Raw genomic sequence first — 141,238 nt, 5'->3', positions numbered from 1 at the left:
GCATCACGTGAAAACTGCACCCACGTCACGCGCAATGGTGAGATGCCACGCGCTTCTCCCCTGAGACCAGGGACAAGGCATGGAAGTGTACTCCATTTCCACAACACTGTTTATTCCAGGTCTCGGCTGGACCACAAAGGAAGAAAGAAAGAGGAGTAAAGACTGGTCGGGAAAGAGTAAAATTATCTCTAATCACAGACAATGACGTTATTTACAAGGAAAAGTTTAAGGAGACTCCAGAACCACTGGAATGAATGTGAAACTCACAGGGTCTCAGAACACAAGATCAGGACACGAAAATCAGTTATGTATTCACATACTAGCAGACAGGGAGGGAAACGCTGTTTGGTGCAAAAGGAAAAGAAAATGAAAACAAAGATGAGCACACAGCAGAGCTGCCCTGAGAGGAGGAATGAACAGCAAAATACTGGCAGGGCTGGCCGGCCAGAGGCTGGGCAGGTGCCGCTGGTTTCTCTCCATGCCTCTCTAGGTTGAATCTCCTGGTCTGACATCCCTATGCTTGACTACTTTTCAAAGATATAAGCAGAAGTTTTATAAAGAGGGACGTACTTTTGTTTTCTCTTTGTACTTCTCTGAGTAAAGGATACTGAGCCAGCATCCCCACAATGCTGAATGCATGCTGAGCCAGTATCCCCACAAACACTCATGCACACTGAGCCAGCATCTCCATACATGCTGAATGCAGCTGAGCCACCATCCCCACAAACTCTGAATGCACCTAGCCCCGATCCCCACAAACGCCGAGTGCAGCACACACCTCCGTTGGACGATGGAAGGAGCCAGGAGCCTGTGTTTCTGGGACAATGGGAAAAAGTGGGTGTGGCCTGGGGATTGGCCGATGTGAGGGAATTGTACCTGTTTGGGGCCTGTGGTACTGGGTTTTATAGGAACAGGCCTTACTCTTTAGAGACACCTGCTGAGTTCCTGAGGGGGCCGATGCCACGATGTGTATAAGTCAACCTGACTCCCTTGACCAGGATAATAGGTGAAGTAAACACAGGCAGACGTGAGTGTGTTAGATGGTGGTGAGGGGCGGTTGGCTCCCTCTGCCTCCATGTACGTTACAAGCTTTCCATAATTAAAACTTTCTTCTGCCCTCTGCCCAGTGGATGCAGAGAGCCTGGCAGAGAGGTTGCCTCCCTCTGTCCCCTGATATCCTGACAGCATTTTCCATAAAATTTTTGTTGCTTAACTTTTCTAAGTTGTTTTGGAAGGGATGCATTTCAGGAAGTAGCATTTTATCTTAACTATAGTTCAGCATAATCGTGACAATAGTGTTAAAATGTCCTGTTTTCCCCGTGGAGCGAAGAAGAAATAGCCCCTAGTGCTTTTGTCCCCATGGGCCTCCTCCTCCTTCTGCACTTTCCCACCATTCCCCAGGCTGCATGTGGACCACAGAGAGCCCACACCGGCTACCACTGCACACAGGTCACAGAGAGCCTGGGCCAGCCACCACTGCAAGTGGGCCACAGAGAGCCCAGGCCAGCCACCACTGCACGTGGGCCACAGAGAGCCCAGGCTGGCCACCACCACACGTGGGCCAAAGAGAGCCCAGGCTGGCCGCCATCGCATGTGGACCACAGAGAGCACAGGATGGCCACCACTGCACATGGATCTGGGCCAGCCATTGCCACAAGTGGACCACAGAGAGCCTGGGCCAGTCGCCACCACACATTCGTCACAGAGAGCTTGGCTGGCCACCACCTCACATGGGCCATAGAGATCCCAGGCCACTGCACATGGAGCACAGAGAGCCCAGGCCAGCTGCCACCATGTGTGGGCCACAGAGAGCCTGGGCCACTGCATGTGGACCACAGAGGGCCCCGGCTGGCTGCTGCTGCACATGGACCATAGAGAGCCTGGCTGGTCACCACTGCACGTGGGCCACAGAGAACCAGGGCCAGCTACCACTGTGCATTGTTCACAGAGAACCCGATCCAGCCACCGCTGCACGTGGACCACAGAGATCCTGGGCCGGCCATGGCATGCACGTGGATCACAGAAAGCCCAGGCCGGCCACCACAACATGTGGACCACAGAGAGCCCGGACTGGCCACTGCAAGTGGGCCACAGAGATCCCGGGCCGGCCGCCACTGCATCTCATCCCCTGCCTTTCCCACTGTCTTTCCTTCACCCATACTCACTTTTTAATTGTGCAGTTCTCTCTGTGTTTATTTTACCTTCTCAGATGCTTTTGACAGTGACACAAAGCATAAGCATGTATTTCCTATGTCAGCTTCACCCAAGAAGCACCCATGAGTGGGGGTCACTCTGCTCTCAGCACAGGTGTCTCTGGTCGAGGGCAGCCCACCTGTTTGGGGACAGCAAAGGCTCAGGTGTTGACGTGGTAAAATCATGAAACGCCTGGCTCATCCCTTACCTGGGCTCTCCTGGGTCACTCTGTCCTCAGGCCACCCCACCCAGCAGCCTTGCTATAAAGATTTTCTGAGGAGTCCAGTAAGGCTGTGGTCCCTCTCAACCACCTTGAGTTGCCCACTCCTGGTGCCCCTGGGACCTGTGGATGGAGAGGGAGAAAGGCAGTCCTAAAGGAAATTCCAGGCACTGACACCAGGAAAGGGGAAGTGGATGTTGGGCTGGTGGATACAGCGTGCATGTTGTGATGGTGAAGGTGAAGAGGAGTCACTCTGGTGTGAGGCACATCGTCCGGGAGCGCCCACAAATGAGGGCAGGGCTGTGGGAGGCTGGGCAGCATGTAAGAGGTGGAACAGGTAGGGGGTGTGTCAGAGCTCTCCCTGCAGGCAGGCAGTGGAAACTGATGAAGACCTGCAAACAGAAGATACAGTCAAATTGACATGCTGGGGAGGTCACTCTGGCTGCCAGAAGTTTATAACATCAACAAGCTTGAGGGCTTGGCACCTAGTAACCCTTTAATAGATGGATGAACAGAGAGCTGAATGGGTGGGTGAGTTGGTTGGTGATGAATGGATGGGTTGATAGAAGGATGAGCGGGTGGGTGGACAGATGGGTGGGTGGATGAACAGGTGGATGAATGGGTAAGCGGGTAGATGGGTGGGTGGGTTGGTGGCTGGGTGGATGGATGGATGGGTGGGAGGGTGGATGGAGGAATGGGTGGTGGATGGATGGGTGGGTAGATGGCTGGGTAGCTGGATGGATGGGTGAGTGGATGGGTGGTGGGAGGCTAGATGGGTGGCTGGATGGGTTGGTGGGCGAGTGGCTGGCTGGATGGGTGGGTGGGTAGATGGATGGGTGGCTGGATGGGTGAGTGGTTGGCTGGGTGAGTGAGTGGATGGGTGGATGGATGTGTGGGTGGATGGGTGGGTGAGTGGATGGGAGGCTGGATGGGTGGCTGGATGGGTGGCTGGATGGGTGGGTGGATGGATGGGTGGCTGGATGGGTGGGTGAGTGGATGGTGGCTGGATGGGTGGCTGGACGGATAGATGGATAGATGGGTGGGTGAGTGAATGGATGGATGGACGAATGGATGAGTGGATGGGTAGATGAATGGTGGCTGGATGGGTGAGTGAGTGGTTGGGTGGGTGGTGGATGGATGAGTGACTGGATGGGTGGGTGGATGGATGGCTAGATAAGTGGTTGGATGGATGGATGGGTGACTGGCTGGGTAGGTGGGTGGTTGGGTGGGTGGTGGATGGATGGGTGACTGGATGGTTGGGTGGGTGGATGGATGGCTGGATGGCTGGATGGGTAGATGGATGGGTGACTGGATGGATGGGCGGATGGATCGGTGGCTGGCTAGGTGGGTGGGCTGGCTGAGTGGGTGGCTGGATGGCTGGATGGCTGGATGGATGGCTGGATGGATGGATGGATGGATGGATGGATGGATGGATGGATAAGTGGGTGGCTGGATGGGTGGGTGGATGGATGAGTGGTTGGAAGGGTGAGTGGGTGGCTGGATGAGTCAGAGAGTAGGTGGGTGGTTGGGTGAGGGAATGAACAGGTTTAATGGATGAGGAGGCAGTGAGGCATGAGGAGAGCGTGGACTTCGACAACATGCAGATTTGACCCTGGCTCTGCCACTCACTGGCTGTCCCATCTGAGGCAGAGCTGCAGTTCTTGTGTCTCCACCTCCTCATCTGGAAAATGGAGATAACAGTTCTGTCCTGGCTGGACTTGATGTAAAGGTAACGGGGTTATGCAGAGCCTGGCACCCAGAAGGTGACTGAGCATGGGGGCCATGGCACTCTGAGAGTGCTCTCTCCAAATGCAGCACTGGGGGGTTGGGCACTGTGGGGGGAGGTCAGGGTGTGCCCCCCCAACACCTTCAAAGGCAGGACCTCAATCACACAGAACCCCAGGGGAAGATCCTTGGCCAACATCCCCTCCATTCCGTGGTGCTGAGCCTGCACCCCTGAAGACACGAGTGCTGAAAATTGATGTTAGAAATGGTTTAAAACTCATCCTGAAAAACTCCAGCCAGGTGCTCATCCCTGTTATCTCAGCACTTTCGGAGGCTGAGGTAGGTGGATTGCTCAAGCCCAGGAGGTTGAGGCTACAGTGAGCCAAGATTGCACCACTGCACTCCAGCCTGGGTGACAGAGTGAGACCCTGCCTCAGAGAGAAAGAGAGAAGGAAAGAGAGAGAAAGAACGAGAAGGAAGGAAGGGAAGAAGGAGAGAGAGAAAGAAGAAAGAGAAAGAAAGAGAAGAAGAAAGAAAAATAAAGAGAAAAGGATGAAAGAAAAGAAAAAGAGAAAGAGAAAAAATGCCATGTATTATCGTTAGGAAAAGAAAGGGTGAAGCGTAGTCTGTTGTAGGAAACCTTTTGTGTAAGACGGGAGGAGGGTGATGAGCCTGCAGAGGCGTTCACTTGCATTTGCAAAAGTGAATTCTGGAAGCCTGAACATGAAAACAACAGGCACAGAGTAGGGAGGGGCGGGAGCTGGCAGGGATGGGGGACAGTGGGAGTTGACGCATAAACTTTACTGTTTGATTATCAAGCCACACAAATGCATCGCCTTTTGTTCAAATCAAAGGGAATTGAAACAATGCATCTCCCATTTGAGGGAGCAGTTAGCAGGGGTTGAGCCCACTCGGCCACAGTCTACTGCACTTTCTGCTGAGCCCCTGGGGTCAGGCTCTTCCCTAACTGAGCTTGCACCACCCCTGGGTGTCTGCTGCGAAGCGGGTGGGGTGGCACGATGGTGCGGGCAGCTCTGACTCGCTGTTTAGAATCATTTCTCCATCGGCACCCGAGCCTGGTGGCCCTCACCCTCTGTGTCCATCCTGATGTCCAGGGCAGCTCAGTGGGCGCCTGCCCCTTCTCTGCAGCTCCCGCTGGCCTGAGTGCCCTCCCTGTGCCCGCCCCATGAGGTGTTGAACCCTCTGGCTCTGCAGGGGCAATCAGAGCCCCATAAATGCTGAGCTGACTGTGGGCTGCACAAAAAAAGACTTTGGTTTCATTGGCTGAGTGGTGCCCAGCAGGCCCCCTGGCCCTCCTGGTGGACAGAATTTGTGGTGCAGGTGCTGGCTGAGTGTTCTCAAGCTGGCTTGGTGCCAGGCCCTGGGGGACAGAGTCCTGCCCATCCCTGCAGAGATCTGATCCCTGGACAACCAGACCACGGGAGGTGCCCTGGGCGGCCTGACTGGGTCAGAGCCCCGGGAGAGCTGCTGGGCACTGTGAAGAGTCCACAGCACCTGGGGCTGCTGTGTGGCATCTGGGGCTGCTGTGTGGCACCTGGGGCTGCTGTGTGGCATCTGGGGCTGCTGTGTGGCACCTGGGGCTGCAGCTTTGGGGACAGCTTCACCCTTGAGACCCACAAGGCAATGATATCCCTCCATAGGTGTTTTTACAAAAATTAGTAGACTTTATTTTTAGAGCAGTCTTATATTTGTGGAGGGCAGGAAGTGCAGAGGTGCTCATGTAGCCCTCCCTCCCTTATTATAAAATCTTATGTGGGCCGGGCACGGTGGCTCAAGCCTGTAATCCCAGCACTTCGGGAGGCTGAGGCGGGTGGATCACGAGGTCAAGAGATCGAGACCATCCTGGTCAACATGGTGAAACCCCGTCTCTACTAAAAATACAAAAAAATTAGCTGGGCATGGGAGTGCGTGCCTGTAATCCCAGCTATTCAGGAGGCTGAGGCAGGAGAATTGCCTGAACCCAGGAGGCGGAGGTTGCGGTGAGCCAAGATCGCGCCATTGCACTCCAGCCTGGGTAACAACAGCGAAACTCCGTCTCAAAAAAAAAAAAAAAAATCTTAAGTGTGTGGAACAGTGGTTACATGCAATGAGCCAATATTGGTAAATTATTACTAATAGACATTGCACGTTATGCAACAATACGTACTAATCTGAGCTAATGGGTGCTCCTACTTCCTGGGTCTCCCAAGGCTACAGCTCCTCAGGGTGGGGTGTGGCCCTTGCACTACCCACCTTCCTGGGAGAGTGGCTTGAACACGGAGGCACGAGTGTTGAGCAGGCTCTCCCGGACAGGTTGCCGTGCACCCGGCTCCCGCTCTGCCCCCACCTGGTGGCAAATTTGCTCTTGTGGATCCTTCCAGACCCCATGCAGTGCACACAGCAGGCCCTGGACACATGGAGGTGGTGTGTTATGTTATTTGCATGGAGATGGAGTGTTCCATGAGTGGAGGTGGAGCATTCCACATGCGGAGGTGGGGCATTCCATGCACGGAGGTGGAGTGTTCCATGCACGGAGATGGAGTGTTTCATGAGTGGAGGTGGAGTGTTCTGTGTGGAGGTGGGCTCCTTGTTACTTATGCAAATTTCTGCATCCGGCTTGAATTTCTCCCCAGAAAATAGTTTTTTTTATATATATATATATATATTGCATTGTCAGGCTTCACATTTCCAGACTTTTATTCAGTGAGCTGAGAACACACCATTGCCCTCCTGCCTGGGTGACAGAGACTCCATTTAAAAAAAAAATTATTCTGCCATATGCCCTAAATCATCTTTCTCAAGTTCAAAGTTCCACAGATCTCTGGAGAAGGGGTGAAATGCTGCCAGTCTCTTTGCTTCCAAGAGTGACCTTCACTCCAGTTCCCAACAAGTTCATCATCTTCATTTGAGACCCTCAGCCTGGACTTTGTTTTCCATATCACTATCAGCATTTTGGTCAAAGTCATTCAACAAGCCTCTAGGAAGTTCCAAACTTTCCCACATCTTCCTGTCTTTTTTTGAGATCTCCAAACTGATCTAAACTCTGCCTGTCACCCAGTCTCAAAATCACTTCCACATTTTTGGGTATCTTTATAGCAGCACCCCACTCCTGGTACAAATTTACTGTATCAATCCATTCTCATGCTGCTATAAAGAACAGTCTATGACTCAGTAATTTATAAAGTAAAGAGGTTTAATTGACTCACTGTTCCACGGGGATGGAGAAGCATTAGGAAACTTACAATCACGATGGGAGGGGGGACAAACATGTCCTTCACGTGGTAGCAGCAAGAAGTGTGGAGCAAAACTGGGGGAAGTACCTTATAAAACCATCAGCTCTTGTAAGAACTCACTCACTATCATGAGAACAGCATAAGGGTAACCACTCCCATGATTTAAGGACTTCCCACTGGGTCCCTCCCATGACACGTGGGGATTATGGGAACTACAATTTAAGATGAGATTTGGGTAGGAACACAGCCAAACCATATCACCTCTGTTCTAAACATTTACTGGCTGCCTGATGTATTTCTAATGTGTTGAATGCTGTAGCAAAATGTCGCATATCTGACAAGACCTGAACAATTATACTGTTTGATTTTCCAGTTTTGCTGCGGAAGGAACTTGCCTTAATGACAGGGACAGAGACTTGCCCAAGATACAAGACACGAGAGCTAGTAATAGAGTTGTTTTCAAATTTTTTTTCTCTAATTCCCTTTTTTATTTTAGCCCACAAAATTTCAAATAAAAAAGCACAATCCTTGCCTTTAAAAGTCTGAAACTATTCTTGGGATGAAAACGTTTTTAAAATACATGAATGAATCATGGTCACAGCTGTTTCCATAGAATTTCAGAGTTTCCTGTAACAAACAAGGGAGTGTTCAGTATAATTAAATATGTTCCCCTAATATCCTGGAAGAATTTTCTTTTTAAGAATTTTGATGCATTGCCATGAATATATTATTTATATTGGGAAATATAGATTACCATTTTAGTCAATAAGAGGTTGCCATGAACCTCACATATCAGTGAGGGCACAACCAGGAGACAGAAACCACAGCAATTATTTGAACACAAAAAACTGAAATGAAGGATTGTTAACTAGGCTTGGAGTTCGCCAGGTAACTAAAAGTATCTTGAAGGTAGTGACTGCTAGAGGAAGCTACCATGCCTACAGCTTGCCAGCATCTTTGTAGTTCTCTCGGTTTTGTTTTGTCTTTGTTATAAAAATAGCTTTACTTTAACTTCATTTTTGAATGATATTTTTACTGGGTGTAATACCCTAGGCTGGGAGTTATTTATTTTTTCCTCACAGCATTTAAAGACTTTATTCCATTGTCCTCTGGCTTCCATCGTTTCTGCCGGGAAGTTGGAAGTCGATCACACCTTTGCCCCTACACAGTAATGTTACTTTGTATGCTGGTTGCTTTTATGGTGTTTTTCTTTATTTCCCTTTGTGTAGTTCGCTACAGTGTATCTAATGTGTGGATTTCTATTCATGCTATTTCACTGGAGAGTTTCCCCTCATATCTTGCATCATTTTAAAAATTTTCCATTAAGTTGGACTTCACCTTTCTCTAGTACCTTCTCGATTGGCTTAATACCAGACCTTCTGAGTTCTCTTTCTGACCCTTCAGGGACTTCTTATTGGTTTGGACCCATTGCTGGTGAGCTGCTGTGATCTTTTGTGGGAGTTAAAGAATCTTGTTTTGGGCCAGGTGTGGTGGCTCATGTCTGTAATCCAACACTCTGGGAGGCCGAAGTGGGCGGATCACCTGAGGTCAGGAGTTTGACAACAGCCGGACCAACATGGAGAAACCCTGTCTCTACTAAAAATACAAAAAAATTAGCCAGGCATGGTGGCCCATGCCTGTAATCCCAGCTACTTGGGAGGCTGAGGCAGGAGAATTGCTTGAACCCGGGAGGCAGAGGTTGCAGTGAGCCAGAATTGTACCATTGTACTCCAGCCTGGGCAACAAGAGCAAAACTGTGTCTCAAAAAAAAAAAAAAAAAAAAAAAAAAAAAAAAAAAAAAACAAAACCAAAAACCAAAAAACCAAAACCCTCGTTTGTTGTTGTATTACTAGAACTGTTTTTCTTGTTCCTTCTCATTTGGTGGACTATGTCAGAGGGAAGACCTGCCGCTCAAGGGCTGTTGTTCAGTTTCTTTGGACCCACAGGGTGTTCCTGTGAGGTGGTACCGTCCCCTTCCCCACGGATGGGGCTTCCTGAGAGCTGAACTGCAGTGATTGCTTTGCTCTTCTTGGTGTAGCCACCCAGTGGGCCGGTACAGGGGGTGTCTGCACAGAGTCCTGTGATGTGCTCTGTCTTCAGGTCCCTCAGCCATGATGCCAGCACCTGCTCTGGTGCAGGTACCACGGAAGTGAGGTGGACTCTGACGGTCCTTGGTTGTAGTTTTGTTAAGTGTGCTGGTTTTGTATAGGTTGTCCTCCAGCCAGGAGGTGGTGCTTTCAAGAGAGGATCTGCTGTAGTTTTATAGGAAAGACACAAACTTGCCCTAGTGCTCCTAGGAGATTCTGTCCTTTGTCTCCAGCTACCAGGACAGGTAGAGAAAGACCACCAGGTGGGGCCAGGTGAGGCATGTCTCAGCTCAGCCTGGCCTTGGGCAGGGCTTGCAACAGCTGCTGTGGGGGTGGGGGTGGTTTCCTGGTCAATGGAATTAGTTCCCAGGGGGACTGTGGCTGCCTCTACTGTGTCATACAGGTCTCCAGGGAACTGGGGGAAACTGGCAGTTACAGGCCTCACCCCACTCCCACGCAGCCAGCAAGGCTGGCCTAACTCCTGCTGTTCCCCCACCCCCAACAGCACCAAGTCTGTTTCCAGGCAGAGGGTGAGCAGGCCTGTGATCCTGCCCCAGGCTACCCGCCTCCCCACTGAGAAAGCAAACAGGGCTGTAAGGTCTCGTGTCTCCCCACCTGGACACACCATCACTCTGGGAACGCTGTGACCCAAGATCAGGGATATCCTGGAGTTCCCAGATGACTTGGAGTTGGGCTGCAGCCCCTGGCAGACTGATTTGCCTCAGTTTACCTTTTATCCCCATGAAGAGCTATACAAGTTCTCTTCCCAAGCATGAAATACAGAGCAGAAACTCCATTCCTCCTGGCTCCTTGTGCCAACACTTGCCCCTGACCCCAAAGTACTTCCAAAAAGATGGCGCTGATTTTTAGCCACTGCTCCTGCAGTTGGCATGGCTCATGGAAGACTCGTCCCCAGGACCCAGGCTCACCCATCTACAGTTCCATTTCTCTTGGTGACTGGCCAGGCATCTCCATACCCCCTGGCTGACTTGCGATGCCTTCAAGCAGACATAGTTCTACTTTGTCCAAGTTCTCCAGTTGTCCTCGGCATCTGGGTGGTGTAGATGACCTAGTCTTCCATTCTTCGAAGTTGAACTTCCTGGGTTGATTTGTTTTCCAGTTTAATATTTAAAGATACACTGTGGGCCGGGTGCGTTGGCTCACACTTGTAATCCCAGCACTTTGGGAGGCTGAGGCAGGTGGATCGCCTGAGGTCAGGAGTTTGAGACCAGCCTGGCCATCATGGCCAAATGCTGTTTCTTCTAAAAATACAAAAATTAGCTGGGAGTGGTGGCAGCGCCTGTAATCCCAGCTACTGAGGAGGCTGAGGCAGGAGAATTGCTTGAACTGGGGAGGTGGAGTTTGCAGTGATCTGAGATTGCACCACTGCCCTCCAGCCTGGGCGACAGCGAGGCTCCGTCTCAAACATAACAACAAAAAGACAACAAACACAGCTGTGCCCGTCCCTGGCCAGGGGCAGAGGGCACAGCCCAGCTGTTGACATTAGACACTCTGTTCTGTGACACGTCCCACGAGACCCACACATTGCCCAGGCCAGATCTTTGCTGACCATGGGAGCCACCATATGGCCTCAGGACGTGGCCTGCCGATGGCCCTGTGGAAGAGGCATCGCCCTGTCCATGCGCCACCCTGTGCCATGATAGGGAGCCTGGCTGCTACGTTCACATGCGGGGCAGAAAGTGAAGCCCGGCCCTTCATTTAGCCGGCAGGACTCAGGAGCAGGCATTCATCAGGTCCAGTTCTGTCCATGCTGAAGACCCCAGGCTCCTGGCGAGAGGCTGCAGAGCCTCTTGCTTCCCTCAGAACCTCTCCTGGGGATAAGTTCCTGCTGTCCCTAAATCAGCAATGAGGCTGAACCAGAAAGCAATGTGGCCAGGCCAGAGAGAGCTCTTCATGGCCAAGTGGGAACCTGCACCTTTGGCCAAAGCAGCCTATGGGATTTAAGGACAAAGAGGTTGAATACGCAAAGTTATGGTGCGTGTGCGCATTTCCTAGGGCTTCTATAACAAGTCACTGCACACTGCACCGCTGGAGACCATGGAAGTGTGTTCTGTCACTGCTGCGGAGACTAGCGGTGCAATTCAAGGTGTCCTCAGGGCCAGGCACCCCCAAAGGCTCCAGGGAGGAACCTTCTTTGTTGCCTTCCCTTTCTGGTCTTGTCCACAATCCTGGGTTGTCTCTGGCTTGTGACACACCACACTATGGTGGTGTTCCTTCTGTGTGTGTCTGCGTGCCCACATTTCTCCCTTCTTATAAGGGTGTCATCATTAGGCTCACTCCAGTCCAGTGTGACCTCATCTTACTAAATGACACCTGCAAAGACCTAATTTCTAAATAGGGCACTGGGTGTTGGGGTTGGACGCACATTTGTGGTGGACACAGTCGTACCCACAACAGCTGCCTCCCGTTTTGCACAAGCTGGGGATGGTTCCCTCTCTCTGGACATGATACACTCTTTCTCCAAAGGTCATTGATCAGTCAACACGCTCCCCAGGGCTCATGCGAACCAGGGAGGGCAATTGATTTCCAGCCACCTGTCAGCATGTGCTTTACCTCCGGGCTGAGAGCTCAGTTTCCCACAGTGACAAGTAGGTGATAAAGGACAGGTGTCCAAGTGCTTGTTGGAGGAAAACATTGGTTTAACTTATTTAATCAGTTCCAGAGAAGCAGTCAGACATAAATGACACATTCCCTACTGGGCACAATAATCCAGGTTGCAGTTTCTCACCGGACGCCATGGAGACCGGGATGTGGAAGAACTTTGGAAAGGTCAAACCGAAGGAAGCACCCAGCCGGAGCTGTGTATCCGCAAGAATACCCTTCGGAAATGGAGGCAAAATCCATGTTCTCCAGTGAGGACGCACTAAGCAAATCTGTAGCCAGGACACCTGCTTTAAAGGGAGCTAAAGCAAGTTCTTCAGGTGAGGGAAGATACCAGAGGAAAACCCACAGCCCCAATGAGGAAGAAAGGGCGTGGCTAGCAGTGAGAGTCCAGGTGAACACAGCACACTGCTGCTCTCCTCTTTACCCCCAGTGACTTTCTTGCTCTGAGTCTGTTTTGTCCAACATGAATAGAGCTGTTTGAGGGTTTTTGTGTAACTGATGCTGGCCTGGCAGGTCTTTCCCATCCTTTTACTGTGAAACAGCTGTATCATTACATTTAAAATGGGTTTCTTGCAGGTGAGTCTTTAAAGTACATATGATGGTTGAAAGCGACAATGAAAACATTGCGTGGTGGAATTTTCAACGTGTGCAGATGCCATGTAATGACTCCGACGAAGGGTGAAGCAAAGGGGCCTTGGAGGGGACGAGGACCCAGTGCTACAGCCTGAAGTGGGAAAATATTAGTTCTGCAAAGGGGCCTCGGAGGGGACGAGGAGCCAGCGCTATAGCCTGAGTGGGAAAATATCAGTTCTGCAAAGGGGCCTCGGAGGGGACGAGGACCCAGCACTACAGCCTGAAGTGGGAAAATATCAGTTCTGCAAAGGGGCCTCGGAGGGGACGAGGAGCCAGCGCTACAGCCTGAAGTGGGAAAATATCAGTTCTGCAAAGGGGCCTCAGAGGGGACGAGGACCCAGTGCTACAGCCTGAAGTGGGAAAATATCAGTTCTGCAAAGGGGCCTCGGAGGGGACGAGGAGCCAGCGCTACAGCCTGAGTGGGAAAATATCAGTTCTGCAAAGGGACCTCGGAGGGGACGAGGACCCAGAGCTACAGCCTGAAGTGGGAAAATATCAGTTCTGCAAAGGGGCCTCGGAGGGGACGAGGACCCAGCGCTACAGCCTGAGTGGGAAAATATTAGTTCTGCAAAGGGGCCTCAGAGGGGATGAGGACCCAGCGCTACAGCCTGAGTGGGAAAATATCAGTTCTGCAAAGGGGCCTCGGAGGGGACGAGGAGCCAGCGCTACAGCCTGAGTGGGAAAATATTAGTTCTGCAAAGGGGCCTCGGAGGGGATGAGGACCCAGCGCTACAGCCTGAGTGGGAAAATATCAGTTCTGCAAAGGGGCCTCGGAGGGGACGAGGAGCCAGCGCTACAGCCTGAGTGGGAAAATATTAGTTCTGCAAAGGGGCCTCGGAGGGGACGAGGACCCAGAGCTACAGCCTGAGTGGGAAAATATTAGTTCTGCAAAGGGGCCTCAGAGGGGATGAGGACCCAGCGCTACAGCCTGAGTGGGAAAATATCAGTTCTGCAAAGGGGCCTCGGAGGGGACGAGGAGCCAGCGCTACAGCCTGAAGTGGGAAAATATTAGTTCTGCATAGACTGGAAAGGTGAGAAGGTGTTAGAATGTATGTTGCAATCCTTACAATGACAATGCACAGAGATAGAATTCAAGAAACCATTAGATAAATCAAAATGAAATACTACAAAATATCCCAAGAATCCAAAAGAAGGCATGCAAAGGGGAAAAGGGGAAAAATCAGAGGGGCCAAATAGAGGACATACAAGAAACGCTGGACCTAAATTCAGACATACCTGTAATGAATATGCATGTACATTATCCACACATACTGATTAAAGACAGAAATCATCAGACCGGATGAAGGCAACACGTCCTACCTACAAGCTGTCTACAAAAACCCTCTTTAAATACAAAATAGAGGCAGTTTAAAATAAAAGGATAGAAAAAGGTATGCCAAGCAAACACCAGTTAAAAAAACCGGAGTGACAAAGTAGATTTCAGAGCAAGGTGATGACCAAGGGTGGATCCCCAGGAAGACCCAGTCATCCTAAATACCTACGCACCTAACAACAGGGCTTCCAAACACACAAGGCAAAGGTGACAGACCTGACAGGGAACAGGCAGCTCCACACTGGAACTGGTGACCCCAACATTCCGTCTCAGTCTGTTAGGGCTGCCATGTCACAACACCACACACTGGGGCCTTAAAAGTCTGTTTTCTCACCATTCTGGAGGCTGGAATGGCAAGATGAAGGGCGTAGGGTTGGCTTCTCAGTGTTCTCACGTGGTCTCTTTCTGTGCTGGTGTGGAGAGTGAACGATTCCTTGTGTCTTTTGATCTTATAAGGACACGAGTCCTGTTGCCTCAGCCTCCCCCATATGACCTCTTGCGACCTTAATCACCTCCTTACAGGCCCTGTCTCTAAACACAGTTATGTTGGGGGTTAGGGCATCAATGCGTGAATTTTGTGGGACACAATTCAGTCCATAACAACTCCTCTCTCAGTTGCCGATAGAAAAGTGGACAGTAAATTAGCAAGGATATGGAAGAATAACCAGCTCCAGAAACCAGCCGGACCTGACTAATAAAACGCTCTGTCAGACAACATCTACAGGCTCCTTCTTTCTGGTCATAAAATGCATGTGAACAAATTTAAAGTAACCAAAAAACCGACAATGAAGTTAAAGCAGAAGTCGGTAACATAAAAATACCCAGAAAACTCCAGGCAAGTGGAAACTAAACAGCACACGCCTTAGATAGGGTAGGTGTTGAGGAGGATGGTTCAGAAAAACTAGAAGTCAATGAACTGAATGAAAATGCAAAATGCAATATATCAAAATGAAATCGTGCTGAGAGAAATGTACAGAACTACATGCTTATATTAGAAGCATTTAGTTAGAAAAGAACAAACAAATGCTGACACTAAAAACAGAAGAAGGTGATAAATCAACAATCTGAGCTTCCACCTTAAGAAATTACAAACCTAGGAGCAAATTGAACTGAAAGCAGGCAGAAGGAAGGAATAAAGATAAGAGAAACCGATGAAATCGAAAACAGAAAGACACTAAGAAAAATCCATAAATGAGAAACTGGTTTTTGAAAAGATCGGTAAAGTTGATAAACCTTTAACCAGACTGATTAGAGACGGAGAAAGAGAGAAATGACCAGTATCAGTAACGAAAGAGGAGATATCAGAATGGATCCACAGACATTAAGAGGGCAACACACGGACGTTTCAAGCTACTCTGCGCACATACATCTGACAACTTCAAAGAAACAAGCCGATTCTTTAAAAGCCACAGACTGCAAAACTCACTCAGCAAGAAACAGATGGCCTGAGTGAACAATCCTCTTGCATTAAAGTAATTGCATTCTGCAAATGCAAGTTCCAGACACAGGCGGTTTCATTAGCGCATTTTATGAACATGGAATGAAGAAATACTACCAATGCTGCACAGTCTCCTCCGGAAAACAGAAGGGAAATGCTCCCCTACTCATGTTATGAAAACAGCATTACTCCAATGCCAAAGCCAGAGGAATGACAGTACAAGAAACAAAACTACGTACGCACATCTCTCATGAACAGGGATGCAAAAGTATCTACAAAACACAGCAAGCGAAAGTAAGTGCTATATAAGAACCACCAGGCTAAACAACTGAGATTCAATCAGCCCTTTCCACTGTACGGACAGACCAGAGAGGAAAATGAACATGATCGTCTCAAATCACGCAGGAAAAGAATGACAAAGTCAAGAATCATTCATGGAAAAACGCTCAGCAAGCCAGGAGCAGTGGAGAATTTCCTTCACCTGATGGAGCGTACCCATTAAAAATCCGCAGGTGACATCACACGTAGTGGTGAAAAACTGGATACCTCCTCCCTAAAGTCTGGAATGAGGATAGGTGGTCCCCACTTCCGTCTTTGCCAACATCATTCTGAGAGTCCCAGCTAGTGCAATAAAGCAAGAGAAGGAAATAAAAGGCATTCTGACCAGAAAGGAAGAAAGAAAACCATCTCTATTTACAGACAGCATAATTGTTGACGTAGAAAATTCCAAGGAATTTACCAAAAAAGACATAAAACCCCACCTATAACTAGTCCATGAGTTCGGCAGTGTCGCAGGACACAAGACCAGCACACACGCATCAACGGTGTTTTTATGTAACAACGGTGAACATGTGGGAGCTGGAGTTTACGCCTCAGCCCCACTGAAGCCCTGTCAAAGAGAAGGAAACCACTTAACACAATGCCAGTAGGTGAATAATGGGCAAGAGATTGAACAACTTCTTCACCAAAGGCATTCGGATGGCAGATAAGAGCACAAGATAGATGCTTTCAGCGTCGTCAGCCACGAGGGAATAAGAATGCACAGAGCTCATGTGGAACCATGACACACCTGTGAGAACAGCGCAAGAAGAAAGCAAACTCGTGGCCACACCCAGCGCTGGCGAGGATGCGGAGCCCCTGGCTCTCCTGCGCTGCTGCTGGGGATTGACGTGTGGCAGACAAGGTGTCAGTGTATTTTAACATTATATCTACGCTTCCCTTGGGATTCGGCCACCCCCTGCCTGGATCTATACTCTGGAGAAATAAAAGTTTATTGCACAGGAAAATCTACACAGGGCTGTTTATAGCGGCTTCAGTCCAGTAATTAGGAAATGAACCACTTACGTGAATCTAACGAATATTCACCGAAAGCAACCAATCAACTGAGGAACGTGTAAACAACAACATTGGGACCTACTGGAAATAAAAATACCTGCTGACATGTTTTAATGGTTTGCCCATCTGTCCTCTGTGGATTCCCACTCCAGTTCTTTACTTATTCTTCCAAAACCTATGACTATTTCTGCTTAAGGTATCGGATGAAACATTCGACTCATCAAATAACTGGTATGACGTTTATCTTACTTCCCTTTTAAAATTTCAACTTTTATTTTAGATTTAACTGGCACATGTGCAGATTTGTTACCTGGGAACACTGCGTGATGCTGAGGTTTGGAGTACAGGTCCCATCACCCAGACAGCAAGCATCACACTCGACAGGCAGGTTTTTAATCCCCCAACCCTCCAGGAGGCCCCAGTGTCTTTTGTTTCCATATTTTTGTCCACATGTCCTCAATGTTTATCTCCCACTTGTAAGTGAGAACATGCAGTGTTTGGTTTTCTGTTCCTGCATTAATTTGCTTAGGAGAATGGCCTCCAGCTGCATCCACATTGCTGCAAAGGACACAATTTCGTTCTTTTCATGGCTGCATAGTATCCCATGGTGTATGTACTACATTTTTTTTTTATTTAATTTAATTAATTTTTTTGAGACAGAGTTTCGCTCTGTCACCCAGGCTGGAGTGCAGTGACATGATCTTGGCTCACTGTAACCTCCGCCTCCTGGGTTCAAGTGATTCTCCTGCCTCAGCCTCCTGAGTAGCTGGGACTACAGGCATGCACCACCAATCACGGCTAATTTTTTGTATTTTTAGTAGAGCTGGGGTTTCACTGTGTTAGCCAGGATAGTCTTGATCTCCTGACGTCATGATCCACCTGCCTTGGCCTCCCAAAGTGTTGGGATTATAGGCGTGAGCCACTGCGCCTGGCCACCATATTTTTGTTATGTGGTCTACCACTGATGGCCACCTGCATTGATTCCATGTCTGGCTGTTATGAATAATGCTGAGTGGAACATATGCATCCTTTTAGTAGAATCTTTTCTTTTCTTTTGGGTACATACCCATTAATGGGATTGCTGGGTCGAATGGCAGCTCTGTTTGAAGATCTTTGAGAAAACTCCAGACTGCTTTCCACAGGGGCTGGGCTAGTTTACACTCCCATCGGCAGTGCGTGAGCATCACCCTTTGCTTCAGCTTCACCAGCATCTGTCGTTTTTGACTGTCATCAGCGCCATTCTGACTGCTAAGCTGGCGTCTCGTTGCGCTGCTGATTTGCATTTCTCTGATAATGAGAATTTTTTCTTACACATGTTGGTCATCTGTATGTCTTCTTTTGAGAAGTGCCTGTTCATGTCCTTTGCCCTTTTTTTTAAATGGGGCTGTTTTTTGCTTGTGGATTTAAGTTCCCTCCAGACACTGGACATTAGGCCTTGGTCAGAGGCATACTCTGCAAACATTTTCTCCCACTCTTTGGGGTGTCTGCTTCCTCTGTCAAGACGAATACTCTGCAAACATTTCCTCCCACTCTGTGGGGTGTCTGCTTCCTCTGTCGGCAGCCTCCTCTGCCATGCAGAAGCTCTTCAGTTTCATCAGTTCCCACTCGTCTCCTTTTGTTTCTGCTGCAATCGCTGTTGGGGATACAGCCAGGAGTTCTTTGCCAACACCAACATCGAGAAGTGCATTTCCCAGGGTGTCTTCCAGGATTGTTATAGTTTGACATGTTGCATTTGAGTCTTTAATCCACCTAGAGTTGATTTTTGTCTGTGGGTGAGGGTGAGAGTCCAGTTTCCTTCTCGTGCCTGTGACGGAGCTGGCTATCCCAGCACCATTTATCCGACAGGGAGTCCTTTCCCCACGCCCGGTTTTGTTGGCCTCATCAAAGATCAGACGGCTGTAGGTGTGCAGCTTCCTGTCTGAGTTTTCTATTCTGTTCTACTGGTCTATATGATAATGAGAACAAATAAATGCTACCTACATCTGACATTTATTTTTTAAAAAACTAAAAACTAAGTTGAATAAATGTTTGTGTAAAACCCGCCATTTGGTTTCCACAGCAGAAAAATAATTCCAAGCAAGAAGAAACGAATGGTAGAAAGTGAACTAGCACGACTTTTTGCGTTGTGTGGCTGCAGGAGGTGTGGGCTCGGCACAGCCACATCCTGCCTGCAGCAAGGTTTTGTGTGGTCCTGCCACTGTGGTGACCCACCCCGAGCCCTGCATGCCACCTGCCACCGTGCCCGACCTCAGCCCCACCTGAGGGTCCCACTGCAGGGTGCGCTTCTCCAGAGTCAGGTGCTTACTCCTCGCTCCCTCGTCTCTGCTCAGACACCTTCCAAGGAGGTCTGTGGCACCCACCACCGCATTAAGGCTGCGGCCACCTGCCCCCTGTGCCTGCCCAGCTCCCAGCAGCTGCACCAGCGTGTGCTATGAGTCACGCTCCTGGTTTGTCATCTGCCCCCTCAGTAGACACGAAGGCCCTCAAGCTTCATCTTCTCCATGTCCAGCACCTAGGATGGGACCTGCAGTGCAGATGGCTCTGGGTTCATGTTTGTTGAATGACTGACTAACTGAAGCTCCCTTACAGAAGCAAACGGTGTAGCCCTCGCTGAGTCCCAGGCTCCCTCTGGGTGCCAGAGGCTGAAGCTGAGACACTGGTGCAGGGAGAGTGCCTGGGAAGGGCTGGTGGGTGTGGTGGGACCTCAGTTCTCTCTCTGACCGGCCTGTGGGCAGCCCTTTTACAACCCTCTCTCCCCTGGTTTTCACCCTTTGGCGTTTTTCTCTCCGGTGACGGCCACACTGCACATCCCACCCTAGGCACACAGGAAGGGGCCATGTCAGCCCATTTCTAAACATGCTGTGAAGCTGCTGAGAATTCAGGTGCCTATCAGCTGGGCCCCACCCGTGCACCAGGTGTGGCCGCCTCGCTGGGACTTCAAAGGCCCCCAGGGAGGAAGGAGGCTCCCAGCTGCACATGGGTGAGTCAGGCCCATTGTTCGGAGTGTCTGAAAAATCAATCAGGTCCAACGTAAAAATATTTATTTAATGAGCAGAAATGTGTGGCCAGTCGGTTTTTAAAAGATATTGCTTCCTGCTCCTTGATACTGAAAAGGGGCCTTTGAAAAAAATCATTTGCAGGGATTGCGTTTGGAACTGGCCAGTCTGGGTGAAATAAGGACAGAAAATAGCAAAATAGCACAGCCCCCGCTGAAGACAGCTCAGTCTCTTCCTTGCAGTGCTGGGGACGCAGATGCCCTCGGGGGCTGGAGGGTCCAGTGGGAGGACACGGGGCTCTGCATGGCATCTCCACTGGGAGCCCCAGAGACGGGCAGGCGGTGGCTCTGGGCGGCCCCAGGTCTCCCACAGGCAGGCCTGGGTTCTCTGGGAGGAGGCCTCTGCCCTGCAGAAAAGAAGCATCTGGGTCAGAATCCAGTGAGTCCGGGCCCCCTTTGCGTCCCCCACTCCCTGTGAGTTGGACACAGAGAGCGAGCCCCTCGTGGACACCTGGTGGTTCTCAGCCGAGATCGTGCCCTGGGGTGTCTGCCGGGACCTGCCTGCTTGCCACGCTGAGCTCCTGCAGCTCCTGTCTCTGGAGAGCACTGCCCGATCCACAGGGCTCTGAGAACCCGCAGGGTGTTTCATAGGTGTCAGCATGTGGGGACAAATAACCTGTGCCAGCTTTGGGTGCCAGGCCTGCAGAGTCCCTTCCTAGCACAGCTCCCTGCAGGCATTGGGATCTTGCTGCTTCTGCATCTCCAAAAACCCACAAGGTTCTGAGTCCCTGGGTCTGTGTCCCCAGTCTGTGGCTGCTGCACGGCTTCCTCCTGGATGGCACATCGGGGCTGGGGGAGCCAATGCTGCACAGACATCCCGAGGACCCCGGGGAGGGGCTGTGTACTGCCTCTCGGTCCCTGAGGACTCTGCGCCTTCCTGGCAGGGGCCTCTCTCTCTGTCCAGGTGCAGGCCAGCGCACAGCTCCCGAGGGGAGTAAGGACAGGGACTACGGATGGTTCTGGACCAGGCTGCAGCGTGTCAGGCCTCAGGTCAGAACAGAGAACAGCTAACGCCTTTGGAGCTCCGGGTGAGACGGGCAGCACCCGCAAGTGTCCGTCTCCGAGTGACGGAGATGACATCTCAGTCCTGTTCTCGCGCACTGCTGTGCGTGGGACATCTCAGTCTCCCGTGACTGCTGTGACCCCAGCCTCGGCTCAGAACAACACACGGGACTCTCACTCCGTCTGGAGGCTCTGGGACAGGATCCTCCTAGCCTCTGCGGCTCCAGGCACCCTGGGCTCCTTCTGTCTCTCCTCTCCACACCTTCTGTGTCTTAGGACAGGAGCGATTGCATTTAGCCCCCCATAACCCAGGAAAAGCGCCTCTCAGGATCCCTAACTTAATCACCGATTTTGCCTCGTAGGTGACATTCAAAGTGCTGGGATTTTGCATGGATTCTGGGGAGGTTTTGGTCAGCTCAGGTGGCCGCAGCAGAAAACCAGGCCCGGGCAACCTGAGCAGCAGAGGCCGATTTCCCACCGCTCTGGGGTGGAAGCCTGAGATCCGGGCGCTGGCCGACTGGCCTACTGGTGAGGGCTCTTCCCGGCTCCCTGGTGCGTGGGCAGAGAGAGGAGAGGGCACTGATCCCACCAGGAGGACTGGCCTCCAAACGCCACAGCCCTGGGTTGGGGCTTCCACCCGAGACTCCTGCAGGACCACAAACCTGTAGCCCTCACCGGGCAGTTTTTGGTATCAAAAAAGTTTTCACAAACCACTTTTTTTTATTTTTGAGATGGAGTCTTGCTCTGTTGCCCAGGCTGGAGTCCAGTGGCATAATCTTGGCTCACTGAAACCTCCACCTCCCTGGTTCAAGTAATTCTCCTGCCTCAGCCTCCTAAGTGGCTGGGATTACAGGCATGCACCACCATGCCTGGCTAATTTTTGTATTTTTAGTAGAGATGGGGTTTCACCATGTTTGCCAGGTGAGTCTTGAACTCCTGACCTTGTGATCCACCTGCCTCAGCCTCCCGAAGTGCTGGGATTACAGGCGTGAGCCACTGCACCTGGCCCAAATCCCAGCATTTTTATGGCCACACTGTCCAACAGACTGTGTGCTTCTGGGCTGCAAAGGTCCCCTCTCACTGCACTTTATTCTCTCAGTGCTGCCTCTAAGGACAAGGCCTGCTCCAGCGGTCTCGGTGCTGACTACAGGGTGCAGGAGGGCAGCTTGCTCGCCAGAGCTGCAAAGCCGGCTGATTACATCTCAGGCTTTTGTTCCCTGCCCCGACCCACTCCTCTATCCACCCCCACCTGCTCCTCCATCCACACAGACTGCTCAGATCTGGACTTGGGCTGGACGCTGGACAGACAGAGGAACGTCCCCAGCAGGTGGCTCCCTCTGTCCGATTTCTGGGCAGGGGGGGTCCTCCAGAGCTCCCCTCCTCAGCCCCAGCCACTCCCATGCTCCTGCTCCTGCCCCTCCTGGGGCTCTATCTCCCCATGGAGAAAGGGGACCGCTCTGCTGGGCAGGCACAGCCTCCTTCCAGGCCTTGGTATGGGCACACAAGCCTGTGCCACCTATGCTGCGCCCAGCCCGTCGGGAGACGCCAGGGTCCATGGGAGGGCGCCAGGCGCAGCAGCAGTCATTCAACGCTTGTGCCCTCTTTCTCTCAGCCACAGTCTAGGCCTAGCAGGAGTGGCCTTGGTTCGGAGCCCAGGTTGGGCACACCTGTGATGCCAACTTTCTTTCCCTTTCATCATCCCAAGGCCACTGCGGCAGTTCCAGACATCACAGCTCTGCTCAGGGCAGAGGAAAAGAGGGACATGGTGTGTACCACTCACACTTGTTTCTTCTGAAAAATCTAAGCTTTACCCGGAAATGCCACCATAGCCTCATGCTTGCTGCTTACCATTCTGAGCTGTAAGAGACGGCTCCATCTTCCGTGCCAGAAACAGCAAGGCCCAAGAGGGCTGGAACCCCCAGTCCCGAGGGCCCTCTTATTTTTATTTTTTCAAGATGAGAAAAGTGGAGTTTGGAGATCGGCTTCTTCATGGCCACACGGCCGGGAGCCTGCTCACCCCAGTGTGGGCCTGGCCAGAAACGTGAACCTGGGCCCACAGAGCCTGGGTTCCTCACAGTGGGGACCCATCGTGCACACTGCCAGCTGGACACAACACAGAGGCGGTGACACTGGGCCCCAGCCTCGTGCAACGAAGCTCTGCCTGATGGAACACAGGCGGTGTTAGTGGGCGGCTAGAGCCTGTGGGGTTGAGGCAGTGGAGCTTGGTCAGCACCGGTGGCGGGAGGCACGGCAAGCGGCCAGGGAGCAGTCAGGGCTGCCAGCTGACCAGAGGCTCAAGGAGAAGGTAAGCTTTGAGTGATGGCCACTGCCCTGAAAGCAGGGAACTCCCGCTTGGAGGAGGCCTCGAGCTTCGTGAAGCTGGTGGCCCCAGGCCACACTCTGCCCTGGCCCTTAGGGACACTGAGCTCTGGGCTCCCGGAAGCCTCAGAGGAGAGGAGCAGGTGGCCGCAGGTCCCCGGGCCATAGTGGGGTAAGCCTGGGACTTGGCAGAGGACCGCCGCCAGGAGATACCTGATGCTGGCCCTGGTCCTGATCAGTCTTCATAACAGCAGAGGGCGGGAAGACAGGCAGGGCGGTGTACTAGTCCTTTCTCGGTTGCTATAAAGGAAACCTGAGACTGCATAATTTATAAAGAAAAGAGGTTTAATGCTCATGGTTCTGGAGGCCATCCATGAAGTGCAGGGCCAGGATCTGCTTCTGATGAGGCCTCAGGGAGCTTCCAATCACAGTGGAAGGCAAAGGAGGAGCAGGTGCATGGCACTGTGAGAGGAGCAAGGCCGAGAGGGGAGGCACCTCACACTGTAGGGGGCGAGTCAGAGGGAGGAGGCGCCTCACATTGTGAGAGGGGGAGCAAGTCAGAGGGGGAGGCACCTTACACTGTGAGGGGAGCAAGCCAGAGAGGGGAGGCACCTCACACTGTGAGGGGAGCAAGGCAGAGAGGGGAGGAGCCTCACATTGTCGGGGGCCAAGTCAGAGGGAGGAGGCGCCTCACATTGTGAGAGGGGGAGCAAGTCAGAGGGGGAGGCACCTTACACTGTGAGGGGAGCAAGCAAGAGAGGGGAGGCACCTCACACTGTGAGGGGAGCAAGCCAGAGAGGGGAGGCACCTCACATTGTAGGGGGCGAGTCAGAGGGAGGAGGCGCCTCACATTGTGAGAGGGGCAGCAAGTCAGAGGGAGGAGGTGCCTCAGACTGTAGGGGGGGTGAGTCAGAGGGAGGAGGCGCCTCATGTTGTGAGAGGGGGAGCAAGTCAGAGGGGGAGGCACCTCACATTGCAAGGGGGGCAAGTCAGAGGGGGGAGGTGCCTCACATTGTGAGGGGAGCAAACCAGAGAGGGGAGGCGCAAGTCAGAGGGAGGGAGACACCTCACGTTGTGGGGGGGAGCAAGTCAGAGTGGGGAGGCACCTTGCATTGTGAGGGGGGCAAGCCAGATGGGGGAGGTACCTCACATTGTGAGGGGGGCAAGCCAGAGTGGAGCAGCATCTCACATTGTCAGGGGGAGCAAGTCAGAGAAAGGAGGCACCTCACACTTTAAAAAATAAAGTTGAGACAGAGTCTTGCTCTGTCACCCAGGCTGGAGTGCAGTGGCATGATTTCAGCTCACTGCAACCTCCGCCTCCTGGGTTCCAGCAACTCCCTGCCTCAGCCTCCTGAGTAGCTGGGATTACAGGCATGTGCCACCATGCCTGGCTAATTTTTGTATTTTTAGTAGCGACGGGATTTCACCATGTTGACCGGGATGGTCTCGATCTCTTGACCTTGTAATCCACCCACCTCGGCCTCCCAAAGTGCTGGGATTACAGGTGTGAACTACTGTGCCGGCCACCACACAGTCTTAGACGAGCAGATCTGCCAGAGTGAGAACTCACTCATCTCCAAGGGGATGGCCCACGCCATTCACGAGGGACCCACCCCTGTGATCCAGACACCTCCCACACTGGCGGTTACACTTCAATATGAGATTTGTGGGGGACAAACGTCTGAACAATATCGGGCAGGCCCAGGAGGCGGCAGCCCCAGAAGATGCTAAGTGCCCTGGAGGACAGAGGAAGACGCCGGAGTTGATGGGAGCCACATACAGGCGCAGCTTCTGCTGTCGGCTGAAGACACAGCTCCAGGTGGTGGCAGTATCCTGGCCCTGTCCTTGCTTGGGAGAAGGTCGCGGCTCAGCGCCTGAGGGGCTGGGGGCTCACCTGAGAGGGGTGCATGCCCGCCCATCAGGTGCTCTCAGAAAAGCTGGAAACCAGGATTCCCTGAGAAGTCCTGTGCTTTCCCATGTTGGAAAGTGTAGGAAACAGCCTGGCCTCTATTTCCCTTCAGGGTCCAGGATAGAATTTGTTTTGGACAAATCCCTGCAGGCCACATGCCTGGGACACCTCTGACCTCACCTAGTGCTGTGCCCCCCAGCTGAGGCCCAGCCCCTGCCTGGGAGTGGCTCAGGGATGTGGGGCCTGGCACTGGCCCGAAGGCCTAGGGGAGCCCTCTGGGCTCCTTGCAGAGTGGGTGGCATGTGGCCGAGGACCACGAGCACCGAGCTGTCCCGCCCAGTCCTGGGACAGCAGAGCTGCACACCCTGCCTCTGGTCTCCAGGGCGTCTCCCACGGCCACGCCACTCGCTGCTGGGATCGTGCGTGCTGTCAGTGCAGCCCAGCAGCAGCACAGAGCATTTCACAAGCTCCTGGGACGGACCGTACCCGCTCCAGGGAAACACCTCTGAGGGCATTGAAATGTCCCATTGTTACAGGGCTCCAGCCCGAGCCACGGGGATGCCCCTTCCCATACCAGCTCCTGCAATGGGAAGGCCGTGGGCCACTCACTCCGAAGCCTCCCCTTTCCAGACACGACAGCAGGAGTCACAGGTAGTTGCAGTGTCCCCCAAAGATGCTGGGGACAGTGTTTCAACCCAAACCCGACAGCAAACTCCCTCCAAGCCACACAATAGGACAGAGACCAGGACACTGCAGCCCACCAGCTGCCCTCACACTCCCCTCCTCCATGGTGCGGACTGAACCGCACACACAGCCTGTTACTCTAAGACGTTGCGATGCAGGGAATCCCCAAGCCCACCCTCAACTGTGTTCACTAAAAACAGCCCCGCAAGGGCCACGCATGCCTTCTCATACACACCTGGGAAGGTTAGTGGGTAAAATGCGGTACTGACAGTTCTCAAAGATTGATGTTGACCTTAACGGCTGGAGATATCGTGGGGAAAAGAGCACTTTTGTTCAACGTTTATGAATGGATATAGGAGGAACCGAAACCAGCAAGAAGGTGGCTGGCGCTGGACCAGATGCGGCCTGGCCAAGGAGCTGGGGGAGGGTGGCCGGCGCCTGCTTTCCTCTCCAGAAGAATGTGGGCAGCAGGCTGGCGCACTCAGGACGGGTCTCCAGGTGGCTCATGCCACCCACCCCCTCCACCCTTGTCCGTGCCTCTGCACTGCCCGCTGGGGTCCTGCCACCCGGGGTAGGGGAGGTCCACATGTGGGTGTGTGATGGGGGTCCACGTGTGGTGTGTGCGATGGGTCCAGTGCTGGATGGGAATCCAGTGTGGGTGTGTGATGGGTCCGGTGCTGGATGGGGATCCAGGTGTGGGTGTGTGATGGGTCCGGTGCTGGATGGGGATCCATGTGTACATGTGTGATGGGGGTCCATGTGTGGGTGTGTGATGGGGGTCCACGTGTGGGTGTGTGATGGGGGTCCACGTGTGGGTGTGTGATGGGGGTCCACGTGTGGGTATGTGATGGGTCTGGTGCTGGATGGGGGTCCATGTGTACATGTGTGATGGGGGTCCACGTGTGGGTGTGTGATGGGGGTCCACGTGTGGGCGTGTGATGGGGGTCCACGTGTGGGTTTGTGATGGGGGTCCACGTGTGCGTTTGTGATGGGGGTCCACGTGTGGGTGTGTGATGGGGTCCACGTGTGGGCGTGTGATGGGTCCGGTGCTGGATGGGGGTCCATGTGTACATGTGTGATGGGGGTCCATGTGTGGGTGTGTGATGGGGGTCCACGTGTGGGTGTGTGATGGGTCCGGTGCCGAATGGGGTCCACATGTGGGTGTGTGATGGATCTGGTGCTGAATGGGGGTCCATGTGTACATGTGTGATGGGGGTCCATGTGTGGGTGTGTGATGGGGGTCCACGTGTGGGTGTGTGATGGGTCCGGTGCTGAATGGGGTCCACATGTGGGTGTGTGATGGATCTGGTGCTGGATGGGGGTCCACGTGTGAGTGTGTGATGGGTCCGGTGCTGGATGGGGGTCCACGAGTGGGTGTGTGATGGGGCTGGTGCTGTATGGGGGTCCACGTGTGTGTGTGTCATGGGTCCAGTGCTGGATGGGGGTCCACGTGTGGGTGTGTGATGGGTCTGGTGCTGGATGGGGGTCCACGTATGAGTGTGTGATGGGTACTGGTGCTGGATGGGGGTCCACGTGTGAGTGTGTGATGGGTACCGGTGCTGGATGGAGGTGTACGTGTCAGTGTGTGATGCGGCTGGTGCTGTATGGGGGTCCACATGTGGGTGTGTGATGGGGGCCAGTATTGGATGGAGACTGTGTGTGGGTGTGCAAGCATGTCCATGAGTGTTCATGTGCACGTACAACTGTGTATGTGGTTTTAGTGTGAGCAGGTGTGCGTGTGAGTGAAGGGCACGAACGTGGACTGTGTGCTGTGCTTGTGAGTGTGTGCACATGAGCTGAGCGTGAGTGAAGGTGAGTGAAGGGCACGAACGTGGACTGTGTGCTGTGCTTGTGAGCGTGTGCACGTGAGCCGGGCGTGAATGTGCGAAGGTGAGTCCCACTGGCCATGTGAGTGCAGGTGAGGTTGCACTGCTAGGCTGTGGATTTCCAGCCCGGCTGCGCTGGATGCCTGTGTCTCCTTCTCAAACGCAGGATGGACAGAGGACAACACAGGACAGGTCTCTGAGGGAGCTCAGGCACACAGCTGGAGTTAGGCTTTGGTGTAGCTGCTCTGCGTAGCCCTGGTCTCCATGCCGCGAGCCGGGTGAGCTTACGGTGAGCGCCTGTCCCTCAGGTGGGTGGAGACCCCCATTTCCCTCTCAAGCCCCCTCACTGCACATTGCAGCCTCCTCCCACCCCTACTCCACTTAGAGAAAGCCCAGAGCTCCCTCAGGCTGCTCCCCCAGCTCTCCTCTCCGACCGTGTGGGTCTCCCCGTCTCCTTCTCTCTGGTCTCTGTAGGGCCAAAGGCTTGAGGATGGAGACTCGGGGCCTGGGAGCCTCCCTGGAATGTTCTAGAAAGCTCTGGAGGTGCACCTGTTGGAGAGACAGCAAATGGTGAGCCTCTCCCACCCGAATTCTGCCATGGCGACCTGGGTCTGTGGCCCTAAAGTGCTGCTCCAGATGATAACTCGGCCTGAGGGCTGGTGCCCTGTGAGGAACCACAGATACAACCTGGGGATGGAGGCCTCCGCTGGTCCTTGGGAGCAGCAGTCCTGGGATTAATCATGTGGTCATCATGATCACAGCTAATCATGGGATCCTGTGCTGGGGTGAGGAGGGGTCATGATGGGAGCCTGTGCTGGGATGGGGAGGGGTCATGGTGGGAGCCTGTGCTGGGATGGGGAGGGGTCATGGTGGGAGCGTGTGCTGGGATGGGGAGGGGTCATGGTGGGAGCATGTGCTGGGATGGGGAGGGGTCATGGTGGGAGCCTGTGCTGGGATGGGGAGAGGTCATGGTGGGAGCCTGTGCTGGGATGGGGAGGGGTCATGTGGGAGCCTGTGCTGGGATGGGGAGGGGTCATGGTGGGAGCCTGTGCTGGGATGGGGAGGGGTCATGTGGGAGCCTGTGCTGGGATGGGGAGGGGTCATGGTGGGAGCCTGTGCTGGGATGGGGAGGGGTCATGGTGGGAGCATGTGCTGGGTTGGGGAGGGGTTATGGTGGGATCCTGTGCTGGGATGGGGAGGGGTCATGGTGGGAGCCTGTGCTGGGATGAGGAGGGGTCATAGTGGGAGTGTGTGCTGGGATGGGGAGGGGTCATGTGGGAGCCTGTGCTGGGATGGGGAGGGGTCATGGTGGGAGCCTGTGCTGGGATGGGGAGGGGTCATGGTGGGAGTGTGTGCTGGGATGGGGAGAGGTCATGGTAGGAGCCTGTGCTGGGATGAGGAGGGGTCATGGTGGGAGCCTGTGCTGGGATGGGGAGGGGTCATGGTGGGAGCCTGAGCTGGGATGGGGAGGGGTCATGGTGGGAGCCTGTGCTGGGATGGGGAGGGGTCATGGTGGGAGTGTGTGCTGGGATGGGGAGAGGTCATGGTGGGAGCCTGTGCTGGGATGGGGAGGGGTCATGGTGGGAGCCTGTGCTGGGATGGGGAGGGGTCATGGTGGGAGCATGTGCTGGGTTGGGGAGGGGTTATGGTGGGATCCTGTGCTGGGATAAGGAGGGGTCATCATGATCATGGCACAACACACTCTCCTGTTGTCTAGCTTTAGTGGTGACAGTGACACTTGCTGAAGTGTTGGGGTCCCACCTGAGGTGAGGTGTACCCAGGTAGGGGAACTCCTGTCTTAGGATCTGGCCAAAGCCGTAGGGGAGACCTGGACCCACAGACAGCATCCCTGCTGCTGGGACTTCAGGCCTGTGCGGGTGCCTCTGCCACAGGCTGATGGGGCCCAGCCCAGGCACCTCACCCCTGCCTCTGCTTTCTCAGCTTCTCTGCGGCTCTGTGCTTTTGCAGGCCCCCTCCAGGCTGGAAGGCTGCCACACCTCCACAGATCTTCACGATGTGGCCAACCAGAGTGACCGCCATGAGGAAGTGGAGACGGATAGGATGTTCAGCAGCTGGAGTCGGGATAATAAAGTGGGTTTGGTTTATGATCTAATGTGACCATTAAAATGCTTTTAATAAGCAACATTGAAGACTACTTAGTGGCGGAAACCTGTGGTAATGCTCAGCATAAGCTCATGGCTGTGAATGCGCACACATCTGAGGAAAACTGCGGGACCGTGGGCACGCTGGGGTGGGTTATCTCAGCAGGGCGGCACCTCTCATCTGGGTTCCCTTCTGTGGTGTGTATATTTTCTACAGCGAAGCTGCGATACGTTGGTGACATGAGGCATTGTTTTCAAAGTTCCTGTTGGCACTTCCGTCACATCCCTGTGGCTCTGCCCCGACCAGCTGCCCACTCAGGTCCCACTCGCCCATGCTCTGTCCTCTCTGGCCAGTGGGCACCTGCCCAGGAGGAAGGGGCTCAGTGTTGGGGGCCTGTGTTATGCCTGAAAAGCCAATGCTGTTGGGTGAGGGCCCATGAGGCCTTTTGTTTGCTGTCGTGTCCTTCTGAAGAGCTGGATGCTGTTCGCTCCTAGCTGGACAGAGTTCCCTCAGTGAACACCTGGGGCAGTGGTGGGGCTGGGGGTGTGAGGCTCCGCTGTGTCCTGAACCCCTTAATCGTCTTGCAGGAGGGGTCGTGGAGCTGTTTCTGGGTTTGCAAGTTTTGGAAAGCTACCTGACAATCTGCACTCAGCAATGCTGAGTGCTTGGCAGTCCCCATACACAATGATCAGATACGACGCTGTGTGACCCATGGCCTAAGGCTGCGGCAGAGACCAGAAGCGCCATCTGCTCCCGAAGCTCTTGAGCCCAACTCAGGGCTCCTCCTGCTGTCCTCCCTGGGTTGTCAGTGGAGACACCATCCTCCCACAGAGCACTGCCTGAGACAGGCAGGCCATGGTGCCCGGTCTCTTGCTGCACACGCCGAGGTCAGCACAGAGGCGCCCTCAGACACCAGCATGCCCTTGGGTTTGCAGCTTGTCAAATATCAGACAAGGGCAATTGGCTAAATGTACTCTAACACCAGTGGGCCAAGAGAACGTCCTGGGCTGATCAGATGCAGCCCTGCATCCACCATCTGCCACCACCCCTATATACCCCCTGCACACACCTCTGCACACACCTTCTGAACATACCCTCTGCACACACCTCCTGCACACACCCTGTGTATATCCCCTGCACACACCTCCTGCACACACCCCTGCACCCACCCTCTGTACACACCCCTGCACACACACCCTGTATAAACCCCTGCATACTCCCAATATACACCTCCTGGATGTACTCCCTGCACATACCCTGTGGCATCCTCTGCTCACACCTCCTGCACACACCCCCGTATCAACCCTTGCACACACACCCTGTATAAACCCCTGCACACTTCCTATGTACACCCCTGTACATACTCCCTGCACAGACCCTGTGTGCCTCCTCTGCACACACCTCCTGCACACACCCCAGAACAGGCCCAGCACTGTGGCTCATGGCTGACCGCGCCCTGGAGGGTCTCCCTGCGTTTACCCTGTGAGGTCCTTCCACAGAGCTTTCAAGGAAGACAGAGTTCAGCCTGTTGAGCGGGAAGACTTCAGTCCCGCTCAGGACATCCACTGTGTCACTGTGTCACTGTGGCCCAGCACCTGGTGGACCGTGCCTAGAGCCCCAGGAGTCTCCCCTCCTCACCTTCCTCCTGGTGACTAGGGGCACCCAGATACCATAACTGCAGATTAGACCAGCTCGCTGACAACGTCCCTGGTATGTCACTGCCAGGTGTGTACAGGGGTGAACTACCCACTCAGGATCCTCTGGGTTCCGTCCGCACAGGCCCCGCCCCTCTCCGTAGGCCCCGCCCCCCCGCAGCGCAGGGCACGCCCCGTCTCGCCGGGCTCTTGGGTCCACTGCGCAGGCCCCGCCCCCTCCCCGCCCCGGCCGTCGTGCAGGCTCCACCCCGCCCCGCCGCGCAGGCGCTGTGGTGAGAGCTCCGTTTGAAACATGGCGCCGGCTGTCCCGCGGCTGGAGCTGAGTGAAGAAGTGATCCGGTCGAAGAGCGGCCTGGGGCCTCACCGCAACCTGGGTGCGCCGGCGGGTGGGCGGGCGGGGATGCCGAGCTTCCCGGGGCGGCCGCGCCTGGTCGCCTGGGCGGTGGACTGTGGGCGCCGCGGGCGGCCGGAACGGTCGCTGGCGGGCTGGGCGCGCCTGCCCAGGTGAGGACCCCATCCTCCCCCGTGCCCAGGTGCGGCCGCTGCCCGTGTCCCGGAGTCCGGCTCCTGCCTGCCTGTCGGGTGGTTGTGGTTCCGTTACGGGGTACCTCGCTGAGAAGAGGGAGCCAGCCGTGCTCTCCTGGAGCGCTGCCCGCCCTCCCGCTGGGGACCCCCTCCTGGCTCTGCTGGGCCCACTCCGTGGTGACTGCTGGCCTCGGACTTCTTGAGGGATGTTGGTGGCCGGTTTCCTTCTTTTTGGCCTGCTTTTCTGGTTTTGACGTCAGGGTGAAGCTGAGTTTATAAACTGTTGACAAGTGTTGGCTTCTCTTCTGATATTTAGAAGAGGTTTTGTAGTTTGTGCTAATGAGTGTGTGCTTTGAATGTTTCTCGGAATTTTCCACTGAAACCACGTGGGCATGTAAATTTCTGTTTCTGAAGCTTTTAAATGACAAATTCTGTATCTGTTGTTAGGAAACTTCCTATTATCAGTTCACCTTGAGCCTTGGCTGTGTGATTTTGTGGAGTTGACTCATTTGAGCCGACTTGCCGAGAATGTGTGTAGAGTTGTTCCTGGTGTTTGTTATTAGCCTGTTGATGTCTGTGAGTGGTCTGCAGGTGTTACTGGGCCGACAGGTTCAGTCAGGTGCTGCAGGGCCACAGGCCAATACACCGAGACATGGCGGGAGGGCGGGTTTGCAGCAGAGAAACAGTCTAATCCTGGCAGGAGCCCAGCAGGGAGGTGGAAGGAGGCCTCAATCCATCTCCCCAGGGAGATCTGAGCTGGGTTTTTTTAAGGAACAGAATCGTGAGGGGGCTGGAAAATTGGGGTTGTCAATTGCTGGCGGTAAAGGGCACGGAATCATCGGGATGATTAGATCCTGTGGAAACTGCATTGATCAAGTTCACCTGGAACATTCAACGATATAGATCTAGTATCAGATCCTGTGGAAACTTCATTCTTTGGTGAAGCTCTTGGTGGGGTCCTTAGACCAGCTGGCATCAGTCCCCAGGTCCTGAAAGAATATCTCAAATGGAAAACTTAACGTTTATAATGTCCAAGTTACTATATACAGAGTAGTTAAGGGGAACTATAACCTCGTGACAGAGTCTGAGTGATCCTAAGGCAGTAGGTGCCACACGGCTCTGAGGAATCCGGTGAGAGGGCAGCTGACCTGGGGATGCACTGAGTCCCCACTTCTTTTCTGCTTAGTGCCACAGGGTTTACAGGGATATCCCTCTTTTGTTCCTCATATTGATGATCTGTGTGTTCTTTTTTAGTCTTACTAGAAGTTTGTTAATGTTATTGATCTTTTCAAAGAACCAACTGGTTTGATCCGTTTTTCTCCAGTGTTTTTCTAGTTTCAAATTTTACTGATTTCTGCTTTTTATTTCCTTTTCTGCTTGCTTTGCATTTATGTTATGCTTTTTCTAGATTCTTGAGGCAAAAATGTAGATCATTGATTTGAGATTTTCTTCTTTTCTAATATAAATAGTGCCACAAATTTCCCTCTAAACACTACATTCACTGTATTCACAAGTTTTGTTATGTTGTATTTTAATTTTCATCCAGTTCAGAATATTTTAAGAATTTCCCTTGAGATTTCCTCTTTGACTTGTGCATTTTTAAGTAGTATGTTTTTAAGGTTCCATGCGTTTGGAGATCTTCCTGTTATTTTTCTGTGTGATTCCATTATGGCTGGAACATAATCTGTATGATTTTAATTCTTTTAAATTTGTCAAGGTTTGCTTTATGGTCCAGCATCGGGGCTATATTGTTGAATGCTCCAGGTGCACTTGAATGTGCATTCTGTTGTTGAGTGTTATGTGACTATATAAATATCAACTAGATCCTGTTGGTTGATGGCATTGTTCAATTCTTCTGTATCCTTGCTGATTTTCTGTCTAGCAACTCAATTACTGAGAGAGGGGTCTTGAACCCTTCGCTATAATTGTAGATTTGTCTATTTCTTTTTTCACTTTATGTGTTTTGAAGCTCTGTTATTTGTTGAATTACATATCTGGAATTTTTATATCTTCTTAATGAACTGACCCTTTTAATATATGTATTCTAACTTTTTTTTTTTTTGAGTCAGACTTTTGCTCTTGTTGCCCAGGCTGGAGTGCAGTGGCATGAACTGGACTCACTGCAACCTCTGCCTCCTGGGTTCACATGATTCTCCTGCCTCAACCTCCCTCGTAGCTAGGATTACAGGCACCCTGCTACCACATCCAGCTAATTTTTGTATTTTTAGTAGAGACAGGGTTTCACCATGTTGTCCAAGCTGCTCCCAAACTCCTGACCTCAGGTGATCCACCCGCCTCAGCCTCCCAAAGTGCTGGGATTACTGGCGTGAGCCACGGCGACCAGCCCTTGTTCCTGCTTTATTCCTGGTAATTTTGTTGAGACATCCGTCTTGTTTGACATGAGTAGCTACTGCCACTTTCCTTTGGCTGGTTTTTGCAGAGCATATCTTTTGCTATCCATTTACTTTGAACTTTTAACCTACTTGTATTTTATATTTGAAATTAGTTTCTTGGTTCATTATTTTTATTCACCTGGCTAATCACTGCTGTCTTGTAGTAGTGTTTTAGGCCGTTTACATTTAATCTAACTGTTAAATATTAGGACTTAGTGCACCATTTTATTTTTTAATTGTTTCCTGTGCTTTTTCCTCTGTTTCCCTTTTCCCGCCTCCTGTGACTTAGTCAAATATTTTTAGTATCCCATTTTGATTTACCTGTTAGGTTTTGATGTTCATGTCCTTGTCTGGTTTTCACAGTGGTGGCTGCACACATCACAGTATGTATATGATTCAGCACAGTTTACTTTTACAGACACTTTACCACTTCTGAGCGAGATGTCGAAACCTTACCACCATGTAGGTCTCTATCCTCTCCCCTTTACACTTTAGTTGTCTTAAGCATTTCCTTTGCATACCTTGAGAACCATATTAATCATATGAGTTTTAAAACTACCTAGCCTTTTAAATAACTCAGGAGGAGACATATTTATCTGCATGCTTACCTGCTCGGTTATTTTTTCTTCATTCCACCATGTTTCAGGTTTCTTTGGTCTTTATGTTTGAAGAACTTTCTTCAGCGATTGTGTTAGGGCAGGTTGGCTTGTGACCGGTTCTCTTAGTTTTTCTTTATAGTTTTATAGTTTTCATCTGTCATCTCCATTCTGCTATTAAACTGCTCTTGCAATTTTTTTGTTATTGTATTTTTCTTTGAAATTTATATTTTTCTTCTTTATATCTTCTGTTTCTTTGCTAAGACTTTTTTTTTTTAATTTTTGAATTTTTTAATAGAGACAGGGTTTCACCATGTTATCCAGGTTGGTCTGGAACTCCTGGCCTCAAGTGATCCCCCTGCTTCTGCCTCCCAAAGTGCTGGGATTACAGGTGTGAGCCACAGTGTCTGGCTGTGAGCGTCTTCTTCTTCTTCCTCTTCTTCTTCTGCTTATTCTTCTTTCTTCTTCTTTTTGGAGACAGGGTCTCGTCTCACTTTGTTGCCCAGGCTGGAGTGCAGTGGTGCAATCTCGGCTCACTGCAACCTCCACCTCCTGGGTTCAAATGATTCTCCTGCCTCAGCCTCCCAAGTAGCTGGGATTACAGGCGTGTGCCAACATGCCCAGCTAATTTTTGTATTTTTAGTAGAGGCGGGGTCTTGCCATGTTGGCCAGACTGGTCTCAAACTCTTGGCCTCAATTGATCCACCCTCCTTGGCCTCCCAAAGTGCTGGGAATTCAGGCGTGAGCCACTGAGCTTGGCAGTGAGCTTCTACTTCTTGCAGAATGCCTCTGTCACACTCTGTCACTAGGAAACCTAGTCCACGAGTGCTGTGACACATTCCTGAAGTCGTGAGTGGGGTGGAGACAGGAGGAGGATGTTTATTCAAAGTGTCTTAAGGTTCAGCACTGACAGAGGCAAAACCCAACTCACTCTCAGTTTTGTTTGGCTCCCCTGACAATTGGGTTTCCATAATCTGGTTGGCTCAGAGACACCATCATGTGTGGTATATTCACAAATGCAGACAAAGGAAATTCTAGAAAGCCAGGGGTGAAAAAAATCTCTCCTTTCTCAGACACTTCTGTGACATCTATGTGGACTAAGGGGAGAACAGAAGTTTCTCTGGGCCTTGGCATCTTGGGATCCCTTCTCTCATTTTCTAAAAACGGTTTCTCTCGCCAGGCTAAGGAGGTGGTGGGGCGGAGGTCTCCCTCCCCTGCCCACCTCAGGCAGTTCTAGGGAGATAGAGGTTTCACCACTTGGCCACTAGTCTCAATCGGAAGGCTCCTTTTCCTGGGGCCATGCAATGTTCTGGAACCACAGGCCCCTCAGCCCCCCATGGGAGCACAGAGGGGCAGGCTGTGCTTGGGCTTCTCACCCACAGCCACTTTTTTGGCCCGACTCTCAGGCAAGCCCTCATCACCATCAGGGTCTTACGGGCAGTCTAGACTTGCCAGCCCAGTCCTTGAACTTGGAGAGGGAGGTGGGGCTTGGAAATGTCTTGTCCCCAGGGCACCCTGACCTTGGAGCTGAGTCCCGTGCCCACAGCTGGGTTCAGTTTGCAGGCACCGCTGTGGCACTGTTTGCTAGTGGGAATGGAGAGGCCTCACTGGCCTTCTTTGCCTTTTTCTTCTTTTTGGTTCCAAGTGACACCTGGTCGCTGGTCGCTTGGGCACTTCTGCTTCTGGACCGTGGCCGTGCCGGTGGGGGTGGTGGCGACTGTCGCCACCTTCTTGGCTTTCTTTTTCAACGTCCTCTTCTTCTTTGCCTCCTCCTCCACCGTGCCAGCGCCGCGGATGGCTGACTCCTGCAGGATGTCCGACGCGGACACAGCCGCCTCCCGGCACCTCCGCCACTCCTTTTTACTGTCCTCACTGCTGGAGCTGGAGGGTGGGCGCTTTCGGTGGGGTTGGGGCAACTTTTCCTTCTCACGGCCTCGAGGGACAGACGTGAAGAAAAGGCGGAAACCATCATCCTCTGAAGCCGCGTTGTACCTGAGCTTTTGTTGGCTCCTTTGCTGCTTCTGAGACGGCAATGAGGCTGTCCAGGAGGGCTCCCAGCTTCTTGGCTACGTGGGCTCGGAATTCGGGGGTGGTCTGAAGCTCGCTGCCGTCTTGCTCCTGCTCATCCACCTTAGGCCTGAGGCTCGGTTATTTGCAGCACCTGGGTTTTCCCAGAACATCTTTGGCTGCTGTGCGGCGCGAGACTGTTGGGGTAAAGGCAGGAACACGGAGTCTGCTGCAATAATTGAGCTGCTGAGAAGTGTGGACTCCAGAGAGACACTTTCAACATGGAGTCAATAGGGTTCCCTGATGGACGGCTCTTGGCCTCACTGCCCCGTGCGGCCGTCGCTCCAGGCCCCGGGCCGGCATTACCGCCTCGCGGTACCGCGCGAGCTCCTCCGCGTCCCTGCTTCTGCTACTGCTTCCCGAATAGCTCATGGTGCCGATGGGCGCCGCCATCTTGCTACCACCGCTAAGACTGTTTTCTTTTTTGTCTCAAGTGTTTGTAATTGCACGCCGAAGTATTTTTATGACAGTCACTTTAAAGTCCTTGTTAGACTTGACTTCTGTGTCCTCTCTTGGTGATATCTGTTGACTGACTGTTTTCTCATTCAAATTGCCATTTTTCTGGTTCTTGGTCATTTTTTTAAATCGTATTGTGGACACACTGGGTATGACGTCATGAGACTGCTTCCTGTTTAAATCCCGTTACTTGAGATGACTCCTCACTCTAGCCTGCTGGGTGCTGCCTCTTTGCCTGGTCGGTCGTGGAGCTCCTGCTTCATCCATGGCCTCTGGTGGACCCTGCCGGCTGGGAGGGTGAAGGGCAGCACGTGGTTCCAGCCAGGCCAGGACAGTGGTCAGGGTCCATTCTCAGACTGGTGCTTGCTGCCGCACAAGGCCAGGTGGATGAAGGGTGTATGTGTGGGTGGCGTGGGGCGGGGGAGGCTTGGATGCAGGAGGGTGTGTGTGTGTGTGTGTGTGTGTGGTTTGTCACATGGACGAGGTGTGTGTGTGTGTGTATGGTTTGGTTGCAATAGGGGGTGGGTGTGTGGTTTGGTCACAGCAGGGCTGATGTGAACAAGGCCAGGTGGACGAGGTGTGTGTGTGTGTGTGTGTGTGTGTGGTTTGGTCACAGTAGGACTGATGATGTGAAGGGGCCTATGAGGCCCCTCCTGGTCCTCTGACCATCGAGGGCAGGCTGAGGGTTTTTGGTCCGTTGGTGTATCTGGGATGCTAGCTTGTGTGGCAGCCAGAGTGGGATGTGTAGTAGACCAGCATGAACAAAACCCCAGAGCCAACCCAGGGACTCAGTGCTGGGTTATTTCTCGAGTGCTGAGGTCCCTGGCTGGTTGGCCATCTCTTCCCACCTTTCAGTCTTCCAGTGCTTGTTTTGTATATTTTCCTGCAGGGTGGTGGGTCTAATATGTGAGAGGAGTAGGGTGGGATATATCTCCTCCATCTTGCCTGGAATTGGAAGAGCTCCAACCCAATTTTAAACTTAATCAAAACATATTCTGGCCGGGCGCAGTGGCTCACGCCTCTAGTCCCTGTACTTTGGGAGGTCAAGGCAGATGGATCACTTTAGGTCAGGAGTTCAAGACCAGCCCGAGCAACAGGGTGAAAGCTGGTCTCTACTAAAAATACAAAAATTAGCTGAATATGGTGGCAGGCACCTATAATCCCAGCTACTCAGGAGGCTGAGACAGGAGAATCACTTGTACCCGGATGGTGGAGGTTGTGGTGAGCTGAGATCAAACCACTGCATTCCAGCCTGGGCAACAGAGTGAGACTCTGTCTCCAAAAAAAAACACCAAAAAAACATATTTTAACATTTAAATTTTCCTGGGAAAGTATTGATGTATTCAGATCTAAACTGTCCTTTTGGCTGTGGAAACTTTCATCTTGTAGTTGACGTTGCTCTGATGGCTGCTTATGGGGTGCGTGTTGCAGAGGCAGGCATGGTGCACAGAGCTCGCACGGTCCCACCGAGGCGTTGGGGGAGGACAGAGCAGACAGGTTACCCGGCTGGTGGTTTCAGATGGTGATGGCTGCGAGGGGTGACGGAATTGAGCAGCCAGAGTGGAAGCGGGAGATGAATTAGTTCCTGGTGAGAGGAGAGACAGTAAAGGTGGCAGGAAGGGCATGGGCCTGGAGGTGCTGTGGACATAGCACAAGCTGAAACCCCCGTACGGTCCCTGCTCCTCAGTGCTGACATTGCAACTCCGAATGAGTCGCACTGGGTTTCTCGGTGCCTCTTTCAGATGATGAGGGTCCTATATTTAAGAAAAGTTGGAAATACAGAAATGTGTAAGGGGGATCATAGAGGGATTTATTCCACAGTAGGACACATGCATTAATGTTTGTCTTTCAGTCTTTTTTTTTTTTTTTTGAGAGAAGGAAAGAAAAAAAAAGGAGTGAAGGAGAGGAAGAAAGAGGAAGAAAAAGAGGGAGAGAGAATGGAAATGTTGCTTTATTCTAAAAAATGGGTATTAATAATGGCCAATCAATATTTCATTTAAACCTATGAGTAGGTGTGATGTGGTATTGACAAGAGTGTATACTTTGTGTATTTAAAGTGGAGAGCTCTATAAATATTTATTAAGTTTACTTGTTCCGGATCTGAGTTCGAGTCCTTGATATCCTTATTAATTTTCTGTCTCATTGAGTCTAAGTCTCTATGTATCTGGGTGTTAGGATCGTTAGCTCTTATTGTTGCACTGATCCTTTTACCACTATATCTTTGTTGCTTTAAAATCTATTTTATCCGATGCGAGAATTGCAACTCCTGCTTTTTATTTATTTATTTTTGCTCTCCATTTGGTTGGTAAATCTTTCTCCATCCCTTTGTTTTGAGTCTTTGTGTATCCTTGCATGTGAAATGGGTCTGGATGTAGCATACCGTTGGGTTTTGGCTCTATCTTTTGATTGGGGGATTTAGTTGATAAATTTAGGGTTACTGCCATTTGATGTTAACTGGCTGTTTTATCCATTCGTTGATGTAAAGTCTTCTTTATGTTGATGCTCTTCACTTTTTGGTATATTTTTAGAAAGGCTAATACTGGTTGTTCCTTTCTATGTATAATGCTTCTTTCAGAAGCTCTTGTAAAGCAGGCCTGGTGGTAATAAAATCTCTGAGTACTTGCTTGTTCATAAAAGATTTTATTTTTCCTTCAATTGTGAAGCTTAGTTTGGCTGGATATGAAATTCTGGGCTGAAAGTTCTTTTCTTTAAGGATGTTGAATATTGGCCCCCACTCTCTTCTGGCTTGTAGAGTTTCTGCTGAGAGATCTGCTGTAAGTCTGATAGGCTTCCCTTTGTGGGTAACCTGACCTTTCTCTCTGGCTGCCCTTAGTATTTTCTCCTTCGTTTCAGCCCTGGTGAATCTAACGATTATGTGCCTTGGGGTTGCTCTTCTTGAGGAATATCTTTGTGATGTTCTCTGTATTACCTGGGGTTGAATATTGTCTTGCTTTGCTAGGTTAGGAAAATTTTCCTGAATAGTATCCTGAAGAATATTTTCCAGCTTGGATTCATTCTCTCTGTCACATTGAGGTACACCTATCAAACATAAATTTGGTCTTTTCACATAGTCCCACATTTCTTGGAGACTTTGCTCATTCCTTTTTATCCTTTTGTCTCTAATCTTGTCTTCTCGTTTTATTTCATTAAGTTGGACTTTGACCTCTGATATCCTTTCTTCTGCTTGAACAATTCGAGTGTTTAAATCTGTGCATACTTCTCGGAGTTCCTGTATTGTGTTCTTCAGTTCCATTAATTCACTTATATTCCTCTCTAAGTTGTCTATTCTCATTAGGATTTCCTCAAACCTTTTTTCAAAGTTCTTAGTTTCTTTACATTGGGCTACAACATGTTCTTTTAACTCACAGAAGTTTCTTATTATCCATCTTCTGAAGCCTGATTCTGTTAATGGGATGCACTCGTTCTCCATCAATTCTTGTTCCCTTGTTGATGAGGAACTGTGATCCTCTTTAGAGGGAGAGGCGTTCTGATTTTGAGTATTCTCAACCTTTTTACGCTGGTTTCTTCCCATCATTGTAAATTTATTCACCTGTTGTCTTTGTAATCACCAACTTTCAAATTAGGTCTCTGAGTGGACGTCCAAGTTGTTAATTCCCAGGGCCGAAATATGAGCAACCCACTCACTGCACTGGCCAAAACAGCTGCGTTAAGACTGATGGTGCTTTTCTGTCCAGGAATCTCCAGTCTGGCTTCCTTTTTGAGTCCGTAATAGGCGACTCTGCCTTCCTGGAACTCCAAACGTCGGTCAGAAGGGGAACCAGTCCCGTTTACTCTGCACCAAGAGCTGCTGCGCCAAGGTGCCGGCAAAACCGCTGCACCGGCCACAAGAGTCACGCTGGTGACCCGTGGGGCTCCTCCACTGGGAATCTTCTGCTCCATGAGCAACAAAAATTTGTCTGAAAGTGTGGCGTCCTCTAATTCTCTGCGCTTTCACTGGCGCTGCAATCCCGAGATGTTAGCGATCAGCCATCTTGGATTGTTCTCTCAGTCTTTCAGTCTTTTTACATGCATTGTTAGAGGAAGAAATGTATTGAATGACCCTTGTCAGGCACAGTGAGGAAGGCTTTGTTCAGAACCATCGATGCGGGCCTCAGGCCACTGTGCTGGGATTTTGCAGTGGGGGAAGAGAGCTGGAGCTCAGCTGCAAGTGCGACCGGGGCCAAGGGGAGTTTATAGCTGAGGATCAGGGTAGGGCAGTGGATGGAAATGACTGAGAGCAAACATGAGGAGCCAGGGGGATTGTAGCTAAACCGACCCAACGGGGCTGTTGCAAAAGACAGGCTGGGGGACCCAGCATCACCTGTGGGACCTGGGGGATGAGAAACCTGATCAGATATTGAGGGTGGGGGTTCTGGCTGTGCTGGACTGGACTTTACAAGGAAGGGACAGACGGCCTAGGAGAAGATTCAGGAGCTGGAGTAGGGTTTAGACAAACCAGGACTGTGTCAGTATCTACTGTTTTCCAAACACCAAGAACCTCACTTTTATTGTAATCATTGTTTTCAAAAGAAAAGATTAAAGTCTCATAATTTTTTGTATTCTTAGCCGAGCTTCGGTCATTGTCTATTCCTGGAACTTACCAAGAGAAGATCACCCACCTGGGACATTCTCTGATGAGTTTAACAGGTCTGAAATCTCTCGATCTCTCACGCAACTCCTTGGTTAGTCTGGAGGTGAGTTTTAGGTCTCTTTCCAAAAAGAAAATTCAATGCTATCTAAATCAGTGGAAAGTACATTTATAGTGGAAACGGGGTCTGTCTTGTAACTGTGTACTTAAACCTGTAAACTGGACTCTGTGTTGTGTTTTATTGTGTTTGCTGTGGGCTAGATTTCATACACATCACGTTACATTGTGTTGTAGCCCTCTGCTGACGATGGTTATATCTTTAAAGGAAATGAAATGAGACCCCACAGACTTACTGAGTGGCAACACAGTGGGTCTGGGGCTGCTGCTGGGCCCCTGGCGGGGTCGCCGTAGTGGGAGATGCCTAGGTGATAGAGAGGGAGAGCTGTGCACACCCTGCCTGTGGCCTGATTGGCCCCGACAGGACTGTGGGATTGCCTGCCCTGAGCATGGGGCTTGAACATTATGGAGGCTGTGTCTGGCACCAGCTCGGGAGTCTGCTCCAAGTCAGACGTGGGCCCAGCCAGGCTGCACCCAGTGCTGCCTCATCGTTCCCCTCAGGCCTCAGCTTTCTCATCTGCGAAGTGGGGCCCTGAGGGTTCTCACCCTGTAGGGCGGCGTGTGGATTAAGTGACACTGTGTGTGTGAATCACTCAGTGTGGTGCACACGGAGGCCTCAGTAGGTACCAGCTGTGCCCAGTCGCGTCATCTCACCGCATGGGACCCAGAGAACTTCACAAATGAGAGCATGTCTCATTTTTCTACTTTTCCTGGTAACACATGTGTTTATTGCAAACGTGTTGGTTAAGTCGGTTGGTTTAAAGTGTGAACGAATTCAGTGTCTTCCTGTTCACAGGGTATTCAGTACCTGACCGCGCTGGAGAGTCTCAATCTCTACTACAACTGCATCTCGTCACTGGCAGAAGTGTTTCGGCTCCACTCCCTGACCGAGCTTGTGGACGTGGACTTGCGGCTGAACCCCGTGGTGAAGGCCGAGGCTGACTACCGCCTTTTTGTTGTGCACCTGCTCCCCAGGCTCCGGCAGCTGGGTAGGCGTCAGGCGGGGCCTCGCTCGTGCTCTTGCCCCCATGGGAGTGGTAGTGGTGTCTGTGTTCTCAACGTCACACACTTGATTCCTTCTGGAACAGGGAGTTGATTTTCTACACTGATGCCTTGAGTCCCTGCAGATGCACAGCTCCAGTGGCCTTATGTCTGTACAGGACGGGGCTGGGAGGAGAGCGGCCTGGGCGGGTGCAGGGCCGTGGCTGTTGGAGTGCAGCCCTGGGCCAGGCTACTCTGTCCTTTTCCGGCACTCCTTGGTGTGGCTGTTGGATGTGAGCACGTCCCTGAACATCTTCCGTCCTGTCCTCGCCTAGCTACTGGGCATCATCTCAGGCACAGCTAAACAGCAGGGCGCAGGCTGGTTGTCCCCACTTGGAAGCACACAGGATAGGCAGCTCTTTGTCCTCCACACCCTGCCACGGGGACAGGGTCAGGAGGGGATGAGGTGCAGTAACCTTCAGGTCACGATCCTGAAAGAGAAGGTTTCCGTGGCAGTCCTGTAGACCCTCAGCTGTGCCCAGTAGGGAGGGTCCCTGGGTTGGAGCAGCCGCAGGTCACCTTCCCACCGGTCTCCTGCCTCTTCGGAGGTGTGGTCTCTGTGAGCACCTGGCGGTGTCTCTGCTGAGTCGCAGATCCAGTAGAGAGAGCTGGGTCCTCAACCCAGGAGCACACTGACCAGAGTCTGTGGGGGAAGGAGAGGGTGCGGGCCTCTTACCTCAGCCCTCCTGTGTGAACTGGGGGGATACGAAGTCTGTGTTGACCTGTGGTGGGGAGACCCGAGTTAATATGCCCAGCATGGCCATTCACTGGCTGTTTCTGTTGTTAGGGTCAGACGTATCATGCACCGCTGTTCAAAACCTGCGCCTCCTTCTGAACCTAGGACATTATCAAAACAGAATCAGAGTCCCGACTATTTTGTTAGAACAAAAGACCAGCAGAATCAACAGGACAGACCCTTTCCCCACTGTGAGTGCCCTGAACAAGATGCTTCCACGGCTGTGAGGAGCAGTTGGTTCTTTCAGAGGATTGAGGTTGATATGTCAGTTTCAGGCAAATAGCAGCTGCAGGAGGCCCTGCAGTGCCAGCACATCGGTGGTGATGTGGTAATTTGGAAAGAATTTCATTCGGGTGACAGGAAGGAGCACACAGTCATGGTGGTCCCCAGGATGCTAATTGCCATAACTGGGAAACTCCTAGGAGGCCCCTCCTCCCTGGACAGGGTGCTGGGCCTCTCCTGCCCTCAGCCAGGCCTGCACCCTGGGGTCAGGGCACCAGCCCCGGAGCACCCTCTGCCCCAGCGGCCACGGAGCACCAGGCCACAGGCACAGATGCCCAGATCCAGTGTGGTCGCTCCAGCCCCCTGTGCCCCATGGGTGGTTTCGGGGGAAAAGGCTGAACGGCAGAGGTGTCAGGGAGCTGGTGGGCTCTCGAGAGCTGATTTTGCTATTCAGCTGAGTTGCCCTGAGCAGCCTCCCCGACCCTCTCCATCGGAAGGGATGCAGCTCTTTCTGCCTGGGTGTCCTGCCTGGGCCCAGCCCTGGGCTACCCCGGTGGCTGTAGCAGAGGGACAGGTGTCCCATGTGGAGGGGACATGGGTTCACGTGGCCCCAGATGGCAGCCTTGCAGCCTATCCTGGCTGGTGGCCACCGGACAGGCAACCTGGGGGTTGACCACGGGACAGTCACCCTGGGGGTTGACTACAGGACTGGGCATCCCCGGGGTTGACTGTAGGACCAGATGTCCAGGTACCCTGCAAGTCAATGTGCTTTCTGAGGCATCTGGCCGGTGTGGGTAGACGTGGCCCCAGGCGTGGCCTGCAGCGTGCTCTGCTGTGAGTGCCCTGAGCGCTCCACTGAGTGGATGGGGGCTGGTGTCCCGTGGGCTTCCCCACGTCTGTCACACAGCTGAGCGTGTCCTATATGGGTAACCCGCCTTCTGGGCATCAAGGAAGGAGAGCTAAGCAGATCCCCAGCACAGTTAGTGCCTAAAGAATATCTTATAGTGTTACTGCTCAGTTATTTTCTCTATATAATTCTGTATATATAATAATGTATTAGTTTATAGTCGGAACAATTAGAGCCTGAAGATTATCTTGTAGTGTTACTGCTCAGTTATTTTCTCCATATAATCCTGTATATATAATAATGTATTAGTTTATAGTCGGAACAATTAGAGCCTGAAGATTATCTTGTAGTGTTATCTCTCAGTTATTTTCTCCACATAATCCTGTATATATAATAATGTATTAGTTTATAGTTGGTACAATTAGAGCCTGAAGATTATCTTGTAGTGTTACTGCTCAGTTATTTTCTCCATATAATCCTGTATATATAATCATATGTTGGTTTATAGTCAGAATAATTAGTGCCTGAAGAATATCTTAGTATGCAGTTATTTCATTTTTTACTTGTGTATAATTATATCTCAGTTTATAGTCGGGGGAATGTCTAGAGCAGACGGTGCAGAGCATGAATTAAGGGAAGAACAGTTATACCAGGACAATCTTTGGCCCAGGTGGTAGTGCCTCTTCCTGAAAGGGCATCCCTACATGGCAGGCCGGCCCAGGTGGCAGCGTTGAGTATCGTAAAGATACCCGCTGTACGGCAGGCTTGGAGCAAGGGTCACTGCTGTAAGGGAGTCGCAGTTCCTTGCGTCCAGTTCCTGTGAAAAGCTGGCCTCTGGCCGGCGATCCCGGGACCTTCCTTGGTATAATCGTGCCTTGGTGGCTGTATGACCTGTCAGCTTGCTGCTGCTGTGCTGACTCAGCAGCATCCTGCAGAAATCACTGGGAGCTGCCAGCAGGGGGCGGCAGACACCCGGTGAGCTCTGTGGCTGCTGTGCTGACTCAGCAGCCTCCGCAGACATCCTTAGAAGTAGCCTGCCCCCAGGTAAGAGATGTTGCTCACTGCCCCCTCCTGACTGCACACCGCCCACCTCCTGGGTGACCTGATGGGGGTGGGCCCCGTGCTTATCGCTCACGTGAATGTTGACCCTATCACTATCCTTTAGATGACCTCACTCACGACCCTGCCCCCTAACCTATACCCAATAAGTAGAGACGCTTCTGGGCGTTCAGGGCCTCACCTGTCTCTGCTGGTAGGTGGTGTGGCCCCCTGAGCCCAGCTGCGCTTTCTTTGTCCTTCTGTGTCCTGTCTCTTTATTTCTTGGATCCTGTGCCTCAGCACAGCGATAGGTGACACCCCACAGCCCTGTAGGGTTGGACCTTACAGGGGGCATGTCTCTGGGCTCACAGGGTCTCCTGGGGGCGTCCTGTGTGCAGGGTGGAAAGGGCCTCAGGCCGCAGCGGCCTTGCACTTGGCATTTTTATGTGATTTTCAGAACTCCTCTGTTTTTCTGCTTTGAAAATTATATTGTGCTATCACTTGCTCATGTCTGACTGTAATTATATAGTTCTCAGGGTATGCTGTAGGCTAAATGGAGGCAGTGTGGGAACTCATCACAGAATTAATGTCACGAATGCAGATTAAAATGTGTTACAAGTTCCAAAGCACCAGTGTTGAAGGCCTGAGGACCTTCTTATCTTCAGGGATTCATGCAAGGAAGCTCCAGGAGTTCTTGGGTGGAAGCTTCATGGCCCTGGGCACCCATGGCCATGAGGTCCAGCCCTAAGCACAGACCCAAAAGGCCCCTGAATGTAGCCCTCACGGCCCGGGCAGGTTCCTTTCCATGGAAGGTCCTCTGTTGCCTGAGTGTGACTTGAGAATCCCACCCTGCACCCACTGTACACATTGGAGAAAGGGTGTGCGTGCGTGTGTGAGCCTGGTCCATGTGCAGCTGCGCCTGTGAGCAGCAGTGAGCTCTGAGGAACAGGTGGCTCTCGGCACCACGCTGGGCATCTCCAGGAAGCCCAGCTTTCCTGTAGTAGTCAGCCCACGCAGGGCCACCCCTGAGGGATAGACACCCTGCCCTGTGCAGATGCTCCAGGGTGGACACGGCCACCTGCCACCCGCGCAGTCCTCTGTGGCCTTTTCTCCTAGATGATCGCCCCGTGAGAGCAAGCGAGCGGAAGGCTTCCCAGCTGCATTTTGAATCAGAGGACTCATTGGACTCAAAGGAGAGCATCCCAGCTGCTTTGAAAGTGGGCAGGTATGAACAGAAGTGCTCGGATGCCCAGAGTGTTTGGAACTGGCCTGCTGCCAGGAGGATTGACTGTGAGTCATGTGCTGTGGGTGCCAGTCGCTGTCCAGAGGATTGACTGTGAGTCACGTGCTGTGGGTGCCAGTTGCTGTCAGGAGGATTGACTGTGAGTCGTGTGCTGTGGGTGCCAGTCGCTGTCCGGAGGATTGACTGTGAGTCGCGTGCTGTGGGTGCTAGTCGCTGTCCGGAGGATTGACTGAGTCACGTGCTGTGGGTGCCAGTCGCTGTCTGGAGGATTGACTGTGAGTCACGTGCTGTGGGTACCAGTCGCTGTCCGGAGGATTGACTGTGAGTCACGTGCTGTGGGTGCCAGTTGCTGTCAGAAGGATTGATTGTGCGTCGTGTGCTGTGGGTACCAGTCTCTGTCCGGAGGATTAACTGTGTTTTGTGTGCTGTGGGTGCCAGTCTCCGTCCGGAGGATTGACTGTGCGTTGTGTGCTGTGGGTGCCAGTTGCTGTCAGGAGGACTGACTGTGCGTCATGTGCTGTGGGTGCCAGTTGCTGTCAGGAGGACTGACTGTGCATCATGTGCTGTGGGTGCCAGTTGCTGTCAGGAGGACTGACTGTGCATCATGTGCTGTGGGTGCCAGTTGCTGTCAGGAGGACTGACTGTGCGTCATGTGCTGTGGGTGCCAGTTGCTGTCAGGAGGACTGACTGTGCGTCATGTGCTGTGGGTGCCAGTTGCTCTCCAACAGCAGGTTCCAGGAGGGAGGAAAGCAGAGCCAGGCCCGCAGGCAGGGACTCTGTGGATGGTGGGATGGGACCTCTCTCCTTTTCTCAGTACTTCCTAGAAGTCATTTTAATATTGAAAGTGTTAAGGTAATATGTGTAAAAGCAGCCCGGCAAAGGGTTTGTCATGTCCATCTTCCCAGGGCTGGCATCTCTCATGTCTGTGGTCGCCTCTGCTTCTAGCTTTCGTTTCAGTTACTTTCTCAGCTGCCCCTCCAAGCAAATCCCATTTCTGGCGGTGAGCACCTTCACCTGGACCCACCTGCCTGGAGAGAGGAGGACTCCTTCCTCCCCTGCCTTGCCAGGACAGTGCTGGGATGCGTCCTCCTGCGTCCCTCCCATGGCTGGTGCTGGTGAGGCTGCCTTGGTGGACCATGGGTGTGCATGTGAGCTGGGCCTGCCTCTGTGGACCATGGGCGTGCGTGTGAGCTGGGCCTGCCTCTGTGGACCATGGGTGTGCATGTGAGCCGGGCCTGCCTCGGTGGACCGTGGGCGTGCGTGTGAGGCTGCCTCGGTGGACCGTGGGTGTGTGTGAGCCGGGTCTGCCTCTGTGGACCATGGGTGTGCATGTGAACCGGGCCTGCCTCGGTGGACCGTGGGCATGTGTGTGAGCCTGCCTTGGTGGACCATGGGTGTGCGTGTGAGCCGGGCCTGCCTCGGTGGACCGTGGGCGTGCGTGTGAGCCGGGCCTGCCTCGGTGGACCATGGGTGTGCATGTGAACCGGGCCTACCTTGGTGGACTGTGGGCATGTGTGTGAGCCTGCCTCGGTGGACCATGGGTGTGCATGTGAACCAGGCCTACCTTGGTGGACTGTGGGCATGTGTGTGAGCCTGCCTCGGTGGACCATGGGTGTGCATGTGAACCAGGCCTACCTTGGTGGACCGTGGGCGTACGTGTGAGCCGGGCCTGCCTCGGTGGACCATGGGTGTGCATGTGAACCAGGCCTACCTTGGTGGACTGTGGGCATGTGTGTGAGCCTGCCTCGGTGGACCATGGGCGTGCGTGTGAGCCTGCCTGCTTCCCCTTGCAGCCCCAGCCCTGCTGCCTGCATGTCTGTGTTGCGTTGATAGCATCTCCCTGTACCCCCAAACCCTAGAGAGACTTCATGCTTTGTTTATGGGTTGATTCAAGGGGCGGAAATTCGTGAGCTCTGTCTACACTGCCGCGGGAAGTGGTTGGATTATGCGCTCGTTCTTGAGCACTGCTTTGTCTGAAGCTTTTAATCATTGTTTTTCTTGTGTAAGATGCCTTAGCTCATTTTAAATTCCTCTAGTGCAGGTGTCAGTGTCTTTTTATGTTTCTGGTTTTTGTGTTTTTTGAGTTGGATTATTGCTCTGCATCCCAGGCTGGAGTGCAGTGGCACAATCTTGCTTCACTGCAACCTCTACCTCCTGGGTTCAAGTGATTCTCCTGCCTCAGCCTCCTGAGTAGGATTACAGGTGCCCGCCACCTTGCCCAGCTAATTTTTGTAGTTTTTTAGTAGAGATGCTGTTTCGCCATGTTGGCCAGGCTGGTCTTGAACTCCTGACCTCAGGTGATTCATTCGCCTCAGCCTCCCAAAATGCTGGGATTACAGGTGTGAGCTACCGTGCCCAGCCATGTCAGCTTTTTTGGTGTGAATGTTTTGGGCCCTGCAGGCTGCATGACCTCTGTCCTAGCTTCTCAGCTCTGCCTTTGCAGGGTGGAGGCAGCCACTGGCAATACAGAAACCATGACAGTGCGCCCGTATGATGCCTGCCCACAGTGCTGGCAGGGCCAGATTTGACCCACAGCACAGGCAGGGCCAGAATTGACTCGTCTAATCTGGGTTGTCACGTTTGTGGGCACACAGTTGTTCAGAACATTCTTGTGTTTCCCTTTAATGGCTCGGATCTGTGGTGGTGATCCCCTTTCCTGTCTGGGATCTGTGGTGCTGATCCCTCTTTCCTGTCTCTGGGATCTGTGGTATTGATCCCCCTTTCCTGTCTGGGATCTGTGGTGCTGATCCCTCTTTCCTGTCTCTGGGATCTGTGGTATTGATCCCCCTTTCCTGTCTGGGATCTGTGGTGCTGATCCCTCTTTCCTGTCTCTGGGATCTGTGGTATTGATCCCCCTTTCCTGTCTCTGGCATCTGTGGTGGTGATCCCCCTTTCCTGTCTGGGATCTGTGGTGGTGATCCCCCTTTCCCATCTGGGATCTGTGGTGGCGATCCCCCTTTCCTGTCTGGGATCTGTGGTGGTGATCCCCCTTTCCTGTCTCTGGCATCTGTGGTGGTGATCCCCCTTTCCTGTCTGGGATCTGTGGTGGTGATCCCCCTTTCCTGTCTGGGATCTGTGGTGGTGATCCCCCTTTCCTGTCTCTGGCATCTGTGGTGGTGATCCCCCTTTCCTGTCTGGGATCTGTGGTGCTGATCCCCCTTTCCTGTCTCTGGCATCTGTGGTGCTGATCCCTCTTTCCTGTCTCTGGGATCTGTGGTATTGATCCCCCTTTCCTGTCTGGGATCTGTGGTGCTGATCCCTCTTTCCTGTCTCTGGGATCTGTGGTATTGATCCCCCTTTCCTGTCTGGGATCTGTGGTGCTGATCCCTCTTTCCTGTCTCTGGGATCTGTGGTATTGATCCCCCTTTCCTGTCTCTGGCATCTGTGGTGGTGATCCCCCTTTCCTGTCTGGGATCTGTGGTGGTGATCCCCCTTTCCCATCTGGGATCTGTGGTGGCGATCCCCCTTTCCTGTCTGGGATCTGTGGTGGTGATCCCCCTTTCCTGTCTCTGGCATCTGTGGTGGTGATCCCCCTTTCCTGTCTGGGATCTGTGGTGGTGATCCCCCTTTCCTGTCTGGGATCTGTGGTGGTGATCCCCCTTTCCTGTCTGGGATCTGTGGTATTGATCCCCCTTTCCTGTCTCTGGCATCTGCGGTGGTGATCCCCCTTTCCTGTCTGGGATCTGTGGTGGTGATCCCTCTTTCCTGTCTCTGGTATCTGTGGTGCTGATCCCTCTTTCCTGTCTCTGGGATCTGTGGTATTGATCCCCCTTTCCTGTCTCTGGCATCTGTGGTGGTGATCCCCCTTTCCTGTCTCTGGGATCTGTGGTATTGATCCCTCTTTCCCGTCTGGGATCTGTGGTGGCGATCTCTTTTTCCTTTCTGAGATTTGTGGTGCTGATCCCTCTTTCCTGTCTCTGGGATCTGTGGTGGTGATCCCCCTTTCCTGTCTGGGATCTGTAGTGGCGATCCCTCTTTCCTGTCTGGGATCTGTGGTGCTGATCCCTCTATCCTGTCTCTGGGATCTGTGGTATTGATCCCCCTTTCCTGTCTCTGGGATCTGTGGTGATCCCCCTTTCCCGTCTGGGATCTGTGGTGGCGATCCCCCTTTCCCATCTGGGATCTGTGGTGGCGATCCCCCTTTCCTGTCTGGGATCTGTGGTGGCGATCCCTCTTTCCCGTCTGGGATCTGTGGTGGTGATCCCCCTTTCCTGTCTGGGATCTGTGGTGCTGATCCCTCTTTCCTGTCTCTGGCATCTGTGGTGGTGATCCCCCTTTCCTGTCTGGGATCTGTGGTGCTGATCCCCCTTTCCTGTCTCTGGCATCTGTGGTGCTGATCCCTCTTTCCTGTCTCTGGGATCTGTGGTATTGATCCCCCTTTCCTGTCTGGGATCTGTGGTGCTGATCCCTCTTTCCTGTCTCTGGGATCTGTGGTATTGATCCCCCTTTCCTGTCTGGGATCTGTGGTGCTGATCCCTCTTTCCTGTCTCTGGGATCTGTGGTATTGATCCCCCTTTCCTGTCTGGGATCTGTGGTGCTGATCCCTCTTTCCTGTCTCTGGGATCTGTGGTATTGATCCCCCTTTCCTGTCTCTGGCATCTGTGGTGGTGATCCCTCTTTCCCGTCTGGGATCTGTGGTGGTGATCCCTCTTTCCCGTCTGGGATCTGTGGTAGTGATCCCTCTTTCCTGTCTCTGGGATCTGTGGTGATCCCTCTTTCCTGTCTGTTATTAGTTTTGTCTTCTGCCTTTTTCTTAGTTAACATTTCCTTTGCCTGTCATGTTGGCATTTCGAAAGTTAGGAATTTGGGAGCATTTTGGACTTCGGAGTTTTGGACTAGGGCTGCTAAACCTGTACTTGGAGCTCAGGCTGTCGTCTCTGTAGCTACCCTTGAGTGGGAGTGGGGAGTGGATTGAGCAGATTTGAGTCTCGCAGTGTCGGTCTGTCCTGAAAACTGGCTGTTTTCCTGCACAGTTGGTAGCTGGGTTCTGAGGTCCAAAAAAGTTCATTCTGATACCTTTTCCTATTTTTTATAAGTTGATATTTATGAAGGGCTAGAATTTGGAACTCTTTTCTCTGCCATGTTTTGCTGACATCACTCCAAATACATTTTTATTCTGATTTATGAGATTGTTTCAAATTTTTTCTCTCTTGTTATAATACATATGGGAATAAAGGCAGCACTTTTATTCAGCATGGTTGGAAATGTAGTCAAAAAAGCTTATTCGTGTCTTGCTTGGTTTCAGATTTACTTATATTAAAACTTTACAATGGTGTTTGATTGGTCTAAAAGTCACATACATCATAGAAACGGATGAAAGAAAGGGAGTGAGAGTCTCCCCCGTCCCCCATTCATGCTGCTGACCAGGGCGGTGGCAGCACGCAGGTGCGTGCCTTCCTGATTTCTCAGGGCACGTGCTGACACAGCACCGCTTCTCACTCTTCCTGCCGCACGCTGCTCTCAGCGTCTAGACAATGAGAACAGAATATGCTTCGTACTGAAGTGGCACAAAACAGGGTTAGTGACGGACATGCCCGCCACTTGTCTTTCTGGATGTCCAGAATCATCGTGTCCTGGCATCAAAGCATAGTCATGGATTTTCTCACTTGAGATGTCGACAGTTTCTGTCCTTGATCATCTCAAGGCTGATCGATCCCAGAGATTGGAGTTCGGGATGACATGGGTCAGTGTCTGTATTACACAGAGGTGACAGTGGATGCCCACTGAGCTGTGCTGAGTGTGGGGCGTCTGGGGGAACCCTGGAAGGAACTGTGCTGAGTGTGGGGTGTCTGCAGGAGTCTCAGGCGGGGGAGCTGTGCTGAGTGTGGTGTGTCTGGGGGAGCCCCTGGCCTGGGGGAGCTATGCTGAGTGTGGGGCTTCTAGGGGAGTCCCAGACATGGGGAGAACTGTGCTGTGAGTGGGGCATCTGGGGGAGTCCCAGGCCCGGGGGGAATTGTGCTGAGTGTGAGGCATCTGGGGGAGCCCCAGACACGGGGGAGCTGTGCTGAGTGTAGGGCATCTGGGGGAGCCCCAACTCTGGGACTCAGTTCCCCTGCTTTGCGTAGGCCCCGGGGAGTGGGACTGGCCTCAGTGGACCAGGCGTCCACAGATGAGCCACCTCACAAGGCCAGTGTTCCTGGTGGCTGCCCTTGGGTTTCTTTGCTGATACATCTCGTATTTTGCTGCGACATCTCGTAACTGCCTTTGTTGGAAACAAGGTCTGCTCTGAGCACACTCTCCTCGGTATAGAGAGTCGCCGGGGCGAGGTGGGGTGTATTCTGACAGCATGAAATAATTTCCCTGAACGGGAAAGTGGGCATTCGGAACGTTTACGTTTCTTGATCACATGTATCTCCTTGTGGATGTGATAGGAAAAGGGTAAGTTGAATTTTGACCTGCTAAGACATAGCAGAACAGAACCTTCCAGAACTTTAATTTTTGAGCCAGTCCTAGTGGGGTTGTGTGCAATGCTACATGACCCGGCTGTTGCTCACCAACTGTCCTGGTGGGTCCCTTGTCAGTGTCACTCTAGTGGGAGCAACAAGAGCTGCTGCCCCACAGTCTCACCAGAGTGCTCCCCTCAGAGACCTTGCGGGCAGTTTCCTTCTCGGGGTCTGCATGGGCTGGAGCAGAGGCTGGTTTGAGTGACGCTGATGAGTTTGCCTTTCCCTGCAGACCACACCACCCCAGAGCCAGGTGCACCGAGGCCTCAGCCAAGCAGAGCCTGGTCATGGACGCGGACGACGAGGCGGTCCTGAACCTCATTGCAGAGTGCGAGTGGGACCTCAGCAGGCCTCCCGGGAGCACGAGCTCCAGCCAGAAGGAGCGCAAGGCCTACTCTTGTGGTTCCCAAGGTGCGTTGCTCACCTGCCTGCCTGGAGGCCAATGGGGCCACCGGCCCTAGGATGTGGTTGTCACTGCCTTGGAGGGCACAGTTGCGCTTTTTATGGGACTTACCTGTGAGGGTGGGATCTTCCTGGTGTGTGTGTGCTTTCCAATGCCAGCCATTTGGACTGCAGAGTTACAGAAGGAAAACGTTACTGTATTTGAGTATAGTCATAGCGCGCGATGATTTAAGTTGTATCCTTCTGAGATCACGGGAAAAGGCAAACTGTCTAAAATAGTCCAGGAGCCTAGTGTCCTGTGGCTACCTGGCTGACATCAGTGGCAGCCGCCGGGGGCATTGCCTCTTAGCTTGTAGGAAACCCCAGTGCAGCTGCCATGTGTAGACATCCAGATCCCAACCTGGTGTCACAGGAACTCCATTGGGGGCATGAAGGCTTCACGTGCATCCTTCAGGGATGCCACCTTCCTCTCGGGGCACAAAGGCTTCACATGCATCACTCAGTGATACCACCTTCCACTTGGGCACAGAGGCTTCACATGCATCACTCGGCAATGCCACCTTCCACCCGGGGCATGGAGGCTTCACATGCATCACTCAGCAATGCCACCATCCACTCAAGCACGGAGGTTTCACATGCATCACTTAGCAATGCCACCTTCCACTCAGGCACGGAGGCTTCACATGCATCACTCAGCGATGCCACCTTCCACTCGGGACAGGGAGGCTTCACGTGCATCACTCAGCGATGCCACCTTCCACTCAGGACAGGGAGGCTTCATGTGCATCACTCAGTGATGCCACCTTCCACTCGGGCACAAAGGCTTCACGTGCATCACTCAGTGATGCCACCTTCCACTCGGGACAGGGAGGCTTCACGTGCATCACTCAGCGATGCCACCTTCCACTCGGGACAGGGAGGCTTCACGTGCATCACTCGGTGATGCCACCTTCCACTCGGACACAAAGGCTTCAGGTGCATTACTCAGCGATGTCACCTTCCACTCGGGACAGGGAGACTTCACGTACATCACTCAGCGATGCCACCTTCCACTCGAGCACGGCGGCTTCACATGCATCACTCAGCGATGCCACCTTCCACTCGGGGCACAGAGGTTTCACATGCATCACTCAGCGATGCCACCTTCCACTTGGGGCATGGAGGCTTAACATGCATCACTCAGCGATGCCACCTTCCACTCGGGCCAGGGAGACTTCATATACATCACTCAGCGATGTCACCTTCCACTCGAGCACGGAGGCTTCACATGCATCGCTCAGCGATGCCACCTTCCACTTGGGGCATGAAGGCTTCACATACATCACTCAGCGATGCCACCTTCCACTCGAGCACGGAGGCTTCACATGCATCACTCAGCGATGCCACCTTCCACTCGGGCACGGAGGCTTCACGTGCATCATTCAGCGATGCCACCTTCCACTCGGGGCATGGAGGCTTCATGCGCATCACTCAGCGATGCCACCTTCCACTTGGGGCACGGAGGCTTCACGTGCATCACTCAGCGATGCCACCTTCCACTTGGGGCACGGAGATTTCACATGCGTCACTCAGCGATGCCATCTTCCACTCTGGCACAAAGGCTTCACGTGCATCACTCAGCGATGCCACCTTCCACTTGGGGCATGGAGGCTTCACATGCATCACTCAGCAATGCCGCCTTCCAGGGGGAGTGTTGATAGGCTTAGCTTCATTGTTACACCTCCATTGTGATTTCCTGAGAGCTTTTCATGAAAACAGCAGGTTGATACCTGTGTTTGGGCTGAAATCCTAGATTAATCTGGCAAGGATGTCTGCCCTGGGGCAGCAGTGCCCAAGCCGCATGCATGCCAGCACTGGGCGCTGAGTCCTTTAATCCTATCTCTGGCGGGGGGGTGTGGTGTCTGTTTATGGCTGAAGACCACCGCTTGGAGATACTGGCTGTGTGTGCCTCTTCCTTTCTCTTCAGGTCTGCCCGGCTTTGTCCTAGGGTTGCTTCTCTTAGTATTGAGTCCTAAGAGATCTTGGTGTTTTGACACAAGCCCTGTCTCAGTCAGGCACAGGTGCTGTCAGTTTCCTCCCTTCCGTGGTTTGCCTTTTCATTTTCCAAGCAATGCTTTGAAAAGCACAAGTTTCAATTTCAATACAGTCTAGTTTATGAAGAGGTTTTTTTTGTCTTTGAGACGGTGTCTTGCTTTGTCACCCAGGCTGCAGGGTAGTGGCACCATCTCGGCTCACTGCATCCTCCGCCTCCCAAGTCAAGCAATTGTCTGGCTTCAGCCTCCTGAGTAGCTGGGATTACAGGAGCCCATGCCCAGCTAATTTTTGTATTTTTAGTAGAGGCAGGATTTCGCCATGTTGGCCAAGCTGGTCTTGAACTCCTGACCTCAGGTGGTCTGCCCACCTCAGCCTCCCAGAGTGCTGGGACTACAGGCGTGAGCCGCCACGCCCAGTCAGAGAGCACAAGTTTTAATTTCAGTCTAGTTCATGAGTTCTTTTATTTGATGGTCTGGGCTTTTGTGTGTCTGTAAAGGAATCTTTGTCCACCCCATGCTCAGGAAGATTTTCTCCCATGTGTCCTTACAGATGTCCCATGGTCTTAGTGTCTAGCTGTACAGTTCACTTTGTGGGGTGAGTTTTTGTGTGTTGTGAGTTAACAGGTCAAGATATCCCCTACATGTACAGCTGACCCTTTGTATCCATTGGTTTTGAATCTCCGGATTCAACCAACCATGGATCGAAACTATTTGGAAAAATTACAGAAATCCACCCCCACCCCCCACCCCCCCAAACAGCAATTAAAAAATAATACAGTATAACTATTTATACAACATTTATTTATTTTGTATTTTTGTAGAGATGGAGTCTTGCTATGTTGCCCAGCCTGGATTCAAACTTGTAGACTCAGGCGATCCTCCTGCCTCAGCCTCCTCGGGATCTTGGACTGCAGGCATGTGCTGCTGTGGCCAGCTACCGTAGCGTTTGTGCCGTGTTACGTGTCGTAAGTAGGGAGGGCCAACCACGGTGGCGTTTGTGCTGTGTTGTGTTTGGTAAGCAGGCAAGAGATGACTTGCATGGGAGGAGGTGTGTAGGTTGAACACAGCTAAACCATTTCACATAAGTCGTGCGTCCTTGAATCTTGCCATCCCTGGGGGTGTCCCGGAACCAGTCCTCTGCGGAGACTGAGGAATGACTGTACATTCAGCTGTTCTGATGCCTTCTGTTGAAAATGTTGAAAAGTCTCTTTTTCCTCATTTAATTACTTGGCACGTCTGACCTGAGACCATCTGGACTCTGTCTTCTGTTCTGTGCGTTGTTTTGTTTGTGTTCTCACCTCATACTGTGTCTTGCGGTGAGTGGGGCCAGCTCACTAGCCCCCCCTGCTGCTGGGAGTCACTGTGAATTCACTCCAGAGTCGCCTGGCACGTGATTAACCCCTCAGTCTAGCCGATACCATACACTGTTCAAAAGCCTAAAATACAATTTTTACTGAAATAAATCTTTTACAGTATTTTATGAAATATTTCATTTACAATATTTTAATAAAATAGAATCCAGACATCTGTTGAGCCCAGAGTCACTCCAGCACCAGTGTGGGGACTCCAGGAGGCAGGGCCGAGAGACGAGGTGGGGCAGCTGCAGAGGGTGCTGTGCAGAGAAGATGCCTCGGAGCCGGCCCCGTGGAGAGCACCCACCACAGCCACAGCACACGATGGAGCCAGAGGCCTCCCGTGCCCACGGGACACATGCCCACTTCACTCCACACCCAGGTACTCACACACGTCTCAGTCTGTTTTCTGCTGGTATAACAAAAAGCTGCAGACTGGTAATTGATAAAGTACAGAAGCTTATACGGCTCATGGTTCTGGAGACTGGGAAGTCCAAGAGCACAGTGCTGGCACCTGGTGCTGGCCGTCCCAGGACGCTAGCGGAGTAAGCTTGAGAGAGAGTGGTGGAGAGAAACCCGCCCTGCAATACAGCATTCCTCCCTCCCTGAGGGCTGGCCCTGCAACCTCTTCACCCCTGAAAGGCCCCTCTTAATACTCTTACAATGGCCATATGTTTCCATCTTAGGAACTTTGGGGATTCCTTCAAACCACAGCAGCATGAAACCTGTCAGCCTTTATTCCCTTCTGTTCCTTTTTAAGTAGTTACATATTTTCCCAGTGTTTGCTTTTGCTTTGAAATTTCCGTTCTCTTTACATTTGTTTGTTTTTTGTGAAACTGTCTAAAATGTCTTTGGAAAGAATGCAGCACACTAAAATTTATAATCCATTCATGTTTTAGATTCACGGTCAGTGAGTAGTTGGTTGCTTTTTCTCTGCACGTGTGTGTGTGGCCTCCCTTTCCTCCACCCTCGCCTCTCACACACACACTTCCTTTTAAGTATATGGGCCCAGGTTATGGCAGTAGCTACATTTTGAAAACCAAGGTGAGAAAAGTCAACCGAGAGCGTCATGTGCTTTCTTGTGATGCTCATGTATGTGGTGTAAGTATCAGGAAACCTCCCACCACAAGCAGGCCAGGCACAGGGGCTCACGCCTGTAATCTCAGCACTTTAGGAGGCCGAGGCAGGTGGGATCATTGGAGGTCGGGAGTTCGAGACCAGCCTGGCCGACATGGTGAAACCACATGTGTACTAAAAATACAAAAATTAGCTGGGCGTGGTGGCACATACCTGTAATCCCAGCTACTCGGGAGGCTGAGGCTGAGAATCGCTTGAGCCTGGGAAGTGGAGGTTGCAGTGAGCCGAGATCGTACCACCACACTCCAGCTTCCACTACACTCCAGCCTGGGCAACAGCAAGACTCCAACTCAAAAAAAAAAAAAAAAGAGAAAGAAACCTCTTCTTGAGTGAGCCTAGCACCTTCTGGAAGCTTGCTTATGCCCAGCTGGTGAGAGGCAGGGCAGCTGGGTGGAGGGGGACCTAGCCAGGTTATGTGTCGGCTGCTGTGGGACGTGGTCTTGAGTTGACCCTGCCCGTTTTGTGCCTTCTCCTGCCTTCACTGTCCTTCCCCAGACAAGCTGGCCCTTCCCTGGGCCTTGTGTGTCTGGGGGGCTTAGTGATTGGCACGGTGCATGGGACCCACCACCTCATGGACCGTCAGAATCTGTCACTTCACCTGCCATCAGAGATGGATGTGTGCTCAGATGTTGTCTGCAGCTCTTTGTCGAAGCATGTTGCACACTGGTCATCCTGGGGTGAACACGCCAAGCTGTGGCAGTCCACGTCTGCGTCATCCAGATCCCCCAGAGTTCCCGTGTTAGCACGTGTGCCCGTGTGCCCTTTCCTCCCTCGGTGCCCGCCCTCTGCATGTGTCTTTGTGCAAGTGTGCGTGTACATGTGTAAGTGTGCATGTGTGCCTGTATGCATATATACATGGGAACACACATGCCTTTCAAAAGTTACCGTGCTGAACCCTGCACCCGGAGAATTTGGCCTGACGTGGGCCCCGTCCTCTCTGTATTGCAGACTCTGTGGATACTGAGGACTCAGCCTCTTCTCAGAAGTTGGATTTGTCAGCAGAAATGGTGCCCAGTCCCCCACCTGCCCCCGGAAAGTGCATGAAGCAAAGAATGCCTGGTGGAAGATTCCAGGTGTTTTCAGAACAGAAGTGTCTGGGCTGCCTGGAGGGAACTCATGGGTCCTGCAATCCAGAAGAGAGCTTGAGCAGACAGAACAGCTCAGAAAGCAGGAGTGGGAGGACCTTATCTCAGCCCGAGGCCTTGGAGACTGAGGAGCGGAGGTCTGGGGGCGTGAACGATGCTGGAGAGGTAAGGGAAGGGCTGGGGAGTAGCAGGCCACTGCGCGTCTTCCTCACGTGGAGCTCGGTTTCGGCAGTGCCGGGACTTAGGCCTACGGCACTGACCGTGGACTGGGATACGGGGAACCATCACGTGCAGGTTTCCAGGGCACTTGTTGCTGCGCCTTGTTGGACGTGTGCCTCTGTGCTGCGTGCTGCTCCTGAGGTGCCGTTCTGACTGGAAGCTCACGCTGCCTTCCCGCAGTGCCTTTCTGAGTGGAAGCCCCATGGCAGAGAGAGGGGACTCTGCCTTATGGTGTACGGGGCGTTTGTCTCCAGAGTCGGAATCGGGCATCTTGGCTGGCTTAGCCATTGATGACCCTGTCGTGAGTGGGGAGGGTCCTGGAGGTGGTTCTGATGAGAGACCGAGAGTTACTCTGCCATCAGGGTGGCCACAGGGACAACTGCCAGGGGCCCAGTTGGAGCCGTTGAGACGCATGGGCTGTGGACATGAGTGCAGACCACCCGGAGGAGAATGGGCAGGGGCTGCTCACTTGGTGTTTGCCACTACGAGGGCTTCAGACTCCCAGGCAGGCAGAGGGGCTGGAAAGTGTGGAATTGGGGGACCGGAGGGGAAGGCAGGGCTGGAGCTGGAGGCAGCTCTCTAGCAGCAGCAGGTGGGGGGCCCAGAGCTGGGTGGGGTGTCTTTGACGTCCCTGGCAGGTCCTGAGCTAGAAGGGAGGCAGATATGGGGGAGGTGGGCGACCGGTCTCAGAGTTATTGTCTGACTCCTGGGTCATGGCTGGGACAGCGTCTAGTACCCTGCAAGCCTGACTATAGGCCCAGGCTGCCTCTTGGCCGTCCCTTTCAACACAGGCTCTGACTACGGCCTGGGCATGTCTTCACTTCACTGTCTGGGTTGAGAGAAGGAGTCTGGTGCATGCTTGAGTCAGGAACATGTGGTTTCTATCCTGTCCTGTCAACCAGACCTCAATCACCACGCAGGTCCTGTCAGTCATCCAGACCTCACTCACCCAGGACCTGTCGGTCATCCAGACCACACTCACGCAGGTCCTGTCGGTCATCCAGACCTCACTCACCCAGGACCTGTCGGTCATCCAGACCTCACTCACCCAGGACCTGTCAGTCACCCAGACCTCACTCACCCAGGTCCTGTCGGTCATCCAGACCTCACTCACCCAGGACCTGTTGGTCATCCAGACCACACTCACCCAGGTCCTGTAGGTCATCCAGACCTCACTCACCCAGGACCTACCTGTCGGTCATCCAGACCTCACTCACCCAGGTCCTGTCGGTCATCCAGACCTCACTCACCCAGGACCTGTCGGTCATCCAGACCTCACTCACCCAGGACCTGTCGGTCATCCAGACCTCACTCACCCAGGACCTACCTGTCGGTCATCCAGACCTCACTCACCCAGGTCCTGTCGGTCATCCAGACCTCACTCACCCAGGACCTGTCGGTCATCCAGACCTCACTCACCCAGGACCTGTCGGTCATCCAGACCTCACTCACCCAGGACCTGTAGGTCATCCAAACCTCACTCACCCAGGTCCTGTCGGTCATCCAGACCTCACTCACCCAGGACCTGTCGGTCATCCAGACCTCACTCACCCAGGACCTACCTGTCGGTCATCCAGACCTCACTCACCCAGGTCCTGTCGGTCATCCAGACCTCACTCACCCAGGACCTGTCGGTCAACCAGACCTCACTCACCCAGGACCTGTCGGTCAACCAGACCTCACTCACCCAGGACCTGTCGGTCATCCAGACCTCACTCACCCAGGACCTGTCGGTCAACCAGACCTCACTCACCCAGGACCTACCTGTCGGTCATCCAGACCTCACTCACCCAGGTCCTGTAGGTCATCCAGACCTCACTCACCCAGGACCTTTCGGTCATCCAGACCTCACTCACCCAGGTACTGTCTCACGCAGGACCTGTCGGTCATCCAGACCTCACTCACCCAGGACCTACCTGTCGGTCATCCAGACCTCACTCACCCAGGACCTGTCGGTCATCCAGACCTCACTCACCCAGGACCTGTCGGTCATCCAGACCTCACTCACCCAGGACCTGTCGGTCATCCAGACCTCACTCACCCAGGACCTGTCGGTCATCCAGACCTCACTCCCCCAGGTCCTGTCGGTCATCCAGACCTCACTCACCCAGGACCTGTCAGTCATCCAGACCTCACTCACCCAGGTCCTGTCGGTCATCCAGACCTCACTCACCCAGGACCTACCTGTCGGTCATCCAGACCTCACTCACCCAGGACCTGTCGGTCATCCAGACCTCACTCCCCCAGGACCTGTCGGTCATCCAGACCTCACTCACCCAGGACCTACCTGTCGGTCATCCAGACCTCACTCACCCAGGACCTACCTGTCGGTCATCCAGACCTCACTCCCCCAGGACCTGTCGGTCATCCAGACCTCACTCACCCAGGACCTACCTGTCGGTCATCCAGACCTCACTCACCCAGGACCTACCTGTCGGTCATCCAGACCTCACTCACCCAGGACCTACCTGTCGGTCATCCAGACCTCACTCACGCAGGACCTACCTGTCGGTCATCCAGACCTCACTCACCCAGGACCTACCTGTCGGTCATCCAGACCTCACTCACCCAGGACCTACCTGTCGGTCATCCAGACCTCACTCACCCAGGACCTGTCGGTCATCCAGACCTCACTCACCCAGGTCCTACCTGTCGGTCATCCAGACCTCACTCACCCAGGACCTACCTGTCGGTCATCCAGACCTCACTCACCCAGGTCCTGTCGGTCATCCAGACCTCACTCACCCAGGACCTGTCGGTCATCCAAACCTCACTCACCATGCAGGTCCTGTCGGTCATCCAGATCTCACTCACCCAGGACCTGTCGGTCATCCAAACCTCACTCACCATGCAGGTCCTGTCGGTCATCCAGATCTCACTCACCCAGGACAGACGCACCTGGCTAAGCCCCATGGGCGAGCACTGCTGAGCTGTCCTCCACCTGGCTCAGCACTGGGGCCTCCTGGCACCTGCCTTCACTTCCCCTCTGTGGTAGGAGCACGTCACAGGGTGCTCTTGGGGCACCTGCTGGCCTCAGGACCTCAGTTCCCACACCGACTCACAGGGCTTATGATTTTGTTTCCATCCCAGCCATCTCCCAGGTCCCACTCAGCTCCACCCGGGAAGAACACAGGCCTGCAGGCAGCGCTCCTGGAGACGCTCGTGAACTTAGTGGACAGGAGCTGGGGTGACCGCAGGTCTCTGCACAGCAACGAGGCATTCCTTGGTGAGTCAGGGTGGCTGCCAGCTCTTGCCCTCCAGGCGACATCTGTGTGGGATCCTGGGTCCTCTGCATGTGGTGACCTGGGAGTCATCTTAGCCCTTCCCATGTGCATGTGGTGGTCCTGCACCAGGGCCTTCCTGGCAATCTGCCTCTCACAGTCGCCATGCCTCTTGGCACCACGTGGGCCTGGGCCTGTGGGTCCCCCATGTGCTCTGGGTGTTGGGGTTCCTGTCACCTTGTTTTGCTCAAAATGCTGTCCAGATGCATTTGGTTCTGATGGTGGTGTTCATGTGTAGCCTGTGCTGGGCCTGCCTTGCTGAGCTTCTGCTTGGCATGGGGCCCAGGAGGGCAGTCCCTCTGCAGACAGGACTCAGGTCTGTTTGATTCTTCCAGGTGACCTGTGTGGGAGCATGCTGGGGTCTCCCTCATCTGGGGTCACACTTGGAGACCAGGAGGCGCCATGTCCCCGGTGGCACCTTCTCTTTTTCCTACAGCCTGGGGTGTGGCTGTACGTATCCGTCAGGAGCCTGACCTCACTAGCCTATTCCTCCCGGCAGACCTTGGGTGTGGCTCTGAGCTGTCTGAGCGCCCCTCGAAGTGTTGTGGCCCCTCAGCTCCTAGAATGAGGACGCCCTGCAGTTTCAGCCCACCTGGACCTCAGCCCCGTAGACCCTTCCCCTCTCCCTCGGCTGGTGTCCATGCAGCCCATCCAGACCCCAGACCCCAGTCCTCACCTCTCCCTGGGCTAGTGTCCTGCAGGGGCCTCCTGAGCTTGCTGTGGTCAGTGGCAGTGGCACTGTCCCTGGCTCTGTCACAGTGTGGAGTTGCCGGCTGTCTTCTGTGTGGTAGTTTCCACAGCAGGGCGGTCGGTGCTTGTGGAAGGCATAGCGAGTTGCGGTGGCGCCATTGAAACCTTGAGACGTGGCGTCCCGTCACAGCCTTTTTTTGGGGTCGCCTCTTCTCTTTCTTCAGTTCCTACCCTGCCTATGTGGACGTGCAGAGCCTGAGGTGGTTTTCTGGCGCCCCCTCCCTGCCTGCCGTCTTTTTAAGGCATCCTCTGTGTGATTCAGGACACACTGAGCCGGTTTTATGTTCACCCTCCAAGCCTCAGTGCTGACGTAGGATTTGATTTTCACTCCTAGCTCAGGCAAGACGCATTTTGTCCTCTGTTGAAGAACTCACAGTAGCCCAGGATGGCTCCGCGATGGTGGGTGAAGATGTCGGCTCCCCGGCTCTGGAGAGCAAATCCCTGCAAAGTCGCCTTGCGGAGCAGCGGCAGCAGCACGCCCTGGAGATGAGCGAGGTGACGGCGGAGCTGCACCGCACACGCAAGGAGCTGGTGAGCCCGCCCTGGCGGTGCTTCTGCGCCCACGTGACTGGGGGAGATGGGCTTTGACTTCCAGGAGTGAGGGCTGCTCCTTGACGCCCCACTGCCCCAGCCGCCGTCTCTGCAGCACCTCATCTCCCCTCCCTGCCCAGGACCCGGCCGCCCCCAGGATCACTGCCGGCCCTGTTTCACAGCAGGCCAGAGCACCTTGGGGGCAGCAGCAGTGCTGGCCACCTTCCTTCCTTGGAGGGGCTGGGCCGGGGAGGTGGGCAGGGGTAACGCCAGCGGGAGACGGTCTTTAGGCCCCTGTCCTCTGGCCCAGGCTCCCCAGTCCCCTGCTGAGAGGCTCCAGTGCTTCAGGCCATCACAGGCTCCCTGCTGCTACCCTGCCTGTGCCAAGCTGAGCAGCCCCCTCCCCCGGGCCCAAGGGAGCCGCACGGTGCTGGGTGCTGCGGGAGCCAGGCCTGGACCTGACTTTATCTTGTTGGCCCGCCTTACAGGGCCTTGAATTGGAGACACCTGAGCCCACTCTCCTTTTACGAAGGAGATGACGGCCAGTGTCCCACAGGGAGGTGGGGCTACAGGGCAAGTTACCCCAAAACCAGCAACTGAAAACCCACCTTTATCAGCTTGGATTTATGTGGATCAGGCCTCAGGCTCAGCTCAGTTAGGTGTGTCCGTCTCCGTCTCCGTCTCCGTCTCCACTGAGGCCTCATGGGCAGGATCCTCCCAGGCTCCCTCCAGGCTGCACGGGCCTCCTTATGGGCTGCTGGAGTCCTTAGGACATGGAGGTGGTGGTCAGAGAGCCACGCCCAGACAGAAGCCACCCTCCAGGAGTCCTGGTGAAGGCAGGGCCCCACGAGTGAAGGCACTGTGGGACAGCTGAGAAAACCACCTCTGAACTTGTCTGACAGGTAGATGCTGTCTATTTTATGAGAACCTACATCTCAGAGAGCCCACACAATGCTTCCTCTTTAGAGAAGAAAAAGGACAGTTGGCGAAACAGCACAGGCAGCCTCTGTATTTAAACACACATGGCCCATGCCCCGTCCCGTCCAGAAGCCTCTGTTTAAACACACGTGGCCTCCACATCTAAAAGTCTCCCTTTAAACCTATGTGGCCTTCATTTGGAAGCCTCTGCATTTAAACACATGGCTCCCTGTACAGAACCCTGCATTGAAAAACATGTGACCCCCTACCCCCCATTTGGAAGCCTCTGCTTTTAAACACACGTGGCCCTGTCTGGAAAGTGAGCTGGGTGCCATCACTGCTGATGCATCCAGGCACACCCCCTGCCCTTCTGTGCCTGGGACCACACAGAGCTGACAGACGGAGCCCGAGGGTGAGCTGAGCACCAGGGCCGCCTGGGGTGGGAGTCACATACAGCTGTGGCCACCATGGCAGCCTGCTTTTTAACCCTGTGCTGTTTGTTCAACCCTGTCCCTCGGAGCAACCCTGGGCCACGGGACAGAGCAGCCTTGGTTCCCTGGTGAGTGATCTGGAAGTCACTAAGGGCAGGAACCCTGAAGAGAGAGCAGGCGGCAGTCGGGTGGACGCCGCCTTCCAGGGAGGTGCATCTGTCATTCCAGAAGCACCCAAGTTTACTCTGTAACACGGGGATGCTCATTCCTCAGTCATGTGAACTGTGCTTCCTGTGGAAGCTGCAGTGGTGTGTCCTAGGGTACAGTTGACCCCACTCCCAGCTGCCGTGTTGGGCACAGCCTCTGAGGCATATGTGCTGTGCCCAGCCTGGGCGCAGCTGGTCATCCGTTCCCCGCACCTGCCCTGGCCTCAGCTTCAAAATTAAAAATCAGTCACATGTGGTGGCACATGCCTGTCATCCCAGTTATTTTGGTAGGTGGAGGCGAGGCTCAGGAGTTGGGGGCCACGGTGAGCTGTGATTGTGCCACAGCTCTGGCTGGATGACAGAGCAAGAACTTAAGTTCGATGAAAAACAGCTGGGAGCCCACAGCTCTGCCTTCCAGAGCTCATTGCGTCCTTGGGAGGCCAAACCATGAGAGGGGCGCTGCCAGGAGCTTTCAGAATGGCCCAGAGCGCTGCAAGGAGGAGGGGTGGTGCAGGTTGGCATCACCGCAGCAGACGCCTTGGGGAGGAGGCTGCAAAATGAACAATTGGTGAAGATAAGCCTGAGGGGAAGAGTCTCAGACCCAGCAATCAGCCTTCACCACGGGTGTTGGGAGCCTGGTGGATCTCTGCATGCCAAGGGGTCATTGGCAGGTGGGCTCTCCGAGCAGAGATAGCCTGAGCATGAGGGCTCTACTGCACAGACTCCGGCACTCCCTCCCTTGGGGGTAGCAAGGTGGGGCCTGCTCAGCGCCCCCAGCCCCAAGATGTGCCTGCTGGTGCCTGAGAAAGCAGCAGGCAGGTGAGACTGGATCCCTGGGGACCTTGGCTACAGCTGCTGGCGGCTTGGATGGCTCATGCCTCACTAAGCACCCTGGGGCCGGGGAGGGGCAGAGGCTGCCATGTGGCTGAGGGCATGGCCCTGTCCTCTTCTTGATGACAGCTTGTCCTGTGCTCCATGTGTTCACCATACTTCGAGGATATGAGAGCCAGAGCAGAAGGGGGTTCCTGCAGGGCCCCTGTGCCTTATATTGGCACCAAGGCCTGGGACCTGCAGTGTTCGTGAGGGCGTCCTGGGAGAGGCCCCAGCCACCACCAGCTGCTCTGCCCAGCATCAAGCCTGCAGGTCCCACTGGAGCACAAACCACCTGGGAGACAGGAGTGGGAATCTCTCGGGTCCAGGCACCCCTTCTGTCCCCTCCTCTCTTTCTGCCCCTACCCTGAGGGTGCTGGAGGTATGGGGAGACTTGGAAGTGGGGCTCTCACAGGCTGGGGTGCCCCTTTCCATCGCCTCCTCTCTTCCCACCCCTTCCCAAGGGTGCTGTGAGGCTGGGCAGGGCTCAGGGTGGGGAGCAGGGAGCTTTGCCAGAAACGGAATCGTTGCCTTCTCGTTGTGACTACGCGAAACGATCTGGGGTTTTCAAAAGTTTTCAGTTCTGTTTTCTTTATGCATTTTACTGAATTTGACTTGTGCATTTTAAGTGTGTTTTCTGTGTCCCCAGAATGATTTGAGACAACATTTAGATACAACTTTGGAAGAGAACAGTGGCTTAAAATCGCTTCTGTTCAGTATGAAAAAGGAGGTGAAAAATGCAGACGCTGCAGCCACATTAAATTTGCAGATCACTGGTAAGTTTGTCTGGTAAGAACGTTGCGAAACGTCAGTGTTCGGATGTGCCTGGGTCGACCTGTTTAAATTCCTACTGAGGGAGGGAGCAGCCGCAGACGCAGTTGCTAAGTGCAGAGCCTAGCCCCTGCCTCGCGGCTGGCATGGAGGCTGCCTCCGCCAGAGTTTGTGCCACAGACACGTTTCAGGGAGGTCTTGGTATGGATGTGGCATAGTGGCCTGTGTGGACGGTGAAGGTGGCTTCATTACATGCTGTGGGAGTGTCACTCTGGCTCCCGTGAGTGGCCTGTGTGGATGGTGAACGTGGCTTCATTACACGCTGTGGGAGGGTCACTCTGGCTGGTGGGCAGCCTGTGTGGACAGTGAAGTCGGCTTCATTACACGCTGTGGGAGCGTCACTCTGGCTCCCATGAGTGGCCTGTGTGGACGGTGAATGTGGCTTCGCTACACGCTATGGGAGTGTCACTCTGGCCCCCGTGAGTGGCCTGTGTGGATGGTGAACGTGGCTTTATTACACGCTGTGGGAGGGTCACTCTGGCTCGTGAGCGGCCTGTGTGGACAGTGAAGTCGGCTTCATTACACACTGTGGGAGCATCACTCTGGCTCGTGGGCGGCCCGTGTAGATGGTGAATGTGGCTTCGTTATACGTTGTGGGAGTGTCACTCTGGCTCATGTGGGCGGCCCGTGTGGATGGTGAAGGTGTCTTCATTACACGCTGTGGGAGCATCACTCTGGCTGATGTGGGCGGCCTGTGTGGACGGTGAACGTGGCTTCGTTACACGCTGTGGGAGCATCACTCTGGCTCCCGTGAGTGGCCTGTGGACGGTGAAGGTGGCTTCATTACACGCTGTGGGAATGTAACTTTGGCTCATGTGGGCGGCCTGTGTGGACGGTGAACGTGGCTTCGTTACACGCTGTGGGAGCATCACTCTGGCTCCCATGAGTGGCCTGTGTGGACGGTGAAGTCGGCTTCATTACACACTGTGGGAGCGTCACTCTGGCTCCCATGGGCGCCCTGTGTGGACGCTGAAGTCAGCTTCGTTACAAGGAGGTTCCTTTGCTTTGTGCCCGTTTCTGGAACCATCAGTGGGAAGGGAGGGCTTGCTGGGCTCTGTCTCAGCTCCTTCTTAGCCTTCCTTCCAGTGTGAATTTTTTCTTTGATTGCTAATTCTTCTCCGAGTTCAGACATCTCTTTTCTGACGTTTCCGTCATTGTTTTTTCATCTCTTCTGTCATTTCCTTTTTGTGTTTTGCTCATTTTGAAATGATGGCTCCGGTTGTGAGCTCATTCTGTGGGCGTGGCTTGCCGTATGATGTTCTTGTGCCCTTACCCTTTGTCTCACAGAAACTATGGGATTTGGCTTCAATACTTTACTCCTTTTTACGTGAAATTTATTCTTCTGAACTTCAAGGAGGAGGCAGGGTCGGGACAGCTTTCTGACCTCATGGATCAAGGCCAGGGCAGCCTCCTTCTGGGGATTTTCACGCTCTGTTCTCTCCTCTACCCTTCCCTGATGCTGTCATCTGCTTGACCTTGACCCTGACCCCACACCCACTGTTCCTCTTGGTGCAGGCTCTGTTCTACAGGGCCCAGGTGGGTCAGCTTTGAGGGATAACAGGGCTGCACCAGCTTCTCCACACCACGCGGGGCTCCCGGGCCTCACCATCTTGGATGGGGGGCAGGACTGTGGTTCCCTAGTTGGCCCACTGGGTTTCCCAAGGGAGCAAGGACAATTGGGGGCTGTCAGCTACCCACTGCTGATAGCTGCCCCACCCCTGCAGAGGTGGACATGGTATGTGACATGTGGCTGCTGGGGGTTTGTCCCAGGTCTTGTGTTTGGAGTTGCAAGGCTTCTTTGTCTCTGGGAAGCTATAGTGTTGTCTCTGGGAAGCTGTTGTGTTGTCCCTGGATGCTGAGGTGTTGTCTCCGGGATGCTGTGGTGTTGTCCCTGGGATGCTGTGGTGTTGTCCCTGGGAAGCTGTGGTGTTGTCCCTGGGAAGCTGTGGTGTTGTCTCCGGGAAGCCGGGGTGTTGTCCCTGGGAAGCCGTGGTGGTGTCCCTGGGATGCTGTGGTGGTGTCCCTGGGATGCTGTCGTGTTGTCCCTGGATCCTGTCATGTTGTCCCTGGGGTGCTGCACTGTTGTCCCTGGATGCTGTTGTGTTGTCCCTGGGGTTGTATAGTGTTGTCCCTGGGGTTGTATAGTGTTGTCCCTGGGGTGCTGCTGTCGTGTTGTTTCTGGGTGCTGTAGTGTTGTCCCTGGGGTTCTATAGTGTTGTTTCTGGGGTGCTGTAGCTTAAGATGGTTTTGCCATCTAAGGACTCTTGGTTTGACCACCATGGGGACTGTGGAATGTCCCAAAATGGTGCCGCCCTGCGTTTCCTTCTCTCATGCCCTCCGTGAACATATATGTCAACACAGACTCCACATGGCATGGCGTGGCATGACCTTAACAGTGTGGCTCCTCCTGCAACGCCACTGCCTTGTGGGTGAGAAGAGCCTGCCGTAGGTGTCACTGTCACCCTTTGCCTGCCACCTTCCCCCCAACCCCGGCTTTCTCACTGCCTCGGTCACCATGTGGTTCTGTAAGAGTGGGTCTGTATGTGTGTTTATTTGTATCCCATGTGTGAATTTGGGAAGCCACCAAAGAATATCTCTCTTCTCCTCTTGCGTTGGAGTTTGTAGATGGAAACCGGCCATGTGTTTCACCGCTAATGGATGCAGAGGCAGAGGGCACTGGGGAGACCTGTGGCCACTGTAGGCCGCTTAGTGCTTTTCCCGAAACCCATGGGCTCTCCTGTGAGCGGCAGAGCATGCTTCCTGGTGGAGGAGAAGCCCCCAGACAGGCCCAGTGGTGGGGCCTCCAGCCGGTGCTGCCTCCCCCTGCCCTCACATGGGTGTGGCTCCGTGGGGGACTTTGGAGGGCAGACCACACAGCTTCAGCCCTGGGAGGGCAGGGGTAGAAACAGCACAGGTGGGGCCTTGGCATTCATGCTCACCCTGTCTTTGAGTCTCATTAAAACTGATCTTTTCCTGCTATATTCTTCTTCTGGTAACCAAGATCCAGTTTAAATCTAGAATTGTTTTCATTTTCTGCCAGGCGTGGTGGCTCACGCTTGTAATCCAAGCACTTTGGAGGCCAAGGTGGGCGGATCACCTGAGGATGGAAGTTCAAGAATTGTTTTCATTTTCAAAATGCATGGATGAGTTTTACCAAAAAGTGGCACTTTCTTTTCTGTCTCAGGACTTCAAACGAGTGTGACGAGGCTGTGTGGTGAGATTGTGGAGCTGAAGCAGCACCTGGAGCACTATGACAAGATCCCGGAACTCACGCAGATGCTGCAGGAGAGCCACAGGTGCCACCGGGAGGCCTGGCGGGGCCCTTGGGAGGAGGCGGAGGCACAGAGAGGGTGGGGCTGGCCTGGGTCGCACCAGAGGGCACAAGGAGTAGCTGCTTTTGAGTCTTGCTGGATGGCACCCAGGACCCCTGCTGACTTGAAACGTCCATAAACGTTCCTCTGAAAACTGAGGTGTTTCCTGCTCTAGCAGGTATGAGGTGTGGATCAGGAAGTGTGACCCAGTAAGTGTGACTGCGAGGTGTGGATGTGAGGTCTGACCATGAGGCACGACTATCAGGCATGGACAGTGAAGTGTGGACCGCGAGGTGTGTGACCTTGGGGAGTGGGTCCTGAGGTGTCAACCATGAGGCATGACTGTGAGGCATAGACTGTGAAGTATGAAGCTGAGGTGTGGACTCTGAGGTGTGGACTGAGGTATGGGCTGCGTGGTGTGACTGAGGTGTGGATGGTGAGGTCATTGTGCGGTGTGGACTGTGAGATGTGACTTAGGTGTGGACTGTGAGGTGTGGACTGAGGTGTGGACTGTGTAGTGACTGAGGTGTGGACTGTGTGGTGTGGACTGAGGTGTGGATGGTGAGGTGTGGACTGTGAGATGTGGACTGAGGTATGGACTGTGAGGTGAAGACTGTGAGGTGTGGACTGTGAGGTGTAGACTGTGGTGTGGACTGAGGTGTGGACTGTGAGGTGTAACTGAGGTGTGGACTGAGGTATGACTGCAATGTCAACTGAGCTGTGGACTATGAGGTGTGACTGAGGCATGGACTGTGAGGTGTGGACTGTGAGGTGTGGACTGAGGCATCGACTGGGAGGTGTAGACTGAGGTGTGACCCTCATGTAACTGTGAGGTGTGGACTGTGAGGCATGACTGAGATATGATTTGTGGTGTGTACCCTGACACATGGACTGTGAGGTGGGACTGTGAGGTGTGGACTGAGGCATCGACTGTGGGTGTAGACTATGAGGTGTGACCGTGAGGTGTGGACCGTGAGGTATAGGTGTAACTGTGAGGTGTGGACTGTGAAGTGTGATTGTGAGATATGAATGTGTGGTGTGGACCCTGAGGTGTGGACTGTGAGGTGTGGACTGTGTGGTTTGGACTGTGTGGCATGGACTGTGATGTGTGACCATGAAGTATGGACTATGAGGTGTGACCATGAGGTATGACTGTGAGGTGTGGACTGTGAGGTGCGACTGAGGTATGACTGTGAGGTGTGGACTGTGAGGTGCGACTGAGGTATGACTGTGAGGTGTGGACTGTGAGGTGCGACTGAGGTATGACTGTGACGTGTGGACTGTGAGGTGTGACTGTGGTATGACCGTGAGGTGTGGACTGTGAGGTGTGACTGAGGTATGACTGTGAGGTGTGGACTGTGAGGTGTGACTGAGGTATGACCGTGAGGTGTGACTGAGGCGTGGACTGTGAGACATGGACCATGAGACATGGACTGTGAGGCGTGGACTGTGAGGCGTGGACTTTGAGGCGTGGACTGTGAGGCATGGACAGTGCGGTGTGACTCTGCGTGCAGTGTGACCGGGGAGACAGGCACATGGAGATGGCCGGCCGTGGTGGGGCATCCTGGTTCCCTGGGCCGCATTCCTCCAGCTCTGCTTCCCCTCATTTCAGTTCGTGTTCAGTTAGAAACATGGAGATGTCACCTTTACTCCCTGGCTACAGTGGGGTAGTGAGAAGGAGGCTGGGTGTGAGGGGTTCCTCAAGGCGGAATCTTAGTTTGTATTCAAAGAATTGTGTGTTGGGAAGTGGTTGAAGGCCGGGTGCGGTAAGGAAGAGGCGAGCTGCTGGAGGAGGCGAGGACAGGCTGCTCTGGGCGGTTTTCTGGGTGCTGTTATGTGAACCCCTGTTCCTGTGGCCTGAGCAGGGAAGGCTGGTCTGTGGTTGGTTCCTCCCCCTCCCCTTACCCCACTATCCCTTCTTTCGCCTCCCTTTCCCCCTCCCATTCTCCCTCCTGTTCCTCCCCCTCCGGCCGAGGCTGCTACACCTCACCTGGGTTAGAGTATAGTCTGGCCATATGTGTAGCCAGGCTCTGCCCCTTCCAGGATAAAGGCCACAGACCCCCATAGGTCCATCACAGGTGTAAGTTAGAGGGGAGGGGTCCTGAAAGATGAGACTGGGCCGAGACAAGATTCGGAGGAGCAGAAGGAAGGGGACTGTGACGGGCGTATGCAGCCACGCTACTCCCTGTAACCTGGCAGGCCTGTCTGTGGCAGGTCAAGGTAGAGTTGGGGGTCATGCTCTTTGAGCACTGTGGCCTGGATGTGGACGAGGCAGGGTGCACAGCTCCCAGAATGGTGGGACTGGGCTTCTGCCCCCAGGATCCCTGATGGCTTTATCCCGTCTGGGCCTCTGCCTGCCAGCGGCTCCATGGTGTCCAAGCGAACAGGGCCTGTGCCTACACAGTGGCTCTGTCCATGGCCTGCACATCTCTGCGGCTAATGTGGCAGAGGTCAGTGGGCCCTGCCTGGTGTAATACTTGCAATGCCCTGAATGTCCTTAAGTCACCGCTGACTGGGGGAGCAGGGCAATTTGGAGATGACAGAGTTGGTAAAATGCAATAGCCCTTTATTTCTAAAAATCCCTTCTAGAATAAAAATGGTCAACAGTATTAAAAACTAGGGCTTTTCTATTAAACTATTATGATATCAAACTGGGAATCAAAGATTCAATTCTGTATCTTTTCTAGAATTAGAACACTGTTTTGTCAACTATAATGCTTATCATCCTTTTCTCATGAAACCGTGTGTAGCTGGAATACCAGGGGTGCGTTCACTCACTCATTAGCCCATTCAGCTCATCGATTCTCAGTCGGTGCGGAGCAGCACCTCTAAGCTGCTCAGGAGTCAGCCAGTGGCCGGGAGGGGAGGAGGCAGTAGCCAGTGGGACACAGGTGATGGGACCATGTGACGGGTGGTGGAAGGAGCCTGGCGTGTGTGTGGGGACGTCCAGGCCTGGCAGGTGAAGGCGGCACTGCTGGAGAGGACGGAGGCCTAAAGCAGCTGCTTCCCTGCCGTTCTGCAGCTCCCTGATCAGCACCAATGAACACCTGCTGCAGGAGCTGAGCCAGGTGCGGGCGCAGCACAGAGCCGAGGTGGAGCAGATGCACTGGAGCTACAAGGAGCTCAAGAAGACCATGGCCCTGTTTCCACAAGGGAGCGCCGGCCCCAGACGCTGCTAGGCCTGCTGACTCCTGCCAGGAGGCAGTGCTGCTCCTTGAGCTACCTGCTGAATTACGTGGCCTGTGCCTTCCTATTTCTTTACTGAGTGTATTGGCTGGCAAGAGTTCTTGCCTCTGTTTGTAAGTACTTAGGATTTTTGGAATGTATTCAGGGGCTATAGCTTGGTTTTCTAAAGCATCTGAAAATGATATGACCCATCCAAGCCCTTCACGTTTGGAGTCAAAACACATTGACGTATTTTGAGACCAACTGACCATTAATCTTTCATCCGATATCCAGAGAGGATGTAAATGCAGTGTTTCACTACCTCATGTAAATGAGAGCTGTGTATGATCTTTATTTAATAAATGGACACGCTGTTCTGAAAAGTGTCTGTATCACATTATAACAGCTTTCGTTGAGTTATTTTCTAGAGCAAGTTATGCACCAGCTGGGTGAGCGGGAATAATCGAGTTCAGAGACTTAATACAAGTAACACTTACAGATGTGGGCAAAATCCTTAAGTGTTGTTTCACGGTATGAATGTATTGTAGCTAAAGCACCTGCCTAAGCCCTGGCTCTCTCGTTCGCAGGGTAGTTCTGAAAATCGTGCCATAATAGAACACAAAAGTAGATGTTTACTTTGGAAATTCCATATCTTATGTCACACTCGCTCTGATGGTAAAACAGGGTTTTGTAAAATGACATTTAAATAATTTGGGAAGATGAGCAGGCCTAAGAAGAAAATGCTCTGTGCTAGGTGCGTGTGCGTGTGCGTGTGTGTGTGTGTGTGTGTGTGTGTGCGTGTGATCCCTGGGGAAATCAGAGGTGGGACTCCACGGTCCGTTCCCCAGAAGAGGACTTCCTGGGCTTCAGGCTGCCCTCTTGTGTCACCTCTGTGTGGTCCTGGTTGTAACTCAGCAGGAAAATGTGTCATACCAGATTTATTTTTCATAGCGTTGGAACGGGGTTCATCTGTCATCACATAGTTTATATGTGACAGGCCACTTGAAGCTTGTAGATGCTACCTCCTTTGGGTGTCAGTGAGCTTCTTGGACCTGTGAGTTCATATTTTTCCTCAGCTCTGGCAGAGTTTCAGCCACTATTTATACTCTTGTCTGACCCCATCTCTTGCACTCCTCCCTCCCTCCCTCCCTCCCTCCCTGCCCCGGCTGGGACTCCAGTTCACTTTCTGTTAGACTGTGATCCTGTCTGTAGGTCACTCAACTCGAATATTTTTCATCCCTGTTCTCTCATCCTTTACTGTAGATGGTTTTATTGTCCTGTGGCAAAGTTTACCGATCTTTTCTTTCACTCGCCTAATTTGATGCTGAGCTTGTATGGTGAAGTTTTTATATCTGAAATTAGATATATTTTTAGTTCTAAAATTTATTTGAGGCTGGGCAGGGTGGCTAACACCTGTAATCCCAGCACTTTGGAAGGCTGAGGCAGGAGGACCACTTGAGGTCAGGAGTTCGAGACCAGCCTGGCCAGCATGGCGAAACTCCATCTCTGCTAAAAATGAAAATTAGACAGTTTGTGGCACGTGCCTATAGTCCCAGCTTCTTGGGGGCTGAGGCAGGAGAATCGCTTGAACCTGGGAGGTGGAGGTTGCAGTGAGTCGAGATTGCACCACTGCAGTCTAGGCTGGGTGACAGAGCGAGACTCCATGTCAAAAAAAAAAATTCCACTTGATTATTTTTATGAGTTTTCTATCCCATTATGCTCATGTTTCCATTAACTCCCTAGCCCTGTTTTTAACAGGTTTACTAGAAATTCCAAACTGTCCCACATGGTTGCACCGGCAGGCCCGACTGCTAGTGGTGTGCAATCCCTCTGCTGGCCCGTGTTTTCCGCACCCATTTCCAAGGTGTTAGCACCTTGCTCCGGAGGGTGTGGGCTGGGCCTCCTGGCTTCATTGGCTTCTCCCTGTTTGGTGCCTTCCCACGCGTCTGTGGCTCCCTGGGATTTCCTGTTGCTGAAGTACCTTGCAGGTATTTTCCCTATTTGTCTGCTGGATGGTCTGTCTCATCTATTGGCAGGTGTTATTACAGTTCTGGGTAGTAGTGCTTTGTGAGTTCCATTTGCAAATAGCTTTTCTTGTGTTTTTACTTTAATGGTGTCTTTTAGTGAAGAGAAATTTTAAACAGTGTGGCCCAATGTATCAATGTTTTCTTCTATGATCAAAGCGTTTTGGATCCTAATTTGTAATAATCTTTACTCTGCCTTTGTCATACAGATATTCTGCTCTGTTGCATATTTTGGATTTTAGATATAAATTTGACCCAGAATTAATTTTTGTGCCTGTGGTGAAGGTGAAGGGTCCCGTTTCATGGTGTTCCGGACGTAGACCAGTCTTCCTTTCTCTTTTTGAGACGGAGTTTCGTTCTTCTTACCCAGGCTGGAGTGCAATGGCACGATCTCGACTCACCGCAACCTCCGCCTCCTGGGTTCAAGCAAATCTTCTGCCTCAGCCTCCCAAGTAGCTGGGACTGCAGGCACGCGCCACCATGCCCAGCTAATTTTTGTATTTTTTAGTAGAGACGGGGTTTCACCATGTTGACCAGGATATGGTCTCAATCTCTTGACCTCGTGATCCACCCGCCTTGGCCTCCCAAAGTGGGATTACAGGCGTGAACCACCGTGCCCGGCCCGTCAGGATGATTTCTGTGGCTGTTTCTGCACCTCCTTGTCTGTCTCTGTGCCAGTACCACACTCTAGGGTGCATCCTTCCATCTGAAGTGAGGACTTGGCTGCGTTTGACCCTTGGGGTTTATGCATTTGAGAAGCAGCTGGTTGAGCCGGGATTTTGTTTGGGTTTGCACGTGTCGGTCAACTTGGGAGTGATCGACACCCTGTGATGCTGGGTTGAACAGACAGTGAATATGGGCTGAATACAGGTTCTCTCCCGGATAGAAGGATGTTACACAGCTGGATGATTTCTCAGTGGTCTGGTATCTTTTGCTACATTTAATTCTAGGTCCTTGTTATTTTGCAATGCTGCTTTTAAAAATGCGTTTGGGTTTCATTTTCCTAATTACGAGTTGCCATTTCATGGAAATTCCATTTTCATGTATTAGTTTGTAGCCGGCAATCTAGTAGTGTTGATGACTTGCCTCCAGCTCTTTTCTCCTCACTGGGCACACAGTCGTGTTCCCTGTGAGTAACGGGTTTTCTTTCCCTTTCCTGCTACTCGGGATCTTCACTTTATGTTTGTGTTTTGCTTTCCTGCGCTGGTCAGAACCGCTAGTGCCGATTAGAGGTGGCAGAAGAGCAGGCACCATGTTAGAATATTCAGAGGGGTGATCAGTCCTCACCATTCATCCGCTTACTTGTCATAGTTTTTTTGTCATTTTAAAGCTGCTTCTGTCAGTAATTTGCATCAGGAATGGATGAATTATGTCACCTTTTCTGCAGTGATTGAGAATACCACGTGATTTTTCTCATTTTAATAACTGATGTGGTTAACAACCATAATTTGCTATTGTGAAAAAAGCCTTGAATTTCTGAGGTAAGTCCCACTGAAAATTTCCGATTTTCTGTTACGTACATATTATTGTATTGGGTTGGTGAATATTTTGTTTGGCATTTTGTGGCCCGGCTATACCATTTACCAACTGTGTTTGGGTCCTGATTTCCTCGTCTGCGAAACAGGGAGTAGTCCCTTCCTCACAGCGTTGTTGTGAGGGTGAAACGAGTTGGCGTGAATGGAACTCTCGGACGGCCTCAGCGCCTCCTGAGCATGGGGTGGCTGTCTGCTGGAGCGCAGCGTCAGTGTCTGTCTTCACGGCTGACGGAGACGTACGATTGTCCTTTGTGATGCTGTTCTTGCCAGGCACCGCATCTTTACACCACCGAAAAATGAGCTGGGTTGTCGTTCTTCCTCCATCCTCTAGGAGAATTTACTTAAGATTCTAATTATTCCTTCCATGGATGTGTGATGGATCTTGCTGGCGAAGTCCCTTGTGCCTGCAACTTTCTTTGTCAGGGGTCTGACTGCAGATCCAGTAGAACTCATGTTCCCGGATGTGGCAGAACCATTCACATGACCATCCCTATGTCCTCCTCATTGGCCCTGCGTGTTCCTGAGCTGGGTAGGGGCCGTGTGACTGCTTCTGAGCTACGGCCTGTGCGTGGGGTCGAGGTGAGTCGTTTCGGGGCCAGAGCGGTGCAGAGCTGGGGCGCCACTTGGAGAGCCTCCCTGCCAGTGACCGGGCAGCTGCATCGCAGGGTTAGGAAGCCTGCTCGTCTCTGTTGGAAGAGCTCTCCTGTTACTCCTGAAGCTGGGCGTGCTGTGAGTAGTAAGTTTTGTGTGCCCCACCATTGAGGGGTCAGCGTTTTCCACTGTAGCTCCCTGCCAGTGACCGGGGCAGCTGCATCGCAGGGTTAGGAAGCCTGCTCGTCTCTGTTGGAAGAGCTCTCCTGTTACTGCTGAAGCTGGGCGTGCTGTGAGTAGTAAGTTTTGTGTGCCCCACCATTGAGGGGTCAGCGTTTTCCACTGTAGCTGGCAGTGACTTACCCTGAGTCACAGGGCTGAGCAGGCATTCCATTTCTTTTGGAGTTAGTTTTTATAAGTTATGTGTCTCTGAGAATTGGTCCATATTGTCTTGATTTTCAGTTTTGGGGGGTATAATACACATAATCTTTAACGACATTTGAATGGCTTCAGCGTTTGAAGTTGTGTTCCTGTGTCAGAGATATAAGGACAGTTGTGTGCCTTCAGGCAAGTTCTTGCCATCCAGAGCAAGGAGTGCAGGGTCAGAGACCATCTCTAGCCACCCATGCCATCCGGCTGTGCCTGGGCTCGGGAGCTGAGGACACACGCCCAGGCAGCCGAAGCCGGGTTCCCAGCAGCAGAGCCCAGCCCTAATGCAAGCCATGGGGGCTCCCTACCAGGCATCTCCAGCCAGCAGGCCACCTCCCCCTGGCCACCGTGCCTCCTCCCCTGTGCCTCTGGTGAGACAAAGGCCACTCATTGTGGGTGGGAGACCGCATAAGTGCCGGGGTAGGAGTCACAAGCCTCAGCCTGTTCCCATATAAATAATGAGGAAGAAAATAACTAGAGCTATAACCATAGTAGTTATTCACAGGGGACCTTGGTTATTCACAGGGGACCTTAGTTATTCATAAGTGATCTTAGCTATTCATAGGTAATCATTAAGATATATATCTTTTACTAATGCCTCTCAGGTCGGGAAGTGTGAACCTAAGGTGACATTGTGAAAGAAGTGACCCCAAGGCAAAATGCTCTAAGCCCTCTGTCACGCCCGGGTAAGGGCTGCTGGAGGATGCCTTGGCTGTGCGGCAGCCCTAGCGCTGGGAAAGCACCCGCTGTTTAGCAAGCTATGGAAGGAGATGTCAGAGATGCCTCCTCCCTCAGGGGAGTTAGGAGGAAACTCCGCCCCTCCAAGCTCTTGTGGTTAAGGCCTCACGGCTGCCAGGGAGGCCCGCAGACATCGGGGGCGTAACTGTCTCTGGTGATGCTGTGCTTCAGTGGTCACGTTCCATGTCACTCTCACGCTCTGCTTCTGCACCTGGTTCCTCTTTTTCTTAGAAGAGATCATCAGTATAAGTAACATAAATCTTAATGTCTTTGCTGTGTCTTGACAAGTCTGGAAGAAGAGCTGACACATTATGCTCCTTACCTCATCTCGGCTACTTGAAAGTCCTGGGCCATCCCTAAGACGCGTGATGTACCTGACCCTACCACTGACCAGCATCACCTCACCCCACCTGCCCTGCCCCCTGCTGTGTACTGAGTAAAGTCAGAGCGTGCGGACACTGGGCCACGGCCGGGCTCCGAGCTTTGGTTGGCAGTGACCCTGGGCCCAAACTCTGTTTTCTCTTTCTTGGTGTCTTGTGTCTTTCATTTCCGCAGTTTCTCGTCTCCACACCAGGAGAGAGGGGCTCACAGGACTCTGCAGGGCTGGACCCTGCAACTCGGCATCTGCCTCCTGGGGACCCAGCCCATTCTTACTGGTTGTTTGAGCTTTCTCTTCAGTCCTTTTGAAAAACCAGCCTTTGCCTCCGTTTTCTTTTCGTTTGGAGTTGTGATCTGGTCTTTGTATCTTTGGCTGAAATTACAAATAAGTAAATCGTATTTTATCAGTTTCCCTGTTCTGTGTTTCTGTCTTGCTTTATCAGTGAATGTGACTGATCCACCGTCTCACTAGTTTAAATCTGCCATCTCATTTCCTGCTTTGTGCCGTGTTCCATGATTTTTTCCCTCTCCACATTTGCCATTCTCAGATGCTCTCCTGCCGTCCCGCATGCCCCGTTCTGCTCGTTTGGAGACTGCACTCTGCCTCTGTTCCATTCCTACGCCAGGTGTGCGCTCAGCCCACGCTCTCACCCACCCCGGGTTCCTCCAGCGGGAGGCGCACGCCCCTCCCCATGCTCCCTTCTGCTTACCTGTGGTGGTTCCCATGTATTTTCACAAAACATTTTAATCTCACAAAGTATTGATGCAGTCGCTGGTAATTTGGATTATTTAACTATTGATTCTCTTTGCTCCACTTTGTTTCCTCACACACCAGAAATACCATCTGTGATCACCTTTTCTTTCTGCATTTACAATTTCTCAACATCTGCTGGTGGAAAATTCTCCCTTCACTAAGAATGCCTTTATGTGTCCTGATTGGGGAAAATGGTTCACTGGGTGCTGTTTCAGGCCTTTTTCTTTATAGCAGCCTGTGATGACATCACCCTGTTTTGGGGGCGACAATGGTTGGTGGTCAGTGTTCACATCCATTCCCCTTCAATCTATACCCCACCCAGGGCTGCACAGGCACCAGACCAGGCCTCATACCTGACAGGCAGCTGGTCCGCCTCTTCCTTCTTCACAGTCCTCCTGTCTAATGAGAAAGCGAGAGCCTCCCTTGGGCGACAGGGACACAGGACTCTCACCCTGGTGAGCTTCAGCCCAGCAGAGGCGCTCTGCACACTCCCACCTGAGCCCCTCTGGTACCCGTCCCCTACTGTCTGTTACGGACGCCGTGCACTCCGAGGAACAGAGAAATCCATGTTTTCACACATTTATTTGTCACTTGACCAATGTGACACACAATGTTAACAACAGCAGACACACAGGGGCGGTGTGCACACAGACACGAGCTGTTTCACTACGGGTTTGCAAGCCAGGCTTGACGGCAAGTCCAGCAGGTGACACCACGCCTCGCGCTGCAGGAGCCACAGCAGGGCCACGGAGCCCGCAGACGTCCCCGTGAGCGCGGGTCAGACAGCGCAGAAGTGCCTTCCACAACACGCAGGACGTGGACAGCACCCGTCCGCTGATAAAGTGATTCGCTCAGTACTCCCCAGCGTTACTCAGTGTAAAAATATATTGCATATATATATATATATATAAATTTGTTTCCCTTTCTTGAAAAAAACTTAGTACAAACTAGTAGTTACACCATCCCTTTCAAGTTTCTCTTAAGTTGTGCAGGTTTCCTTTGTGGTTTGGCTTGGTTTAGTTTTTTAAGAGGTTGAAAAAAAAAAGTTAAGTAAAGCGTCTCCAAGTGCCCTTGACTCCCTGCCCTGTGCCCACGGACAAACGCCACACCCTGAATCACCCGAGGCCACACAGCGCTCAGTAGTAAGGAGGAAAGGTGCAGGCTCAGTGTTTGAAACACATTCTAGACTATCGGCACGTCATGGCCCAGCCTCATGGTCACCTGTGCTATCCCCTCATCTGTGGGCTGCAGGTGGGAGAGTGGCCAGTGCACGCGTGATTGCCTGCAGGAGGAGATGGGCTGGACCAGCATGCCCGCTTTCCCCGTGAAGGGACAGAGAAGCGTCCAGGGCCAAGGCGTCTCCATCTCAACGCCTCCCCACTCCAGCCACAGAGCCACAGGCAGTGTGTGAACACACAGGACAGGCCCCCTGTCCATAAAACACCATTCGCAAAAGCAGGTGGCCACAGCAGCCTCAGGCGGGGTGGGGTGGGGGTGACAGCCACGCAGGGCAGTTGTGGCCGGCCCTGAGCTGGCACCACTGGGGCCCAGGACGGAGCGGCACCCATGGGCAGGTGGGGAGGCCACAGGGCATGATGCACGCCCAATGCCAGCATCTGTGCCCAAACTTGAGACAGGATATTAGAAGGTGTAAAAATAGTCCAGTATAAATATATATCTTCTGCTACAATATTTTAAACATAATTTGAACTTTAATTTTGGTAAAGCTAACTGTTATGAACACTACCTAGTTGCTTATCCTATGGCAGTAAATAAAAATAAATAAGTACTCTGGTGAGACCAGTCTTCACACACTCTCTCCGCCTTTCTCCCTTCCTGATTCTGAGACACCATCAGCGCTGTCCTCCCGACAACCTGTTGCTGTGTCCTGGTGTCACCGCCCCCAACAGAACCTGTCCCTGTCTCCTGGTGTCACCCCCCCTCCCGATGGATGCAACCTGTCCCTGTCTCCTGGTGTCACCCCCCCTGACAGAACCTGTCCCTCTCTCCTGGTTTGCAGGCTGTGCAGTTTCTTTTATCACAAATACACATTTATTTTCTGTTGAACCATGGTTAGTAGTAGCTAATTGGCAGTGCATAAAAACATGCAGAAGAGAAAAAACATCTGCTTGGAATTCACAATATTCAGAAACCGACTGAGGAAGATGCACGGGTCTCTTGTGCAGCGGCGGACAGATACAGTCACAGATTCCGCAGACAATTTTTAACTGACAGTGGTGACCGCTGTGTCCTCACGACTTCATTTTTGCTGCCCCTCCTGGTTAGGTGGCAAAGACAGGAGCAGGGTAGGTGTTTTCAAAGGTTCGCTTTGGAGCTGGGTGGAGAAGGGCACTCTCCTGGCTCCCGCACATCTGAGGACAGCCTGGGGGCCGCAGGGGGAGGGCGGGACGCCAGGGAGGCCTCCCCTCTGACTCATGGGTGCCAACGCTGGGTGTGTGAAGGGAGAGCGGGCGCATGGGGCCTCTCCCTCCAGGAGCCCAGGGTGCTCCAGGTAGGACGGACAGGGTGCCACGGCAGCCTCGATTTTATTCATGGAACCCACAGGCATGTCCGAGGGTTTGGGACACACGCCATGATGTCCCTTGGAGTGAAGGGGCCACTTCTGTGAAGGAGCTCACCTCCAGGGCCAAGATGGACGCCATGGGCCCCACGGCTCCTGCCACTCTGGCCAGGTCTGGGGAGGGCTTGGTGAGTCGGTGCTGGTGCGTGGGCAAGGTGGCCCGGCGTGGGCGAGGTGGCCAGCAGTGGCAGGGCCTGCTCCCTGCGAGGTTGCTGGTGCCTGGGCTGGGCGGAGGCACTTCTTGTGCTCAAATCCAGCTTCTGGTTGCTCCTGGCACAGCTTCGCTCTTTTCTCAAGGCCAACCAGGAACCAGGAGGCAGCATCCTGCGCCCAGCACCTGTCCTCAGTGTCCCTCGTGCCCACAGACCGAAGCAGGGCCTGGGCGAGCCTCTGCCTGCTGCACAGTGTGGGGACCCACGGCCCTCAACCCACCTGTCCCTCCATCCTGACCCAGCGCCCTCAGCTCCAGCGCTGGGGTCCTCTGGAGTCACGTTCATTCTGCATGACTTGGCTGTGACTGTGGGGACCGGGCTGCCCATGAGAAGAAAAAGAAACACAGCCTCGGACTAGGAGACGCAGCCCAGGGTGAGCTGCACTGGGGCCAGGGAGGCTGAAGTGGGCAGGAGCACGAGGGGTGAGGGTGCCAGGGTCCTCCGGGTCTCAGGCTTCGGGACCTGGGGAGCCGCCCTATTCAGTGACCAGTTGTCCTCGGCCTCTTCGAGGGCTTTCGGGGTTGCGCTGGGGCTGTGATTGGGTGATTCCACACTTTGCACATTCACAGTTGTTTTCAAACGTTTCCTGCATGTTAGTTGCCTTTCACACGTGGTCCCGCCAAGTTCAGCGAGGGCATAGGGCTGGGCTTGTGCGCCCCCCAGGCTGGCGAGGCGACATCCTAAAGCAGCCACGAAGCCTGAGATCCATTATTCTTCCATCTTTATTGCCAGGCACCATGAACTTCCAGGACCTGTCATAGAAGCTGCCTGCCAGGACCCCGTCCTCAGGTTGAGGCTTCCCTGCCAAGGGGCCTCAGAGACCCCCTCCCCCAGGTCTCAGTGGACCATGCTGGCTGGGAGCTCAGGCCCTGGGGCTCCTGCTGTGCTCTGGTGGGAGGAGTCTTCCGTGGGGCAGTGGCTGCATGTGTACTCTTGGGAGTGGGGAGGTGGGTGGTGCTCACGTGTGCCATGGCGGTGAGGGAGAGACCTCACTGTCCTGTACTGTGAGCCTGGCCCTGGCCCTGACTGTGGCCACGGACAAGCAGGCTCTGAAGCGTTTCCCCAGGACTGCTGAAGGCTCCTCCGCAGGTAGGCTCCAGACCCATGGCCCAGCAGGTCACACAAGAGGCTGTGGCTGTGTGCGTGCCAAGGGACAGTGGCAGTGGGGCTGTTGTGACAGTAGGTGGCCACGCCCATCAGCCGCCCCAGGAGGGAGCAGGAGCACCGGGTTCTCCCCAGGTGCATATGGGCAAGGGTGGGCAGCCTGGGTGTGTCCTGGCAGTGTGGAGGGTCCTGAACAGGCTCTGCTGGGCCGCTCACTAGCAGAGAAGCACCCCAGACGCTGCAGGCCTGGGGGTCCTCCCTGGTGTCCTGCTCTGAGGGGAGGGGCTGGGAGAGGTCAGGCGGGGCCATTTAGAGAGAGTTGAAGGAGGTGCTTGGGCTGTGGGTAGGAGGTCTGTGAGCAAGCAGAGTGCAGCTAGTGAGGACGAGGCCGGGCGAGTGGGAGGCCAGGCAGAGGCCCTGCCACGTGTGAGGTGAGGAGTGTCTCGGCACCTCGTGTCTCCTGACTGGTGACACCAGGGAGATCAGACATTCCGAATCTTCCCAGACCCACTCTGAGAACGACAGGCAGCCACTGCCCCTTCTCCGTAAAGCAGAGGGAGCCGACTCCAGCCGCACACTCTGGGGCACTACAGTCAGCTGGGAAGCCACCCTCTGTTCCCCACAGCCTTCCTTTTACCAACGCCGCCCTGGGCACAGAGCTGGCCCGTAGGCACGTGTGCACACGTGTGTCCATGTGGCCAGCCTCCCCACACCTGCACCAGAGGCCCAGTTCGCCTGCCTGGTGGGCCGAGTCTCCCCTCTGCCCGGGAAAGCAGGCAGGCCCTGTGGTGTCCGCTGCGTGCAGGACAGGCCTTGGCCCCATAGACACCTCCTGCGTCTGGGGTGGGGCCAACTCGTGTTAGCCGCCTGCTGGTTGGTGTTAGCTCCTGCTTCCCTCAGAGCTCCTGGAAGGGGTCTGCTGGTCAGGAGGTCAGCATGGCCTCCTGTTGCCACGACAGCCCGCTCCTTTAAAATGCCCCTTTGACCAGCAAAACACGTGCCCAACGTGGCGTGATCAGGGAGACATGTTGGAAACAGCTTCCTCTTCCCAGCTGAGGATGAGACGGTGTATTGGAGAGTCAGTGAACGGGGGCCCAAACCTGGTTTGAGAGGGGAGCACTGGGGGCAGCTGGCAGGAGGAGGGGCAGGAGGGAGGCCTGGGCCCGGCCTCCCCACAGCCCCTGCTGGGGCACTGGTATGAGTTCTGCCCGAGTGAGTACAGGAATGTAATGAAGTGTGAGGTGACAGAGTCCCTGCTCCGGGGACACCCGCAGTGCCTCGGGCATGGGGGGCTACTTGCCCCCTTGCACCTTCTGGTCGTAGGTGCCCGCGTGCTTGTAGCCAGACACGTAGCCTGACTCGTCCACCAGGTCCACGCGGCCGGCCTTGCCCTTGCCCTTGCCAGAGGGGTCGAAGCGCTCCTTGTGTGAGCCCGTGAACTTGGTGGTGTCTGTGAGCCTCGACACGGTGGGCGAGGAGATGGCTTTCTGCAAGAGGAGTGGAAGGGAGGGGGCAGGTGAGTTGCGAGCCAGGTGAGGTGGCTGCGCCCTAAGCAGGTCTGCCGGCGGTGGGCGGTGGGCGGTGGGCGGTGGGCAAGGGGCATAAACCCTGTGATCTATGCGCCTTTAAATTTTCATTTTTATTTTTACTTCACCTGGCCCTGCGGCAGCCTTGGGCCAGTGAGATGCCACAACCCTAACAATTGCCCAGCTCCACCTGGTATTTATGTGGTTGAGGACACTATGGCCTGCACCCTCAGAGGAAAGGAAGGGGCTGTCAGGACAGCCAGGCCCCACCCTCCAGGCTACGCCCCCAATCCTTGCCCCTTCTGACCACGCCCCAGGCCACGCCTTCTGAACACACCTCCCACTAACCGCCCAGGCCACGCCCCCATCACTGCCCCTTCTGGCCACGCCTCCACAGGCACCACCCACCCACCAGACCACGCCCCAATCCATGCCCCCTCCTGACCACGCCCAAGGCACCACCCACCCGCCACGCCCCCAGCCCCCTCCACAGCCTGCCTTCCGTCCCGCCCCGCTCACCGTCACCCCTGAGATGATGGGCGCCTTGCCCTCGATGAGCCTGTGCACCTCGCGAACCGCCTCCTCGCTGCTCTTATCTTTGAATCGCTTCTTGGCTAGCTCCTCCAGCGCCTCCTGGAACTGCTCAAAGGTGATGGTCCGGCAAGACTTCCCTCTGCAGGGACACGGGTGATAGGGCTGGGCCCGGGCCGGCTCAGGGTACCCTCCCCGCGTGGGTCCGAGCAGAGCTGGCAGCCACAGCACAGCAGCCCACAGGCTTCGCCCGCAGGCGGCCACCTGTAGGGCTGAAGGTCCCACAGGGTCGTGGGGTGAGCCTTAGGCTGTGCTGAGGTGCAGGATCCGAGAAATAAGACAGGACACAGAAGTACCAGGAAAACACAGCTGGGCTGGGGGCACGCCACCTTTGAGCGGAGTCAGGCGAGGCCCGAATGTCCAGAAGCCTGAGTCTTTATTGTATATAGGTTAGGGGGCAGGGCAGGGAGTGAAATCATCTTTAAGGATAGTGATAGGGTCGTGAGCAATAAAACATGGGCTCCACCCCCATTAGGTCACCTAGGCCAGGAGGCGGACGGTGCGCAGCAAGGGGCCCAGTCCCACGAAGGCAAGGGCCGTGTGCAATAAGGGGTCCACCCCCATTAGGTCACCGAGGTTTGAAGGTAGGTCGTGCGCAGTGAGGAGGGTGCAGTTTGCAATACTTCTATCTATGGGCAAACTACTTCTAAGAAGATTTATGGGAAGATGCTTTAAGTCAAACGGCAGTGACAGAGCTGTCAGGGTTACCGCCACCTGCTGGCAGCTTCCAGTGGGTTCTATGGGAAGATGCTTTTCAAGCAGCACAGTAGCAAGAGCTGATAGAGTTCACAGTCACCAAGGTGGACTGCCGGTCTGAGGGAGGTCTTCCGCAAGAACCGAGCAAGGTCCTACAAATCCTTATCAGGAGGAGTGGCTCTCGCCCCAAGCCCGCCATACAGTGGGTATCTTTACAATACTGAACGCTGCCGCCTGGGCCATGGGTTCTTGTCCTGATATAACTGTTTTCCCTTAATTCATGCTCTGCACTGCGTCTGCTCTAGGCATTCCTCTGATAAGCTGCTTATTCCTTAATTCATGCTCTGTACTGTGTCCGCGCTAGACATTTCTCCGATTATGAACCAAGATATAATTACAGGTATATATGTAGGGAATATTCTTTTGGCACTTATACTATCAACTATTACATGATTATATATAAAGGATTATATAAAGGGATTCTTCAAGCCCTGTTTCTATAAACTAATATATGATTGTATAAAGGATTATATAAAAGGAAATCGCTGAGTAGTAACACTATAAAGTGAGATATTCCTCAAGCCCTTACTGTGCCAGGGCTCTGCTTAGCTCTCATTCCTCAGTGCCTATAAGGGGGGTTACCCACAGCCACCCTGGCAGCGCTGCAAATCCAAACTGTCTTGGAAGAAAGCTTTGCAGAAGCAGGTCCTCTATACACAGCCGGATGCTGGCACAGCCCTGCAGGACGATGCACTCTGCTGGGGCTGGGTGGGGGAGCCATTAGGGAGCAGCGCCCACCTCCTCCTCCCAGGGCCACCACAGCCCAATCCAGCTGCAGGGGAAGTTGGGGGTCCTGGGACCTGCTGGGGCCCCAACTCTGTGTGTGTGTGTTGGGGTCCTAGGTGGAGTTGTTCCCCACATAGGGACAGGGTTAGGAGGCTCTGCTGCCCCAGGACACTTGGCAGCATGGGTACAGGCCCCCACCTCAGACCCCCTGGCTCCAAAACCTGCCAGGTAGACCCCCTGTGCACTGCCCCCACCTCAGAGCTGCAGAGCCTGGTGAGCCGGAGGTGCACACACTCCACGCCCCACATCCTCCTCCCATCACAGGCCATTCAGGCAATTTCAGAGAGGTTCTAAAGTGACTCTTGGTCTTTTATATAATAATTTTAGTTAGAAAACATTTTTCTCCTCTGACCAACCCAAAGTGAGGTTTTTAAATGTTTAAAACAAGAAATCCTGTGGATGAGGTTCAGCTCTGCAAAGGCACCTGCGTTTGACCAGGGAAGCCTCTGGAATGGCAGGAGAAGGCTACACCCAGCAGGCCAAGCATTCCACAGGCACTCCCAGCTGCAGAATCTACAGTGGCCACGATTCAGGAGACAAATGACCCATAAAACCCCAGCAAAGCTTTCCAGAATTCAATGAGCAGAGGGCCTGGCACAGCCAAAACAATTTCGAGAAATGAGAACAGTCAGAGAACTGACTGCCCAGCTCCAAGACTTGACTGCAAAGTGGCGGCGACATGGGCACAGGTGTGCAGCGGGCCGCATGGCCTGGGAGTCCAGCTCAGCGCACGGATGCTGTCTGCCGAGGTGGCGGGGGCAGAGTCAAGCCAGAGAGAAAGGACTGCCTCTTCCACAGCGGAGCTGGAGCAGCTGCGACCCCTGTGCACAATGCACTTTGATCTATCTTCACTCTGTCCGCAAAACTAACTCAAAATAGACGACAGTCCTAACTAAGAAACTACAGCTTCTAAAGCACAAAGATCTCTGTGACCTGGGCTTAGGAACAATTTCTTAGAAATGGCAACAAAACATGATCTATATGGGAAAAAATGGATGAACTGGACTTCATCAAAAGGTTGGAAACTGATCTCAGAAGCCACCAGCAAGAGAGCAAGAAGACAGGCCGCAGCTGGGAGACACCCTGAGAAAGGACTGGCCTCCGAGATCCGCAAGGGACTCTGAAAACTCAGCAGTGAGGGAAAATCCACGTGAGAAGATGGGCGGGACATTTGAAGCAGACACCACCAGAGAAGTGCGTGCACGGGACAGACACACGGAGAGGCGGACACGTCGGCACCGTCAGGGAAGTGCGGACGGAAACCACAGAAGCCCCCGGCACTCTCCGGGGGGCTAGACAATCACATAAATGAACTGCCAGCACTTCGAGCTGAGCAGGCCACGGGTGGCAGGCATGCCCACCCACAGCTGGCCGTGCAACGTGGCAGAGCCGCTGCGGACAGTGTCTCGTCACAGCAAAGGCCCAGCAGTCCCACTCCTGGGTCCCTGCTCAAGGGAAATGAGGGAGGCTCACACATAAACACGAATGTTCACCTTTGCTCCGTTCACAGTCACCAAACCCCAGACAAGCCAGTGCCCTTCAGCCGTGGCCAGACCAGTGCTGTGCTGCGTGCACACGTGGACGGCACCCCAACCCTCAAAAATGAACCCGGGATACGCGCCTGACGTGGTGGGCACCGAGTGGCCCAGCTCAGAGCCCGCACAGAGGTGCCACGGGGAGGTTCCCAGACCCCAAGGTGTATGCTGTGTTGAAACAGCACCTGAGGTTCCCACACACTTTACATGTGTATCCTGAAGACACAACATGGCACCAGCAGGAACAGCACTGAGCCAGAGGAGAAGAAATCTGCTCAGAAACACCAAGGGCTCAGGGCCCACAGCTGTGGGTGGGCATGCCCGCCACCCGTGGCCTGCTCAGCTCGGGCCCTCACACCTCACAGGGGCCCAGGGAGGGGAGCTGAGGCCTCGTGCTGTGCCAGAGCAGGCTCTGGGGAGACAGAGCCCCAGGGAGGGGCCGGACTGCTGAGGAGAACCATGCAGGGAACATTCCGGAACCACAGCGTCCCCCAGGAGGGGCTGGTGGCTTGGTGGGGCACAGCATTGGGGGGGTTTAGCCCCTTGATGCTCTCAGCCTGGACACCCGGACCGTTCCCTGTGGGGCTGGAGGAGACAGGCCACCCCAAGCAGCTATGCCCTCAGCCCAGCAGTGCCTGGAACTGACGGTGCCCGCTGGGCCCTGCGGGGGAGTTGGCTCTCCAGGGTCCTCGGGGCCTGTCTGTCCTGGGCCGTCAAAGGCTCTCCTGTCTTCTATTCACACCCTGCCCAAGCTGACATGTGGATGCCAGGCCTGCCAGCCTGGTGACCAGTGCCGGGGCAGGCAGCCCTTTCTGACGTCCTCGGAGCCAGGCACCACCAGCGTGAGTCACTCGGCAGGGAGGGGGATGGCTGAGGGTTCCCCCATCAGAGGCGACATTCAGAGCAGGACACCTGCTCTGCCCGTGCCCCCAGTGTCTTGGGGAAAGGGCCCTGGGTCTGTGCCCCGTGCCCACGGGGAGCTCTCCCCAGGAGACCCGGGTGTCCCCTGCCTGGAGCAGTCCTCAGGAGTTCTGGGACAGCCGTGCCTGCCTCTTCCCCAGAGACACTTAGTCCAGCTGCCTGGCTCTCCCGACACAGAGTGGGCCTGTTCTCCAGAGCCCAGGGTACTGGAGGAGCCTCCAAGGGCCAAGCCCGGCATCCTCGCTGCCCATGTGCTCCCAGCCCAGCGCCCTGCCCCGAAGCCCACCCAGCAGGTCATGGCCGCCGCTCACACAGGATGCCCTGGGGGGCCTGCACTTGCTTCCCAGGCTCCAGTCCCCTGACCTCTGGGCCTGGCTCGGTCTCACAGGGACACTGGGGTCAGGCCTGGGGCCTCCGGGAGCTGGGATCCAGCCGGCACAGCCTTCAGAGGACCGAGGCCTGTTCCTCCCGGGCAGATGTCACAGGCCACGCTGGGCTCAGAACTGTGTGTCCACATCCTTGTGAAACAGCCCCTCCCCCACATGCTTAGGTGAGCCTGGGAGTGAGGGGCTGCGGCTCCCCCAGGGCACCAACCTCTGGGATCTTCCAGTAGCTCCTGAGACTTGAGGAGGCTGGGAAGGAACCCTGGCTGGTGGGGCCTACGATGGGTGTGGGGGCTTCTGGGAGGCTCCTGCCCAGGAGTGAACTGGCCTTAGGGGAGCCATGTCTGGCGCCGCCATCCTGCACATCAGCTTTTGTGCCCCGGGAGGGTCTAGTGGTCCTGTCCTGCAAGACCCAGGGGATCCCCAATGCCTGCTGGCCACCCCTGCCTCCCCCAAGCCCCAGCAAGATACAGAGGACCTAGAGCAGCCTTTCCTGGGGCCAGTGGTGGCTGGTGACAAGCTCCCCAGGCCCTGCCCATCCTCCCCTCACAGGTGACTCCACCAGCTGAGCTCCTGGGGGCAGGTGAGGTGACGTCCAGCCACCTGAGAGGGCTTCTCCCCTCATCTCAGGAAACCAGAGCCCTTCCTGCACCCGACTTGGGCTCAGCGGCTGGACAATGCAGCTCAGGCCCTGGGCAGCCAAGAGCCGGGACACTCTACTGCTGCAAGCTGGCTCCAGCCCCAGGCACGCCCACTGCGAAGCCCCCACAAAGCCATGGGGTGGGCTGCCAAAGCACCCACCCTGCCTGACGGGCCGCCTGTGAGCCACCCACTGTTTCCCTCTGGGCGTGCCCCCAAGATTCCTCCTAATTTCATGTTGCCGCGAGCCTTTGTTTTCCTGGGCAGGGGTGGGGGTAGGGTGTGTGGGCACCACCCTGTGGACGTCACCAAGAAAAGGTGGCCCTTGGTGGGACGTGGACTTGGGGCCCAGAGGACCCCGGGCTGATGTGGGGGCTCCCAGCCTTCTCTAGGGGACCGCAGGGGCTGGGCTGCCTCTGTCCACCCTAGTCTCGGTCTGGGCAGGGCTTGGCCAATGCACTCGTCGTCAGTTTCTGGCTGTTTGGAGGTCACCCTCCTAAATGACCTGTGCTGCCTGGCCAGGCTCATGGGGCAGAATGGACAGCCAAGAACACACCCCATTGGCAGAGAGCAGACGAGACGATGCCTGTCACACATGCAGCGCGGACGATTGCAGGTGCCGCCTGGCCCGCAGATCACAGGAGCCTCAGGCCTTGACCATGAGACCCAGGGGCCACGAGCCCGTGAACCCTCAGCCACTGAAGCACCCACCACCAAAGGACCCCAGAGGCTCCACGCTGCAGGAGCTGTGGTCATCCTGCACTGCCAGGGGCGGCCACTAGAGGCTCCCCAAACACAGAACTGGCCCCAGGGCTCCAGTGCAGGCCAGCGCCAGCTGGACAGGGTGGGCACACACGCAGTGGAGGCACAGGGCTCAGTGTGGGGAGCGCGGCCCACCCTTCCCCAGGGCTGGGAACCACGAGGGAGGGAAAGAGGAGCAATGGCCCCTTCCAGGGAGCTGACACCCGCATTTCTGGGGTGGACAGTCAGGAGAACGCCACACACAGCACTCAGGACCTCCCCTGCCTTGCCGCGGCTGCCCTCCCAACACACTGTGACCCAGATTCTCTCCAAACCTGGGTCTCCCTCCTGGGAGGTGTCTGGGTCGGCTTCCGTACTGGAAACAGTCCGCACGCTTTAGGACAAAGTGTCCCGCCTGGTGGCTGGGCAGGTGAACCAGGCTCTGAGCAGCTCTCCAGGCTCGGGGCAACCACAGAACCCGACCCTGCTGTCCTCTGGGCCCCCGCTGGCCCTGGCTTCCTCCTAACCTGAGTCCAGGCAGTTTAACCCCCAAGCCAAGCCACCACCAGTCAGGTGGCTGCAGGAAACATCAGTGCATTTACTTGGGAGAACACACCACACCCAACACACACTTGTGGGCCCTCGGGGAGGCCGGGGCTCCCAGCGAGCCAGGACCCCAGCCCAGTCCCCCTTCCTCTGCCTCATCAGCTGGATGCCCCCACCTGGGCTAGATGGATCCGCAGGGGGCCCTGTGAGCAAGGCTTCCCTACCCTTGCCCAGGAGCTGGTGGTGGTTGGTGCAGGTGGGGAGGCAGTGGCTGAGCCTGACCCCAGGGGTCCCGAGGCATCCATGGCACTGGCCCCTCCCCAGTCTCGTGGAGGCGCTGGGAGACCTGCTGTCCGTGGCCCTGCAGGGCCCCACTCCCACCGCCACGGTCCGGTCCTGCTTGTACACCCCACGCCTCCATTAATTAATATTTTAAAGCTGCCCTGTGTGCTCTTTGCAGGAGCCATTGTCTGGGTTAGCAGTAGTCTTCAACAAAAACCTGGCAGCAGGCTGCAAGAAATTTGTTTAAGATTTAACACATAGTAACATCAAAACAAACAAGCGCTGCCATGGCAACGAGGACCAAACAAAGGCTCGCAGATACCCCGAGCTGGCGCCACGCCGGTGGAGCCATGGCAACCTGCCCCGAAAACAGAAATCGCTGGACTTTCTCTCTACCGAGCCCTGTCAGAGTCAGCAGCTTTCTGCGGTACCTAAGGCCACTTCCTCGCGGTCCCCACGCTCCTGAGGGAGGCAGGGGCTCCCCTCCCCAAAATGCAAAACAAAAGCAACCCAACACCTCTCAGGCCTGCCGTCCCACCACTCCTTGCTTTTCCCGGAAATCAAAGGAAAATCTCTGTTGTCCTAGACCCCTCCTGGTGGCCCTGACCCCTCCTGGTGGCCCCGCCCCCTCCTGGTATCCCTGCCCCCTCCTGGTGGCCCGACTCCTCCTGTTGTTCCCACCCCTTACTGGTGGCCCCACCCTCTACTGGTGGCCCCGCCCTCTCCTAGTGGCCCCGCCCCCTCTCTCTTCCTGAGACAAGGGTGTGAGTTCAGGTAGGTCCCTTGCTCCTGCACAGCTGGGAGGTCAGGAACCCCTGACAGGATCATAGGGACCCCCGAGGGCAGTGCAGGCTGCAGGAGGGAAGGACATTTTGAGCAGGGAGGAGGGGAGGAGGGGAGGAGGCGGAGGCAACCCTGGAGGAACCCCTGGGGTCACAGGGGTCTGCAGGTGAATGGGGAGGCGGGAGGTCAGAATTCCTTGGCCTCCCCTCAGGCCAGGGTCACCTGAGCTGCTGCCTGCAGGACGCTCTCCCACACAGTGCCCACCCACGGCGCCCACCAGGCTGCCTGGGACTGGGTCTCAGCCTCAGCCCCTCTCTAGACTTGGGCCACAGCTCTCTGCTCCCCCCAACCTTGACCCTCATGGTCAGCCCAGACCAGCACACCCCAAGGCTGGTCCCGGGCTCTGTAGTGGGGAAGTGGTCGTGCTAGAGTTGGGGGGCCGAGCCTCGGCTCCCAAGTGCCTGAGCAGCTCCAGCCTTGCTTCTGGCAGTGAGCCTGGACTGGCTGGGGCTCCTCTGGCCTCCTGTGGCACCAGCACCCCCACAAGCAGGGAAGGGCTCCCATCATCCTCCAAGTGAACCACAGCAGCACGGCCCCACCCACCACAGGGCGAGTTCTGCATGTGTGTGCAGGCATGTGTGTGCAGGCATGTGTGTGCACTTGTGAGGCCATGTGAGTTCTGCATGTGTGTGCACGTGTAGGGCCCTGTGAGTTCTGCATGTGTGTAGGTGTGTGTGTGCATGTGTGCGGCTGTGATTTCTGCGTGTGTGCAGGCATGTGTGCGCATGTGTGCAGTGTTCTGTGTGTCTGTGCAGGTCATGTGATTTCTGCGTGTGTAGGCATGTGTGTGCATGTGTGCAGCTGTGTGAGTTCTGCGTGTCTGTGTAGGCACATGTGTGCAGGTGTGCACATGTGCAGTTATGTTAGTTCTGCATGTCTGCAGGCACGTGTGTGCACGTGTGCACCCATGTGATTTCAGCATGTGTGTGTAGGTATGTGTGTGCACGTGTGGGGCCATATGAGTTCTGCATGTGTGCAGGTGTGTGTGTGCACATGTGGGGCTGTGTGAGTTGTATGTGTGTGTAGGTGTGTGTGCACGTGCATAGCCATGTGCACACATGTGCCACAGCTTGAGGGAACCTTTCTGCAGAAGTAATCGTACAGTGTGTCCTGGCCGATGCCAAGGCAGCCCTGTGGGGCTGACAGCTCCTGGACAGGCTCCTCCTGCTTCCCGCCCAGTCCTTCTAGAAGCTTCACCCACGGGCACCACCTCCACACTGCTTCGCCCCAGGTCTGCTCCTGTGTATCCTGGAGCACACACTGGGTGGCAGAGAGGGCAGCCGGGACTGGTCCCAGACACACCCACACACCCAGGCCTGCTGAGAGGCAGCTGTCGGCCAGGGATTATGGGCTGGGATCTGAGAAGGGGCTGCCCCTCCAAGCAAGGACACCTGAGGGAGGAGGAGGACCACTGTGGGAAGCAAGGGCCCTGGTGGCCAAGGGGAGGAGCCTGCCCTGCCCATGCCCACGCAGGGTCCAGACACGGTGGCCACACCACGAGCTCCGCCTGCCACTGCACACACTAAATATAGCCGACCCAGTTTCCCTCTCCCGGTCCGTGTGCCCAGGACATGTCCCCTTGGCAGAGTGAGTTCTGGGCTCAAGACAAGGGCAGTGCCAGTGCCAGAGGCTCTGGCCCCCGACCTCCCAGGCGCAGCGCAGGTCAGTGCCGCCTGCCCGTGGCTGCTGACCCACCAGAGTGGCCCTGATCAGCAGGACCTGCCAGATGCTGGCTGGGGCCGTCCACACAAGCCCACGTCACGTGGCCTGCTGCTGCAGGAGGCTGCAGGTTTCCAGCAGCGGACAGCAGGCTGGTCTGTCCCCCAGGTGCTGGCTGGCACAGTGAGGCCTGCATGTGACGTGCTGAGCCCCAGGGAGCCTGTGGGAGCCACCCTTCACCATAGAGCCCACAAGTGGGGTCTGGACAGCAGAGTCACCTCCACCACAGTCCTGAGGGAGGTGCAGGGACAGTGGGCCCCGAGCCCTGAGATAGTCCATGGAGAGTCTGTGGCCGAGGGTGCAGCACCAGGGGTGTGGGCTGTTGAATGAACCCTCACAGGCTGAGACCCAGCCTTTGTCAGGGCCTTGCTGGTCCCCTCGCTTGGGCACGCTCTGTGTGCCCTCCTGGTCTCCAGGGTTCCCAGGGATGAGTGGTCCTTGGTGGGTGTGGGCTCCGACCGCTGTGGCATCAGCAAACAGCAGCCCTGTCAGAGGCCAGGGAGCGCGAGGCTGCATGGCTACCTTGCCAGAGGCTCCAGCCACAGCCTCCTCTCACACCAGCCAATGCCTGAGCCCCTGAGGACGTGGAGACTGGGAAGTCACAAAGAAGGGAACTAGGGGCACTGGGTCGGGACAGGGTCAAGGGTGAGACCAGCTGACACCTGGGGCCCCTGATGGAGCCTCTCCTCCAGCTTCTCCAGGACTGAGGCTGAGAGGTATCAGGATGACGAACAGGGCTTGCTGGTCTGGCCACCCCACACCATCCCCTAGAGCCGGGGCAGCCTGAAAGGCAGTCAGTTGGCAGGAGAGAGAGTCTGGGTTCAGGCACCCTTCTGGTGGTTTCACGGCTTTTCCAGCATAACTTTCGTTAGCAACCTGGTGGTTCCCCACTCCCAGGAGGTCACCATATTGATGCTGAACTTAGCGCGGACACCGGATGGGCACAGCACACTACAGCCCAGAACTCCGGGCTTAAGCAATCCTCCTCCCTCAGCCTCCCGAGTAGCTGGGATGACAGGCACACGCCACCACGTCTGGAAAGCATAACTTTCCAAACCCAAATGCCCTCAGATGTGCCACACACAACAGGAAGCTCACCAGGACACACACAGTCCAGGAACAACACACGACCCAGGAGACAACAGAGACCCAGGGGACACGCATGATCTGGGGACACACGTGACGTCACCATGGAGCACAGCAGAGATGGCACCGCTACAAAGGCCACAGGGCCCCCCCAGAGCTGGTAGACGGGGCGCTGGTGCTGCAGACGTGAGCCCCCCAACAGCCTTCAGCACGGGGTGTCTGCCCCCGCCCCGGCTCGGCCCCTCGAAAAGCCAAGGTTGCTGGTGGGAAGGTGGCAGGACCTCTGAGGTGAAAGAGATGATGCGGTTACAGCGATGTGGAAATGAAATGGGTCACGTTGGCTGCAGCGAGTGCAGGAGCAGGAGCAGACCGTGGAAATGAAATGAAGCCACTTCCACCCAGGAGACGGGACGGGTCCGGACCCGGGGCTGGGGAAACTGTGGAAATGAAGCCACTTCCACCCAGGAGACGGGATGGGGCCGGACCTGGGGCTGGGGGAACCGTCAAAATGAAATGAAGCCACTTCCACCCAGGTGACAGGACGGGGCTGGACGAACCATGGAAATGAAGCCACTTCCACCCAGGAGACGGGACAGGGCTGGACCCGGGGTTGGGGGAACCGTGGAAATGAAGCCACTTCCACCCAGGAGACGGGATGGGGCCGGACCTGGGGCTGGGGGAACCGTCAAAATGAAATGAAGCCACTTCCACCCAGGAGATGGGACGGGGCTGGACCTGGGGCTGGGGGAAGCGTGGAAATGAAGCCACTTCCACCCAGGAGACGGGATGGGGCTGGACCCGGGGCTGGGGAAACCGTGGAAATGAAGCCGCTTCCACCCAGGAGATGGGACGGGGCTGGACCCGGGGCTCGGGGAACCAGGGAAATGAAGCCACTTCCACCCAGGAGACGGGATGGGGCTGGACCCGGGGCTGGGGAAACCGTGGAAATGAAGCCGCTTCCACCCAGGAGACGGGACGGGGCTGGACCCGGGGCTCGGGGAACCGTCAAAATGAAATGAAGCCACTTCCACCCAGGAGACAGGACGGGGCTGGACCTGGGGCTCAGGGGAACCTTGGAAATGAAGCCACTTCCACCCAGGAGACGGGACGGGGCTGGACCTGGGGCTCAGGGGAACCTTGGAAATGAAGCCACTTCCACCCAGGAGACGAGACGGGGCTGGACCTGGGGCTGGGGGAAGTGTGGAAATGAAGCCACTTCCACCCAGGAGACGGGACAGGGCTGGACCCGGGGTTGGGGGAAGCATGGAAATAAAACCACTTCCACCCAGGAGACGGGACGGGGCTGGACCCAGGGCTGGGGAAACCGTGGAAATGAAGCCACTTCCACCCAGGAGACGGGATGGGGCTGGACCCGGGGCTGGGGAAACCGTGGAAATGAAGCCATTTTCACCCAGGAGACGGGACGGGGCCGGATCCGGGGCTGGGGGAACCGTCAAAATGAAATGAAGCCACTTCTACCCAAGTGACAGGACGGGGCTGGACCTGGGGCTGGGGGAACCTTGGAAATGAAGCCGCTTCCACCCAGGAGACGGGACGGGGCTGGACCCGGGGCTCAGGGGAACCTTGGAAATGAAGCCACTTCCACCCAGGAGATGGGACGGGGCTGGACCCGGGGCTCAGGGGAACCAGGGAAATGAAGCCACTTCCACCCAGGAGACGGGACGGGGCTGGACCCGGGGCTGGGGTAACCACTGCTTTCATCAGGCGCGATCACATCGAGTGTCGGGACATGTGGGAAATGTGCCGGGGTGTGTAAGGGTGCCTCAGCGTGCTTCCCAGCGTCCAGGAGAAAACAGGCACACACTTGACACAGCAACATATATGTGCACACAAGACGCAGACAAAGCACGCGGCGCAATGTGGTTTCACAGTGGTGGCTGCTGCTGCCCCCTTGGTGCCCTTTGCTGTTTTGGGGCCCGTGGGAGTCCCCAGGCAGCAGTGGAGTGACATAAATCTGTGGGAGAGGCTGGGGACACCCGAGAGGCCAGCTCCGTGCACGGGACACAAGCGCCCAACCCCACAGACTCAGCCCAAGCCAGCCCGCGGAGGGTTGGGAGCTCTGCCCGCCAGCAGCCACCTGCCTCTCCAGGCTCCAGGCAGGCCCGATCCCCATTCCTGGGATGGCCCAGTGATCCCAGCCACGGCTCCCTGACTTCAGGGTGCAGCGTTCACCCCAAGTTGTCTCCAAGGCCAGACAGCCTCTCAGGCCACCTCCCATGCCCAGCCCCCACAGACCATGCGGCCAGGAGGAGCTGGGGCTGCCACTCAGGACATGGCACCCAGGGGTCCAGCAATGCCAGGACCCCTGCTCCCCGGATGCCCAGAGGGCATGTTTAGGCTCCTGTGTCTGGGCTGTTTCTGAGAAGGGTGGGGTCTTGAAGCATGACCCCCTTCACCTCCCCATGGCCCACTCCCCACAGAACCCACCCAGGGACTCGGAGCCGCAGACCCCATAAGCAAGGTTTTGGGCTCGAGAGGCCGGCGCACTCACTTGATCTTGCTGAAGACGATGTCCACGTCGGTGACAGTCACATTCCTGCCGTCGATCACCTGGCAGTCCTTGCACAACTTCGACCAGTTCTTACCGTGCATCTCCCTCCCGGTGGCCCTGGTGTCCCCGTGCACGGCGAAGCGCCGAAAGGCCTCTTCCAGGGCGCTGAGCTCGGAGGCCGCAGCTGCCCCCTCACCGGCACCCTCCGACTCCAGTGACAGCCTCTTGGCTGCCCTGTCCTTCGAGGGGTCCCCCGGGGACTTGGGGGGCGTCCTGTTGGCAGCTTTGGCGGGCTTGGCCTTGTCAGCCATGTTGCTGTGGAGGAAGGAGAAGAGAAAGGTGTCACCCAGGCCATGTCCTGGCAGACCTGAGTGGCACACAGGAGACCCGCCGTGCCAGAGACCACCAGGACATGGCAAGGGCTGAGCCAGGCAGGCCCTCGTGGGGCTGGGTGCGGGGCCCCTCAGACATTCAGAACTGGGGCACGTCTGTCCAGCTGCCAGACAGAGCTGAGCCGAGCGAGGCCCTGCCCGCCGCTGTCCATGGGTCAAGGACCCCTAAGCCAGATAAAGCCAGCAGCACAGCAGAGCCCAGGGTGGGAGCTGAGCTGAGTGCCCAGGGGCTCCAGGCCAAGGAGGCTCAGGGTGTGACCTGGCAGCGTCAAAGCCTATCCCAGGTCCCCCACGCCACAGTTCAACTGCCTTTCCGGGTCCCCAAGCCACAGTTCCACTGCCTTTCCGGGTCCCCCACGCCACAGTTCCACTGCCTTTCCGGGTCCCCCACGCCACGGTTCCACTGCCTTTCCAGGTCCCCCACGCCACGGTTCCACTGCCTTTCCAGTACCCCACGCCACAGTTCCACTGCCTTTCCAGGTCCCCCATGCCACAGTTCCACGGCCTTTCCAGTACCCCATGCCACAGTCGCACTGCCTTTCCTGATCCCCCATGCCACAGTTCTACTGCCTTTCCGGGTCCCCCACGCCACAGTTCCACTGCCTTTCCGGGTCCCATGCCACAGTTCCACTGCCTTTCCGGGTCCCATGCCACAGTTCCACTGCCTTTCCGGGTCCCCCATGCCACAATTCCACTGCCTTTCCGGGTCCCATGCCACAGTTCCACTGCCTTTCCAGTACCCCATGCCACAGTTCCACTGCCTTTCCAGTACCCCATGCCACAGTTCCACTGCCTTTCCAGTACCCCATGCCACAGTTCCACTGCCTTTCCAGTACCCCATGCCACAGTTCCACTGCCTTTCCAGTACCCCATGCCACAGTTCCACTGCCTTTCCAGTACCCCATGCCACAGTTCCACTGCCTTTCCAGTACCCCATGCCACAGTTCCACTGCCTTTCCAGTACCCCATGCCACAGTTCCACTGCCTTTCCAGGTCCCATGCCACAGTTCCACTGCCTTTCCAGTACCCCATGCCACAGTTCCACTGCCTTTCCAGGTCCCATACCACAGTTCCACTGCCTTTCCGGGTCCCCCATGCCACAGTTCCACTGCCTTTCCAGGTCCCATGCCACAGTTCCACTGCCTTTCCAGTACCCCATGCCACAGTTCCACTGCCTTTCCGGGTCCCATACCACAGTTCCACTGCCTTTCCGGGTCCCCCATACCACAGTTCCACTGCCTTTCCGGGTCCCATACCACAGTTCCACTGCCTTTCCAGGTCCCATACCACAGTTCCACTGCCTTTCCGGGTCCCATGCCACAGTTCCACTGCCTTTCCGGGTCCCATACCACAGTTCCACTGCCTTTCCGGGTCCCATACCACAGTTCCACTGCCTTTCCGGGTCCCATGCCACAGTTCCACTGCCTTTCCGGGTCCCATACCACAGTTCCACTGCCTTTCCGGGTCCCATACCACAGTTCCACTGCCTTTCCAGGTCCCATACCACAGTTCCACTGCCTTTCCAGTACCCCATGCCACAGTTCCACTGCCTTTCCAGTACCCCATGCCACAGTTCCACTGCCTTTCCAGTACCCCATGCCACAGTTCCACTGCCTTTCCAGGTCCCATACCACAGTTCCACTGCCCCTCCTGTGGACGCCAGCTCTGCAGCTCTGGGAACACGTCAGGTCATACCCTCCCCAGCATCCATGAGGGGACGCCCTCCTCTGGGGTCCATGATGGGTCACACTCTCCAGGGGGTCCACAGCAGTCATGTGACAGCTGCTACCACCACAGTGCAGAGCCTCTAACTGGAGAAGGAGCTTTGGGTTGGGGAGGGTGTATGGTGGCCCTGGGGATGCCCGAGGAGGCTCTGCCCAGGAGCCCAGGGCCTGCTGAGCAGGAGGTGGCCCCGGCCAGGGGAGGGACTGTGAATGTTCAGGCCTGAGGCAGTGGGGGGGTGCAGGGAAACCCCCGGGACTTTGCAAGGCACCCACCTCCAAGCAGACGGCTGGGCCATGGGGTTGGAAATGGCACCATAGGGGTGCCGCCCAGGCAGGGCTCAGGGATGCAGGGCTACCCAGGGGGCGGTCGTGGGCTGCTGAGGCCGCCTCCCCACCACGCGTGGCCTCCAGTGAGACCCAGTCAGGCCCCGAAGGACCCAGCGTGTGGTATTAGACTCAGGGCACCACAGCCGCTTCCCTGAGGAGCCTGGACACCAGGTCACCCGTCAGCACCACGCCAAGAGCTGAATGTGGCCTCCACATACAGGCACAAGAGCAGGTGGAAGGGTCTGTGCTGAGGACACAGGTGCGTGTGACACAGGTGCGTGTCCCAACCCTGGGCCTCACGATGCCCTCTCAGACCTGCAGTTCTCAGCACCAGTCATGGCCAAAGCGCACTCCATCATTGTGGGGGTCCTGTGGGTGGCCCCTGATGACCATGAGATCCCACAAATTCCCCCAAAACAGCTGGAAAAAATCCTGGGGCACTCCCTACATTGAGAATCAGGGCCTCGGGTCCCACCCACTCACCCCTTTCCCAGAAAGGCACTGAAAATGCAGATGCCAACCTTGAGGGGGGCACAAGGGTAGGACCAAGTCAGGGGCAAGGCCGTGTGGGGGCAGGATCCCGGGGATGGGGCAGGGCCGTGTGGGGGCAGGATCGGGTGTCAAGCCGGGAACAGTTTCCAGTTTTGTCGCTGACACCATTTCTTTGTCTGAAACAGGAGCTTCTCACAGGCCTGACCTGTGTTTCCCCTGGGCCTCAGCAGCAGGGGACGCTGGGCAGGAGGACCGAGTGGGAAATTACTGGAAGCAATGACAGGTTTTGTGAGCACCCAGAACTGCGGTGGGCATGCGGGTGAGAAAGAACCTTCTGGAATGCTTCAAACTCAGGGCTGCATTCTGTGTTCTCATCTCCCACGGGGATGCGCCAGAACGGAGACCCATATTCACACACCTCAGTGAGGCATCCGAGAACCTGCCCTGTGGGGGCTGGCTGGGAGCAGAGGGATGAGGGGAGCCCCTCGGAACTGCCTTCTGGGCTCACGCAGGACGTCCCGGCCCAGCAGCCCATGGTTTGCACGATACGTGCACACATTTGTTCATTGCAGCACTGTTTACAATAGCAAAGACTTGGAACCAACCCAAATGCCCATCAAAAACAGACTGGACAAAGAAAACGTGGCACATATACACCATGGAATGCTATGCAGCCATAAAAAAGGATGAGTTCATGTCCTTTGCAGGGACATGGATGAAGCTGGAAACCATCATTCTCAGCAAACTAACAGAAGAACAGAAAATTAAACACGGCATGTTCTCACTCAAAAGTGGGTGCTGAACAATGAGAACACATGGACACAGGGAGGGGAGCATCACACACCCGGGCCTGTTGGGGGGTAGGGGGCCTAGGGAATGGAGAGCAGGGGGTGGGGGGATTGGGGAAGGTTAACGTTAGGATACATGCCTAATGTAGGTGACAGGGGGATGGATGCAGCAAACCACCATGGCGTGTGCATACCTATGTAACAATCCTGCATGATCTGCACATGTGCCCCAGAACTTAAAGTGTGATAAAAATAAATAAATAAACTTGGAGACTGGCCTTGGAGGGCTGAGCGGGACACAAAGTGTCCTGTCCTCATGAGGCCTTCAGTTGGGACAAGCGATAAGCAAATAAGCAATGAAACACCGGGCAGCGAAGAGGAGAAACTGGGGCAGATCTGAGGGAGGCCGGGCAGAGAGGACGCACAGGAGCACGGACCTGGGCAGGGGGAGGCCGGGTGGAGAGGACGCACGGGAGCACAGACCTGGGCAGGGGGAGGCCGGGCGGAGAGGACGCATGGGAGCACGGACCTGGGCAGGGGGAGGCCGGCAGGAGAGGACACACAGGAGCACGGACCTGGGCAGGGGGAGGCAGGGCGGAGAGGACGAATGGGAGCACGGACTTGGGCAGGGGGAGGCCGGCAGGAGAGGACGCACGGGAGCATGGACCTGGGCAGGGGGAGGCCGGGTGGAGAGGACGCACGGGAGCACGGACCTGGGCAGGGGGAGGCAGGGCGGAGAGGACGCACGGGAGCACGGACCTGGGCTGGGGGAGGCAGGGCGGAGAGGACGCACGGGAGCACGGACCTGGGCGGGGGGAGGCAGGGCGGAGAGGACGCACGGGAGCACGGACCTGGGCGGGGGGAGGCCGGGTGGAGAGGACGCATGGGAGCACGGACCTGGGCACGGGGAGGCCGGGCGGAGAGGACGCACGGGAGCACGGACCTGGGCAGGGGGAGGCCGGCAGGAGAGGACGCACGGGAGCACGGACCTGGGCGGGGGGAGGCAGGGCGGAGAGGACGCATGGGAGCACGGACCTGGGCAGGGGGAGGCTGGGCGGAGAGGACGCACGGGAGCATGGACCTGGGCAGGGGGAGGCCGGCAGGAGAGGACGCATGGGAGCACGGACCTGGGCAGGGGGAGGCTGGGCGGAGAGGACGCACGGGAGCATGGACCTGGGCAGGGGGAGGCCGGCAGGAGAGGACGCACGGGAGCACGGACCTGGGCAGGGGGAGGCTGGGCAGAGAGGACGCATGGGAGCACGGACCTGGGCAGGTGGAATCTCGGTGCGTGAGAACGGTCCAGTACGCGGCCCCTGTGCCTACGTGGCCCTGAGTGTCTGCTGGGCAGGCACCACCTGCACTGGGCTCAACCCCTCCCATTACAGCAAGCGGCGTGAGGCAGCGCCCAGGAGAGCACTGTGGGGCCGTCGGGGAGAGGGCAGAAAGGAACAGGGGTCAGGGCATCGCCAACATTCTGAGGAAAATGCTTCCAGCTGGGACTTTGACCCCCACATCGACTGCCCCACTCAGGCTGAGGGGAGCGAGGCCACCTGCAGTGGGTGTGAGCTCAGAGGCGCGGCCACCCCCCGTGCTGAGGTGGCGACTGACAGCTTCCCAGGAAGAGGAGGGTGACAGCCGTCAACAGCCGGAGGAAGGAGCAGATGCGGGAACCCACAGTCGGCCACCACACGGGAACCCACGGTCGGCCACCACACGGGAACCCACAGTCGGCCACCACACGGGAGTGAGGCCACCGGTGCTTGGGAGGGCCGAGGGCCAGCCCAGGAGTTTCTAGAGGGAAAAGCAGAACCTGTCTCAACTCAGCCTGGACCTTTCTGCACCGAGGGGTGGGGTAGTGTCGAACTCAGACGCCAGCTGCTGGAAACATGTCCGGAGCCCCACTCTGCGTGGGGTGCCTGCCAAGGGATCTCACATGGGACTTGCCTCAGAGCCAGCTCCCAGGCTTCGGTGTCTGGACAGGAGGGTGCAGGTGGGTGGGGAGGGGCTCGGAACACCCCTTGGGGGCAGCAGGGGGGTCGGGCCCCAGCACACCACAGACAGCAGAGCCCCCTCCGGCAGCGCCAGAGCCCATCCAAGGTCACTGCTTTGGGTTCTTGTAGTTTTGGCTCACCTCAAACGTGCATTAACTTAAAATATTTTTCAAAAGTTCTTAAACTAAAAATGACAGAACGAATTAGGCATGCTGTGCCCTGTGGGAAGAGAGCCAGGCTGCTGTGGGGTCTGGAGGAGCAAGACGTGTGGCCACACACCGGAGCAGGAGGAGGACACGGAACCACGCTGGCTGGATCGCTTCATTAAACCCACGTGCAGTTTCCACAATGACAGTAATAAGAATACATTTAATTTTAAAAGAATGTGGAGGTGTCAGAACTTGGACAATGAGCCTGGGCGGGCGCCTCACCCTCGGTGCTCTTCAGCGAGCAAGGCGTGCGGCTGTGCGGGCTGCTTCTCCCAGACTGCAGGGGCCAGGCACCCTCCACTTTCCAGGTTTCCCAGGCAAAGCACAACTGACCCTGGGTGCGGATCTCACACTGTTCCCCCGGAGGCTCTGCTCTTCTACCGTAAGGAAAAGAATGTCACGTAGCAGAAGAGACTCCAGGAAGAGACTCCAGAGAGTCCAGGAAGACAAGCTGCTCACCCAGGGGTCAAAGGACAAGCTCCCAGGTACCATCTCCAGGCGTGTGCCCCGAGCCCCAGGAGATCACCCAGCACTCCCAGGCCTGTGCCACATCCCACATGTGTCCTACACTCCCAGGCCTGTGCCACATCCCACGTGTGTCCTGCACTCCCAGGCCTGAGCCACATCCCACGTGTGTCCTGCACTCCCAGGCCTGTGCCACATCCCACATGTGTCCTGCACTCCCAGTCCTGTGCCACATGCCACATGTGTTCTGCACTCCCAGACCTGAGCCATCCCACATGTGTCCTGCACTCCCAGGCCTGTGCCATATCCCACGTGTGCCTGGCACTCCCAGGCCTGTGCCACATCCCACGTGTGTCCTGCACTGCCAGGCCTGTGCCACATCCCACGTGTGTCCTGTACTCCCAGGCCTGTGCCACATCCCACGTGTGTCCTGAACTCTCAGGCCTGTGCCACATCCCACGTGTGTCCTGCACTCCCAGACCTGAGCCATCCCACCTGTGTCCTGCACTCCCAGGCCTGAGCCACCATCCCACATGTGTCCTGCACTCCCAGGCCTGAGCCACATCCCACGTGTGTCCGGCACTCCCAGGCCTGAGCCACTATTCCACTTGTGCCCAGCACTCCCAGGCCTGTGCCACATCCCACATGTGCCCGGCACTCCCAGGCCTGAGCCACCATCCCACGTGTGCCCAGCACTCCCAGGCCGGAGCCACATCCCACATGTACCCAGGCCTGAGCCACCATCCCACGTGTGCCCGGCACTCCCAGGCCTGAGCCGCATCCCACGTGTCCTGCACTCCTAGGCCTGAGCCACCATCCCATGTGTGCTCTGCACTCCCAGGCCTGTGGCTTTCATCCAGGTGTGCACCTGCACCCTCTCCCACTGGCTGGGGCCTTGGAGGTCTCCCTGGTAGGAGGGACGTGTCCCGCCCTGCCCTGACCCAGGTTCCTGCTCACAGCACATGCCCCTTCCCTGGCCAGACCCCATAGGAGCCCGAATGGGGCTGGCAGGACTTGCACAAGCTGGGGCCCCAGCCAGCACCTGCTTGGAGGCTGAGCCCATTCCACTCCCACCCCCACACCCACCCCCAGGGCCTCCGCAAGCAGTCAGGAGGACAGAACCAATGGGCTCACCACAGGTGTGGGGCAGACTGTGCTGCTGACTGGCATTTTCAAAACAGGCTTGGAGAGGGCAGAAGAGAGGGCAGAGGCAGCATGATGGACCTCACAGCTGGGCAGGCAGAGGTGGACCCCAGAGGGCAGCTGCCCTGGGGAACGAAGGGCCCTCGCTGGCCTGCAAGCCTGGGGACACCTGCCCCGGGTGTATCACCAGTTCCAAGGACTCTCGGCCACCCAGGTGGGGCTTTGTCCGACACCCTGGGCTGCCTTTCCCTCAACCCACAGGCTGTCCCTGTTCCCAAGAGGCCCCACAGAAAATCAGCTGGGCCCCATTTGTCAGAACAAATCTCCTGGGAAACTCCTTAAGACTGGACCCTGGACTACTCGAAGCCAAACTTACAGAAAAGCTGCCAGAACTGAATTGACAGGGCCCGAGAAACAGCAGCCCCGGCCTCTGTGCACAGAGCCATCCATTGCTGGAAACCTGGTCGTCCACGGGGCATCAGCAAGCAGGGCCTGGGGTCTCTCACTAGGGCCTGGGGTCTCTCACTAGGGCCCGGGCTCGGTCACTAGGGCCTGAGCTCTGTCACTAGGGCCTGGGGTCTCTCACTAGGGCCCGGGGTCTGTCACTAGGGCCCGGGCTCTGTCACTAGGGCCCGGGGTCTGTCACTAGGGCCTGGGGTCTGTCACTAGAACCTGGGCTCTTTCACTAGGGCCTGAGCTCTGTCACTAGGGCCTGGGCTCTGTCACCAGGGGCTGGGCTCTGTCACTAGGGCCTGGGGTCTCCCACTAGGGCCTGGGCTCTGTCACTAGGGCCTGGGCTCTGTCACCAGGGGCTGGGGTCAGTCACCAGGGCCTGGGCTCTGTCACCGGGGCCTGGGGTCTCTCACTGGGGCCTGGGGTCTCTCACTGGGGCCTGGGGTCTCTCAGGCCTGGGGTCTCTCACTAGGGCCTGGGCTCTGTCACCGGGACCTGGGGTCTCTCACTGGGGCCTGGGGTCTCTCACTGGGCCTGGGGTCTCTCACTGGGGCCTGGGGTCTCTCACTGGGGCCTGGGGTCTCTCACTAGGGCCTGGGGTCTCTCACTAGGGCCTGGGCTCTGTCACCGGGGCCTGGGGTCTCTCACTGGGGCTGGGGCCTGGGGTCTCTCACTGGGCCTGGGCTCTGTCACCGGGGCCTGGGGTCTCTCACTGGGGCCTGGGGTCTCTCACTGGGCCTGGGCTCTGTCACCGGGGCCCGGGGTCTCTCACTGGGGCCTGGGCTCTGTCACTGGGGCCCGGGCTCTGTCACTAGGGCCCGGGCTCGGTCAGTAGGGCCCCGGGTCTGTCACTAGGGCCGGGGGTCGGTCACTAGGGCCCGGGGTCTGTCACTAGGGCCTGGGGTCTCTCACTAGGGCCTGGGGTCTGTCACTAGGTCCAGGGCTCGGTCACTAGGGCCTGGGGTCTGTCACTAGGGCCTGGGGTCTGTCACTAGGTCCAGGCTTGGTCACTAGGGCCTGGGGTCTCTCACTAGGGCCTGGGGTCTCTCACTGGGGCCTGAGCTCTGTCACTGGGGCCTGGGGTCTGTCACTAGGGCCTGGGGTCTCTCACTGGGGCCTGGGGTCTCTCACTGGGGCCTGGGCTCTGTCACTGGGGCCTGAGCTCTGTCACTAGGGCCTGGGCTCTGTCACTGGGGCCTGGGGTCTCTCACTAGGGCCTGGGGTCTCTCACTAGGGCCTGGGGTCTCTCACTGGGGCCTGAGCTCTGTCACTGGGGCCTGGGGTCTGTCACTAGGGCCTGGGGTCTCTCACTGGGGCCTGGGGTCTCTCACTGGGGCCTGGGCTCTGTCACTGGGGCCTGAGCTCTGTCACTAGGGCCTGGGCTCTGTCACTGGGGCCTGGGGTCTCTCACTAGGGCCTGGGGTCTCTCACTGGGGCCTGGGGTCTGTCACTGGGGCCTAGGGTCTGTCACTGGAGCCTGGGGTCTCTCACTGGGGCCTGGGGTCTGTCACTAGGGCCTGGGATCTGTCACTAGGGCCTGAGCTCTGTCACTAGGGCCTGGGCTCTGTCACTGGGACCTGGGGTCTCTCACTGGGGCCTGGGGTCTCTCACTGGGGCCTGGGGTCTGTCACTGGGGCCTGGGGTCTGTCACTGGGGCCTGAGCTCTGTCACTAGGGCCTGGGCTCTGTCACTAGGGCCTGGGGTCTCTCACTGGGGCCTGGGCTCTGTCACTGGGGCCTGAGCTCTGTCACTAGGGCCTGGGCTCTGTCACTGGGGCCTGGGGTCTCTCACTAGGGCCTGGGGTCTCTCACTAGGGCCTGGGGTCTCTCACTGGGGCCTGAGCTCTGTCACTGGGGCCTGGGGTCTGTCACTAGGGCCTGGGGTCTCTCACTGGGGCCTGGGGTCTCTCACTGGGGCCTGGGCTCTGTCACTGGGGCCTGAGCTCTGTCACTAGGGCCTGGGCTCTGTCACTGGGGCCTGGGGTCTCTCACTAGGGCCTGGGGTCTCTCACTGGGGCCTGGGGTCTGTCACTGGGGCCTAGGGTCTGTCACTGGAGCCTGGGGTCTCTCACTGGGGCCTGGGGTCTGTCACTAGGGCCTGGGATCTGTCACTAGGGCCTGAGCTCTGTCACTAGGGCCTGGGCTCTGTCACTGGGACCTGGGGTCTCTCACTGGGGCCTGGGGTCTCTCACTAGGGTCTGGGGTCTGTCACTAGGGCCTGGGCTCTGTCACTGGGACCTGGGGTCTCTCACTGGGGCCTGGGGTCTCTCACTGGGGCCTGGGGTCTGTCACTGGGGCCTGGGGTCTGTCACTGGGGCCTGGGGTCTCTCACTGGGGCCTGAGCTCTGTCACTACGGCCTGGGCTCTGTCACTAGGGCCTGGGCTCTGTCACTGGGACCTGGGGTCTCTCACTGGGGCCTGGGGTCTCTCACTGGGGCCTGGGGTCTCTCACTAGGGCCTAGGGTCTGTCACTAGGGCCTGAGCTCTGTCACTAGGGCCTGGGCTCTGTCACTAGGGCCTGGGCTCTGTCACTGGGACCTGGGGTCTCTCACTGGGGCCTGGGGTCTCTCACTGGGGCCTGGGGTCTCTCACTGGGGCCTGGGGTCTCTCACTGGGGCCTGGGGTCTGTCACTGGGGCCTGGGGTCTCTCACTGGGGCCTGGGGTCTGTCACTGGGGCCTGGGGTCTCTCACTCGGACCAGCTGCTGTTTTAAAGGCAGCAGCAGCAGCTGCCATGGTGCTCTGCTGGCGTCTCCGGAGCAGGATGTGCTGAGTGCCGGCGCTCCTGCGAGTTAGCTCCCCTCCTCCCTGGCTCCCCCAGAACCTCCCTGGGTGCTTACCATGCCTGCCCCTTCCTCCTGCCTCAAATCCAGGGCTCTGCCTGCAGACACTGCCTGAATTCTGGCCATGCCCATGGAACAGACCCTCCATGCCTGTCAGCGACCAGGTGCCCCTCCCGTCCCAGGACCCCTCCCTCCTTCACTCCCTCCCCTTTACCCCCCACCACGACCCCTTGTTCACTGCCCACACCCAGGTGGGGATGGCACAGACAGAGCCCACACGACCACTCCCCACGTGGACGGCTGGAGGGTGGCTGAGCCTTGCTGGCGGCGGAGGCTGTGCACATCCACAGGAGTGCCAGGTCAGGGGCGGAGGCAGGACCCACCACCCTCTCAGATCATCACCCCTCCCTGGGGCCTGAGACCCCAGAGTTGGCCCTCAGCCCTGCTCAGGCCCCGCCCTCCCCAGGAACCTCTGTCCTGTCTACAGGAGTCCTGAAGGCCCCCTGGGCTGTGCGGGGCTGGACCAGTCCGGGGTGACCTCTGACAGCTCCACCTGACCTGGAGTAGCTGCCAGCAAGAGGGGCCTCCGGCTGCACCCACTGGGCCCCAGAGCTCTCTCAGGCAGGTGCCCGTGGTGGGTCAGCTGCCTGGGCCTCAGCCTTCTCATCCTTGAAGGGGTGCAGCCCCCCATCTCCCTAACACCCAGACAGCCTCGTGCAGGCACAGCCCGAGGGAGAAGCTGTCTCTGGACTAGATGCTCTCTGATGGCAGTGAGTGGACTGCACGGGAACCCAGAGGCGAGCATCCCTCGAGAAGTGACCAGCTTGGGGTATCAGGCTCCCACATCACAGTCAACCCAAACCTTCTGGCAACCCAGGTCCCTGGAGCCTGGCGTGCCTCTGCCTGTCAGGAGCCAGCGCTTGTGCCCTGGAGAACTCCCTGTTCGTGGATGACGATGGCCTCCCTGGTGATTTGGAGGCCTGAGGGCCTGGGTGGGGGCCGCTCCCTCTTCTGAGCCCTTGGAGACGCTGCCCAGGCGTCCAACGTGCTATGACCATAGGATGTCCCTGGCAGGGGCCATGCTGGCTCAGACGCCTCTCAGCAACCCCTTCTTCTCACGGCAAAGCACCCACTTCTTAGGGCACTGGCACCAGGGAGTGTGAGGGGCCACCATGCTGCCATCAGATTGGGAAACAGGCAGGGGGGCTCCATGGTGCGCGGCAGGATTCCGGTATCTCTGGGCTGGTGACAGGCGCTGCCCCAGGCCCTGCAGGTGGGAGCGCATGCCGGGCACCTCGGGGGTCCCTGGTCCTGTCTCCGTGGTGCATTCCCATGTGGGTGCCTGGCCTCTGCAGGCTCAGGTGGCTGTGGTGCCACTGGACCTTTACACCCGAGTCCTGTCCAGGGGAGCGGATTTCCTGGACACGGCTGTCGCTAAACCCCACTCCTGTTTGGGAAATGCCAGGGCCAGACCCCACGGCTGGGAGGGGACATTCTCGGGCCTGCAGGTGGAAACACTCCTGGGGGCCTGATGTACCCTCCAATGTCCCACGGCCGCACGTCCCACCTTGACACTGAGGCCTCGGGATGACCCCTCTGGAGGCCCCCTGATGGACCCTCCAATGTCCCACGGCCGCACGTCCCACCTTGGCACCAAGGCCCCGGGATGACCCCTCTGGAGGCCCCAGTGCCCATCACAGCTTGGCTCCAGGACGTTGACTGAGGTAAGGGAGGGGGTCGGGGACCTGAAGGAGCAGCCCCCCAGTAAATCAGAAGCGCAGCCATGGCAGAGCCCCGAGGGAGGCCAGGCGCCAGGGGCCCACGCAGGCTGAGGGAAAGCCTCTACTCCAAGGCGCCTGCTGGGCCCCCGTCGGGCAGTCCCGGCCTCACGCTGCCCACCAGACATTCACCCTGGATGGCTCTCGGCTCCGGGGACCCTCGCTGGTCAAGGGAACAGCAACATCAAAGACCACAGTGACCCGAAACCCCAGAAGGAAAAGCCACCCTCATGGGGGAAGGGGTGGACAGAGCCCTGTGGAGCTTACCCGCCCACCCTGTCCCACCGAGGCTCCTCCTAAGACAGGGCTCCTTCTGCCTGAGCAAACGGGGCTGGGGAATGAGGCGGCTCAGGGCCTGCCATGCCATGGTGGGCCCCGCACTGCCCCCGCCAGCCCCTTCTATTTCAGCGCCCATTTGAGCCCGGTGCAGCCCTTCGGCAGATTGTTCCTGTTTCTCACGACCATCGTATGGCACTCTCCACTCTTCTCGGCCCAGTCCACCTGTCAGGCGGTCAGGGCTCCCAAGCAGGACAAAGCCAGCAGTTTCTGAGTCCAAGGCGTCCCCCTGCAGTGCAGGAAGCAGGATGAGGAGCCACTCCAGCCCAGTGTCAGCTCAGCACAGTCCCCACCACACCGTAGAGAGCACACCCCGCCCAGAGGCTAGGCAGGCACACCCGGCCAGGGCCACCCCAGCATGGGCGTCCAGAGAGGTCACGGTCCTGAGGGGTCACGATCTGAGGGGTCACGGTCTGAGGGGTCATGGTCCTGAGGGGTCATGGTCCTGAGAGGTCACGGTCTGAGAGGTCACGATCCTGAGGGGTCACGGTCCTGAGGGGTCACGGTCCGAGAGGTCACAGTCCTGAGGGGTCACGGTCCTGAGGGGTCATGCTCCTGAGGGGTCAGGCTCTGAGGGATCACGCTCTGAGGGGTCACGGTCCTGAGGGGTCATGGTCCTGAGGGGTCACGGTCCGAGAGGTCACGGTCCTGAGGGGTCACGGTCCTGAGGGGTCACGCTCTGAGGGATCATGCTCTGAGGGGTCACATTCCTGAGGAGTCACGCTCTGAGGGGTCACGGTCCTGAGGGGTCACGGTCCTGAGGGGTCACGCTCTGAGGGATCATGCTCTGAGGGGTCACAGTCCTGAGGAGTCACGCTCTGAGGGGTCACGGTCTGAAGGGTCATGGTCCTGAGGGGTCACGGTCTGAGGGGTCACTGTCCTGAGGGGTCACGGTCCTGAGGGGTCACTGTCCTGAGGGGTCACAGTCCTGAGGGGTCACGCTCTGAGGGGTCACGGTCCTGAGGGGTCACGGTTTTGAGGGGTCACGGTCTGAAGGGTCACGGTCCTGAGGGGTCACAGTCTGAGGGGTCACTGTCCTGAGGGGTCACGGTCCTGAGGGGTCACTGTCCTGAGGGGTCACTGTCCTGAGGTCACAGTCCTGAGGGGTCACGGTCCTGAGAGGTCACGGTCCTGAGAAGTCACGGTCCTGAGAGGTCACGGTCCTGAGAGGTCATTGGTCCAGAGAGGTCACCAGGACAGGGTCTCCAGCCCAGGGCAGAGGCCCTGCCAGAGAGGACCTGAGGTCGGGCTCCTGCTCTTCAGGGACCTTGAGGTCCAGAGCCAAGCCCAGGCTGAGTGCAGTCCCCAAGGAAGTGGGGGAAGGAGGGCAGGGCTGAGTCCTGTGGTGGCATCCCCAGCACACCACACTCCTGCCCCGGCCGTCTTGCATGGGGTCCTCCGGCCATCCTGCATGGTGCCCCTGCCACTCACCACAACCGCGTGCCTCAGACCTGGCCAGGACAGGGCAGGCTTCACACTCTTCCAAGGCCCATGGGGTGGGAGGGGCCCTGCACAAGGAGCCTTCCGGTAAGTGGGGGAGGGGAGAGGGGCTGCACAGCCCTGGCCACCTCCATCCTCCCTCCCTCTGCCCTCAGAAGACAGATGGATGCTCAAGGGCTTCTCAGGTCAACAGGGGTCGGCCCAGCACCCAGCACCTGGTGTCCTCTGCCTCTGGGAACCACGTCTTGGCCCCACCCCCTGCCCCCACCTGCAGGGTGTGGCCCTCACAGCTCTTAGCATGGCCACTTTGGGGGCAGCCACGGGAGCCCATCTGCACACAGGTCTAGGGATGAGAAGGCAGGGCAGCCACAGAGAAACCCCCAGTCCACTCGGCAAATCCCTTCTGAGAGGGAGACTCGGGTCGAAGGATGACCGGGAGATGCGGACGGGAGGACGGAACATTCAGGAGCACTAGGGCTGACTGTCCAGGCCACCGACGCGGGGCTCCGGGAGCACCCACTCAACTGTGGGATGGAGGGAGGCACAAGGGGTTCCTGGACTCTGCAAAGGACGCTGCCGTGGAGACTCAACGGCTCAGAGACCGTCCCAGGTCCACGTGAGAGCGAAACCACATCCCCAGCGCCAACACCATTTCTCTAAAGCACCACACAGGACATTCTGCCAACAGAGCGCCCCAAAGGGAAGACAAGAGAGATTCCAGCTGGCTCATCCCATCATCCACATCAGAGACCCAGTGGCTGCAGACACAGTGGGACCTGCCTCCACTGAAGGCACCTCCCATGGGGACAGCCCGGGATCTCGGGGGGGGGGCACAGTGGGTTACAAGATAACACAGTGGGGGGGGTCTCACGGGGACACAGCAGGTTACAGGAAAACACAGCGGGGGATCTCATGGGGAGCACGGTGAGTTACAGGAGAACACACCCAGGGGATCTCATGGGGAGCACAGTGGGTTACAGGAGAACACAGCCAGGGGTCTCACACGAGGCACAACAGGTTACAGGAAAACATAGCCAGGGGGTCTCATGGGGGGCACAATGAGTTACAGGAAGGCACAGCTGGGGGGGGTCTCACGGGGGGCACAGTGGGTTACAGGAGAACACAGCCAGGGGTCTCACACGAGGCACAACAGGTTACAGGAAAACATAGCCAGGGGGTCTCATGGGGGGCACAACGAGTTACAGGAAGGCACAGCTGGGGGGGGTCTCACGGGGGGCACAGCGGGTTACAGGAAGGCACAGCCAGGGGGTCTCACAGGGGGCACAACAGGTTACAGGAAGGCACAGCCGGGGGGTTCTCACGGGGGGGCACAGTGGATTACAGGAAGGCATAGCCAGGGGGGTCTCACAGGGGGCACAGTGGGTTACAGGAAGACACAGCCGGGGGGTCTCACGGGGGGCACAGTGGGTTACAGGGAGACACAGCCGGGGGGTCTCACGGGGGGCACAGTGGGTTACAGGAAGGCATAGCCGGGGGTGTCTCACGGGGGGCACAGTGGGTTACAGGAAGGCATAGCCGGGGGGTCTCACGGGGGGCACAGTGGGTTACAGGAAGGCACAGCCAGGGGGTCTCACGGGGGGCACAGTGGGTTACAGGCCACCACAGAACCAGGGCCAGTCCTTCATCCAGCACAGCTTCACTGAGCGCCAGATGCAGGAGGACCCTGCCCCACCTCAGTCCAGTCACTGGCCTTGGGTCACCCTTGAGGCTCCAGGTCCCGGGCACCTGCAGGCAGCTGGGGCCAGGCCAGCTCTGAGCCAAACGGTGCCCCCATCTAATCCCCAGAAGAAGTGAATGCGGCCTTGTTTGGAAAAGGATGTGTAAATGAGATCATCCCGGATCATCCACAGCTGAGCCCTAAATCCAGTGGCAAGTTTCTATACCTACAAGAGGCAGCAGAGAAGACACACAGGGAAGAGATGGGGCTATGGGCTCAATCTGCCCCCTCCAAAATCCACGCTGGAACTTAACCCTGTGGTGGAGGCACTGAGAGCTACAGCCTCTGGGGGATGAGATTAAGCCATGGGGTCGAGGCTCCCGCAAGTGACAGAGTGCCTGGTCAGAGGGCAGGGGCGTGAGGACACGGCAGCCGGGCCATGTCTCGGAAGCAGGGAAGGGGCCCTCGCCAGACGCCAAGCCTGCAGGCGCCTTGATCTTGCACTCTCCGGCCTCCAGAACTGAGACGTGAACGCATCATTTCATAAATTACCGCGTGTGTTGCAGTTACACCAGCACGCATGGACCAAGACAGTCGCCGTGAGGCTGAGACTGGGGTGACGCCATCACACGCCCGGGAGCCTGGAGCCACCAGGAGCTGGAAGAGGCGGGGAGGGTCCCCAAGCCTCCCAAGGACACTGGGCCCTGAGAGGCCTGGACACTGGGCTTCGTCTCCAGGACCGTGTGGGAATTCGTTCCTGTTGTGTTGACCCCGGTCTGTGACAACTGTCAGTGGCCTCTCTCTGGACACAGTGGCCCAGTGGGCAGGGCCAGAGGCTCAGCACCCGTCATGGGGAAGAGTCTGCAGAGGCCCTCAGGTAGCACTGAGGCCACACGGGACTCCAGAGGCCTGGGGGTCCACCTGGGCCAGGACGGCGTTAGGCCATGGCTGCCCACGGCACCTGCCTTCTGAGCCCCAGCCGGCCCCCGGTTGCCCGTTTGTACGTGGAGAAAACACAGGGTGTATACGCAGCTGGAATCCGCTGATTTAAGAGAAGGCTCAGCTGCGGCTGTGGCTGCAGGGCCATCTGGTCAGATTGAGACTCTCGGAAGGTGATGCAAAAGAGCTTCTCAAGTCCTTGGCATGGGGAAAATGCGTTACGAAAACACAGGAAGACTTGCCCTGCAGGAAAAGATTCTTAGATGGCACCAGATTAAAAGAAAGCACTTGTGCTCATTGAAAAAGTATCAAGAGTGAAAAGGCCAACTCCGGGGTAGAAGGGTGTTTGCCACACACAGCTAACATTGGCTTGTCTCAGCAAACATGAAGAACCTCCACAGATCAATAAGAATGAATACACAAATGGCAGCCACCTTGAACAGGCCCCCCAGGACAGGGGTGTCCAAGTGCCCCGTGCTCAGTGGAGAGCACTCAGCTTCGTTAGTATGACCAGGAAATGCAAATCAGATGCTCCACGCAGCCTCAGAAAAGGCTGACTTTGCAAAAGTTGACAGTGGCAAGTGCCGGACAGGACGTGGGTCAGCAGGAAACCACGGGCCATGCTAATGGCGTCAACCCCTTGGGAAACTGCTTGGCATCAGCTAATGAGTACAAGGACACCGAGGACCCCGGACCCAACGGCTCCACTTCCAGACTGACCCAACAGAGACCGCTGCCCATGTGCCCCAAAGAACATCCCAGGAATGCCCACAATAGCAAGGGGACCACGCAGATGTGCGCCCGCTGACAGTCCGCTGGTCTGAGGGACAGTGGGCATTCCCAGCGGGACTGTGAGCAGCACTGAGCGGCAGTGCATGTGGCTCCTCGATGCAGTGGGGACGATCCCTCAGGCACACTACTGACCCAAGTGAGCTGGCACAGCAGAGCGCCTGCTGCCTGGCTGCTGGTTAAACGTGAAAAACAGGCAGTGCCAAGGCCAAAGCACATTGCTCTGGGGTCTGTGCTTCGATGGGAAAACAGGGACAGTGAGTGAGACCCTGTCCCACTCCTGGAACACAAAGAGGCAGCCCAGAAGGACTGGCACCAGAACCGCAGATGGACTGTAACAAGTGCCAGGCGGGGCCCTCACAGCAGGCGGCCTGGGGACAGGTAGCACTGGGGAAGGTGGCGGGAACGAGGCTGCTGGGAGCTGAGGCTGACATGAGCTTCAACCCAGTGGCTCCGTCCACGGCCCAGGTTCCTCGGGCACTGAGAGGGCAGCAAGCAGCTGGCGGGATGGGAGCTGATGCGGCAGAGGTGCCACCCCAGTGAGGGGCAGAGGAAACCGGCACTTGGGCAGTCTTAGGAGAAGCGGGGTCCGGTGTGCGCAGGGAGGGTGGACACCCCAGAAGTAGCCACAGTGGGCAGGTCACCTGTGAGATACCATGTGTGGGAGATGCAGGTGCCCGGGCTGGCTGGGGCCTGGACATGGCTCCCCGGCCGTCAGGCACCAGCAGCACTTTGAGTGGGGTGGGACTTGCCTGGTCTGTTTCTGGGCGGGAGCCAGCATGAGAGGGTGAACAGTGAGTGGCTGCCGCAGGCACGGTGTGGTTAGCACAGCTCCAGCACCTCTGTGGGCCAGGAGGGTGTGTCACACGCTTCCTGACAAGGCAAAAAGTGCTGTGAGCCCGCCTGTGTCAGATGTGAGGGCACTTGGGCCAAGGCCTGGGGAAGAAGCCATGTCCACACCCCATATGGGGTGCTGGCTGCTCCTGGCCCCATTGACTGATGGCCAGAGGCAGCAGGTATGTGAGGTCACCCGGCAGGTATGGCTGTTGGTGACATTCTCTGGGCAGAGGTCAGGTTGGACATTTGTAAACAAATGAGCGTGTCAGGTTACAGGTCATAGGGTCTGAGAAATGGGGTCTGCGACCCCACACTTGCTCAGCAATCACTCGGAGCCCACATGGACGGGCACCTTTTATCACACCAAGAAGTCAGACGTGGGACACTGAGCCTGCCGGAGGAACGCACCAACCCCTTCCCTGAGCCCCACTCAGCAGGGAAAGGGCTGCTGGTGGCCCCCTGTGACGGAGAAGACGAGCCCGGCTTTCTGAGCGGATGGGGCTGCAGGAGGCAGCTGGACAGTGCGAAGACAGAAAGCTGTTGTTTGCTTCTACTCTTTTGAAAGATTTTTTTATATTTCTTCCCCAAAGAAAGCCATGCATTTGGACATTTAGATGTGAAATTACACTTCACAAGTCGTGCTTGCACGAAGGAGGAGCATGGAACCCAGAGTAGCCGAGCATCGGGAAGCAAGACTCAGGGACAGCTGATGCTTCTGTTTATTCTTTTTTCTGAGAACCATGAGCCGCTCTCCTGCGGGGCACTGCCCAGCCAAGGTGTGATTCCAGGGGGCTGCAGACCACAGCACCTGCCCTCCCTTCCCTGACTGGGACCCAGCAGGGCCAATCAAAGCCATTCGCAGGCACCAATCTGCAGCGCCGGGGTAGGGGTTCCTCACTAAGGAGATGCTGCTGAGCTGATGTGCCCTGGAGGCCCTGGCGGGGAGGTGCCCTGGCGGGGTTGGGGGGAATGCCCTGGGTGGAGATACTATGTGTGAGGGAAGCCCTGGGTGGGGGGAGCCCTGGGGGGGGAAAGAGGGGAAGCCCTGGGTGGGGGGAAGCCCTGGGTGGGGGGAAGCCTTGGGTGGGGGAAGCCCTGGGTTGGGGGGGGTATTCCCTGTGGAGAGGCATTCCCTGAGTGGGGGAGGCCCTGAAAAGAGGGACACCCTGGGTGGAGATGCCGTATGTGGGGGAATCCCTGTTGGGGTTGTCCTGGGTGGTGGAGCCTTGGGGAAGGAACGACCTGGGGGATCCTGTGGGAGGGGATGGCCTGGGAGGGGTCTGTCACCTTAGGGGGAAACCCTTGCTGGGGGATGCCTGAGGAGGGAAACCTGGGTGACAGATCATCTTGGGGGGGATACCATGGGTGAGAGATGAAGTAAGCGGGGGCTGCCCTGGGTGGTTGTTCTACTGAGTGGGGGGATCACCTGGGTGGGGGATCATCTGGGTGGGGGCTGCCCTGGGTGGGTGTTCTACTGAGTGGGGGATCACCTGGGTGGGGGATCATCTGGGTGGGGGTTGTCCTGGATGGGAGATCATCTGGGGGGGATATGGAGGGTTACGGCCCTGTGCCACCCCTGTCCCCCCTCACACACACACCGAGAGGAAGCCAGTCTCCCCAGGAGGATCTGCGCAGAGCAGCTTGGGGTTTGGCTCGTGGGTGCCGGGACCAGGTCTGAGCCCCAGATGTGGCTGGGCCTGACCCAGGCAGCTCCACCCCTTCCTTCCCAGGAAACACCTTTTGCTCCAGCAGAAGGAACTGGGTGTGTGTAGATTCTGCCGCCTGATCCCGGCTCCTGGCTGAGGGTTTGTGGGCTCGGATGGACTTGACACTCGGCCTCGACCCTCCTGGATGCAGCCTTCTGGCTCCCCCAGCCCAGGCAGAGGCGATGAGCGACTCTCTCTCACCCAGAGTGTTTCCCGAAGGCGATTTTGCCTGAGGGCACCAGGCTGGGCCAGGTACTGCAGGGCGCTGACCAGCACTGGCCTGGGGGCCCTGAAGCCCCCAGATAGCATCCCTCTCACACACGCCTTCTGTCTCACCACTGGCTATAAATAGACTTGGCTCTCTGCTGGAACGGCCTCTCCCGAGGAAGCTTTTAATTCTCTGCGTCCTCTGCAGGGAGTGGCTCCCACAGGCTGGGAGGGGACAGACTGCCTGACTCTCCAGAGATCTCTACGGCCCCATCTGTGATGGGTGACCCTAATATTCTTTAGGGAGTCCCCCTGGGCCCTGCGTGCGGCGCTGTGGCCTTTCTTTTCGCCCAGGGAGGCCCCTGCAGTCCCTCCCTCCAGGCCCTGCCCAGCCTCCCAGCCCGGCGCTGGAACCCTGTTTACTGACTCCCAGGCCTAGGGCAGCCACTGCCAGTGTGAGGCTCGGGAAATTCGGGCGAGGAGAGTCCAAAGGAAGCCGCCTTTGAGCATGTATATGAGCATTTATATGCTCATTTCCACAATAAGCATTTATAACCTCGTATAACCGTTAAAACATTTATTGCAACTTCAGGGACTTCAGGAAGACGGACCAACAGCAACTGCGAGACTGAAACGCAGCCCGCAGCCCCGCACAGCCTCCTCCGCGCACACGCGGCCACATCCTGAAGATGCACAGCCCGTTCCTCACGCAGCACTTACACGCCGGCGCCTTTCTGAACCAGGGACCGCTTTAGAAACCAGGAAAGCGGCAGACCCGACCCCTCTCCGGGACAACTCGCACACCCTCCGAAAGCGCGCGGTCTGCAGCCGCTCCCGGAGCCCGCCCCTCCCCCACGGGCCCTCCGAGGATCACGTGGCGGGACGAGGCGCTGGCACCGAGCTGCTGACAGTCGCGGGAGCCCAGTTTACGGCGCCGGCATCAGGCTGCAGCTGCCTCGCTCCCCTCCACTTCCTGCCCCTTCCCGGCCTTGGTCCAGCCCCTCTCCGCGTCCCCAGAAGTGGTCCCAGGCCCAGGGAGCAGGGTCACCTGCCGGGCGCAGGGAAGCACCCCTGAGAGGTCAAGAGGGGCGTCCAGGGCCGGGGTGGGCGGGGGCCAGTCCTCTATCGCGTCCCCCAGGGTCCCTGCACCCAGAAGGGCCAATAAACATGGCAGGTGGGTCAGCCGTGACACTGATGGGGACGCAAACCCTCATCAAAACAGCAGCCCCCCCAACCCCAACCCTTATCAAAACAGCATCCCGGCCAAGGCCCGGGAGGGACGCGCTTCTCACCTCCCTCGGCTCCATTTACGTAACCGTAACCGAAACCGCAGAATAAAGGGCTCCTCAGATACCCGGGCACTGCTCCCAGGGGTGCGGGAAGGTGTCCTGGAGGCGCCTCTCCATCGCCACAGGCCCGCGGGGGCAGCCAAGGCCCGGGGAAGTCAGCGTCTCTGTGGGGGGCCGGCTGACCACCCCACCTGCCAGGACACGATGGCTTCAGGACCCCTAGACCGGCGCCGCGGTCTCGCCAAGGGCTGGTTCTGGCCCCTTTATGTGTCTAGGAATCTCGCAAGATCCGCCGCAGGGCCGCGGCTGCATTCCGCCCCTCTACGCCCCAATTTCCCACGCCTCATACCCGCGGCCCCTAGGCCTGGGAGCGGGTAAACAGGGTTCCAGCCCCGAGCTGGGGAGAGCCTGGAGGAAGAGGCTGCAGGGGCGTCAGTGGCTCGAAGAAAGGCCACAGCGCCAGGCGCAAATCTGTCACTGGCGCGACCGACGGAGACCCCCGCCCGCGGCCCCCGCGCAGCCACCCCGCCAAGCGCGCAGCGCGGACCGCCGGGCATCCCGGGGGCGCGGGGCGCACGGACGCACGGGGCGGCCCGAGAGGGGCTCAGGCGAGCGCGGGGGGCGCAGGGGTCGCGGCGCAGGTAGCCGCTGGCGCTGACGGGCGGGATCTGCGTCCCCAAACGTCCCCCGCGCCGCGCCCGCAGGACCGAGCCCCGCGCCCACTTACCTTCGCGACGCAGCAACGGCAGCGGCGGCGCCTCCGCGACTCGGCCGCGCGCGACCCGGTGCCCGGAGGAGCGCTCGCGCCGCCGACCCGCGCCAGCCTGGCCCCGCCCCGCCCCGGCCCGCCCCCGGCCCCCAGCGTCCCACGCCCTCCCCGCGCCCCGCCCCGCCCCGCGCGCTCATTGGCGGCCCCGCCCCGCCGCCCCACCCGGCCCGGGGAGCGCGCGGGGCGCACGGAGGCCTCTGCCTTACAAGGCCGGCTCCGCGCAGGCCCAGCTGGTCGCCCGGCGTCCACTGGGCGCAGGACGCGGCCGACTCGCCGGGCCGTGGGAACCGCTCGGCAAGGGACTGCGGCGCCCCTCACCTGGCTCTTGGAGCCCCCCGGGGACGACCGAACCCCGATCTCTGCGCCCCGCAGAACGCGCGTAGACAGTGCGGCAGGGGCGGGGCAGGTTGGCGGCGGGGACGCGGGGACGGAGCTGGGCGACCCCAGACTGCGTTCCATTCTCTAGGGAGCCGCAGACGGCGCAGGGAGGCGGCAGGATCGGGCTGCGGGGGTGCTCGGACCTCAAGGCGGGGCGCAGGCTGGGGACGGGGCTCCCCGGTGGGGGCACCGCGGCCGGGGTCGGTCTGGGCGGGGAGCGGGTCCGTGCCCCGCGCCGAGCGAAACTGCCCGAGCCCTTCCCGCAGGAGCGCAGGAGCAGGGCGCGCCCCTCTCCCCGGCCTCAGCCTTGGCTCTTCCTGCGGGTCGCCGGCTTGCGGCGCTGCAGTCCCGGCCACTCTTCTAGCCTCGTCGTTCTCCTGCACCTGCTTCCCCGCGCCCCCAGCTAGGCTCTGCCGAGGCGGCGCATTCGGCCCGGGCTGTTAGGGCCTCAGCAGGAGGTGGCTCCGCACGAGGTTCTGGGGCCAGGCGGACTGGCCGCCTGTGTGGTGCTAGGTGCTGGGACTCGAGGGGCGCAGGGGCCCCTTCCCTGGAGGAGGCTGAGGCGCAGCCCCTGGGAGGAAGGGGCATCTTAGGTGACTTCCTGCTGGGATGTGTTCTGGTGACGCTGACCTCCCCCAGCCCCGCCTCTGTCCCTGCACTAGGTGTCCCGCAGACCCCCGGCCCCTGCAGAGGAAGCAGGGGAAGGTAGAAGGGTGCTGGGTGCTGGGCAGCAAGGGCTGAGGTGTCGGAGCCCTGCTTGGACCCCACCCGCCACACGGTGGTCCCACGCCCCGTGCCCCTTCTCCCCTCTGGTTTCTGTCTATTCCTCTTCTGAGAAATTCCACACTTGGAGCAGGGAAGTCCGGAGAACCCCAAGCCGAGCGGCGGCCACACTGGGGTCCCGCTTTTCTCCAGCTCGGGTGGGGCTCCGCTGCCTCCTCGTCGCACAGAGCCCAGAGTGACTCCCCTTCGCCTCCGGCAGTTCGTACTCATGGCGTGGAAGTCATGAAATGACCTCTCCTTGTGCTCTCACTGCGGTGTGGGGCACACGGTGACCGTCAGTGCATCTTTCAAAACCTGTACAAACTCTTGACTTAAATGCAGTGATTTTACAATAAAATCATAGTGGGAGGTCATGCCAGGCTTCGGAGTTAGACATGGTCCCGGAGCCTTTGTGAGGAGAGGAGAGGCAGGGGCAACACTGGGTCCAGGGCTTTGAGGGAGCTCTGGCAACTCCACCCTTCATGATGAGAAGACGACAGAACTGAGCCTGGGGCTGCCCCGGCGTCAGCACAGGACACACAGTGACCGGGGCTGCCCGGGCCTCAGCACAGGACCCACAGCGACCCGGGCTGCCTGGGCCTCTGCGCAGGACACTCAGTTTCTGGGGTTGCTGGGCCTCTGCGAAGGACACAGTGATCGGGGCTGCCCTGCCTTCGCGTGAGACACTCAGTGACCAGGCTGCCTGGGCCTCTGCGCAGGAGATACAGTGAGGGGCTGCCGGGTCTCTGAGTGACCGGGGCTAGGTGTGCATCTGGCCCTGGTTCTCCCGTGGGGAATCCATGTGTTCATGAGTCTGTTTCCATGTCTGTGGGTAAAATCTGCGTTTTGGGTCACGGGTGTGTATTTCATAGTGACAGTCGGTTCAGTCGGCCCTCACAGAATCACCAGAAAAGGGCACCGGATCTTGCTCAACCAGGACAGGTGGATCCTGATTCAGGACTCGGGCCCCTCATCTGGCCGTGGCTGCCTGCCCAGTAGCCCTTCCAGGGGTAACCCTGCCCCCAGCTCTTGCTCTGCCCCAGGCCTGGACAGCCTCCTTTACCCTGCGGTTACTGAAAACCCACTCACACCCAGTGACGTCGTCCACGCAGCATCTTGTTGGAAGCTATTTCCTGGGGTTCGTAGCAAATCACTCCAAAAGGGCTGAACACAGGTTTCCTCTCAGGGCCTAGGAGGCCGGAAGGCCAAGGCCTGCGCCTGCAGGTTCCACGTCTTCCAGCTCCTGTGGCTCCAGGCGGCCCCACCCCGCCTCTGTCCTCATGGGGCCTCCTCCCCCCGGTTTGTCTGTCTCCTCCTTTGCTTATCAGGACAACTGTCAATGGATTTAAGGGCCACCAGCATAATCCGGGATGCTCTCAAAATCTTTAATCGAATTACATCTACAAAGATCCTGTTTTAAGTAAGGCCTTACCCTGAGGTTCTGGGTCCATGTGAGTTTTTAGGGTGGTAACCCCCCCGCAGCATGGATGCTTGTCCCAGCTCCCCCTGTGGCACTGTGTCAGTGACCAGGAGCGTTCGCTGGGGTGCCTGTCTGCCTGCTGCTGTCTCCGTGGCCTTCTGCACAGGTTGTGTGTCCGCAGTGGGGAGCACCAGGCCTGGCAGCTGTCACATAGGAGGAGGCCAGCTCTCAGGGACAAGCCCCAGCTGCCCAGCACCCTCTGCCCACCCCTGCCTGGGTTTGGGGTTGGGTTTTGTGGGCGAGGCTCAGGCTGACAGTGGAGGTTGGGAAGGGCAGTGTGGTGGGTAGTCCTGGAAGGCCTGGGCGGAAGGGATGCCGGGAGACGCTGGGGCCATCCAGGTCTCCAGAGGGAGACCAGGGCTGGAGCCCAGCTTCATTGGGAGGCCCCGTGCTGAGGACGGGGGCCTGGGGGAAGAGGTGGATTTGTGGGGACAGCAGCAGACACGAAAAGGCCTCCGAGACCAAGAGTGGGGATGCCGGGTCCCAGCAAGTGAGGCAGGACTGCCATGAGGTCTGCAGAGGGACCCACAGGAGCTGAACCCACCCCTCACAGCTGAACGTCCTTTGACGTGTGGGCCGAACGACTTCTTTGGGCCCTGTTGGGGTGTGGCCCACAGCAGGTGAGCAGTCAGGACCCCTTGGGGACCCTAAACAGCTCCTGTGTGGGCCCCGTGCTGGAGACAAGCTACAGCCTGGGTGCATGGGGTCAGAGTGGGTGGTCAGTACGACACCTGCTGACTGGAGCAACCACGTGCCTGCCTGAGTGTGGGGCCTGGGAAGGCTCATGGGGGTGTTGAAGCCACATCACCTGGGGACCTCGGCAGCTTAGGCAGAATGTCTACCGGGATATATGTGGGCATGTGTGTGAGAGTGTGTGCAGAGGCATGCATGTATTTGTGCATTCCTGTGGGTGAATGTGCACCTGTACATGTGTGAATATGCATGCCAGTATATGTGCGTTGGTGTGTGTTCAGCTGTGTATATTCAGCTGTGTATTTGTGTGTGTTTGCAACAGTGTGTGTGCATGTCTGTCTCTGTATGTGTTCATGCGTGTTCACACCTGCATGTGTGCGCCTGCCTGTGTGTACATGTGTTTGGTTTGCCTGTGTGTGTGCACATGCCTGTGTCTGTGCATGTGTGCACACCCGTGTGTACTTCTATGTGCTCATGCCTGTGTGTGCATGTTTGCACCTGTGTGTGTGCACCTGCCTGTGTATACGCATGTGTTTGGACCTGTGTGCCCATGTGTTTGTGTGTGTGTGTGTGTGCACATGCCTGTCTGTTTATATGCATGTTTAGACCTGTGTGCCCATGTGTTTGTGTGTGTGTGTGTGTGCACGTGCCTATCTGTGTATATGCACGTTTGGACCTGTGTGCCCATGTGTTTGTGTGTGTGTGTGCACGTGCCTATCTGTGTATATGCACGTTTGGACCTGTGTGCCCATGTGTTTGTGTGTGTGTGCGTGCACGTGCCTATCTGTGTATATGCACGTTTGGACCTGTGTGCCCATGTGTTTGTGTGTGTGTGTGCACGTGCCTATCTGTGTATATGCACGTTTGGACCTGTGTGCCCATGTGTTTGTGTGTGTGTGCATGTGCCTATCTGTGTATATGCACGTTTGGACCTGTGTGCCCATGTGTTTGTGTGTGTGTGTGCACGTGCCTGTCTGTGTATATGCATGTGTTTGGACCTGAGTGCCCATGTCTTTTTGTGTGTGTGTGTGCACCTGCCTGTCTGTGTATATGCATGTGTTTGGACCTGCGTGCCCATGTCTTTTTGTGTGTGTGTGTGTGCACCTGCCTGTCTGTGTATATGCATGTGTTTGGACCTGCGTGCCCATGTGTTTGTGTGTGTGTGTGTGTGCACGTGCCTGTCTGTGTATATGCATGTGTTTGGACCTGCGTGCCCATGTCTTTTTGTGTGTGTGTGTGCACGTGCCTGTCTGTGTATATGCATGTGTTTGGACCTGCGTGCCCATGTCTTTTTTTGTGTGTGTGTGTGCACGTGCCTGTCTGTGTATATGCATGTGTTTGGACCTGCGTGCCCATGTGTTTGTGTGTGTGTGTGTGCACGTGCCTGTCTGTGTATATGCATGTGTTTGGACCTGTGTGCCCATGTGTTTGTGGGTGTGTGTGTGTGCACGTGCCTGTCTGTGTATATGCACGTTTGGACCTGTGTGCTCATGTGTTTGTGTGTGTGTGTGTGTGCACATGCCTGTCTGTGTATATGCACGTTTGGACCTGTGTGCCCATGTGTTTGTGTGTGTGTGTGTGCACGTGCCTATCTGTGTATATGCATGTTTGGACCTGCGTGCCCATGTGTTCGTGTGTTTGTGTGCACGTGCCTGTCTGTGTATATGCATGTGTTTGGACCTGCGTGCCCATGTCTTTTTTTGTGTGTGTGTGTGCACGTGCCTGTCTGTGTATATGCATGTGTTTGGACCTGCGTGCCCATGTCTTTTTGTGTGTGTGTGTGCACGTGCCTCTGTGTGTTTGGGCTATTATTGCATCTGGTTATTTTGTTTAAAGAAGCCAAGTTCAATTTTTGGGTTTGAATTGCTGTGGAACATGGAATTGAAGTGCAGGCTCTGGGTCTTGCCAGGGAGTGACTCTGGCTCCACTATCACTCACTTGTGACCCAGAGAATGGCAGCTGAGCCTTGTGGCCCCAGTGTTGTCATTGGTCAGATGCTAATGAGCAGGGAAAGCCACATGGTGGGTGTTTGGTCCTAGGTGGAGCTGGTTGGAGCATGTTCTTAATATGCCCGCCATTGCTACCATGGTTCCATGGCTGACATTAGGGAAGAAGATGTGGGGACATGGCAGCAGGACAGTGTGCTGGGCACCAGATGTGGACAGGAGCCCATGGCTGGCAGAGACACAGAGGACCAGAGAGAGAATAGTGTCGCAGAGCTGAGGGCCACAGAGAAGGGAGGCATCGTGTCTGCAGTGGAGAGCACACACCCAGCTGGCAAAGGCAGGGGCTGAGGCCATGGGTGCGGCTGTCAGAGGCAGTGGGCAGTGAGCTCTGTAAAGCTGAGACTGCTCCAAGCAGAGGCACAAAGAGCCTGGTCAGCTTCTGTCCCTACAGTTGATTCCCCACTGCCAGAAGTGGCTTCACTTGTGTGGACGCCTGCACTCAGCCTAGGACTAGATGGATTCACAGCCAGATTCTACCAAATATGTGAAGAACTAACACCAATCCAAGAATTGAAGCAGGGGGATTTCTCTCTAATTCATTCTATGAGGCTAGTAGCACACTGGTACAAAACTAAAGACAAAAAATTTAAAAAAACCTCCAGATCCACATCCCTGTGAATATAGATGCAAAAATCCTCAACAAAATACTCGAAAATAGAATCCAACAGCACATCAGACAGATAACACACCCGATCAGGTGGGATTTATCCCAGGGATGCAGATCAATACATGTGATGCGTCACGGACAAAGTTAAGGATTAAAACCGCATGATCATCTAAATCGATGCAGAAAACGCATTCAGCCAAAGTTAACCTCCCTTCACTGTAAGAGTATTCAACAAACCAGGCATAAAAGAAACGTGCCTCAACATAATAAAAGCCTTATAAGACAAATCCACAGCCAACATACTTAATGGGAAGACTTGAAAGTATTCCCTCTGAGAACTGGCATAAGATATGGATGCCTACTTTCACTCTTACTCAACATAGTCCTGAAAGTCCTGGCCAGAGCAATCAGGCAAGAGAGAAAGAAATAAAGGGAATGAAAATTGGAGACGAGGGAGCCCAAACTATCTCTTTCTGTTGGAGAAATGATCTTCTCTATAGAAAGCCCTGAAGACTTGTATTAGTCCATTTCCCACTGCTGGTAATGACATGCTCAAGACTGGGTAACTTATAAACACACACAAAAAATGTTTGTATGATCCCACATGACTGGGAAGGCCTCACAATCACGGCAGAAGGCAAAAGGCATATCTTACATGGTGGCAGACGAGAATGAGATCCAAGTGAAAGGGGTTCCCCTGATACAACCACCAGATTTCCAGAAACTTACTCACTACCATGAGAACAGCATGGCGAAAACTGCCCCATGATTCAGTTATTGCCTACCCAGTCCCTCCCACAGCATGTGGGAATTATGGGAGCTACAATTCAAGATAAGATTTGGGTGGGGACACAGCTAAACTGAATGAAGACTCCACCAAAAAATTCTTAGATTTGATCAATGAATTCAGTAACATTTCAGGATACAAAATTAATGCACAGAAATCAATAGCATTCTTATGTATCAATAACAATCTGGCCAAATGCCCAATCGGGAAGGCAATATCATTTATTATAGCTACAAAAATTACCTAGATATGTATTTAACCAAGGAAGTGAAAGATCTCTATAAGGAGAACTACAGCACACTGATGAAAGAAATCATACAACACCAAATGGAAAAGCATCCCATGCTCATGGATTGGAAGAATCGATATTGTTAAAAATTATCATACTATTCAAAGCAATCTACAGAACCAACACAGTCGCTCTCAAATTTTAAAAAAATCCTAAAATTCACATGATACCCAAAAAGAGCCCAACTAGCCAAAGCTAAAAGAACAAAGCTGGAGGCCTCACATTACCTAACTTCAACTTATACTACAAGGCTGTAGTAACCAAAACAGCACGACCCTAGTACAAAAACAGACACACAGATTAATGGAACAGAAGAGAGGACTCGGAAGCAAAGACGCAAAGTCAATAAAAATACACACAGAGGAAATGACACCCTTTTCAATAAATGGTGCTGGGAAAACTGGATTGGCATGTGCAGAAGAATGAAGAAAGGACCAGTACCTCTCACCACATACAAAGGCTAACTCAGATGGATGAAGACCTAAACGTTAAGACCAAAAACTCAAAATCCTAGAAGAAAACTTAGCAAAAACTCTTCTGGACATTGGCCGAGGCAAAGAATGTATGACCAAGTCCTCAAAAGCAATTCCAACAAAAACAAAAATAGACAAATGGAACTTAAACTAAAAAGCTTCTGCACAGCAACAAACAGACAGAACTATCAACAGGGTAAACGGACAACCCGCACCACGGGAAACGACCTGCAAACTATGCATCTGATGAAGGCTGATATCCAGAATCTACAAGTAACTCAAGCCATTTAAGCCCATTAAAAAGAGGGCAAAGGATATGAACAGCCGTTTTTTAAGAGAAGACGTAAAAGTGGTCAAAAAACATATGTAAAAATGCTCAACACACTAATTATCAGAGAAAGGGAAATTAAAATGACAATATGACACCGTCTTCCACCAGTCAGAATGGCTATTACTAAAGTGTAAAGACAAGCGACTTTAGTGAAGACGTGGACAGTGGGGAATGCGTGTCGGTGGGAATGTAGATAATTAATGCAGTCTTTATGGAAAACGATGTGAAGAGTTCTCGAGGAGCAAACATTAGAACTACCATTTGATTCAGCAACTGCAGTGCTGGGTATACAGCAAAGAAAAAGAAATAATTCATATGAAAACCCACCTGGACTTGTATGTTTATCACAATACCATTCACGGCAGAAGAGATGACAGATCAACCTACGTGTCCCTGAGTGGAGGACGGGTCAGAGAAGACGCAGCACACACCCAACGTCATACACCCATCCATGACAAAGAATGAATCGGATCTTCAGAGACACAGGTGGAAGGCCATTCTTCATCCTGAAATAACTCAGAAACAAACAGTAAATGCCACATGTCCTCACTTGTAAGTGGGAGTTAACAATGTACACATGGACATATGGAGTGGAAGGATACACACTGGACGCTCCGAAAGGTGGGAGGGTGGAAGGGGTGAGGGTGGAAAATTACTTATTCAGTACAATGTTTGGGTGAGGGGTACCCTAAAGGCCCAGCTGTCACCACTATGCAGTTATGCATGGAAGAAATCTGCACTCACACCTCTTACATCTACAAACACTTTAAAAATTTGTTCTTAAACAACTGCACCTCAGAATAAGATTGTATCTTATCTGCATTCCAGAATAAGACTTACCCAGGTGTGGATTTCTGCTTCTCATTTATGCAGCTCGTCATAAATTACTCATCACGTACCTGTGGATTCATGCCTTTGCAGTTCTGTGAAGTCCTCAGAACATTCGTAGGAATACAGAAATATCCAACACCAGAGAAGGCAACGATTTTTGACATCTAATCAGAAATATTAGGCATACAAAGAAGTAGGGAAATAGGAGCCATAAGCAGACAACTCAGTCTATTAAAACGGACCCGGAACTGACAACACAAGGGCATTAAAACAACACCAACTCTGTTCCACACGTTGTAAAGCGATTTGAGGCATACTAGATATAACGATTTGAGGCATACTAGATATAACAGCACGCTGGGTCACTGTGCTACAGGAGAAAGCTACAATTGTATCCTATGCAAACTGAAACTGAAAGAAAGGAGGATTTAAAAATAAGCCAAATTGGGCCGGGCGCCGTGGCTCACGCCTGTAATCCCAGCACTTTGGGAGGCCGAGGCGGGTGGATCATGAGGTCAAGAGATTGAAACCATCCTGGCCAACATGGTGAAACCCCGTCTCTACTAAAAATACAAAAAATTAGCTGGGCGTGGTTGTGCATGCCTGTAATCCCAGCTACTCAGGAGGCTGAGGCAGGAGAATTGCCTGAACCCAGGAGGCGGAGGTTGCGGTGAGCCGAGATTGCGCCATTGCACTCCAGCCTGGGTAACAAGAGCGAAACTCCATCTCCAGAAAAAAAAAACAAAGCCAAATTATCTGTGATCTGTGAGACAACTTCACGTGGCTTAATGTACGTTTACCTGAAGTGCTTGAAGGAGAGAAGAAAACACGAGGAATGAGGGTAGGACATTAAAAAAGAGGTTTGGAAAAATGACGACAAACTTTTTTTCCAAATTTGATGTAAACTATAAATCTACAGATGCAAGAAGTTCAATGCACCTCGAGCACAAGTACCACTGAAGAGAATTTTATCACAGCTCATTATAATGAAATTGCTCAATCCCAGTGATAAATAGAAATTTTAAAAGCAGACAGGAAAACCGTCAAAGCATGTGAAGGGGAGCACTGGTGCACACCACAGAAGTTGTTTGAGTCACCGGAGCAGGTTCCTCATAAATGGCTTAGTCCCATCCCTTTGGTGATGAGCGAGTTATTGCTCTGGTGGTTCAGCTGAGATCTGGTCATCTAAAAGTGATGGCACACCCCCCAACCCCACCACTCTCTCTTGCTCCCGCTCTCACCACATGATGTGTTGGCTCCCGCCCCACCTTCTGCCACGATGGAAGCTTCCTGAGACCACAGCAGAAGCCAAGCAGATGCCAGCACCACGCTTCCTGTACAGCCTGCAGAACTGTGAACCAGTTAAACCTACTTTTTAAAAGCAAATTACCCAGCTTCAGTTATTTCTTTACAGAAACACAAAAGAGCCCAATGCACTTAATAACTTACAGATATATCGCTTCTTGGCCTTATGGCTAAGATCAAGTGTAATAACTTACAGATATATTCAGAAAGCTATAATCATCTTTTAAAATATAGCTACTAACCAGGCAAAAATGCAGAATTCACTAAAACATGGAAAACGCCTGCAGTTGTTCTTCTCCTGACGCTTTTGTCTACTAAGATATGAAGTCAGGGTCACCTGAGAACTCTAAATCCAGGTCCAGGGTTTCCCAGGACTGTTCTCCTACAGAGTGGGCTCTCTCTCTCCTGGCACTACTTCTGTGTGTGCAAGGACAAGAAGGGGGACCCACTGACGCATTTTGGGGCTTTGGGCAGATGCTCTTGCACACAAAAACAGGGTGGGCTTCTCCCCTTCAGACCTGGGTATTCCCTGGCCAGGGGTAGGGTGCCAACTATTGGCTGGACATCACCATGATCCACAGTGATGGCCTTTAGTGGGGTAAGGTGCTGGCTCCCAGCTGGACATTATTATCAGCATTTGGGATGGCATCCCCTGGGGTTAGGGCAGCGGCTTCCGGCTGGACAGCCTCCCCTGAGAAGCAGATGAGCTCCACACTGTGGGCGAGGATGGGAGGCTCAGTCATCAGGTATTTTTTAAGCAGCAAGAGGGCCTGTGGCTGGCTGGCCCACATAGATAAACAGGTGGCTGCCGCCTCTGCAGTTCCTGGCAATCATCCTGGAAATGCAACACCTCCTGCAAGGCCTGTTCTTTGGTTGTGCTGAAGATAATGACAGAGATGGATGCTGGGATCAGGGGTCCTGGTTCCTTCGAAGGACATCCAGGGGTCTCTGAGATGATGGACTTTGGCGGCTGGACTGCAGTATGTATAAAAGCAGGAGGCTTTACAAGGTAGACTCCCCAGGCAGGACCTTGATGGAGGGGTAAGTTTCCAGGAAGAGGACCTGGACCACAGGGGCACCTCATCTCCTGCAGAACAAAACAAAGTCACTCTTTGAGCAGCCACCAGGGAGGGAGCTCAGCTGTACTTGTGATGGAAATCCACCAGTGGTGTTTACTCCACTCTCTTTCCTGGAGAGGGCTGGTTTCTGGGAAGATCACCTTGGCTTAGACACAGGGCTCACCCCCAGCTGGGTCTAGAGAGAGTCCTCCTGAGCAAGGCTCCAGCACTCCCCATCCTTCCAGAAAGCTTAGAGATTAGTGCACCACTGCCATAGGCAATTTTCTATTCTTCTTCTTAGGAAATAGATCCTGCATGCAGAAGAGTGGATAGAACACTTAGGTGCACCTTTTTAAATAACAAAAGAGTGGAAGCCCATCTAGTACCTCCCTGGTGGCCTTCTCATCCCTCCCCTCCTCCCGCATGCAGTCAAATCACTTCCTCCATCCTCACCTCTGTGGCTGCAAGATGCACATGTGGGAAACATGCCCTCACTTTTTACAAATATCCACTTAGGCATGACATGAACCTCGAAACAATAGATAATGTTTTACTCTGCCATTTTTTTAACTTTATACAGATAAAATTAGAGTACTCTTTCTTATTTTGCTCCATGTGATGTTGTGTTAGTGACATGTCCAGCGACACTTCACTCATTTTAACGTGACGTAGTATTTCATTGTATGACTGTATTATCGTTGCTTGTCCGGATGTCTGTGATGGGCATTTTAATAGTGGGGCTATCACGAACAATCTTTATGTCTCTTGGTGTGCTCGTGCAAGAACCTAACAGGTACAACATTTGGTGTTGACTCCAGGCCGCCTGATCACTAATACAGGTGGACTCACGTTAGTTAGATGAGGCCATGCCAACATGTTTCCGAGGTGGCTGTATCCAGTCAAAATCCCTAGCGGCAAGAAAGCATCGCCGGTGCTCCCACCTTGCCAGGAAGTGTTATTGTTAAGATCTGCATTATTGCTCATGTGATGGGTGGATGATGCTATCACATTTGGTGTAACTCACAGCCCCCTGATTACTAATACAGTTAAGGACTACATTTGGTGTAACTCACAGCCCCCCGATCACTAATACAGTTAAGGACTACATTTGGTGTAACTCACAGCCCCCCGATCACTAATACAGTTAAGGACTACATTTGGTGTAACTCACAGCCACCCCAGATAACAAATACAGTTAAGGACTACATTTGGTGTAACTCACAGCCCCCGATCACTAATACAGTTAAAAACTACATTTGGTGTAACTCACAGTCCCCAGATCACTAATACAGTTAAGGTCTACATTTGGTGTAACTCACAGCCCCCCGATCACTAATACAGTTAAGGACTACATTTGGTGTAACTCACAGTCCCCCCATCACTAATACAGTTAAGGACTACATTTGGTGTAACTCACAGTCCCGATCACTAATACGGTTAAGGACTACATTTGGTGTAACTCACAGCCCCGATCACTAATACAGTTAAGGACTACATTTGGTGTAACTCACAGTCCCGATCACTAATACGGTTAAGGACTACATTTGGTGTAACTCACAGTCCCGATCACTAATACAGTTAAGGACTACATTTGGTGTAACTCACAGCCCCCCGATCACTAATACAGTTAAGGACTACATTTGGTGTAACTCACAGCCCCCAGATCACTAATACAGTTAAGGACTACATTTGGTGTAACTCACAGCCCCCCGATCACTAATACAGTTAAGGACTACATTTGGTGTAACTCACAGCCCCCCGATCACTAATACAGTTAAGGACTACATTTGGTGTAACTCACAGCCCCCCGATCACTAATACAGTTAAGGACTACATTTGGTGTAACTCACAGCCCCCCGATCACTAATACAGTTAAGGACTACATTTGGTGTAACTCACAGCCCCCCGATCACTAATACAGTTAAGGACTACATTTGGTGTAACTCACAGCCCCCCGATCACTAATACAGTTAAGGACTACATTTGGTGTAACTCACAGTCCCGATCACTAATACAGTTAAGGACTACATTTGGTGTAACTCACAGCCCCCCGATCACTAATACAGTTAAGGACTACATTTGGTGTAACTCACAGCCCCCCGATCACTAATACAGTTAAGGACTACATTTGGTGTAACTCACAGCCCCCCGATCACTAATACAGTTAAGGACTACATTTGGTGTAACTCACAGTCCCGATCACTAATACAGTTAAGGACTACATTTGGTGTAACTCACAGCCCCCCGATCACTAATACAGTTAAGGACTACATTTGGTGTAACTCACAGCCACCCCAGATAACAAATACAGTTAAGGACTACATTTGGTGTAACTCACAGCCCCCGATCACTAATACAGTTAAAAACTACATTTGGTGTAACTCACAGTCCCCAGATCACTAATACAGTTAAGGTCTACATTTGGTGTAACTCACAGCCCCCCGATCACTAATACAGTTAAGGACTACATTTGGTGTAACTCACAGTCCCCCCATCACTAATACAGTTAAGGACTACATTTGGTGTAACTCACAGTCCCGATCACTAATACGGTTAAGGACTACATTTGGTGTAACTCACAGCCCCCAGATCACTAATACAGTTAAGGACTACATTTGGTGTAACTCACAGCCCCCCGATCACTAATACAGTTAAGGACTACATTTGGTGTAACTCACAGCCCCCCGATCACTAATACAGTTAAGGACTACATTTGGTGTAACTCACAGCCCCCCGATCACTAATACAGTTAAGGACTACATTTGGTGTAACTCACAGCCCCCCGATCACTAATACAGTTAAGGACTACATTTGGTGTAACTCACAGCCCCCCGATCACTAATACAGTTAAGGACTACATTTGGTGTAACTCACAGCCCCCCGATCACTAATACAGTTAAGGACTACATTTGGTGTAACTCACAGTCCCGATCACTAATACAGTTAAGGACTACATTTGGTGTAACTCACAGCCCCCCGATCACTAATACAGTTAAGGACTACATTTGGTGTAACTCACAGCCCCCCGATCACTAATACAGTTAAGGACTACATTTGGTGTAACTCACAGCCCCCCGATCACTAATACAGTTAAGGACTACATTTGGTGTAACTCACAGTCCCGATCACTAATACAGTTAAGGACTACATTTGGTGTAACTCACAGTCCTGATCACTAATATAGTTAAGGACTACATTTGGTGTAACTCACAGCCCCCCGATCACTAATACAGTTAAGGACTATATTTGGTGTAACTCACAGCCCCCCGATCACTAATACAGTTAAGGACTACATTTGGTGTAACTCACAGTCCCGATCACTAATACAGTTAAGGACTACATTTGGTGTAACTCACAGTCCCGATCACTAATACAGTTAAGGACTACATTTGGTGTAACTCACAGTCTCGATCACTAATACAATTAAGGACTACATTTGGTGTAACTCACAGTCCCCCATCACTAATACAGTTAAGGACTACATTTGGTGTAACTCACAGCCCCCCGATCACTAATACAGTTAAGGACTACATTTGGTGTAACTCACAGCCCCCCGATCACTAATACAGTTAAGGACTATATTTGGTGTAACTCACAGCCCCCCGATCACTAATACAGTTAAGGACTACATTTGGTGTAACTCACAGCCCCCCGATCACTAATACAGTTAAGGACTACATTTGGTGTAACTCACAGTCCCGATCACTAATACAGTTAAGGACTACATTTGGTGTAACTCACAGTCCCGATCACTAATACAGTTAAGGACTACATTTGGTGTAACTCACAGCCCCCCGATCACTAATACAGTTAAGGACTACATTTGGTGTAACTCACAGCCCCCCGATCACTAATACAGTTAAGGACTACATTTGGTGTAACTCACAGTCCCGATCACTAATACAGTTAAGGACTACATTTGGTGTAACTCACAGCCCCCCGATCACTAATACAGTTAAGGACTACATTTGGTGTAAGTCACAGCCCCCCGATCACTAATACAGTTAAGGACTACATTTGGTGTAACTCACAGCCCCCCGATCACTAATACAGTTAAGGACTACATTTGGTGTAACTCACAGCCCCCCGATCACTAATACAGTTAAGGACTACATTTGGTGTAACTCACAGTCCCGATCACTAATACAGTTAAGGACTACATTTGGTGTAACTCACAGTCCCGATCACTAATACAGTTAAGGACTACATTTGGTGTAACTCACAGTCTCGATCACTAATACAGTTAAGGACTACATTTGGTGTAACTCACAGCCCCCCGATCACTAATACAGTTAAGGACTACATTTGGTGTAACTCACAGCCCCCCGATCACTAATACAGTTAAGGACTACATTTGGTGTAACTCACAGCCCCCCGATCACTAATACAGTTAAGGACTACATTTGGTGTAACTCACAGTCCCCTGATCACTAATACAGTTAAGGACTACATTTGGTGTAACTCACAGTCCCCCCATCACTAATACAGTTAAGGACTACATTTGGTATAACTCACAGTCCCCCATCATTAATACAGTTAAGGACTACATTTGGTGTAACTCACAGCCCCCCGATCACTAATACAGTTAAGGACTACATTTGGTGTAACTCACAGTCCCCCATCACTAATACAGTTAAGGACTACATTTGGTGTAACTCACAGCCCCCCGATCACTAATACAGTTAAGGACTACATTTGGTGTAACTCACAGCCCCCCGATCACTAATACAGTTAAGGACTACATTTGGTGTAACTCACAGCCCCCCGATCACTAATACAGTTAAGGACTACATTTGGTGTAACTCACAGCCCCCCGATCACTAATACAGTTAAGGACTACATTTGGTGTAACTCACAGCCCCCCGATCACTAATACAGTTAAGGACTACATTTGGTGTAACTCACAGCCCCCCGATCACTAATACAGTTAAGGACTACATTTGGTGTAACTCACAGTCCCGATCACTAATACAGTTAAGGACTACATTTGGTGTAACTCACAGCCCCCCGATCACTAATACAGTTAAGGACTACATTTGGTGTAACTCACAGCCCCCCGATCACTAATACAGTTAAGGACTACATTTGGTGTAACTCACAGCCCCCCGATCACTAATACAGTTAAGGACTACATTTGGTGTAACTCACAGTCCCGATCACTAATACAGTTAAGGACTACATTTGGTGTAACTCACAGTCCTGATCACTAATATAGTTAAGGACTACATTTGGTGTAACTCACAGCCCCCCGATCACTAATACAGTTAAGGACTATATTTGGTGTAACTCACAGCCCCCCGATCACTAATACAGTTAAGGACTACATTTGGTGTAACTCACAGTCCCGATCACTAATACAGTTAAGGACTACATTTGGTGTAACTCACAGTCCCGATCACTAATACAGTTAAGGACTACATTTGGTGTAACTCACAGTCTCGATCACTAATACAATTAAGGACTACATTTGGTGTAACTCACAGTCCCCCATCACTAATACAGTTAAGGACTACATTTGGTGTAACTCACAGCCCCCCGATCACTAATACAGTTAAGGACTACATTTGGTGTAACTCACAGCCCCCCGATCACTAATACAGTTAAGGACTATATTTGGTGTAACTCACAGCCCCCCGATCACTAATACAGTTAAGGACTACATTTGGTGTAACTCACAGCCCCCCGATCACTAATACAGTTAAGGACTACATTTGGTGTAACTCACAGTCCCGATCACTAATACAGTTAAGGACTACATTTGGTGTAACTCACAGTCCCGATCACTAATACAGTTAAGGACTACATTTGGTGTAACTCACAGTCCCGATCACTAATACAGTTAAGGACTACATTTGGTGTAACTCACAGCCCCCCGATCACTAATACAGTTAAGGACTACATTTGGTGTAACTCACAGCCCCCCGATCACTAATACAGTTAAGGACTACATTTGGTGTAACTCACAGTCCCGATCACTAATACAGTTAAGGACTACATTTGGTGTAACTCACAGCCCCCCGATCACTAATACAGTTAAGGACTACATTTGGTGTAAGTCACAGCCCCCCGATCACTAATACAGTTAAGGACTACATTTGGTGTAACTCACAGCCCCCCGATCACTAATACAGTTAAGGACTACATTTGGTGTAACTCACAGCCCCCCGATCACTAATACAGTTAAGGACTACATTTGGTGTAACTCACAGTCCCGATCACTAATACAGTTAAGGACTACATTTGGTGTAACTCACAGTCCCGATCACTAATACAGTTAAGGACTACATTTGGTGTAACTCACAGTCTCGATCACTAATACAGTTAAGGACTACATTTGGTGTAACTCACAGCCCCCCGATCACTAATACAGTTAAGGACTACATTTGGTGTAACTCACAGCCCCCCGATCACTAATACAGTTAAGGACTACATTTGGTGTAACTCACAGCCCCCCGATCACTAATACAGTTAAGGACTACATTTGGTGTAACTCACAGTCCCCTGATCACTAATACAGTTAAGGACTACATTTGGTGTAACTCACAGTCCCCCCATCACTAATACAGTTAAGGACTACATTTGGTATAACTCACAGTCCCCCATCATTAATACAGTTAAGGACTACATTTGGTGTAACTCACAGCCCCCCGATCACTAATACAGTTAAGGACTACATTTGGTGTAACTCACAGTCCCCCATCACTAATACAGTTAAGGACTACATTTGGTGTAACTCACAGCCCCCCGATCACTAATACAGTTAAGGACTACATTTGGTGTAACTCACAGTCCCGATCACTAATACAGTTAAGGACTACATTTGGTGTAACTCACAGTCCCGATCACTAATACAGTTAAGGACTACATTTGGTGTAACTCACAGTCCCGATCACTAATACAGTTAAGGACTACATTTGGTGTAACTCACAGCCCCCCGATCACTAATACAGTTAAGGACTACATTTGGTGTAACTCACAGCCCCCCGATCACTAATACAGTTAAGGACTACATTTGGTGTAACTCACAGTCCCGATCACTAATACAGTTAAGGACTACATTTGGTGTAACTCACAGTCCCGATCACTAATACAGTTAAGGACTACATTTGGTGTAACTCACAGTCCCGATCACTAATACAGTTAAGGACTACATTTGGTGTAACTCACAGCCCCCCGATCACTAATACAGTTAAGGACTACATTTGGTGTAACTCACAGCCCCCCGATCACTAATACAGTTAAGGACTACATTTGGTGTAACTCACAGTCCCGATCACTAATACAGTTAAGGACTACATTTGGTGTAACTCACAGCCCCCCGATCACTAATACAGTTAAGGACTACATTTGGTGTAAGTCACAGCCCCCCGATCACTAATACAGTTAAGGACTACATTTGGTGTAACTCACAGCCCCCCGATCACTAATACAGTTAAGGACTACATTTGGTGTAACTCACAGCCCCCCGATCACTAATACAGTTAAGGACTACATTTGGTGTAACTCACAGTCCCGATCACTAATACAGTTAAGGACTACATTTGGTGTAACTCACAGTCCCGATCACTAATACAGTTAAGGACTACATTTGGTGTAACTCACAGTCTCGATCACTAATACAGTTAAGGACTACATTTGGTGTAACTCACAGCCCCCCGATCACTAATACAGTTAAGGACTATATTTGGTGTAACTCACAGCCCCCCGATCACTAATACAGTTAAGGACTACATTTGGTGTAACTCACAGTCCCGATCACTAATACAGTTAAGGACTACATTTGGTGTAACTCACAGCCCCCCGATCACTAATACAGTTAAGGACTACATTTGGTGTAACTCACAGTCCCGATCACTAATACAGTTAAGGACTACATTTGGTGTAACTCACAGCCCCCCGATCACTAATACAGTTAAGGACTATATTTGGTGTAACTCACAGCCCCCCGATCACTAATACAGTTAAGGACTACATTTGGTGTAACTCACAGTCCCGATCACTAATACAGTTAAGGACTACATTTGGTGTAACTCACAGTCTCGATCACTAATACAGTTAAGGACTACATTTGGTGTAACTCACAGCCCCCCGATCACTAATACAGTTAAGGACTATATTTGGTGTAACTCACAGCCCCCCGATCACTAATACAGTTAAGGACTACATTTGGTGTAACTCACAGTCCCGATCACTAATACAGTTAAGGACTACATTTGGTATAACTCACAGTCCCCCATCACTAATACAGTTAAGGACTACATTTGGTGTAACTCACAGCCCCCCG

At 54.9% G+C, this 141,238-nt stretch overlaps 3 protein-coding genes and 1 pseudogene across 8 annotated transcripts; 2 read left to right on the top strand and 2 right to left on the bottom strand.

The window, feature by feature from the left end:
* Positions 1-31,641: 31,641 nt before the first annotated feature.
* CEP72 (centrosomal protein 72) lies at positions 31,642-74,609 on the top strand. Of its 4 annotated transcripts, none has more exons than XM_035291847.3 (13): positions 31,642-31,749; positions 41,979-42,106; positions 42,914-43,106; positions 47,118-47,226; positions 53,920-54,098; positions 56,944-57,036; positions 57,638-57,856; positions 59,560-59,861; positions 63,006-63,141; positions 64,281-64,477; positions 67,552-67,678; positions 70,918-71,029; positions 74,067-74,609. In XM_035291847.3, exons 1-13 carry the CDS (start codon positions 31,668-31,670, stop codon positions 74,221-74,223), a joined length of 2,034 nt encoding a protein of 677 aa, XP_035147738.1. In that variant the 5' UTR covers positions 31,642-31,667; the 3' UTR covers positions 74,224-74,609. The 4 variants fall into 4 exon arrangements, with proteins under 4 accessions (XP_035147738.1, XP_035147739.1, XP_035147742.1 ...); XM_035291848.3 differs by having other exon boundaries at positions 31,642-31,879; XM_035291851.3 differs by lacking the exon at positions 57,638-57,856.
* On the bottom strand, positions 36,309-37,480 carry LOC103791705 (protein CUSTOS-like; annotated as a pseudogene).
* Positions 74,610-81,225: 6,616 nt separating the features above from the next.
* On the bottom strand, positions 81,226-122,437 carry TPPP (tubulin polymerization promoting protein). Of its 3 annotated transcripts, none has more exons than XM_078365718.1 (4): positions 122,273-122,437; positions 99,422-99,736; positions 86,601-86,754; positions 81,226-86,042 (listed from the first exon to the last, which is right to left on the bottom strand). In XM_078365718.1, exons 2-4 carry the CDS (start codon positions 99,730-99,732, stop codon positions 85,848-85,850), a joined length of 660 nt encoding a protein of 219 aa, XP_078221844.1. In that variant the 5' UTR covers positions 99,733-99,736; positions 122,273-122,437; the 3' UTR covers positions 81,226-85,847. The 3 variants fall into 3 exon arrangements, with proteins under 3 accessions (XP_078221844.1, XP_035147752.1, XP_002745195.1); XM_035291861.3 differs by lacking the exon at positions 122,273-122,437 and adding an exon at positions 121,189-122,027; XM_002745149.7 differs by lacking the exon at positions 122,273-122,437 and adding an exon at positions 121,913-122,027.
* On the top strand, positions 118,588-121,058 carry LOC144581490 (uncharacterized). Its single transcript, XM_078365719.1, has 2 exons — positions 118,588-118,759; positions 120,489-121,058. The coding sequence occupies exons 1-2, from the start codon at positions 118,724-118,726 to the stop codon at positions 120,969-120,971; spliced, it is 519 nt and encodes a 172-aa protein (XP_078221845.1). The 5' UTR covers positions 118,588-118,723; the 3' UTR covers positions 120,972-121,058.
* Positions 122,438-141,238: the final 18,801 nt, after the last annotated feature.

This window comes from Callithrix jacchus, chromosome 2, assembly GCF_049354715.1.
Source record: "Callithrix jacchus isolate 240 chromosome 2, calJac240_pri, whole genome shotgun sequence".
Taxonomy (NCBI): domain Eukaryota; kingdom Metazoa; phylum Chordata; class Mammalia; order Primates; family Cebidae; genus Callithrix; species Callithrix jacchus.
This window is presented reverse-complemented; position numbering and strand designations above follow the sequence as displayed.

Excerpts from the sequence above, each read along its gene's own strand:
- CEP72 (XM_035291847.3), top strand. The coding sequence starts at position 31,668 with ATGGCGCCGGCTGTCCCGCGGCTGGAGCTGAGTGAAGAAGTGATCCGG. Across the intron at positions 43,107-47,117 it reads CCCCAGGCTCCGGCAGCTGG|ATGATCGCCCCGTGAGAGCA; the intron begins GTAGGCGTCAGG and ends CTTTTCTCCTAG. Across the intron at positions 63,142-64,280 it reads CAGCAACGAGGCATTCCTTG|CTCAGGCAAGACGCATTTTG; the intron begins GTGAGTCAGGGT and ends TTTCACTCCTAG.
- TPPP (XM_078365718.1), bottom strand. The coding sequence starts at position 99,732 with ATGGCTGACAAGGCCAAGCCCGCCAAAGCTGCCAACAGGACGCCCCCC. Across the intron at positions 86,755-99,421 it reads ATCGTCTTCAGCAAGATCAA|AGGGAAGTCTTGCCGGACCA; the intron begins GTGAGTGCGCCG and ends GTGTCCCTGCAG. Across the intron at positions 86,043-86,600 it reads CCATCATCTCAGGGGTGACG|AAAGCCATCTCCTCGCCCAC; the intron begins GTGAGCGGGGCG and ends CTCCTCTTGCAG.
- LOC144581490 (XM_078365719.1), top strand. The coding sequence starts at position 118,724 with ATGAGCCGCTCTCCTGCGGGGCACTGCCCAGCCAAG. Across the intron at positions 118,760-120,488 it reads CGGGGCACTGCCCAGCCAAG|GGACTTCAGGAAGACGGACC; the intron begins GTGTGATTCCAG and ends TTGCAACTTCAG.